The sequence below is a fragment of the Tiliqua scincoides genome, chromosome 2, assembly GCF_035046505.1.
Source record: "Tiliqua scincoides isolate rTilSci1 chromosome 2, rTilSci1.hap2, whole genome shotgun sequence".
In the NCBI taxonomy this organism is placed as follows: Eukaryota; Metazoa; Chordata; class Lepidosauria; order Squamata; family Scincidae; genus Tiliqua; species Tiliqua scincoides.
The window spans coordinates 62,068,626-62,212,804 of NC_089822.1; the positions used below are offsets into that span (position 1 = coordinate 62,068,626).

The following is a 144,179-nucleotide window of genomic DNA, read 5'->3' on the forward strand; positions in this document are numbered from 1 at the left end:
CACCTGGAGCATGGTAAGAGTACTGGGCAGTGGTGAGGGCCGTGGGGTCAGGTGGGAGGTGTTCCAGGGTGGTGTGGAGGTAGAAACTAGGGTGAGAGAGGGTGGGACTGGCAGAGACCTGCTCAGCTGTATCCTATCTTCCGTGTCAGACTGCAAAGCCTGACAAGGAGGGTAGGATACAGAAGAGCAGGGCTCTGCCAGGCTGCAAAGCCTGTCACAGAGTTTCTCAAGTCTGTGCCAGGAAAATAGCCAGGACAAACTTGAGAAGCCCCGTTGCAGGGGGACAAAAGTCCCCTTCCCCCGAGGAGACCTCTGGTGGCCCCGTCAATGCCGCTGGATACAGCTGAAGCCATTTTGGCACCGCTGCACCCAGCGTTAGTACTGAGTATAGGATTGAGCTGTAAGTTCTTCATGACCACTCATCTAGGCTAATGGTTTTGTTTTTCTTATGACCACTGTGGTGTCATAAGAAACACATGAAGGAACTGGGAAGGCAAGCAGCCACCAGATTTGCAGAAGCAATGGTAGAACGTAGAGAAACGTTAGTGCTGCAAACAGTGCTTATGATTGCCATGTTCATAACTGCTTTCCTCCTTACATGGACTCTTGCGTGCCCTTGTGAGATTTATCATTCGCAGTACTTAAAATGAAATCAATCTGATTTAAAAGATGCTGCCTTTTTGCTGTTGTTTAAAAGTCATTTTTTGAACGTGGATTTTACATTCTGACTATAAATACATGTTAAAATTGCACTGGGATTCTGAGATAGATTACCATAATTATTTATTAAAATCCTTATAGAAAGTCTCCCTATGTTTTATTGGCTGGTTTTCAATGGGGGTGTATCTCCCGGCTGGAAACACTTCCTCTCTTTATCATTTGTGCAGAGCTGACAAAGAAAACTATTAAAAAGGCTGCACTCTGCTGCTTTTCTACAGTTTCATATAAATAAATAATAATAATAACAACTCAGTATTTATATACCACTTTTCTGGTCATCGGATTACTCCTCTGAATTTATTCAAGGCGGTTTACATAGGCAGGCATTTCTAAATCCCTCAAGGGGATTTTTAAAATCATAGAGGTTCTCTCTTTCAAGAACCAACAACATTTCAGAATGGATCTTCCTGGTTTGGTCTCACTTCTGGCCTCCAGTTCTCCCACGCAAGCTAACAAGCAGCTCCATCTCTCACAAGGAGGGCAGCCAAGACGCTTCTTGCTCACAACAAGAGCAGGTGGAATCACTCAGCTGGGCTTGTCAGCTGCTTCAAGGGCTCTCCATTCTCAGCCGTTCAGGGAGCTGCCGGTGTCTTCGAACTGGCAACCTTGTGATGTTATCTTCGGGCTAACGGAGGCTCTACCCTCTAGACCAGACTTCCTGCCCTATATAAAAATCCCCTATCCCTTTTTCTCTATAATTCTCCAAACCGATTAACGTGTAACAGCACTATAAGAGTCTAACTGCTCCTATAGAAGCAATATTGCAAATATAAAAATAGTAATTTAGCTAAGAATTGGTCAAGGTCAGTGCCAATAAGAACATTATAACATTGAACATTTTAACAAAGGCAATGTCAATAAGAACATTGATTGACCCTTGAGGTTGAAAGATCAGAGCAAATTTTAGACCATCAAAACATGTGGATTCCAATGCATCCTGAGACGAATCAAGGGCAGTATTAGGAAGCCAGCAGTCAACCAGAATGACCTAGAGCAGTGTTTCTCATCTAGTGGTACAGGTACCACCAGTGGTACTTGAAGTGGTGAGTGGTGGCACTCATGGACCCCTGGACACCTGCCACCTGGCTGCAAGACCAGGAATGCCACATAATAAACAGTGGTAGGAGCCTCCAATGCACATTTTTCTGCACTTGAAAAAGCCCTCCCATCCACCCTGAGACTATTACATCACATCTGGCCTCCCAACCCAGAAGTATCTGACAATGATGTTATTGCCAGTTACTTCTGGTGGTACTTCGAATAGGTGGAGAGTGCATCCGGCACAGACTGTCCATCACTGAATCAAAACATCTTGTGATCAGAAGTTCCTCTGTCATTCCTAGATTTAACTTCAGCTTGTTTCCTCACATCCAGCACATCACTGACCTCAGGAAATGGTTCAGGTCCTCTCCAGCCTCCCTGAGACATCCTGAGATGAAAAGGGGAAATAGAGCTGAGTGTCAATTGCTTATGGATGACATCCCACCCCATGGTTCCAGGTGGATGTTAAACAGCATGGGGACAAAAATAAATCCTGTAGAACATCCAAAGCCAAAGGTTAGGGTGCTGAACTGGTGACCTCAACATTATCTTCTGGAACCTACACTACCGGAAGGAATGGAGCAAGGATAAAACTCCGTCCCAAGCCCCTTCCCTCCAAGGCAGTCCAGAAGACCGTGGTAGATGGTGCTGAAAAGCCTAATGGTCCTGCAAAACCAGCAGAAACTTGCTTCCCTGTCTAGCTTTTGACATACAGGTGGTGTGTGCTTATCTATGGGGGTTCCATTCCTGGGTGCCCTGTGGATACTGGAAACCACAGATAACAAAACCTGTGGTTTTCAGAGCCGACCTGAACTCTGAAAGGTCACAGCCGGAGTTCGCATCTGGAGCCATTCTGAGCCTTGGAGTGGCTGTTTGTGCCTCTGAAAGGCGCAGAATGCCACCCAGAGCTTTTTTTCATTGACTTTTGGTTTTCCACAAAAGCTGGAAGTTGGAAAAAAAGAGTCCAGGTGATTTTCTGAGCCTTGGAGAGGCCACACGTGGTAGCACACGGCTTCACCGAGGCCCAAAAAACCTCCCATAAGCAACCAGATTGAGGTTCCAGTCACATCAGAGAGGTCTACAGTGGAGCAGTCTAAGAGTTTGGAACCTGCGGTGAGGCAAATCCACGGGTGCCAAATCCACAGACAAAGAGGTCCCACCTGTAGATGGTTCTACTAGTTAAGCAGGGCTGTTAGTTCCAAAACCAGTTCAGAAATCAGAAAAATAGTTTGAGATAAACATTTCATGTGGGTGGCCACAATATCTGCAAGCAACGTGCCCAAACATAGAATATGAGACACTGTTACATGTATTAGAGCCCAATCCTATCCAATATTCCAGCACCAATGCAGCTGCAGTGCAGCCCCAAGGTAAGGGAACAAACATTCCCTTACGTTGAGGAGGACTCCATGACTGTCTTCCCACCACAGGATGCGGAGCATGCCCTGTAGCACGGCTGCATCGGGTGCAAGAAAATTTGATAGGATTGGGTCCCTAGATGCTTTGGGACATTTATTAGACACTCTGGAGGTCAACCAGATGATAGATAACAATATAATATTAGGATATAAGAAATTAGACATATCTGTGCTCAAATATTCTAAGATTAGGTAATAACACACTCATTAAAACCTGAAATGTGAATTTATTTTGAATACGGAACCTAATAGCAGCGCTCGGGGGTCCTCTGACACTAAGTGACTTCTTTACTACTAATTGCATGAAATTTAATGGCAAAAATGGAATCTATCAAATGTCGAATGCATCCCTCTGCATGACACCGTATTCAGACCTCTCTTTATATACCGTTAAAAGCATATCACATTTCCTAAGGGAAAGGACAGTAAATTATCAACTTGCTCATTAAGCATTGGCATACTTTCTTATCACAAAACAAACTAAAGAAAGCAATTTATCAGCTTCTAATTTCATTTCCTGTAAACTTTGATGTATCTCTACGATCGGATCAGCAACCATCATTTGACCTTTGTAGAAAAGTTGCTAATGGTATGTGTAGCTGCAGTCTTTGGAGAATATCCCCCCCGGGGGGGAGGATGATTCAATCCCCCCCTTATACCAGTATGAGTCAATCCTTTGCAGCTCTACTCAGAAGTAGTCCCATTTGTGCTGGTTGTTCAATGAGGCTTCCTCCTCCCAAGTAACAACGGAGCCCACAGGAGCCATGCAGTTGGAAAGTGTGATCACTGTGAACCACCCCTCCCTGGGCTTCTCCAGCACATTCTAAGGTAGGAACCCCCTTGGGCACTTCTTTCTGTCCTAATTCATCCAAAGAAAAAAGTCAGACCACCCATCCTTTGTCCAATGATCATCGGTTCCTTCAGAGATAGAAAAGAGAGCCCACTCCCACCTCCCCCCACCTCCTGCTTGATGCAAAAGAAAAACATTAACCCTTCTCTGCCTCCTGCCTGGAACTTCCCTACTGCTTGCCCGGTCTAAATGATGGCCCCACAAGGTCTTTCACACTGCACAAAAATAAGCAAGCACACCCAGGCACAGACAGACTCAGGGTTGCACACGTGTCAGCGGCCTCAGACTCAAACCACTGGCAGAGTCATTGATGCATGTGACCCGAGTGTACATGAGTCTGCAAAAATATGTGTTTTTGAAACTCAGGTGAGTCACCTGACTCGAGTTCCCATCCCTGCTATTTTGCTGGCACAAATCCAAGGAGGGCCAATGAGCATGTCAAGTTGGAAAATGGGGGATAGAATCGAATGAAAGTCACTGCCCCCACTTCCTTCTGCTCTCTACACACCCCCTGCTTCCTCTCCGCCCCATTAGTCTTCCTGCCCTCCCCACCCACAAATCACCCCCTGCACCAGCCTACCTGTCTTGGTGCCAACTGGGGTCTGCAGCAGTGGGAATCCACCACTGTAGCTGCCTTGCAACAGCAACCCCACATGGCCTGGCAGCATTGTGAACTTTTTGCCATCACAGGGTCTTTTTTTGGCAGCAAGACACTAATCCTGCAGGTGTAAAGGGCCGACTGTGAACGTCATTTTATTCCTGCTCAGTTATTTCTAACACACCTTACTGGTTTTTTCCAACACATCTGCTTACACGTTTTGTCAACAGGTACACCTTTAGAAGCTCTTCTTTCCTGATATTCTTGTTTGTATGTTTTCTTCCAGAGAAGCCAGAAAAATATATATTAGGTCAGAAAAGAATTTCGATAGACAACATACCAGTGTCTCAGAATGGTCTTTATGACAAGAATTTTGAGGCTCCAAGACTACTCTGAAGCCATGATATTTTTTTTCCTATGTATTACATAAATTTTATAGCAATTTTTAAAAATACCAATGCAGTTGCACATATGAGGTGCATAATTCAGAATTTAAAACAAGAATTTCTTTTTGTGCAGGAAAAAGTATCTGCTATGTTACGAGAATGTAATCTTCTCTAGTGCCAACATCTTACAACGTATCCAACAAAAATAAAACAACAGTGGAGTAGGGGGGGAGAAGATTTGTCTTCTTTCACATCTGGCAGGAACTAAAAGATGAGATTCCAAAGTAGTATTTTGCAGAGGGCATATTTATCCCTTAGCGGAAATCTCAGGAAGAGAAATAATGGAACTATTAGCAACTTAGGCCCTGTGGTTTTCTAGTCATTCCCTGAGTAATTCAGCTTGAAACAGCTTTTTTTCCCCATGTGGTTTCCTATCCATTTATCACTTCTCTCCATTGCAACATCTTATTCTACCTGGTGCAGTTATTCAGAGGTCTGAACTTAACTTCTGGGGCCAAGTTCATCATTCCTTCCTTGCCCAGAAGTGCAATAAGAGGCCCTCTATAACCTCTACTTCTGGGATGAGAATTGTTTCCAGGGGTGCAAGAGATGCAACCTGACACTTGCCTTTGTAGCTTGCTGAAAATATAAAAATTTTATTTCACAATTTAGGGTATGCAGTATAAAGCCCAAGTAGAAATATTGGTAGTATTTGATTTTTCTTTCCTACATAGTGGCCATAGATGACTCACTCTGGGATCATGGCATGGAGGAAGCAGGGTTTAACCCAAGGGTGTCAAACTCATTTCATACAGAGGGCCGAATAGCATTCATGATGCCTGCTAAGGGCCGGAGGTGATGTCATTACACAGGAAGTGATGTCATTAAACAGGTCAAAACCAGAAATAAACACTCTGTTCTCGTGTAGGAACTCATTGGCTGCTAATGACAGGAGAGAAAAATCTTGATCATATTTCAAGATATGGGAGAGCCCAATTATCATGCTGGCCACCCTTTCAGCAGTGTCACCTCAGTATTGCTCAGGAGCTGAGAGTCCAAGGGCCAGATACAAAGCTTCTGAGGGCCGCATCTGGCCCCCGGGCCTTATGTTTGACACCCCTGCTTTAACCCTTTACTCACCAGAGTTCCAACCTGGATTGTGTTGCCCTCCCTGCACCTGCTGTACTCTGGTACAGAAGTTCTCATTAGCACTAAAGGAAGTGTCCCACCTGGGATAAATAGCAGCCAGAGTGGAGTGACAGTTCAGAATAGGACCATGGTAGAGGGCAAAGGGTTAAAAATCCCTCCTTCCCTCCATTGTCTAGATCCAGAGAGCCCCTCATGGTTTTTATGGTCAATTGTACATTGGTCCTGAAAAATTTCTCAAGTGCCTAACCTTCTAGTAATCAATAGGGCTGACAGTTCTCCAAAATTGGCCTGGAGTCTCCAGAAATCAGCATGCGCTTCCAAGGTTGCTACTGAAAGCAAAAATAGATATTTTAGCAAGAGCATCCAAAATTTCTAACATCATATCACATTGGGGGGAAAAAATTCCAGGCATAGCTCCAGTAGTTAGCAGTTCTACTTACATCCCGAGTTTTAAATTTACACCATTAAGTTTGAAAGGTGGAATGAGGCATTGCATTATTTTGTGGTGGAAAATCACAGCAGGACATATTCTTTCTTGGAAGCTCTAACGATTTTGGTCATATGGCCATAGTTTTCTGTATATGAAAAAAGCTTCTAACCCTCACAGGCCATTGTGCTGCTTCCTCATCTCCCAAGCTTGCACTTGCCAACATCCTGGCTTATTCAACCATGACTCCGTGGCTCATGCAAGCCAGGGACTGTCATTTCAGTAGGACGAAAAACCAGCATTTGAAGTTGGCTTCATATGCTGATTTGGAAGCCAAAGTTAAATCACAGATCCTGGCTTCTCATGAAGCCATGATGTTTCTCACTCTGTTTGAACCAATGAATTCTTAGCTACGAGAAATGTAATCCTGCAGTGAGGCAGCAAGTGCACAGTTACACACAACACAGACAACTGAAGCAAGAGCATTCTGTTTTCAGTGTTTTATGATTAGTGTTGGCTCTGCCATGTTGTACTTCTGCTTGCGTGCTTTCCTTAGGCATCTGGCAGCTACTGTTGCAAACGTGATGCTGGACTAAATGAATCCCACTTTTTTAGTTCCATGAAAATGGCACTGCTGATTTGACCAGCGATAAGGATCCATCCATTAACTGTTCTCACATGAAAATGTATGCAAGGGGGGGTATATGCACAGATCCTGTATCCACGGATTGGGTCCAGCCCCTCTGCATGTGTGTGCGTCCCGCACACACCCTTCTAGAGGCAAAGAGAGCTCCACTGTCTTTACCTCCAGAGGGTCCTCTGAGCCCAGCAGAGGCTGCAGACGTCTGTCCATGGCTTCTGCTGGGCTCCAACTGAGCTCGACAATGAAAAAAGTCACTTCTAATTTCTCCATGAAACTGGAAGTGGCGTTTTTAATGCCTTATAAGGCATTGGGAGAACCCGGGAAGCCTCCTAATGCCTTATAAGGCATTAAAAACGTCGCTTCCGGTTTAATGGAGAATCTAGAAGTGATTGTTTTTCATTGTCGGGCTCAGAGGACCCTCTGGAGGTGAGGGGAGCAGAGCTTCCCTCGGCTCTGGAGAGTGTGGGGGAGGCATTGCACCCATATCCATGGTTTCACAGATTAGGCACTGCCTCAAAGCTTTGTTGTTTCAGTTGGAAGTCTTCTCACGAAGGAACACCTTTACACAACTTAAATTTCAGTTAATGCTATTAGACATATTTTTACGTAGATAATAAAAAAAAGAGTGCATACAATCTGCCACTACATGTTTTTGTGTCCAGCTTTAGAAAATCCAATGCAGAGGTTTCCTTCATATGAAAGGCATATGTATTGGGGTTTTTTTGTGCAAAAATTGGAATATTTGCTGACAGTCACAGAAGGGGTCAAGCTAAACACAGCAAATTTTGCTTTGGCAGCTTTTAAAACTTGCCAGAACATTCTCACTCCCCACTCAGTTAACTTCAGAGGTGATATGAGAGGTCAATAATTACATTCAGTTGTGGAGTTTTCAGAAAACCTCTGCTTTGTTTCTGTAGCTCTTAATGAGAATTCGCAATTTTATATATCTCACAATTGAAGTTTTGGTATATTTCATAATCCTGAGTTACGATTTAGAACCATGACAGAAAACAAACTAGGGGGCAATCCTAGCTGCGCCCTGGGCTGGCACAAGTCCCTTATGCTGGCCCGGGAGGGTCGCAAACATGCTTTAAAGCACGTTTGCGCTTCTGTACAAGTAAGCTAAACCAGCGCACGGAGATGTTCTTACCCACGGAGGCCAGGTCCAGCCTCCGCAGCAGCAGCAGTGCGTGAGTATGCGTCGGCCAAGCTTGGACACCTCAGGGATCTGGTGGGGCGTTGGCAGGTGGGTTTTGGGTCTCCCCAGGGTAAGGGGGAAAGTTTTCCCATGTCCCTGGCTGAGCCACAATTGGGCCCAAACTTGCGCTGGATACAGCGCAGATCCACTGGCCTGCCTGTTTAGGCACAAGTTAGGATTGCGCTGTTGAACTATCTGCTCACATTTCCCCAGCCTGTTTCTTGATGCTTCATCCAACCCTACTTTTCCTCTTAATGGACTGCCTGGTTTGCCTAAAACATAATCCTACAGTGGATTTTTTGAACCCCAAGTATCTCTTGTTGCGTATTATACCTGATCTTGTTCCACTGCCATTCCAAGAACAGCCTGAATGATCGCTTGATAATCTCTGCTTGATGATGGTTCGATCTCTGCTTTCAATGGGCACTGAAGACTAGCTGTTTAGTTCATCCTAGAGTCTGCTGCCACTACTGGATATAGTTTTGTTTTGCTGTCTTTTGTATTGCTTATTGATGCATTCTATCCCGCTCGTTAATGTTTGATGTGTTAACTTGGTAAGTTCTTATGGATTGAAAGAGCAGGGCAAAAGTATTGAAAAAGATACAAACTGGTCCTGATTGCCCCAAGACTGCCTACATTCTGGCCTTGAATAAGTCTTCAAGTTCTTGCTAGAATGCCAAGATGCCTGATTTTCATTTTGTAAAACGAACTGTCTAACAACCATTTAAAAGATAAGCTTGGAATATGCGATAAAGACTCCAAACCAATTAAATGGATGCCCAGCTTAATAATTGTTTTTGAGATTGATGCCCATTTCACAATTTTTGAAGGGCTAAAAACTGTAACTTGGCCTCCACGGCCCAATTCTTGCAGTGATAAGACAGGGTTAATACCCTAGACTGCTGAAGCTCAAGACAGTTTGGGCTGAACTTACAACTCAGTAGAAAGACGCTGATGCTAGTTGTCTCTGCCACTATCAAATTCTCTAATATTGGCCAAAAGAGAGTTTAGCAGAGCGGCTGGCCGGACACAACGTCCCATATGTTCAGTTAGACAACACTGAATCTTTTTGATGGCTACATCATAAAAAATAATCATAGCTACTGACACTAATTGGCGCCCTTGTTGGCACTGTGAACAGAACAACCAAGGTTTAAAGATGATCATTGACACTAATTTTTGTCCCAAGGGAGTTTGCCCAGGTCAGGGTCGCTGCATATTGATTGTACAGAACAAGAAGTTTGCAGTGCCACCGGCTGTGTTCTACTTCTCCTTTGTGGCTGTTTTCTATTTTCTATTATTTATGTTTGCTACAGCCTGCCTTTGCAACTTGCTGAAAAAATAAAACCAGTGCCCTCTTCACCTTGGCTGCATACTTGAAGTCTAGGAAAAGCCGGTCAAGACAGAGAAAAATTGTTCATCTTCAGTTTTGTGTGTGCAAATGGGGACTGTTATTAGCTAGTTTGCCTCTAATCAACTGGGGTTTGCTTTTATTTTATTTTTTTCATAATACAATAAACACTGTTACTGCAGAAAGCACAAATACATTCCAATAAGAACTCCAACCCATTATTATTGCTTCATGCATACAGGAAAAAAGGAAACAAGCAAACAAGAAAAAATATAAACATTTATCTATTTTTGACATAACATGAACCCCAGTACAAATCTAAACAGATATCCAACTGTAAGAGTTGGAAGTCATAGCATTTGTTAGAATATATAACTTTTGATCAGATGTAATAAATCAAGGAAGAACCTCTCAAGAAAAATTTAACTAACGTGCAAGAATGAAACAGAATGGACCCCTTCTCCAAGGCGCGCGCACGCACACGCACGCACACACACACACACACACACACACACACACACACACACACACCCCTCTTAAATATAACAGACACAATAAAACCTTCCCAATCTTAATAGTGTAAATTTAACAAATGTACAAGAGCAAAAATTCCAAACAGATTTCCATCAGTTAGAACAATCTAATTATATATACATGAGAATCCAGTGAATTTTAAACCTCTGCTCAAGGAATGAAATATTAGTTATATGGAAATAAGAAACGCAAAATCCTTCATCTCTCAAGAGCCCTCCCAGGAATATTTTGTTGATATGTTTGGCTTCCTCAGTGTATCAAGCCATATCACTATATTATGAACATAGCAATGATGTGTGTTATAAAAATAGAGTAATTAACTCTATTCAATTCTTGATGGTTCACTGCTATCACATGAAGCTAATCCTAGACTTATCTACTATGGGAAGTATGGGACAGTAACTATTCTTTCTTGCACTTGGGTTTTGGAAGAAAGGAAACTATAAACCTACCCATTTGTTAACATCTGCCAGAGAAACCCTCCTGTGTGCCCCTTGAATATCAGACACCCCTTTGGTTGGGGCTCAAAAGGGAACCTTCTCTACATATGGACTCAGGCTCAGAGATCCTTCCCAAGAGAGCTACACCCAGGCCTACTGCTAATAGACTTTAGCCAGGCAGCAGAGACGCCTTTTACTCCGACATGCTTTTAATATGTCATGCCAGTTGTTTCTGTGGAGTTTTTCTTCGTGTTATTGTGATTTTACTGTTTCTACTATATTGTTCAACTGTAAAATGTAAACTGTAAACTCTCTTTGACACCATTTTATGTGTGGTGGAGAAGCAAGAGTATTAGTGCCTTAAAATAATTAATTTGGTCTGCTCTGGCAGACCCCATATTATGATCCCAGTCAACATAACACCAGTAACATGGAGAAAAAGGAAATATAGGTATCTCACTGCATGCTCTTGAATTGGAAGGGGTACTCTGATGGTCTGAGTGTTATTCATGGTGTGAACACCAACCCCCCTAACTCTCCTCTCACTGGAACACAGGGATAAGCAGAGCAAGGCCCAACTACAGCACAAGTTCTCAGGAGAAAGGCTTGACAAAATCTTGGGGTAGCAGAACTTTACACTGAGCCAGAAATACACTTCATTCTACTATTCAAATATTAAAACGACTGTTATTTTTCTGTTAATTTACTGTTACTACCCTTTGCTGACTTAAAAAGGGTTAAGTTAAAAGGACCCACGTGACCAAAGTTCCCATGTAGGCCACAGGACTCTCTCAGGCAGTAGCACTGAGAGAAAAAACCAGCCAGGCCTAAGTAAGGAGGAAGTAGGTAGGTAAGTAGGAAGGAAGTAGATAGGTAAGTAGTTAGTAAGTAGGAAGGGTTCTATAATTCACCTCTGAATTTCGATTCGCCCCTTTAGGGGTTGATTACAGCAAAATCCTGAATTACATTTTTAAACACTTGTAGGGGTAACCTTTGTAAGCAAAACATGTCAATATCTAATCAGGCCTAAGAGATATTGAGAAATCCATGAAAACACATTTAATGCCTTTTCACCCCCTTAGGGGTGGAGTTTCTAAAATTCCCTTCCTAGTGGGTTCAAGTCATGGAAGGAATATACTCCATGAATTTCATGTTTCTAGGTCCAGGGGTGTTGGGCTGGGTGTTGATGGGTCAGTCAGGACATTTGTTTTTTTATGTATATAGATTGGAAGTGATTGAAGCACAGGTATTTCTTGCTTAACCAAGGAACATTCTTGCTTAACTGAAGAACATGACACGCAGGCAACCAGCCTGCATGCTACAGAGAACAGACTAACCTGTTCTCTGGATACGGCGGGGATACGGGGATACCTGGATATGGGGGGGCACCTATATTATAACAAGAGCTCTCTAATAGACCCTGTGACCCCATGGTTGGCAACCTTCAGTCTCGAAAAACTATGGTATAAGCCTACAGCACCCGGTATTCCCAGGAAATCTCCCATCCAAGTACTAACCAGGCCTGACCCTGCTTAGCTTCTGAGCTCAGACGAGATCAGGCAATGAATGAGTAATCCTGTGATGTTACTGATACCTTTTAAAACTCACTGTTAATGGGCAGGCACGTACCACTGGATTTACCACTGGATAAAAGGGTACTAAGAATAAACCAGTCTTGCCTAAAATGAGAGCAACTTGGAATAAAGAACTTGAAAAACCATTGACACATGTCTAATGGAGAGCCACTGGGGTGTCATGAGAGCCTATGACCAACCACAGAGGTCAGCCACTCTTCTAAACTTGGGACCCAACCCTAAGCACACTTACTAGGGAGTAAGCCCCATTGAAAGCAATGAAACTTACTTCTGGGTAGACATGCATAGGATTGTGCCGTTCAGACACATAGCAGACTGGTGCATCAGCCCTGGGCAAACCGGTCAGCATGCTGCCTCCTCCAACTCAGAAGTAATTGCGGTGACATGATGACATCACCACAATTACTTCCAGCATGATTGGAGCGAAGCCAGATGCTTTTTTGGAAGCACCCAGCTTTGCTCCGACCAACTGGGCTGAGAAAGGCCGCAGCAGTCAGGCAGAACCTGCCTACCATAGCCTTTCTCATCATGGTCGAAGCAAAGACCTACCCATTCCCGCAGTCATTCTCAGCACAGTTATGTGCCACTCTGCTTCTGCGGGCCACCTCATTTCAAAAGATGAGTGGAGGGGGGCAGGACCACAGCGACAGGATCACCATGGAGGGGTGGCATTGCCAACCCCAGAAGAGTACCGCTCCAGGTCCTATGACCTCTGTGACCGCCACCAGCTATGCAACGCATACTGTTAACCTATTTCACAGGAATGTTGTGAGGGTGAAGCAAGGGGGGGGTGGAGGAACTAAATGTGATACCTCGAATTGCTTGAAGGAAAAGCAGAATAAAATATAAGAGTTATAAAGGTTTATAAAATACAAGCAATAGTACAGATGATCAAATTCTCTGTGCTGGACCACAAACTGGTGCTGGCGTGGGGAAAGAAAACTTGGAGCCTGTAAAAGTTTTTTTGGGGGGAAAGGAGATGTTGGTTCAATAATTCAAATGAAGAATTACTCATCTATAAGTTGTGGTATTGCCCAATGTGTTTGCAGGAGCAGAACTTGTTAGGCAGAGGACTCAAAATACCTTTATTTTTTAAAATAAGCAGATTCTCACAGCAAAGGTACTACCTTTTAGTACAGCTTGACTTACTGGGACCTGCCAGTTGGCCCAGGTGATTGCACGAGGAGAGCAGTTTTATTTGATAAGCGACAGGCCTTGTTAGCATCTGGCTGGCAATTGAAGAATCCTCCACCTATTACAAAATAGACTGAAAAACCATTGGCAATATGAAATTGTTTGCACATATATTAAAATGCAGTCCCCCCAAAAAACCTGTGTACTCTTTGGACACTAAAAATGAAAATATTGATGGACTGAGTGCCAACTTCTCAGACTTGATGTACCATCTTGCATATGTTACAGAGGAACATGGTAATAAAAGACTTCTTTAATTATAAAAATGATTTCAATACATCTGAAATCCTGAGTCTTTTAAAAACATGTTGTTTTCACATTTGTCTGTCTCTTTGTAACCCTTGACATTGTTCATCCTCAATGAATAGTAAGCGTTTCTGCTTTGTTGGTTTTATTGTTGCAGGAAATCAAAGATGAACTAACATGTTTTAGTAAACAAAAGCATGTAAAAAAATTGTTAGGAGAACAAGTCCTACTGGCTGACTTCAGACAGAGGCTGTGCAGAGATCCCAGACAATTCTCATTGGCATCCTTCAGTCTCGGAAGACCACGGTATCACGCACTGAATGGCGGCCCCGGAACAGAATGTCCTCTCCAGAGCGCAAAGCCTGGGCAAAGTAGACATGGAGGATAGACTGCTTCCCAAGCAGCAAATCCCCCCTCTCCACGTTGCTGAAACGGTCCAATGGAAAGGCAGAAGCCAATACAGTTGGTTCCAGTGGCGTCGCTGGAGTTGCCAGAACGTGACTGTGTTCAGCCATGAACTACCTCCGGGACTCCGGCTCCGGATTTTGCCTCGAGGTTGACTCCTGAAGCCTTCCATAACTGGATGTAGCCACAAGGCAGTGGAGGTTTGGGATCAGAGTTTTCCTTCTCTCAGATGAGCTGCCTTCCCAGGTTATCGAGTCCCATCTACGCTGTGGCTGTTTAGTCGCCTCTTACGACAAGTACAGCCAAACTGAGGGCCTATTCTTAACCCCCAGCCCCCAGGGGTGACATCTGGGATGTCAAGACTTGCGCATGAATTGGATTAAAGTGAGGGAGAGGTGCGCATAGTCAGCCTCACTCTCTCTTCCCAGATTCCACCTTGCTCCAATGGCAGGACAAAAGACGAGACGGTTGGAGATGGGCTGGGTGCAGTGGTTGACCAGGGCGTCTTTCGTGTCTTGCCATGCTCTTAGCATACCACGTCGCTTGCAGAAACCACCTTCATGACCGTTCGTCCTATTCTAGTAGGTCTCATCCACTCAATCCACCGGAGTCTGTCTTCATATGCTCGGGATAGACAAGTCCCAATCTCGCCGAAGGTCAACGACCCGACTGCTACCTGGTTTGGCCAGCCTGTCGAAGCTGTTGCCCGGGGTGTGGCCGCTGTGCATGCTACAGGTACTGGGAGCCACAGGTGAGAGCTGAGTGACAGGTGGGGACCAAAGGTGGACAAGCTGCCCTAAAAGGACATGACATGCCCCTACACCAGAGGTACTACCCCTCCCTATACACCCCAATCCCAGACTAACACACTGACAAAACGAATCCCTCTCCCGACTTGCTACATCATCATCAATCTTCATCTCTGGGGCGCACCAGTGAAAATGCTCTTTGAAGTATTTGCTCCCTAAGTGTAGGTTAATGAGATGGTAACAAATCCCACCACAACTGATGCAGCAACAACATTTCTGTATCCTCAAGGTGTGTCTCTGCTTTAAAGGCCAATCTTCATTTCCACATTTAAGCAGAATACCATCAATAAAGCGTTGACTTAATACAGTGAGAAACATCCTAATAAGCCCATTCTGCTTCTCATTATCCAAAAAAAAAGCACATTTAAATGATGGCATCCCAATTATCTTGGATATGCCACCATGTCTGCAAGGAATTTTAAATAATTGCATTTACAGTAGATTTTTCATTCCTGCAGCCATATCTACTCCAGTGAATTTGAGCATCATTTTTTAATCATCTTTACTATGAAGAGATCTGTTAGAAAGGGTAAACATCCTTCCTGATTAAGTATACTTTAACTGTCTCCTGCTTCTATAGCTTAACACATATGTTTTTATAATAAAAATGTCACTACTGTAAATGACTTGTGTATTTAGCCTTCTCAAGCCCTAGTAACACATGACTTCAGGATCTCTGGGTCCGTGATTTAAAACAACTCTTGCTCCATCTAGTGGTATTTTCTTCAGAATTTAAAAATCTACCAGAGCCATATTTGCTAGATACAAACATTTCCTGAGATCCTGTACACTATCAATGGGATCCAAAATGAGCACACATTCCTATCTCAGACATATCCTAGCTTCTTCTGTGATCCTATTAATGCATTTCAACTCACATATATCTTGGAAGACTTGTCTGCTTTAGCAGCTGTTCTTGGATGGGCTACTTTGTTATATGTACATAAGTTGGTCTGGCCAACAACTTGTATCTTTGAACAGAAGCTTATAACAAAACAAACACCCGAAGTGTAACCAAAAATAAATAAATCACAATTTTGGAAACAAAGAGTCTAAAGATCAATGGTAGAGCAACTGCTTTGCAGGAGAAAGGTTTGAGGTTCAGTCTTTGTCTTTTTTCAAAGTAGGTTTGGTAAATAAGACTTTGAAATCCTGAAGAGTCTCAAGGTCCAATCTTATGGGCTCATTATGCTGGTAGATTGGGGCCAAGAAGGGGTTGGGCGGCAATGGCAGCTGCCAAATCCTAACCCCCTGCCTGGGTCTGATCCATCTTCACAGATCAATGAGGACTTTCTACCGGCTATATCGCTGGCACAGGTCTGAATTGACCATGGCAGCTGCTGGGGCTTACCCCAGGGCAAGGAAACAAGCACTTTCATACCCTGCATAGGCCTCAATATACCAAAACTTTCAGGATACAGCAGGAGTCACACTGGCACTGCTACATAGCTGGCATAACTCTGAGGGAGCTTCTGGGGCAGGACAGGCCCAGGACAGTGTCTATAGCAGGCATGTCCAACAGGTAGATCGCGATCTACCTGTAGATCGCAGAGGGGTCAGAGGTAGATCACCAGCCCCACTTGGCTCCATCTCTCCAGCAGCTTGCTAGGAGAGAGCTCGTGCCAACAGGTCGTCTGCCGAGGGCTTGCCGCCGCTGCTGATCCTTTGCATGTCTTTTTTCCCTGCCTGTGGGAATCTTGCCTGCGGGTGTATTGGGAACAATTGTTGTTTTCATGCCAATAGTTTGTGGGTACCCCAGGGTGCCGCCGCCTGCACCCCGCAACAAGACACCACAGGCCCGGCATCATACCTGGTCTCCTGCCTCAAAATCACCCATTCCTGCCCCCGGCCCAACACCCCTTGGAAGTGTGTTATATACCGGGCGATATCCATTCGCCTGGGCTTTAACTGAATACACTTACTGTATTAGTTGTGTCATGTGCTGGTCATTCGTTGCTTTATAGTTCGCTTTCATTAAACGTTTTTGGGCAGACACAACAAAGCTTCAAGAATTTGGTGATTTTGGCTGGCTTTTCCAATTTTGTTCTAACTTGCCTATGCCTTGCCTTTGAATCGGTTCAAACCATTTTATTTCGCCTTGCCCTTGCGTTGATTCTACACTGTGTGCAGAATTTATTAAATCGCGTGTGGTGGTATTTGAACTTGTTTGGCGGTATTTGATTTTATTTGGTTTGCTGGACAGGTGTTTGAGTTTTTTTGATGATTGTTTGGTGGTATTTGACTATTGGTGCCAGTATGATGAATTTTTATTTTTACTTTTAGAACTGCATGTGTGGTTTTGGCATCTCCAGTCCTTGTATTGCACATCATCCAGAGCCCTTCAGCTCCTGTTGATCTTTAATACTTTGGGACAGTGACAATTTTGGACCAGATTCAGCCAGTGTTTATACTAGCTTAGCAGATTAGGCCTTCTTACATCCAGCCACCCCAGTATAACGAAGATGAGTGTTCCAAAGAAGAGCAAAACCTACCACTTTCATGATGAAAGGGAAATGAACTACTTCTTCATCATGGTGAAAGACAAGTGTTGTTGTCTAATTTGTAACGCCCCAGTATCCTTGCTCAAAAAGGGTAATCTGAAATGTCATTATAAGGCTCTGCATCGCAATAAGTTTGATGCTGATTTTCCACCCAAAAGTGAAATTCGTAAACTGAAACTCAAAGAACTTAAATCGAAATCGGCTACTCAGCAACAGTTGATGGTGAAGCCAAGGTCACATTCGGTGAATGCAACCATAGCATCCTTCAAGGTCAGCAACCTGATCGCAAAGAAATGCAAACCTTTCACTGAAGGGGAATTTGTAAAAGATTGTTTTCTTGAAGCAGCTGACAATCTTTTTAAAGGATTTAAAAATAAGAAAGAGATCATAGCTGCTATTTCAAGATGTACAATTGTCAAGAAACCCCATTGTGCGGCGAATAGAAAAGATGTGTGGAGACACAACTGAACTGGGCAGGAGGTCTGGTCTAGAGGGTTGAGCCTCCATTTGCCTGAAGATTAACATCCACAAGGTCGCCAGTTCGAGGCCACCGGCACCGTGCGACCTTGAAGCAGCTGGCAAGCTGCAGCTGAGCTGTTCCATCTGCTCGGAGCGTGGGAGGATGGAGGCCAGAATGTTAAACCAGATCGGAGTGTAACAGCTTGAATGTGGTGGTTCTTGAAAGAGAGAACCTTCTTTCAATTTGTAAAAATCCCTGCGTGGATTTAATAAGCCTGCCTGTGTAAACCGCCTTGAATAAAGTCTTGAATAAAGACCAAGAAAGGCGGTATATAAATACTGTATATTATATTATTATATTATTATTATTATTATTATTGTTGGAGGATGTTTCAAATTGTGTTACTTTCTCACTCCAACTGGATGAATCTACAGGCATAAGACACATAGCCCAGTTACTAGTCTTTATTACTATACTAGTCTGGTTTTTGAAGACTTCAGTGTTAAAGAAGAACTACTTGGAATGATTTCTTTAAAAGGGAGAACTACCAGTCAGGAAATATTCAGTTCTTTCCATTCTTTTGTGACAAAGTGTAATCTTCCATTTCATAGACTTGTTTCCATCACTACTGATAGAGCAAGAGCAATGACAGGTGAGGTTAACGGTTTCATAGCCAGCATGACGACTTTCCAGATTTCCTTTCTTACCACTGAATCATTCACCAGCAAGTTTTGGCAAGCAAGAGACTTAATACAAAGACTGTCATGGACATCACTTTCAAAATTGTAAATTCAGTTTGTGGAAGATCACTTCAAAGATGGCTTTTCAATCTCACTCTTGATGAAGGGGCAGCGGAAATCATTTTGCACACAGATGTAAGGTGACTAAGTAGGCACAAATTTCTGCAAAGGTTTCACAATTTGCTGAATGAAATAAGAAGTTTTTTGAAGGAGAAGGGAGATGACCAAGCAGAGTTGGAAGATGAGGAGTGGTTATGTGATCTGGCATTTCTCGCTGACTTTACAGGCGAAATAAGTGATATAAACCTTGAACTACAAGGTAAAAACAAATGCATTGGCGAGATGATGAGTACAGTTTCATCCTACAAGAGCAAATTTGAGCTAATGATAACTGATCTTGCAAACAACACTTTTGATCATTTTCCTAATACACAGGACCATCTGGGACAATATCCAAATTTTGTTTTCCAGAACGAGAAGTATGTGACAGAAATCTGTTGTGTTATCCAGGAATTCAAAAATAGATTATGTGACTTCCAAAAAATTGGAACAGTTGTGGAATACTTGTCATACCCATTCAAAGTAGATGTGGACATTAAAGAAACTGCAGCTGCTATCAGTAAAAATTACTCATTAAACAAGCCATCTCTTGAAAACGAAATATTAACACTTAAAAATGACATTTTTCTCAAGACCCGTGTTGAGCAAGAATCGTTTTGGAAGTTAGTGCCTAGAGACAAATTTCCCAACTTGAGAAGATTCAGTGAAGCTGTACACTCCTGTTTCAGTTCAACTTATTTGTGTGAATCTGCGTTTTCCCATCTGAAAATGACAGAGTACACAATGTTCCAACATGACAGATGAACATCTCCAGGATTCCCTCAAACTGGCCCTCACGCAATATTCACCCAACTTCAAAAAACTGGTGGATGAAATGCAGGCTCAGACGTCTCACTAATGAGCAAGAGTGAAATATTAAAGATTGTGCAAGATCAGCCTGGATCAATACTCGACCTAAATTTAACACAAATTACTCAATAAAAGTTAAAGAAAGTTATTAAGACAGTTAAAGAAAGTTATTACTCAATAAAACTTTAAGAAAAAATGTACTTTCCATTTCCCCTCGCAGTTCTTACTGGATCTTCGTCTCTCTGTTTTGTTTTTGCTTAATTTGCTTAACAGCTGATCACATCCAAGTAAATGACAGAAGGTTCATTAAAAATGGGGGGGGGAATCCTCCAACTTTATTGGGTTAAAATTTAATTTGAAACTAATTTGAAACTTAATTTTCATGGTGGTAGATCACCGGCACTTTTGGCCGGAAAAAGTAGATCACGACCTGTTTGAAGTTGGACGTGCCTGGTCTATAGGATTCCATGGGCACCACTGCCACATCCCTAAACTTACCTCTCCTGCAGCAAAAGTCCATCAGTGGCCAGACTGGAGGAAACTACATACTTCCTAGTCTTTCCCTGGCAGTGGCACTTCACAGACCATAGAGAGGCTGTGAGAGGCTGTGAGACCATAGAGAGGCTGTACAGCAGATCTCACAGTCCTCCAGCATACCACATGGTCTGCCAGCACACCATGTAGATAGGATTGGGCTGCAACTAAACTAGAAGGCTTCTCAAAATCTGCAGGTAGCCTGTCATGCAGTCACTGATCCTTACATACTGGTGTACACTGAAACACCTAGAAATCTCTGTCAAGGCCTAGTGAAGCAGAGCAAAGAGATTCTATGAGAACTCAGTGGAAACTACCATAAGGCTCACTCCCCACCCAAATACCTATACCTGATATTCGATATCGCATTCCCAAATCTAGTCTGAACTCTGCATTGAGTGGAATTTGGCAGAAACCCTACAAACCAAGAAAGAACTCTGAAGTTCTTATTTAACTTCAGATAATGGAAGAAAACCTTGAGCCTCTCTACTGCATTCCCATCTTACGGCACACAGCTCATACTTTTTATAACAACTCATATTGCAGTTCTACAAATCTCTTTCTTACAAATACGTTTCCATTATAATTATCTAGAGCAGAAAAGTCTACCTATTCCATATAGGTCAAGTGAATAAGATGAATGTACATTGCCATGTTCCAGTTTTCTACACTTAATGCATATAATTGTTCACAGCAGTAACAGATGCCCCAGAGGTATAGGGACTTGAATGAAAAATGAACTCATTTTATAGTGTATGCTCCAACCACCACCTCAGTTAAGACAACTCAAGTGCTATTTCTTCATAACTCCTATAAATAATGCGTCTTTAAGAACAATTTCCTCCAGTGTGTCAGCTCTGTAAACAAGCTACAGCTGATTTTGTGACATTCATTCATATAGAAGAGTAACTGCCATCTTAACCCAGGTTCAGTCACTAAGGGAGCCCATTGAAGCCCATTGCTTTTATAGTTTGGTCACCATAGAAACATCAGACTGAGAACACACTGGAGGAAAAAAAACCCATTTGAACACAAAAAAACAAACAAAAAATCCAAGCATATTCTATCCACTGCTACTTGAAAAGACTGCCAGCCAAAGGAATGCAATCATCATGTTAACTTTTGTATCTAGGATAACGTTGGCTTTAAACTTTCATGCTATACTCATTTAGCAGCTAAACATACCCTGTCTTGGCAGGTTAGAAAAGAAGGATGCAGCACAGACAAGTCAGACAGGCCAGTTTTTAAAATCTGACAATTCCACTACTGTGGGTAGTCCTCTTCTATCATGCAGTGACTACCACAGTCATGTTGGGACAGGTAACTATGGGTAGGGTCTTCTAACAGTATCACAACCTGCCATGTAATCTTGAGACATTGCACTACTGAGAAAACATGCACAGCACTCTCAGAACATTTGCCTCCCATTACAGAATTCCCCCTTTCTTCTTTCTCTCACCACAGCAGGACCAGAGGCCATCCAATGCAACTGATTGGTGACAGATTTAGGAGGGACAAAAGGAGGTGTAGTTCGTGAAATTCCTTGCAGCAAGATGTGGTGACGGTTACTAGCTTAGAGGGCTTTAAAGGAGGATTACACCACTGATGCAACCACAATGCAGCCTCAAGGTAAAGGGACAAATGTTGGCTTACCTTGAGGAAACTGCCATGCAGTGGCGTAGCTAGCGAGCATTGGGAGGGCAGTCCGGACTAGGTACCAGCCTTGGGGAGGTGACATCACAAGTGACCAAAATAACTAAAAACACAGTTTTTAGGAATAATACCATCATGTTATACACTATTCGATGTGGAATTTACAGCAGAATGCAATGAAAAATCCAGAGTGAAATACCTCAATTCTATCAAAACTTCTCTTGTTGGCATCCTTCAGTCTCGGAAGACTATGGTGTCATGCTCTGAATGGTGGTTCTGGAACAGAGTGTCCTCTCCAGTGCGCGAAGCCTGGGTAAAGTAGATATGGAGGATAGGCTGTTACCCATGCAGCAAATCCCCCCTCTCCACGTCACTGAAATGGTCCAATGGAAAGGCAGAGGCCAATATGGTTGGTTCCAGCAGCGTCGCAGGAGTTGCCAGAACGTGATTGTGTTCAGCCATGAACTGCCTCAGGGACTCCGGCTCCGGATTTTGCCTTGAGGTTGACTCCTAAAGCCTTTTCCATAACTGGATGTAGCCACAAGGCAGTGGAGGTTTGGGATTGGAGTTTTCCTTCTCTCAGATGAGCTGCCTTCCCAGGCTGACGAGTCCCATCTACCCAGTGGCTGTTTAGTCGCCTCTTACGACAAGTACAGCCAAACTGAGGGTCTATTCTTATCCCCCAGCCCCCAGGGGAATCAAAACCTATGGCCAAAAAAACCACAAAACAAAAATGCATGGAGTCCTATGAAAGTGAAACTGAGCCATATCGCACGTTACTTGCAAGTAGGTGAACTTGCCTTAGTCCTTCAGAAAGGGCAGGCTGAGAGGAATCCAACAACACCAGAATGGTTCCGATCTGATGAAACCAATCCCCCCAAAACACCTGAGAAGGAAGTCTCTCCCTCCAAGTTAATGAATGTATTCAGCCCTATGGAAAGTGAACTAAGCCACATGCTAGTGTTTACTTACGAGTAAGCAAATGTGCCTTGTCTCTTGATCAGGTCAGGCAAAGAGGCTACAAGGTAACCAGAATGGTCCCAATCTGATGAACTTGGAGTTCAACAAATGCTCCAGAAGGCAGCCCCCCCCCCCCCAAAAGAATAAAACAGAGGCTTCAGCTGGTAAAGTGAATTTTTTCGGTTTTCGACTTGTAAAGCCAGGTGGGTTCTGATAGTGAAATGCTTGAAATATAAGAACTGAACTCGAACTGGGCACTGAGTAGAGCTGAAAATCTCACTGATTTTTTGTTGGGGGGGTGTTCTTGCAGGCAGGCTACAGAGAACATTCATTTGGTGGAACAGGGCTGGCTTCCCCTTGTTTTTCTTTAATTTAGTTGTTTATGATAATTTATTTTAATTTGCTTGATGATGTCACTTCCAGTCATGACATCACTTTCAGTGGGTCCTGGACAGATTGTCATTCTAAAAAATGGGTCCTGGTGACAACCTAGTGACCAAAATTGTGGAAATTGTGGCTTTTAGGAATAATGCCATCATATATACCATTTGATGCAGAATATCATTCATTGCTTGTGGAGAAATATTCACTGCATTTATTTTCTGTCCATTATTATTATTCATTTCATGTCATGACTATCTCCCAGTCTCACCTACCTCACAGGATTGTTGTGAGGACAAAATAAGGGGAGAAACCATGCACGTTATCCTGAGCTCCTTAGAGGAAGGGTGGTACAAAAATGTAAAAAAAAAAAAATGTCATGTGGGGTTGACAAAAAATTTATGTGCCCCAGGTGTCACATGACCTAGCTATACCACTCACTGCCATCTCGCCACAGAATGCAATGAGCTCCCTGTTGGCACAGCTACATGAGCACTGGAAAGTTGGTTAGGATTGGGCTGTTAGACAAATTCATGAAGGAGAATCCTATCAATGGCTATTACTCATCATGACTCTCCGCTACCTCCACAGTATGCCTGACTGCCAGTTGCAGGGGAGCTTGGGGAAGAGGAGTATGTCCTTCTGTCCTGATTACGATCTTACCAGAGGCAGCTGGTAGAGCTACTGAGGGAAAGAGGATGCTGAACTAGGTGGGCTTCTGTGCTGATCCAGCTAGACTTTTCTTATGTTCTTAAGCAAGACAATCACCCAAGTGCCAGAAGTGGGAAGCTATGGGCCCAGTCCTATCCAACTTTCCAGCACCGGTGCAGCTGCAGTGCAGCCCCAATGCAAGGGAACAAACATTCCCTTACCTTGTGGAGGTGTTCATAACTACCTTCTTACCACATGATACAGCACATACCCCTTTGGAATGGCTACATCAGGGCTGGAAAGTTGGATAGGATTTGGCCCTATGTTCCTTATACTGACTTAATAGGAATGCCATCCAACTGAAAACAGTATAGTCAATGAATTGTGTGAATTTTGATGAATTGATCAATTATAGATTCATAACTTTGCATGGAATCAAAATAAATAGCTCTGAACAAAGAAAACCCACTTTATTTTAAGATGATGTAATCCTTAGATGAGGGATTGTCTCCTGTCTGATGAATTCCTCCTCTAAAATGGTACCTGCCAAGCTTGTGGCTTTTTAGCACTTCTGTTAAAAAGAAATTAACATACAAGCCTGTGACCTGACATTCACAGGCAATGAACTTGGAATCAAAGAGAACAACCAGCTACCTATTTTAACCTAAACATACATTTAACTATCTATGTTTCATCATAGAAAATTGAAGTGTGACCCCACAATGCCAACTGCTTAAATATTTTAAAGGGCAATGTTATCTATTAAAACTCCAAACAAGAAGGATGGCATATTTGTGAAATGCCATATTATGGACATCTAATTACAGTAACCTTAAATGGCTCCCATGACCTGATGTGACACAATGCCAAATAAATCTGTTTTATAGAGGTTTCCAGTACAAACTGAGTTGGTGTAATGCAGAGACTGAACTGTGAATCAGAACTTCCCTAGTTTGAATCTTCTCTGCCAGGAACCCACTAGGTGGCTTTAGGAGAGCCATTTCCTCTCAGCCTCAGTTGCTATATGGGGATAACAACACATTCACCTTGCAAGTGATGTAATGATTCTGTCAAGATAATATATGTGAAGTTCTTTGCACTCAGAAGCACAATGCAAATGTTATTGAAATAACTTTGCAAACATCAGATATTTATTTTTACCCCAATATCCCCTGATGCACTTCATTTCTATCAACAATTCTACATATGGTTCCTTGGAACCTATCTGCTTTAATTCTCACATCCAGTTGAATCAGACTGCATTTGGTACAGCTTTTTAAGTCCTCTGACCATAAGATCTGCAATGGATAAGCCAATCACAGCAGGGTCTATTGTTCTTGGTATTTGAGTGTGTATAAAGATTTCATTCCTCCTTCACTTAATGCAAATAGAAGCAGTAAGCAGAATTGATAAAATTCTGGACTATGACCCTTGAGGTTGCTGGTGCAAGTGGAAAGATGTTTTTGAACGTTCCCCTATATAAATGATCTTCCTGTATCAGGGGCAGATCCAGTGTTTGTGTTGGGGGGGGGGGGCATGAGCACTACCAACTCCAGAGCCAGGAAGGTAGACCTGGGTTCTAGGTTCAACTTGATGGCCTCCATGGCCAAGGTTTGGTGGGTGGGTAGACCTGGGCTCCCGTCTGGCCTTACAGCTTAGATCTAGTAGCTGGATAGACCTTGGCTCCTGCCTGGCCTTAGAGCCCAGATCTACCTGCTGGGTAGACATGGGCTCCCATTCTAACCAATCTCTTCAGCACCTGCCCAGTGGGCATTCCCCTGGCACCCAATTTTACTCCCCAGCCCGGATGGTGCCCTTGCCTGCTGGCAACAGTTTGGAGGGGGCCACACACCCATGGCTCCCCTTGGATATGCCCCTGTCCTATATGTAATAAACAAGAATATCAGAGAACATTCATATATCAGTTTCCTGGCATGTCACATCACATGATCCAGACAATCTGTTTGATCTTTCTAGTATCATTTGAGAATTCTTCTTGTTAGAAATAACTTGATTATGCATAGAACCACATGCTAATCAATGTGCTTGTCACGGATTGTAGATACCTGTGACTTCCCACCCGAATAAGTACGAAGGAGTTGTTCCAGAATGAAATCTGGCAGGATACCTGTGTGTGCGTGCTCTAAAATCACTTTGAAAGCATATTAAGGTCCAAATCCTAGCCAACTTTCCAGCACTGAACAGCTCCACTAGAATAGCTATAAAAAAAGTTCAGTGACAACCCAATTTTCAGCTGGCACTGAAATTCTGGCATTTTGAAATCTACTAAATTTTCTTTAGAAAATTTTTGATCCTTCTTTGGGACAGCGTGAAGCATCACTAGGAAGTCTGTAGGACACCTGTTCATTAGATAAGAGCTGATTCAGATCACAATATTAAGTAGATACAGCTGCAGTAACTTTGAGAACACTAAATTTCATTTCCTACTCATTGGCTTTTTCATCCTCTTCTTTGAAAACCTCCATTAACTTTTTGATTCATTTTTGGCTTTGCTGTCCAGTTGAATATGTACATTTCCACTGAGAAATAAATTGAGTGGGACTCCACACCAAGTAAGCATGCACTAGACTGCAGTATTAATTGTTACAAAATTCAACTTGTATCCTAACTTTATATTTTCCTCCGTCACATCCTTGTCAAAGTCATTAATGGAAAATGATGGGTCCAGATGTAGCTGCACAGAGACCACGTACTTCTCTGTGGTGAAAGCTGATTGTTTATGCACATCGTGCGTTCTTGAAGAGGAACTTGGAGGTCAACAAGGCTTTCACATTTAATGAGTCTAGGCAACTTTCACCCCATACTCACTTGGCTGTGATTCTTCCAAATTCTCCTCAATTATAAGGACTGTCCAGGTCAAATCCACTCTTAATTTACTGCTCATCTTGTGACTTTCCAGTTTGCTTCCCAGAGACACCATATAAAATGTAAGGTACCAAAGCACTGAGCACACTGGCCAAATAGCTTCACAGTAATTTCCTCCATATGAGAACACTCAGGTATAGTCCAAAGTTTTTTGTTATTATTCATGACGTAGATCTTGACATTTTTTACAAGAATACATTACATCATAATAGTTAACATATGTACATTGCTTTCTGCATGTGCAAAGTGTTTTCCATATATTTTTCTTGATCCCCAAGAAATCCCCAACAAGTAAATATCATCACTGGGTGTGGCTTGCTAAATACTATATTTACACACACACACACAGAGAGAGAGAGAGAGAGAGAGAGAGAGAGAGAGAGAGAGAGAGAGAGAGAGATCACAACAACGTTTCTCAAACTTTGAGGGAGCTTACTCCTTCAGTAAGTTCTTGTGGGGGAAGGGCTAGGGCAGCAACGTGATACCCAGGATTACTTCACTAAGGGGGGCGAAGGGGGTGCTTTGCACTTACTTTGAATGATGCAGGGCTGCTGGAGACTGCAGGAGGTGTGGGGAGCCCTGCACAGCTCTCCGCAGTGCTCCCCGAGTTTTGGAACATTCACTAACAGTGGGCACAAAGCACCTCCTGCAAAATGGAAGTGCTTGTGCCCGCTTTTTCCGAATGTTCTGAGCCTTGGGGAGCACTGTGGAGGGCTGTGCAGGGCTCTCCACACCTCTTGCAGCCTGCTGCAGCACTACATCATTCAAAGTAAGCCCTACATCATTCAATCCTGGGGATTGCATCGCTGCCTCCCTCCCCTACCCCCGCACCTTAAAGGGACTGGAGAAGCATTACACAAACTGGTGGGTCGCAACCCACCAGTTTGAGAACCACTGCACTACAAGATTTGTACTGGTGTTAATATTATATCTTATGCAGTATTCCTAGTACACAAGAGTTACAAGAGAATATCCAGAATGTTCTGTTGTGGTGTAGTTACCCAAAAGCACATGCAGGCATCACGAAACAATTCCTATGTACAGTGTTTTCATTGATACTGAAAAGCAATCAACTTGCTGAACTGCACTGAAAGAATTAAAAATTCTTCCATGATTAAGAATTTACAACTACTTAGGACTGAGGATCCATTTTAAATGGTGGATGTCCCCACAAGCTGTTATTTTGGTAGGTTCAGAGCTATATCTGTTTTATGAAAGCAGCAGGCAAGTTCAGTCAGGTCGTAACATGTGTGAGCGTTTTGTCTGCATCAAGACTCATGAATAACCCCCGTCATGCCAGTACATTGTCTGTAGAAAATTGTTACATTGCAAAATTTGGAGTTACAGTGCAGGAAGTTTGCTGTGGGGAAATAAGCAGATAACACCGCTGGATTTCTTTGATTGCCTAACAGCCCGATTCTGTTGGGCTGCTGTGCCAGAGGGGCAATGGACTAGGGCAGCTGCCTTGCCAACTGCTGTAAAGTAGCACACACTGCCAGAGTGCCAGCAAGAAGGCTGGAACCTTCCCATGCATGCCTGCAAACCTACAGAGAAGGTAAGCCGAGGCAGGGGGTTGAAGGGAGGCAGGGAGTGAACAGGGGGTGGAACCAGAATGGGTCCACTTGGACCTACACCAGCTATTTGACAAGTCCAAGCAGACCTAGGAAGGCACATCTGGACCTGGAAGAGGGATAGGATATTGCTGGTGGTGCTGTTGCCTATACCAATCCCTTCCAGCCTTCATTCTGCCCTGTTCCACCTCCATCCCCCATGCTGACTTACCAGTGCCAGGGGATCGGGAGGATCTGCTGAGAAGCCACTGCTGCTGCTCACCACATGATACAGTGGCCCAGCTGCTCTGGATACCATCATATTTTGCACCTGCTTTCAAGGTCTTTGCACTACTGAAACTCTAGTTCCAGTGGCATAAGGCCCCCATAGGAATGCACTGTAAGTAGTAGTCTCTTCCAGTTCTTGTATCCAAGATGCTTTAAGTGGTGATGCTGGGAATTAAATCTGGAGACTTAATACAGGTTGGGCATCCCTGATCTGGAATTCTGAAATCCAAAGTACTCCAACATTTTTGAGCACCGGCATGAGACCATAAGTGGAAAATTCCACACCTGACCTCATATGACAGATTGCATAAAATGCACAAAATTTAAAATATTGTGTATAAGGGGTATATGAAAATAGATGAATTTCGTGTTAAGACTTGGGCTCCACCCCCAAGATATCTCATTAGGTATATGCAAGTATTCCAAAATACAAAAAAAAAAAAAAAATCCGATATCCAAAACACTTCTAGTCCCTAGCACTTTGGCTAAGGGAAGCCCAACCCATATGCGCAAAAATCTGCTCTGCCACCTGGTTATGACCCCTTAAAATAATGGTAATTGACCAGATTTTGTTCTCTTCCCAAAGCAATACTGCAATTTTTGTTTGCACTGTGGGAAAACCAACAACTTCAGTGCTCAAGAAATTAAAATCTGTGCAATTGGTTTGACTTTTGGGAAAAGAGATGGACAAAAAAAGTAAAACTATGCTTGAGCATAAAGATAACCTTTGGGATATGCACCAAAATATGCACCACCTTTTAGCATTTTAATGAGTTTTCAGGCATGCAGTGACCTCTTTCACATTTAATACACCTCCTCCATGAAATGGCTGCTGTTGACCCATGGTTACACCTCTGTTGTTCATAAGAAATTATGAGTTCAGAAAGTGCATTAAAAAATAGGACACAACCACACTTCTCAATTCAGGGTGACAAAGTCAAGTACAACAATGTCTTTGAAAACAAACATGGGAAGAACAAATAATTTATCAAACTCTGGGCTTGCATGCCAGCTGGAGTTCCTTTTGATTTAGTGTGTATCGGTTTTCTAGACCTACTGAACAATGGCAAACATCTTGTGACATTTAAGCAATAGTTTCAATGCATTAATTTTTAAACACTTACAGTTCTAAATACATTTTTCAGCATTGATACCCTGGTAACCCTCTAGCTACACATGAATAGGTGGTTAAATAGATCAATAAGTCATTTTTCAAATACTGAATTCACCTGTCCTTGGCACCAGTAAATGTTTCAGTGCTCTTAAGGGTATGTTGACCTCTTTCTTCAAGTATTTCACACTCAAGGCAAGTGAGTCACTAATATTGCAAAACACAACTGTAAAGGGACAAAGGACTGGCTGCAAAACACTGAGCTCTCATGTCTATGATTAAAGTTTTAAAAACCACTTACCCATGAAGGCCTACTGGCCATTTATGAGGTCTCCTCAGACCCACACCAGCTATGGAGCTCAAGTACGTCTGAGGAGATCCAGGGGGTGTTCTGAGGAGGGGTTACAGAGATCGGATCCGGCATACAGACTACTGTCAGATCTACTCCATCTCTTCCCAACATGCCCCCTAGTTCCTCCCTGAAATACCACGTTACTCCCCGTCTCCACCCATGGCCCACCGCTGCTGACAACTTACCAGCATGAGCAGGTTATCCAGTCACGCCAGGTGCAAACTTAGCTACCAGTTTCTTAATATTGCTGTTTGTGGAAGTCAAAAGTCTCCCATCCAGTCCCTACTTTCAAAAATATACGTGCCAACTCTACCTAACTTTGTTGGTGTGTGTGTTAAATGTTTTATGTATTTTGAGGAATGTCACAATTGAAATAAAAAGATGGCCTATGAGGCCTCAGCAGGGCAAGTTCTAAGGAGCCGGGGGGAGTTTGGACAAGGGTCATATATTAGTAGGGCCATTGGGGGATGTGAACCCCTAGCCAACAGTGCAGTGTGCGTTGTCAATGGTCAAAAAATTGATGTTGTGCCTTGACCTTAATGCCTTGACCTTAATGCCTTTTCAATATGCCATGAAATGTAAAAGGTTGGAAATCGCTGTTCTAAGGTGTTGGAATTGGGGGCTCTCTACCTTGGGATACTCTCGCTTGCAAGCACAAGTCTTCCAAAATAATAAATTACATTTGCATGGTCCAGTGGCCAGAGCATTAGGATGGTCTTTTCAGAATCCAACTTCAGGAACCCTTTCACACCAATGAACTAAGTAGGGGTGCAGAACACATCCTGCTCTATCTTCTGTCCCTCTGGAACCTTTCCAGTTAGGGTATGGTTAAGCCTTGTGCCCTCCTGGAAAGGCACATCTTAACTCAGTCAAACCCAAGAAACTCCTAGCAGCACACCCAGGAGATGTTCCAGATACTACTGTCCAGCCAGGACTGATCTTATTTTCATTGCCCAAGGCTATAACCTCTCCTGCTCTGGGAGCAGAATTTTGGCATTTTCCTTTCCCCATGGAAGGTACCCATGCCTTCTGCTTGGTGGTCTCTTCCTTCCCTCCACAGAGACTTCCACCACTTTGTGGCATTTTTTTATTTCATGAGAAATGAGGGCCCTGAGGGCCCTATCCCTGAGGGCCCTATTGCCTTCAAGTGGCTGCAGCTGTACAGCACACTCTGCTGGATGCCCAGGCCTTACCCTTAAAGGACCCACTGCTGACACCACATCTACCTCCTCGCCAGATCTTCTGCGATTCCAATACAGTAGCCTAATTCATGGCACAATCCTACTTTTCCATTGTGCTGGTGCAATGACCACATGCTGTCACATGTGCTATTGCAAACATGCCATAAAATACATTGTGACAGAACGGAAGACAAAAGTGCAGGTGGGAAAGCCTGTGTTGTCCCGCTGACACCAGGGCAAGAAGGAATGTGCACTGGAGCAGATAAGAGCTGCTCTGAGCAGCACAGGGGTGGGGGAAGGTTTAACATGGCAGGGCAGGGATGGGTAGATCAGGTCGTGGGAGGAGGTAGAATCAGTTGCAGCTGTGTAAGCCTTATCCTATCCCGCTTCCTGAGCCTGAAATCCTGACATGGCTTCATCCCTTATATCCCTCTATGTTTTGGTGAGTCATAAACCATCTTGGTCCAACAGCCAGAGTTTCTAACAGAATTGCTGTCTTGTTGGATGCAAGAGAGGAGAAATAGCTTTCTTATTTGCTCTAACAAGGTTTGTGCCTCCAGGTAACAAAGGATAGAAAGTAAATGGTCAACAGGTCAATTCTTTACAGGAAGCATTAGGAATCTGATTTAATTACTTTTGTGGCTCTAGTTTCTTACAGTAGCCCTGTCTGTGCCAGAGGAACGTGTCGAGTTGTCTGATGCACAAAGGCTCACATATTTTGATGGGAGGTGACTTTTCTGCACAACCTTTTCTTAACATTCAGGCAAGAACACAGGGGGATTTTACAGGCACTGCACAAAAGCATAGCCTAACCATGAAAGCAGCCTATGTGCCTCTATGAGAGATGAGTGTTTTCTATGCTTCAGATGCAAAACATTTTTCTGTTTCTTGCTCCTTTCGTTAACATTTATTGTGATAAGGGTGATGTGCTGTTTTTCATTGCAGTTACCAGTCCCAACTGCATGAATCTAAAGGAACTTATTTCTAAACCAAGGGCAGAATTCTAGTTCAAGAAGAAAATAGGCCCTGCCAGCCATTTTGGGACTAGGGGCCCAATAGAATGTACGAAAAAAAGAATTTTCATTCCAAGCCAAACATACATAAAACAAAACAGTTTTGGTATTTCGGAGCATAAATGCAGTTTAACTGTGTGTGTGTGTGTGTGTGTGTGTGTGTGTGAGAGAGAGAGAGAGAGAGAGAGAGAGAGAGAGAGAGTGCATTCATGCACAAGAATTTTGATTTTTAAATAATGAAATTCAAATTTCTAAATATTCTGGGTTTTTATCTATTATCCTAACATAGATAAAGGGTTAAGTATTGATACCCCCTTTAGTTGATGATAGGTAACTGTTGGCAACCTTCAGTCTCGAAAGACTATGGTATCGCGCTCTGGATGGTGGCTCTGGAACAGCGTCTAGTGTGGCTGAAAAGGCCAATTCGGGAGTGACAATCCCTTCCACACTGGGAGCAAGTGCAGTCTGTCCCTGATCTGTCTCCCTGGCTATGGGCCTTCCTTCTTTGCCTCTTAGCCTCAGACTGTTGGCCAAGTGTCTCTTCAAACTGGGAAAGGCCATGCTGCACAGCCTGCCATCAAGCGGGCCCCTCAGAGGCCAGGGTTTCCCACTTGTTGAGGTCCACTCCTAAGGCCTTCAGATCCCTCTTGCAGATGTCCTTGTATCGCAGCTGTGGTCTACCTGTAGGGCGCTTTCCTTGCACGAGTTCTCCATAGAGGAGATCCTTTGGGATCCGGCCATCATCCATTCTCACGACATGACTGAGCCAACACAGGCGTCTCTGTTTCAGCAGTGCATACAAGCTAGGAATTCCAGCACGTTCCAGGACTGTGTTGTTAGGAACTTTGTCCTGCCAGGTGATGCTGAGAATGCATCAGAGGCAGCGCATGTGGAAAGCGTTCAGTTTCCTTTCCTGTTTTGAGCGAAGAGTCTCTGACTCGCTGCAGTACAGAAGTGTACTCAGGATGCAAAGTCCAAAGTCCAGCTGAAATGTCTGCGTGACTTCCTCTTTGCCGACGATGCAGCTGTCACTACCCACTCTGCCAAAGATCTTCAGCAGCTCATGGATCGTTTTAGCAAGGCCTGCCAAGATTTTGGACTGACGATCAGCCTGAAGAAAACACAGGTCATGGTTCAGGATGTGGACTCACCTCCCTACATTACAATCTCTGCGCATGAACTGGAGGTTGTCCATGACTTTGTGTACCTTGGCTCAACGATCTCCGACACTCTTTCTCTCGATAGCGAGCTAAACAAACGCATCGGTAAAGCAGCTACCATGTTTTCCAGACTCACAAAGAGAGTCTGGTCCAACAAGAAGCTGATGGAACATACCAAGACCCAGGTCTACAGATAGGTAACTAGACTTAAAATATCTAGGTAGGCTGGGCCTACTTTGGCCCACCCTAAATTTCACCCCCTTCCAAACAAACATATTTGCAGTTGGACTTCAAGCACCATATATGCAAACTACTCCAAGGCTCGTAAACTACCCATGAATAGGTGCAGGTATAAAAATTGTTGTGAAATTATTTTTTAAAAGTATGAGATTGAGTTGTAGAGACTTAAGCAAAAGGTGCCCCAGAAAGAGAAATGCCACGTAGATGCTGCTTCTGCACACACAGAGTACTTACGAAACAACCCAAATGCCAAGATTGCAAGTAATTGGATATAGAAATAGATATAACAGACATCTCTGCACCCATGGTCTCCTATGAGTCATCTGACCCTTAAACTGTAAATGGCAAAAGGGTAGTTTCTGCTAGATTTGAGCCACAAATGTGATCAAAATATTTTTTTTTTTTTAGACATAGTGAGGCTATACCTTTGGAAAAAGATAAATGCTAGTAAAAAGAATATTACTTGCGGATGGGAGGAGAAGAACAAAAGTGCAGTTTGGAAGCAGTTTCCTTTAAAAAAAAAAAGCTAGGTTGTAAGAAATAATCCCAATGGAGATAGATTAGTAGGGCACAGTTCAGAGAAGGTTGGGACAAAAATAACATTTATGGTGTCTGGTGGATTTTGTGAAATATATTTTAAAAAACGCTCTGTGTGTGTGTGTGTGTGTGTGTGTGTGTGTGTGTGTGTGAGAGAGAGAGAGAGAGAGAGAGAGAGAGAGAGAGAGAGAGAAGTTACATGAAAGTGTACGTAAGTTTACCTCACAGCTAGAGTTTTCCAGAAAATAGAAACATTTAACAGAAATTCACAGCTGGACAGCAGGACCTGTCAAGAATTGAAGTCACTGTTTTCACAATAGCCATTACTTTGTACTTAATGGCATGTGTTTGAAAGAGTCTGTGGGCGCAGAATGGTTCAGTGCCAGTTTTCACCACTGGCAGCTGACCAGTAGTTAGGTTCCTTGGAAGAAAAGACAAAGCATAGCTGTTTATATGCAAATGTCAGACACCTCCAGGCCAAGATAAGGGAGCTGGTGTTCGGTTACTAAGGCAAAAATAGACTTAATGGAAACCTCCTTGGAACAGAGAGAACCAGGAGGAAATTATTATTCCAGAATGCATGGTCCAGTGGTTCTCAAACTGGTGGGTCACGACCCACCAGTTCGTGTAAAGGTTCCCTCATCCCTTTATGGGGAGGGGGAAGGGGAGAGGTAGGGAAGCGATCCTCAGAATTGCATCTGTTTGGGGGGGTGAGGTGCAGTGCTTGTGGCTAACATTAGTCGGCAGGGCTGCAACAGGCCACAGGAGATGTTGGGGGCCCTGCACAGTGCTCCCCAAGGCTTGGAACTTTCACTGAAAGTGGGCGCAAAACAGAAGTGCTTTGTGCCAGCTTTTAGTGAAAGCTTTAGCTCCACACACCTCCTGCAGTCTGCTGCAGCCCTACCGTATGAAAGTAAGTCACAAGCACACACCCCCTCACTCCCCCTTAGCAGTGCGATCCTGGGGATCATGTCGCTGCCCTAGCCCCTCCCCCACAAAGACTTACTGAGAGCATAAAGCTCCCTCAAAGTTTGAGAACCACTGTCATAGTCTATATAGAAAGGACAAGGAGGAGGCGGTGGAAGGTGGTGTAGCTCTGTGTGCCAAAGAGGATATAGAATCCAACAAACTAGAAAATTGAGAGGGACCAGACTCCTTCCCAAAATCACTGTGGGTAGAAATATTAGACTCAAATGGTAATTTTGTACTGGAGTCATGCTATCGTCCTCCTGATCAAAATGCTGAGGAGGATCTTGACTAATAGGGAAAGAAATCAGGGCGGCATCTGCAGGAGAAAGTGTGGCAGCCATTCTCTCTCACCTTCCATGAAGCATGAATTCCCTCTCTCAATACGTACATGATGCCTCGTCCCATTCATCAGATAGCTCCTCAACACCCACCTTTTCTAGCACGCCCTTTTGCTTAGGCTCTCAAAATCTTCATTCCTAACTAAGTTTTAAGAATGATATTGAAGGGGCTTGAGCTGACTCCAACATCAGTTCTTTCTACTAGTACTAAAATCTTTCCTTTTGTGCATATTCTATGATCACACGACTTACAATGATTTTGTACACTATTTGCCAATGTTCAGCACAATCCCATGTGTACCTGCTCAGAAATAAGTCCCCACTGTGTTTAGTCCCAGGAATGTAAATTATAGGATTGTAGACTTACAGCCCAATCTTAGGCATGTCTACTCAGAAGTAAGTCACATTCGAGTCAATGGGGATTACTCCCAGGAAAGTGTGGATAGGATTGGGCTGTTACCTATTTAGCCTAACACTATAGTTGACCATAAAAACCGAGGATCTCCTATAGAAGAAAAGCTAGATTAACAGTCCAATACTAATTTCCCCTGCAACAACACCAAGCTACACTGCACCCAGTGGGGGAATTTCAGCTACACAGGCCAAGTTGTCCTCTTGCTTTTGTCCCTTGCCCCAGGGTAAGCCCCAGAAGCTGCAACAGGTCAACTTGGACCTGTGCCAGTGATATTGCTGATATCTTTTTTTATCTGTGTTGGGGAGATCAGACCTGGGAAGGGGGATGGGATATGGCATGCACTGACCCTGCCAATCCCACCTCCCTTCTGGGCCACCCCTGTTGCTATCCTTTCCTGGCCCTGTTCCACCTTCTTCCTGCCCTTCCTCCATCCCGGCACTGGACTAACCTGGTCCAGTGGCCATCCCGGCAGCTGCCAGCTCCAGCAGGAAGGCTCCAGCCTTCCCACCAGAGAGCCTGACCTTCATACTGTTGCAAAGCTCTTTACAGCGCTTTTGCAACAGTGCACCGGTGGAACATATTCCGCTGGCGCTGCTAGGCAATAGGATTGAGCCTGCAATAGCATAGTGATATGCAGTTGTATATAATGGGATTTTTGAAAAACTACTGTGATGTTTTTTAAAAAACAAAACAAAACAAAAAACAAAATTTAAGATCTTCATGAAGACCAAATCTGTGCTCCAGATTTTCCACTGGGCATGGATAGCCAGCATGTGAACAGACCTGCTTAGAATTTCAAGATAACTGTTCTCATAAAGGTGTTAAAATATAATGCAGAAACATTAGTGGATATAGAATTCTATCTATGATCTGGGTCTAAACATCACAGCATTACCTATATAGATTTTCAACCTCATTGTTCATGTTGAAGCTGACCTCCCTGACCACCTGGTTTTAAACTTCAGTTCTGAAACCATTTCAAGTTACAGTCAAGGTCACTCAGGCTAACAAAAACACAGCACCTCTAAGATTTCAAGCATATACTGTCCATTAATGATTTCACAGGAGAGTGCAGAAAGTGGGTAGGAGTAGTCAAGTCTAACAGATAGCAAGCATATTGATTTGCCCTTTTTTACATCTACTAAAAGACATCTACTTCAGAAGCTAGTTATAGCTCTTTTAAACATGTCCTCTTGGTCTCTTTTTCCATACTGCAGCTGCCTATTAACTCACTCCTGTGTTTCTCACTGAGCCACAGGGATGTATTTTCACCTCTGCACCACCTGTCAATATCATCTTAAGGGTTTTGGTTTTTTTCTGCTTTGACGATCATCTACAGCTTCAGTTTAGTGCCATCTGTTATACACCTCAGAACTGAATGCAACATCCATTCTCCTTCGCAAGATAATTTAGACATATAGAAAGCCCCTACTGCGTGTGCGTAATTTGGAAAGCACTGCACAATCAGAGAGCTCATTAAAAAGGTTTTCGCTGCTGTTTTACTTACATTTCTTAATCCTTTCTTGTTTGCATTATAAAGACAAAGCCTGCTGGATCAAGTCAACAGATCTTTTTTCCCCGCTGACTTGTAATGCTAACACCATAAAACTTCACGACAAGAAGCGGTGATGCCACAATCCGACGAACGTGCCTGCATTTGAGATCTGCCTGAGAAAATGATGCACCCTCCCATTGGCATCATCCATCTTCAAAACTCTCACTCAGTGACAATCCCAAAGGAGCACTGAAAAGAGATGACAACTAGCGATTTCCTATACGAGAGGAATTAGTAGGTAGCTGCATTTCAGTAAATACTCAACAAACAGCATTTCAGCAAGTCCTCAATGTTTCACTACCTTATTTTCCCTGCTTGAAATTGAGAGGAATCTAATTTTGTTTTTCTGATAAAAAAAAATGCTTTTTCTCTGCCTGGATGAACAACCTCTTGGGGACAGTGTGAGGTTTCAGACCCAGTACAATTAACAGTTCAGAGGGCCATCTGATGGAAAGTCTTTTAAGCCCTGAAGCCCTCATGCTTTCCTCTCGGACACATCTCCAGCAGAAATCTCTTTTTCACATCTAAGAATGAATAGGGGGAACATGCAAGGGAACATGCAAGCAGAAAATTCAGCTTGCTCACTCTCTATCGCTATTTGGAGCATGTGCATATGTGAAGCTACTGCACTGCCTAAAATGTGTATTTTCTTTGAACAGTGTTATGTCGGTAATAACTGAACCAAGTTATTCTCTGTGCCAAGAGAGGGTCCGACAGTTCCATGACAAGCAAAGTCATACCACCAATTCTCTTGGACTCAGAACAACCCTTATTAGAGCAACTGTGATGGCCTTATAAGCCAGTCTTACAGGAAGTACTGTGTACCTCTTCTCACCATTGGCACACCTGGGGAGGGTCAGGGGGGAAAATGCCCTTGGGAGCCACCCCAGAGGAGGGCATTTCCATGACCCCCCACCACCACCTTTTTGTGCTTTTCTTTTGTTCTTAAGCCATTTCTGCCCAATGTTGCATATACACAACAGGAATTAAATGTGTACACCTGCGGGCTTGGTTAAGGCCAGGGTTGGTGGAGTCCAGTGCAGCTTGAGTCAAGTTATGAGTCTCCGCCCGCCACAACTCAACTTGAAAATGTGTCCTAACGGGATTTTCCAAGTCACCCAGTGCATTTTCACAACTCAAAAAGACTCAAAAAGACTTGAGTCACAGGTCTTTTTGATACATGTGTCAGGCGCAGCTCTGTGGGGAAAAAATGAAGCTGCTGCTGGGGTGTGTACGAGTTCTCCTGTAAAACTCCCCTGCCATCTCAACCCATCTGTAAACAAGATGGGAGTGGGTGGGATGGACTGTGTGAGAACAGGGACAGAGGTGGCAAGAGGGAAGAGAGTCACATGCAGCAGCTGTGAGGCTTACCAGTATGACTCAATACTTTGCAGCTGCAATCAGAGGTAGTCCCATTTGTGCCAGTTGTTCAATGTGGCTTCCTCCTCCCAGGAGCCATGCAGTTGGAAAGTGTGACCGCTATGAACCACCTCCCCCTCCCTGGGCTTCTCCAGCCAATTCTAAGGCAAGAACTCCCATGGGCTCCTCCTTCTGCTCTACCTCATCCAAAGAAACCAATCAGACAATCCATCCTTCATCCCATGATCATTGGTTCCTTCAGAGACGAAAAAGAGAGCCCACTCCCACCTTCCCCCCCTTGCTTGATGCAAAAGCAAAACATTAACTCTTCCCAGCTTCTTGGCTGGAAATTCCCTGCTGCTCACCCAGCCTGAATGATGGTCCCACAAGGTCTTTCATGCCATGAAAAGGTAAGCAAGCACACCTAGACACAGATAGATTTGAGACTGCATGTGAGGGGACTGAGTGCCGATTCAGTGATCTCAGACTCGAGTCAGTGCCCGAGTCATCAACACAGGTGACTCGAGTGTAAATGAGTCAGTGAAAAACACATGTTTTTGCAACTCGAACTCAAGTGACCTAACTTAAGTTCTCATCCCTGGTTAAAGCCCCTTTACAGGGCCTTAGTGGCTGAGTGCAACCTCCCCAGCCCCCCAAAAACCTAAAAATATCACTTCCCCTTTTTAGTGACTCTGCCTCTCCAACTCTCAGAAGGCCTAAAAACGTCACTTCTGGTTTTCTCTGAAAATCAGAGATGATGTTTCTATGCCCAGGGAGGCAGAATTTTGCAGCAGCAGAGGGGCCAGGATTGCAGTTACTTTTCACCTTCAGTCAAAAAATAGAATAGAAAATCTCAGAAAGCCAGGAGCCTCTAAATCAGGGGTGAGCAAACCCTGGCCCCAAACAAGCTATCTTCAATGTTTTTCCACTCGTGGCACACTGACCTCTATGGTCTTCTGACTTCCAGGAGACTCTTCCAGGTTCTGCAGCTCGGTTTTTAGGGCAACAGTCTGTAGTAACAAATTGTCTGTCCCTCTTCCTCTGCCAGCTCTGCCAATGGAGGAAGAGGGACAATTTGTTACTACAGACAAATGCCTAGAAACAGAGCTGCAGAATCCAGACAAGTTTTTCGGTGATTTTGAACACTGTGCTCCAAACTTCCACAGGACACCTGTGGATCTTTTGCAGCACACCAGTTGAAAATTGCTGCTCTAAACCAAGCTGACTCAAAGTCAAAAGAAATTTAAGCCTCCCAAAGTCCTGCATAATGTGGCATCATCAAAGGAATTTCTTCAGAAGTACAATTTTATGAAGGAGAAAACGAAAAAGTAGTGTTTGGAACATCAGGTCAGTTTCTCCCATTCTTCAAATTTGACACGTTCTATCAGAACTTAGATCTTACCAGAGCATTCTGAGTTGCTGTCAGTACAGCAGTGTGTGCAATGGTATTGGTCCCACAGCCAGAACGAGGTGCATCACTTTGGCCAATGTGCCTTTTAGAGATCCAGTTTTTTTTTTCCTCATTCACCTGTTTGTTTAGCTAGAAAGAACTATCAGGATTAAAAGAAGTGTAGCAATGACATCAGACACCTATAGACACCTTGCTTACCTTATCAAAATAGCTTCTTATCTGAACGCACAAGATGGACTAATCAAAGATTACAGGAAACTGCCTTCTATTGAGTCACACCATCTAGCTCAGATTGTTGACACTGGGTGGTATTAGTTCTCGTAGTACCAGACAGGAATTGTTCTCTACTATGCCTAGAGATACCAGAGATTGAACCTGGGACCTTCTGCATATAAAGCTCATGCTTTTCTATTGATCTATGACCTCTTCCTTTCCCATCCCCCCCCTCTCTCTGTCTAAACTTCCAAACAAACAAAATTACAGAAAATCAATGGACACTGACCCAGAAAATCCCCAAAATTTTATATTTAAGAGTAAGGAACTTTTGGATGAATCAGTAACATGGAGGAGGGGAATGAATGGCAAAATGGAGGAGGAGGAGAGGGTTAGGCTGTGCATCAAGAAATACCTCAACAGTAAGAACAACTGAGCAATTTTGAACTACTTGTCCTTTGACGTTGCAGGAGGAAGGGGAACTTGAGATACAGCCCAATAATATTTAGCATTTCTGTAGTACTTGCTGAGTATTTCACAAGTCTTCCAGCCCAATTCTAACCTTGGATTGTCAGCCTGGTGCAGTGTCACTGGCAGAGTCTATACTACATTCTGTGGGCTGACTGGGTGGCCAGGCATGGTAAGTAACGGACAGCCTAACCCAGCATACATCCTTGTGTGGTGATGCAGCAGTACCAACATGGCTTACACTGCATCCCACAGGGATTTTTGACTGTTGGAGGTCTCCTCGGGATAGGGGGACATTAGTCACAGCCACAACAGGTCAATTTGGACCTGCATCCAGCAATATTGCTGGTGTAAGTTCACATTGATCCATGAAATTGGATCATGTGCAGGAAGGGCCTTGGAAATCATGTAAACTTGCACTGCCAATCCCACTGCCCCTTCCTGGGCCCGATCCATCTACCCCACCCCAACTCCTACCCATTCTACTTTCCCCCACCCGGCTCAGCCTTCTCCCCATCCCTGCACTGGACTTACCTGCTTCAACAGGCTTCTGTCACTCCACTGACACCATCGAGAAGGATTTGACTTTCCTGCCAGTGTGCCTGGGCCTTGGGCTTATGGTGTTTTTGTGGCAGTGTGCGCCAATCGAGCATGTGTTCCACCAGTGAAGGCTCGTGATAGGACTGGGCTGTTAAACTTTTACTTACCTCCTCCACTCTCTGGTCACCTATGGGACTCCTCAAAGCTACACCAGCACTTTTGTTGGCATAGCTCTGAGGAACCTTCTGGTGGCATGTTCAGGCTGAGGGATATTGGATTCAGCATGTGCCAGTGCCACCAAGGTCCTTCCCTGTCTTGCACCTGACTCACCCCCAAAATGTTCTTGAACATACCTCTGCAAGCCAGGGCCCCTCAATGGCTGATCTGCAGGATGCTGTCAGCACCACACAACCTTCTGGGCCCTGCACTGGTAGGAACGCTTTGCAGGATGGCAGATATGTGGCAATGCACAAATAAAACTGTTTTTTAAGTCTGCTGTTGTCCTTGCAACAACCCTGTAAGGTTAGTGTTATGCTTCCCGGTTGCAATATGGGAAGCTGACAGGCTTATTACTTCATCAGCTCGTGGCGGAGATAGTTTGAACCACAGATATGCAGCTCAGTCTCTTATAGTGAAATCCTATGGGTGTCTATACCAGTGTTTCTCAGCGTTTGTCCCCCACAGTACCACTTAGCATGGTCCAACTATTGGAAGTACCACTGGAAGTAACTGGCAATGATGTCATCACCAATTACTTCCAGATTGGGAGGCTGGATGCAACACGACAAACACCAGTAAGAGGCTCAGGGCAGATGAAAGGGCATTTTCAAGCATGTGCATATTGGAGCTCTGGCTGCTGAGCTGGGCCTCCTACCACTGCTTGTCATGTTGTGTTGCTGGTCTTGTCACTAGGTGGCAGGGATCTTGGGGTCCCGTGAGTACTACCAGACAGCATCTCAAGTACCACTGGTGGTATGAGTACCACTAGTTGAAAAACACTATACCAAAGTAAGCATCATCGAGGGCAATGAAATTTACTCACAAGTAAGTGTATATGGGATTGGAGCATTAGGCTGAAATCCTATTCACCCTTTCCTGGAAGTAAGTCCCACTGAAGATAATGAGACTTACTTCTGAGTAGGCATGTATAGGATTGTGCCCTTAGCCACTGTGGTACATCAGGTCACAAAGTTTACCATATTTAAGATACTTTCCCATGCTTTGATCTTGCAGCCTGATCTTAAAACATGTTTACACGTGAAGTTTCAACTAAACATAGGAGGACTTACCTCCTGGTAAGAATTCTTAGTAGATGGTAATGTTAGTTACCTCACTGACCCATGCATGCTATACTCCATATTTACAGTGGTATGATGTAGATTTGAGTCCCCCAGTCATGCACAGACCGGAATTCAATATCCATTTTATGATCCGTGACACTCATTTAAGTTCTTAATGCAGTGAACCTGCAGCAAAACTCAAATCCCCCATGGAACACAAACTGTTTTCAATTGAAAACCTTGCCTCATTAGACCATGTGCATCACACGTCTAAAAGGTGTCTCTCTCTTCCGCTCGCTTGTCTCATTAGTTTTCCGCAGTAGTTTGCTCTCCTCCAGCTTCTGCACAGTGGGGTCCAATGCCAATTCCAACTTTAATGCCTAGGAACAATAATGATTTCCCCCCCTGGAAATAAATAAATAAGTGTGGACCCTGGCATCTCAGCTCACTACAAGCTGTGTCAGAGGACTCTGCCGCTACAAGAAAAAGGAGCAGAACAGGACCAAGCGCTGGCAAAGAGGGGTTCATTCGTTCCTCCCCCCATTGTCTCTCAATGACAAAGTGCTTTCAATTTTTACAAGTTAAAAGAGGCAAGGCAATTTCACAGTGATGCTTTGGAAGCTTATAAGAAGGAAAAATTCACATTTTCCATATGGCCAGGCAATTCTGTTCACTGCTTTCCCCTTTAGATGAAACATCTGGTTTGAAGGTCTTAGTTCCAATGTTTCTTCCTGTAAAACTTGCTCATTTTCTTGCTTTTTTTCTCATAGTGTTTTTTTCTGCATTTTTAAACATGATCCTTTCCATCAATTTCTTCATCTATACCTGTACTTTTTTGATAATTTTGCTAGCCTGGTTAAAAACCGAAGGTACACACACACAGAATTCTTTACAAACATGGTCTGCTGACGAGAGGCAAACAAGATACATTGAAAGTGCTTTACTTTCAGAAGCTCTCCGGAAATAAGCTTCGCAGTTGTTTCAAGTTTTCCAATTTGCAAGCTGTTTTTTCTCCAAAGACTCTTCGAGCCTTTTCTGAAAGATTCCTCTGAATTCATGACCAAGTAAATTACACTTGAAAATTACTGTTGATAGCGTATGGCACACTCCGGAGATTCAGAAATAAACAAGATACCGTATTCCTTGATCACAAACCCTGGAATCCACAGTAGGAAAGCCCAAACAGTGTACTACCTTTTAATTAACAGTACTGTATAGTAACTCATCTCCCTGAGTCTCCGTTTTCGGCACACTCAGATTGCAGCCTTGAAGCCACTTGTTTCAGAGCAGTGGCTTAAACGACAAAGGAAACATTTGAAAAATCAGAAGACTTGCCATATTCAGAGTCCAATCCTATGGGCTCTCTGCCCTTCCAGAACTAGTGTTCCAGCAGTGCAGGATGCCTTACAGTTGCACAAAAGCTGAAGTCACTGTTATGTACTGCTGGGCTGCTGTCATAAACAGTGGGAGGTGTGGTGTGTGCGACAGCAGCTCCAAGAGGCTGTGCTGGTGGGGAAGGGGAGGAACCAAGGGCATGTTGTGAGAGGGAGGAGTGAATCCAGTGGCAGACCAGATCTGATCCTCCATTTTTCAGCCCACTTGTTCCCTTGGCTCTCCTCCAAAAACACCAGTTATATAGCTTATGAAGGTCGAAGGAGACCAATAGGTCATCAGGGAGCCTACTCAGGGATAAGGGGTAATATTTTCCCTTACCTCTCACAGGCTTCCTGATCACCCCCTCCCAATATCAAATCCTCCAAATATAAAACCCTCCCAAATCCAGCACAGCCTCTTTTGTCAATTGCATATGACAAAGGATAGGATTGGGCTGTGAGTTTGCTTAGATTTGCAGCTAACATAAGGGTGCAGTGAAAAAAAATCACTGCTAAGAGTCACCATGCTCCACCCCATAGGCACAAAGGCACCAATGGTCTGTGGAACCATTGTCTGTGGAACTCCTTGCCACAGGATGTGGTGATGGCATCTGACCTGGATGCCTTTAAAAGGGGATTTCTGGAGGAAAAGTTCATTACCGGTTACAAGTCATAGTAGGTATGTGTGAGCTCTTGGTTTTAGAGGCAAGCTGCCTCTGATTGCCAGATGCAGGGGAGGGCACCAGGACGCAGGTTGTGACTGTTGTCTTGTGTTCTCCCTTGGGCATTTGGTGGGCCACTGTGAGATACAGGAAGCTGGACTAGATGGGCCTATGGCCTGATCCAGCAGGTCTGTTCTTATGTTCTAATGAGGAACCTTGCTTTTCATGCCACAGCCTCATGTGGCCTGGGGGGGGGGGGGGAAGCAAGATCATCCAGTGAGAGACAAGCCCGTGCCATTGAGATTCCTTTCATATACTACATGTCAGAGCATACATTATTAGTATTTTATATAATTTAAAATACTTCCTTCACTGTTTAGAAACTCAGGGTTTACAACATTATAAAAACAAATGTTTTTAAAAAATATATGGCTACTTTGCATTTGCCACTTGGAAAGTGACCACGTGCCAATAGTGGCCCATGTGCTGTGGGTTGGCCACCCCTGGGGTAAAGGACTGTTTGTTCCCTTACCCTGAGAAGACCTTCAGGAGCTTCCCTGGCCCCATAGGATACATGTATTTCCATAGGATACATTTTGGCACTGCAATAGCCCTGGGTACGAGGGAAGCAAAGGATTGGGCCCTAAGCAAGATCTCTTATTTTGAAGACAAAAATCACCAACCAGCACAGAGTTAACTATTCTTCATGCCACTGAAATTGATAGCTTAGACATGTTTAAGTTGATTCTGGACTGTAGCCTCAGTGCCCAGACATTTACAGAAACAAGTTCTGTTAACTACTAAGCAAGGTAGCTAACATGGAAAGCTAATATCCTAGCTCGTTAGTTGATAAACACATAAATATCCATATTTTTCAGTAAATATAATATACAATCTATTTTTATCGGTAGTGCATGAACTGAAAAGTTAGAGTAAAAAGTTTACAAGATGCTGGACATATTATGAGATACAATTATGTTTGCATTAAAGTTTAGATTGAATATTAAAAAAAAATCAGTTATTTTAACTGTCTCCCTTAAAAACCCTCCTTTAAAATGCAATCAATGTTCCATTTATCCTGTTAAAGCTAGCTTTTTTGAAAATGATTTAGTTTGGAGATACAGAGATAAGGAATGGATTTCAAATGTCAGGCTGGGATCACTGGGTAAACATACATTAGAAGAATGAACTTTAAAAATATTTTACACATAATGTCAAGAACCTAAAATAAATAGAAGCTACAGTTTCCAAAGCAAATGCTGGCAGAAGGAGCTAGTTCTGGCAAGAAAGCCAACAGCAATGGATAAGCCAACAAAAAAATGGATAATAAGGGATCATTGGGGCACACTTCCCAAAGTGCCTGCAGATAACCCCCAAAATCTCACTTACATTGAGGAGGTGTGCTTACAAAAAAAAAAAAAAAAAAAAAAAACCAAACAAAAAAATGGAATATAGGAAATTTTAATGCTTGCTTTTGTTTTGTTAAGCTGTTCTTATCACGTTTGTTGCTTGTTATAATTGGCAGGCCTTGGGGCTTTTCAACTATGCCCACCTTTTTCTGCCCCACTCTCCTCCCCTGTTATTATGCTCAGCATACTGCCTGAAGACTAGTTCTGAAGAGCTCAGAAGATTCCTTTCTGATACTTCAATGAGTTCTAGGGGCAGAAGCTCTTATCCTACTCTGTCTTTTGAAAAGGGTGAAAAATGCAGAATTGATGCCCCAAGCCTATCCCTAGCCACTTGCACCAAAGCAGTCATGTAGGTGCATGTTACATCCTATGATGGGGGAGGCAACCAAGAGGACTCCACAAAAGGGAAATTACCTCCATGTAAACCCCTGTTGCCCTATGAATCTACTCAGATCTGCACCCACTCTTTGCCTGGTCAAGTTCAAATGGACCCAAGCGGGCATTGCAAGGCTGATGGGGGACATATGATATTGGTGGCACCTAGATTTCTTTGCTTTTATACCCTAATCTGGAGAGTAGGAAATAGGCTTAGTTTTTTGTTTGTTTTTTTTACACATTCATAGCCCAATAATATCTAGGCCTTGCGCTGCTGGAACTCATGCTCCAGCAATGCAAGGCCTTTTGCAAGAGCACAAAAGCTAGCACATCCTTGCCCACTTCTGGGTTGCTGGTGCAAATAGCCAGAGGTGTGGCATGTGCACTAGCATCTCGTGGAGGCTCCACAGGGTAGGGAAGATGGCAGCAGGGCAGGTGAGGCAGGGGCTTTCAGAGACATTCTGGGACAAGGAGGAGAAGGTTAAGGGGTAGGCAGCAGGCTGGAGGAGGTGGATCTCGTAAACAAAAGTGCACACCACTATCCCCCATTTGCCCGCCCAGCCCTTTCCTCCCCTGGGACATAACGCCAGCTACGTAGCTAGTTTGGGTCTGAGCAGACCCATAGGTGGTCAAAATGGCTTACCTAGAGATAAGTTAGAAAGTGTTTTTACTTACCTCTGGTTGGCTTTTTGATCAAACCTCACCACCACCATAGTATGCAGTGCATGCTCCATTAGCCAGGTTGCATGCTATAGTCTGGCAGCGAATAGCATTGGGCTGTCAGAATGTAAAGGCATTGATTGATAAAATCTTACCATTGCTATTATGTAAGAAAGTGCTTAATGACTGGCCCAACTTTGGTCCCTGTTACGTCTATGCAACATTGCACAGAAATGGCTTAAGAAAAGTGTTGAAAGAAAAAAGTGGAAGGAAATCGCTGGTGCAGGTCTGCGCAGACTGGGCTAAGGGATCAGGTTGAGGAAGGGGGTTTCAATTCAGTGGCCTCTGCTACCATTGAAACTGCCAGCTTCCTAGACCTGATCTGTCCTCCTCTGCACTGTCTCGTTACCTTATTTCACTCTCTCCCCACCCTGTCTGCCTCCCCTAAGACCTACCTTGGGTCAACAGACTGGTCTCAATCCAGTGTCAAACTCTAGCTGCTTAAGCCTTCCCACCAGCACTCAGGGAAGAAAAAAAAATCAGCAAAAATACTTGAGTCACCACAGCAGAAGGAAGCCAGTGGAAATTGACTATCTTCTTCATGCTGACCGTTAAGGTTAATAAACTAGTTTCATTGTTCTGCAATATGAGAAAATGCAGATCTTTCTTTTCAAAACTTAATGTGCAGCCACTTTCCTAAGGGATGGTTTACGTATTAAAAGATTCTGACTCAGTAGAAAAAAAAGTTGTGCAATTGTTTTCATTTAGAGCAGGGGAGTCAAACATAAGGCCCATGGGCTGAATGTGGCTCCCGGAAGCAATTTATTTCAGCCCCCATTACCCCAGCACCCCCCAAATAATGAAAACAGGCTACATCTTTGGAATTTAATTCGCAATTTTATTAATGTTACCAACAATTCTGTAACAGGGCAAACTAAGGGTAAACCCTAAAACCCTCCCCAAGTGTAGGGTGCTAAGTGGGGGAATCTCCTAGCTGTCTTTGTCCTCCAGTCTTGCAGGGCGTCCACCCAATTCCACGCATCACTCAAAGATTATTAAACCCACCTTTAAATGTTGCCCAAAGGGGTTAAGGCAGCAGAACTGCGAAGCCTGCAGGACCCTCCCTGCCAGGCTTAGCCAGTTCAGACAGGCAGCTTGCCAACTAGCCTCCTAGACGTGGTCAGGCACCATGGGGAAATGGACCGAGCCACCCAGGCACACCTGCATCTGAGCAGAACTCCACTTCTGCCTTCCCAGTTGAACCAAACAATCAGCTGACAGCCAAAGCCTGCTGTTGGCCGGGGTCGTGGGGCAATTTGCCACCAGCGTGCAAGGAGGCGCACTGGTGGTCCTTTATAATTGGGCTCTCCCAGCTTGATAATTATTCTGTCTCTTAGCCTGAAAATATGAACAGGATTTGCACATTTTCTCTTCTGTTGTTTGCAGCAAATCAGTTTCCCTTTGAGAACAAAGTACCTTTTTCTGGCCATAATCTGCTGATTGATGTCACTTTCTGCTTAAAGATGTCACTTCCGGCTCACAGCAAGACACCATGAATGCTAACTTCAGCCCTCTATTTCAGCCCTCTATAACTGAAGCCCTCTAACTTCAGTCAAACTCATGTTTGACACCCCTGATTTAGAAGTGCATGCTCTAATAGGGGTGACTTGTGAGACCAGACAATAACCTCTATTAGAAGTGCATGCTCTGTTAGGGGTTTTTGTCTGGTGTCACAAGTATGGGTAAGATGCTATCACAAAATATTAACTGGTAAGGATGCATTAATAGCTGAATTGCCAATTAAAAACAAAAACCAGTGCCAAGTGTCTTCCCTCAAGTAGGTATCTCTGGACATAAACAGGCAGGCTCTCTCTTCAAGCAAATGAACTTGAAAGTCAACTTCATCACGATCTCCCTGTCTGCATAAGAGCAGAATGCAAGAGGCAAATGGCAATTTCGAAGCCACTTGGACTTCCCATCCAGAGTAATAATACCTGCTGTGCAAGTTGTTAGAAAAGAGGTGAAACGGAGAGACACGCCACAGTCCTGGCAGCCTGCCAAAAGACCCACTGTGCTAGTAGAGACACTAAGAGCAGGCTGGAGGTTAGAGAAAATTACACACAGCAGTTTGTAAAGCAGAGCAAGAAAAAAAAAACGAACATAAAATTGCACCAAGTATGATTTACACTACCCCAGCAAGCCTCCCATTGTTCTTTTCCATACAGTTTTTGAAAATATGTAATTTTTCTTTTAAAAGGGGCCACCTATGGAGTTAATGAGTTCATTTCAGAATAAAATCTGCTATACAAACATTAAAACATGCAAGGGCATACTCAAAACCTATGAAAAAAATAACGTTCAGCAGTCGCTCTGACAATTATTTTTCTTGTCGTGTGCTGTTCGTTGAAATACCTCTTGGCAAAAGGAAAGGCTTGTGTCACTAATAAAATCCTCTTTCTAATTGCAAACAAGTCTCTCTCTTAGGTCAATTAAAAATTAAACTAACTGGAATAGCCAGACAAGATTTCAACTAATTACTATGCAGGCCATGCTGCAGAGCACTATGTAGCGAAGTCTCAAACTACTTAAATGGCATTTTAGAAAAGAGATGAAAAGCCAGATGAAAAGGACCTCAAAATACCTTTTTATTAGGATAAAAGCTCAGTGGTGAAAGTGTATCATTTTATCAGCAGGAAGAGGAGATTTTGGTCTCTCCCCCATCTTCCAGCCTTCCTTTTAGTTAGTTTTCTAGAACTTAAATGAATGGTGGGTGGGATCCAACATAATGCTCACCGAAAAGGTTTTAACAGGGATGGTGCTCAGCAGAGAGGAACTTTTTGGCTTGTGTAAGAGGGACTGTAACTTGTTGCCAAGTGCTAGTGGAAGCACCACTCTAGAATGGGGTAACTTCATCTGTGCAACCATGTCACAAGTCAGTGTCACAAGTGCCATCTGGGCATCCAAATAAGGGAAAGACCTAAAAGCATCCCCAGACAGCTAGTCTGCTTTTATACTGGGTTTGCCCTCCTTCAGAAGAACAGAAGAAACACCACTTTCTGAGGACACTCATCAATAGTACCTCCATCTCACCAGACTGTAAGCCCAATTCAATCTCAGTCCAGTGCCGGTCTCCTGCATGCTGCCTGGGAAATGGCCATCACAAAAGTGCCATAGGCACCAAATTGCAGAAGCACCAAAGGGAGATCCCTTTGCAGAGGAAGATCCCTTTGCAGAGGCACCAAAGGGAGATCAGGGCAGGTAGGCGCTAGGCCTCCTCACCAGTCAGAGGAGCCCTGAGAGCTATCAGTGGGATTCCGCTGAGTGTTAGGAAGACAGTCTACTTGGACCTTCACCAGCAATTGAGCTGGTGCAGATACAAATAGATCCATAGAAGCTGCTAGTGTTCGACATGAGGTAAGAAACAAATGTTCCCTTGCGTCAAGGAGACCTCCAGCTGCTTTCCTGGCCCCAAGGGATACAGCAGTGGCCATTTCGGTGGCACGGGCAACCCTGTTAGGATTGGGCTGCATTAGCGTTTATCCAGTCCATTACTGGAGCTGAGCAGTTTCTATGTACTTGATAGCCTTCCCTCTCCACTCCCCCCGACCCCTTCAAAAATAAGATTCAAAGTATCCAGTTCTTACCCAGGTTCAAAGTAAGGGTCAAGGTACCGAATTCTTACCTAGCTCACAGCCCAATCCTGAGCTGCCCAAGGCACAGGGCTGCAGAGGCACCAAAAATGGCTGCCACTGAATCCTGCACTGCATCTGGCAGCTGCCAGCAGTTCCTCGGGAGAAGGGGACTTGTATCCCCTTCCCCTGGGTAAAGTGAGTAGGGTCGCAATGGGGCTACTCAATTCACTGCCAACCTTTGAATCAAGAGCCTCTGTGTCGGGAGGGAGGCCCTCCATCCCCGCTCCCACCCCCTGGAATGCCTCCTCCCCATCCTCTCCCCACCCTGCCATCCGCCTGCCTCCCCCCACCCTGGAATGCCTCCTCCCACTTCCCCCCATGCCCCCACTTACCTTTCTACTGCTCGGTGGTCCACATGACCACCGAGCAGTAGAGCTCCAATGGCCATTTGGCAGTAGCCCAGTGCCAGCCAGCACTGCGCTACTGCCGGCACTCGCGACAGGATTGGGCCTTCAATCTGGTCCAGCCATGCCATGCCTTCAACACAGGCACAGATCTCTGAATCTCAAAACTAGTTTAGGATACTCACAAGGCTGAACCTTTCAAAGCAGCTTCTCCTTGTCTTTCAGTAACAAACTGACCAGAAGCTTCTGCCACAGTTTATTGATCATGGACTTGCAGCAGTTTTAACAAACCTGGAACTTCACCTCTCTTTAGTACAGGTTCCCTTCACTGAGGGTTCAGAAAGATATTGTCTCATCACCCATGGGCCATCCTGTCCTGGTCCAAGCAAAGAATCACACATAAAGATTGTGATTTATCAATGCCAGGCAGGACAGACTTTTTCAAGCGCATGATTGGATACTCCAAATAACAATTTACACTTTCAATAGCTGGCATACTGACACCAGCTTACAGTATATGGAAATAAGACATTTATTATGCTTTTTAACAGTGTTCACAGGTTAGAACGGCCAAGTAATTTCTTTTTCAAGATAGGGAAAGATATGTCTTACTTCTGCAAGCCTTCTCCTATTACAAGAGAAGACAAAAATATCAGATCTGCATCATCTGTAACTTGCACAACAAGGGCCTGTCAGAGTCGAAAGAAATATATTAACACCTTTGACAATAACAGTACGCCAAGCATTGTAAAGACCATAGATGTATGATAATTGCCTTTAGCAATTAGTGCTTCAAGAGACAAATTACTACAGACACCAAAAATCAAGGCATGAGGTACATCCTGAGCTCAATGATACAGATTTCCTTTCTAAAACAGCAGCATGATAAAGATTGTTACTTCCAAGAACCGTCAGCTGAAACTAGGGCAATTAGTTTAAATGTGATCCATCTGACCCACATATGCATTTTTAAGTTGCTTCATGATGTCTCAGTGGGGTTTACACTCAAGTAAACATGTGTACAATTGCAGCCATGCAGCACAATCCAATGATGTCTACTCAGAATTAAGCCCCCACTGAGTTAGTGACAGTTGCTCTCACATAAGTATGTCTAGAATTGCAGCCTTAATAACACAGGCAAATACACATTTTGCTTCCTTAAATGTTACATCAATTCCTGGGTATATTTGAGATGCCGATTCCAAAAATGGCATCCGTTCTGCCCTATCATGTCTAGTTTTGGAGATATAGTATAGCCTCATTAGTGAATGGTTCAAGCAGCTTCCTCATGAGGAAGCTGCTTGAACCATTCACTGAGGCTATACTATATCTCCAAAACTAGACGTGATAGGGCAAAACAGATGCCATTTTTTGAATCGGCACCCTAAATTCATATCAAACCACCATAAAGTTTGGGAAAAACTTTTCTGACCCTCAGTTTTGTAGGCCTGTGTAATCAAGCCTTATTCATTTCTCTATTGCACCCTGCGACTCAGTGGTTTCCCCACCCAATAGTACTTCCACTGCTGTCCTCTGTGCAATATTCCTTCAACTTTCCTGGGTTGAGCAGCCTTTAAAATGTTTGGCATCTACTTGCTATGGCTGCAGGGACAGACATTTCTTAGAGACACAGACTGTGAAGTTGGTGAGGGAAGGAATGGAGTAGCTACTGGCCTCTGAATGCCCACCTGTATGCCCTCAAAAAATACAGTACCGTCCAGTAAAAGATTGTGCCCCAGCAAAGTACTTGGGGCTATGTATTTCACCCTCTATTAAAATTGCTTGTAGCCACATGCATTTCTTAATTGAGTTGAACAGAGCTCCAATCTGCCTAGAAGTAGGCTTGCCACTTTTTTTTCCTGGCAGTGCACCTCTGTCTTTTTACAGTTGCATGACAGGTAGAAAGTTGGCAGGTGAATTTCCCATCATTCCGTGTTGAGAGATCCTGTGTGCCTGATTCATTTCTGCCAAGTTACAGGTGACCACTAGAAGGGGCAACACCTTTTTCTTATGATTTCAAAAGCCTTTAGGTGAGTTGAGGTTTTATTCATGGTGATTTGCTGATTTTTGTGATTTTAGTGCTGTGTTTGTCATTAAGAGAATGGTTGAAAGGTTTTGATTAGTGGTGATGGCTTTTGTGCAATCTCAATGGCTTTGTGAAGGTCAAAAGGTGGATTATAAATTAAATTAGAACAAATACATACAGATGAAAGAAAAACAGCTGGTATATGTGAAATAACCTAGTCAGGATTGAGTTGGTGAAAACAAAACTAATTCCCTAGTCTGCTCCAATTCCTGTTGGGAGCCATGCTTATTAACTGTTCAGTCCTGGAACTCAATCTGATTTCCCATTTTTCTGGCCTTCTGATGCATGCAAACTGTATCAGAAGCCCATATATAGCAAATCATGTTTTACAAAATGTTGTCAGCACACATGATAAATTGATGCCTGCTTTTTTTCTGAAGTGCAAAGATATCAAGTTCTACATGGCATTTAAATGTCACTGGTCAAGAGGAAAGAAAAAGATAATTGTATTTTCCTTTCAGGATTCCTGATGTGGGACTAACCAAGATTTACTATCCTTATTATTTCTTAGTCAAAAGTCCTTTTAGAAGTGATACCTCTGAAGGCACAAGCCAGCCCGAGTTGAGCACTTGGAAGTTCTTCTGGTTTCAAAAAGAGCCAATTTATACACCAGGGGCCCAATCCTATCCAACTTTCCAGCACTGATGCAGCCATATCAATGGGGCATGAACTGCATCCTGCAGTAGGGAGGCAGTCACAGAGGCCTGCTCAAGGTTAGGGATTGTTTACCTCAAGGTTGCTCTGCGGCTACACTGGCACTGGAAAGTTGGACAGGATTTGGCCCTAGGGTGCCACTAAAAGTTCTTTCTCCAAATTGGTGAAGTACACTGCAAAAATTCACCCACTGTGTGTGTTGGTGTAAGTAGAAGATGTGTTTACATGTCTTCCAGTGTTGCATAGCTTTGGGTACAGATGACAAAGGCATGTAAACATGTCATCCATGTAAACATTATCATGTGACTCATTTAGAGCTTTATAGGCAAGTACAATGTGCATTGGATTGGGTGCCGATATAGTGATCCTAAATTCATGTCTACTCAGAAGTAAGCTCCACTGATCTCAGTGAAACTTGCTCCCTGGTGACCACAGTATTTCAGCATAACCGAAGTTTCTGATAAGTATTCGGAGTACAATGTTACAGTCTAGAGCAGGGGTGTCAAACATAAGGCCCACCGGTGGCAAACAGCCTATGGATCTAGTCCACATAATAATTCAAGCGGATTCTATGCCTATGCTCTCACATCTCTCTGAGGGCCAAACTGGTGAGGCCCTGGATAAATGGAAGAGTTCTGCAGAATAGTAATCTATGGATGTAAGAAGTTTTGTTTCTTCACCACCATCAGAATAGGCTTGACAATGAGCTCTCACATGTGTTTGAATAAACTCACTGTGAATCTTCCAACACCTCTGTGCTAGCTCTCTCCCCGATTGCTTCATCGCTCTTGGCTCCCCAATAAACTGAGGCGTCAGATAAACTCTAATCAGTGGGAGACGTTATTTGGGATCTGTCGTGTCAACTGTACAAGTCAACTCAATACCTGAATTGGCAGGTGCTTTCCCCCTGCTGCTTGAATTACAAAGTCACTGCCATGGGCAAGGGAATTTTGGCAACAACCAAATAATATATAAGTCAGCATTGGACAAATTAAGCACATGCCTCCATCACTCCCATTTGAATCAACAGGAGTTTAAAGTTTTTAACTCTGATAGACTGAACCCATACAGATTAAATACCATTCTTTGTATTTTGTCTCTTAATCCTCCAACTGGTAATTGTTGCAAATACAATGATAATCTGTTTTTTCAAAATCTTGTAGCTAATCTCCTGTCTTCATATGTAAGTATTGTATGGTACACAAATTGAATACTTTCAGAATGCACAATTATCAATATAGCTTATTTATTGAATGAAAAACAACTATGCAAAATGTCTGATATACACTTACACAAAGGTATGACAGACTATAAACATATAAACTTTCAAAAGTAAAAATGAACTTAGAGCCACGACATTTGCACAAAATAAATATATTTTAATCCAAAAAAGTGCTGCAATTCAAAGTTCTCAACATTATACTAACAAAAGTGCTTCGTGTATTCAGAAAAAATATATTTCCCTAGCTTTCGTTGACTGCAAAAATTTTCCTGAGTTCTTTAAACATCTCTGCCAATTGTTTTATTACAAGGATGCTTATCAGGGAAAGTGCTAGAGAAAGCGCAGAGAGAGGGTCACCAACTTTTGAACCAACATCTTGTAACTGTACCTTAAACAGAGCCTTGAAAAGCAGGCATGATTAAATACCTTACATGTAACATTTGTATAGCTTTTTCTGGGTGTGCAAAGTGCTTCATGCATATTATCTCAATGTAATCCTCACAACGGACCCTTGTAAGGTAAGCAAATATTATTATCCCTCTATTGCAGCTGAGGTTGAGAAGGAGTAGCTTGCCAAAGTTCTACCTAGTGAGTGCATGGCAGATTCAAACCAGGCAAACCCTGATTTACTGCTTAGCCATTATCCACAAGCAGATGACAATGCTTATTTCCTTGCTGTAAAAAGCATTTCTAGTCTATTTCGGTATAGCAAGCTGCTGTAACAGGCGCAAGAACAGGTCAAGTTCCCATTTTTTCCTGGTAGCTGGCAATCCTAGCTATTGTTCTCTTGCTCAAAATACACTCAAACATATTACCAGATACCAGACTCTGTCCTTTTGTTACATCCCAAGCCACTCAAGAGTCTTTGAAAACAGCAAGAATGAAAGCAGAAGGCCCTGTGTTCCATGCAGATTCACCTGTACACTTGCCTGGATTAGGGCCCTGGGTGTTTTTGATTCACTTTTCTCACAGCTGTGCCCAAGTGCAAATTGTTTCCTTAAACTCTCATGAGTTTAAGAAGCTGTTTGATCAGAGGAGGAGGCTGCTGTGACAAAAATCAATGAAAACCCCCCAAATCTAGCCCAGACCTGGCACACACAAACAGGGCTCTGGACTGTAGTCTTTATTTCTGACAATTTATTTCAATGGTAAGGTGGCATGGGGAAAAGAAGCTTCTGAACAGCAGGGTAAACAAGTGAGTGGTAAGCAATTGCCTTCTCTCCTAGGATACAATTATAGGAAAATCTGTCATTAACCAAGGCAGTGGCCAGACTGTAGCTTCCCCCAGTGGTTGAAGTACTAAATAGGAAATGGGCAGGAAAAAAAGAAATCTCAAAAGTGATACCAGCTAACATAAGGGTTTGAGTGCCACAGTTACTGATTTGACAGTAACTACCTATGTTGATCCCACTATTCCAAAACAACGATCAGTAGAGGAATCAGCAGGGTCCTCCTGTGGATTGTCGGTGTCAAGAGTGCTGGTTCTGTACATCTGGCACTTGCAAACCCTTGAAAACACCTTTAATTAGGCTCTGATTCATACCGTCTTCCACTAGATTGGTGCATCCACGTGAATAGCCATTGTACAAGTGAACAGATTTAACTATTCAGATGCCCACATTTAAAAAACAAAAACAAACGGTAGGTCACATATCTTTAAAGCACTGATTTGCCTGTTTTCCTATGAGAAATCTTTTTGCAAGAATAGATGTACGCTTGGTGAGCACAACAGTCATGGCATAGCCTAGCCACCAGAAGCTTCCATGATGCATCAACTGTCAGAGATAGCAATGACTTTGGGGAAATATGGCTGTATTAAAAAAGGAGCATGTGCTTATGCTGGCACTTAATCTTAAGATTGATTTCCCATTTGTTTTAGTGAAATTTAGAATCTAGATTTCTTCACTGATGTACAAATTCCAGTCCTCATATCTGGACACTAAGTGATACTTTTGTAGTATAGCATGGAACACTCTCTGTAAAGAGAAAATATAAATATACTATGTTAGTTTTCTCCTGTTAAATAACAGTTAGGCAGATGATTAAAAGATACTTCTGATTTACTTGTTGGAATTAATTATCCCTATAGGCCCCAATCCTGCAAACACTTTCCATTAATCTTTCCATTCACATCTTTAAATCATTCTTACAGGAGCAATTTCAACATTTACATAGCAAATCCCATTACCTTTATGTCATTCATAAAATAATTGAATAACATCTCAGAGAGGGGCTGTAGGTCAATGGAAGAGCATCTGCATTGTATGAGAAGGTCCTGGGTTCAATCATTGATATTTCCAGCTGAGACAGAGAAAAATTCCAGTCTGAGACCCTAGACAGTCAGTGTCAAAAATCATGGGCTTGATGAACCAATGGCCTGAACTCAGGATAAGATACCTTCCTATGACATTTTTGTATATCAAATATTTCTGCATTGAACAAGTAGGAGCTCTGTGCTTGCAGTGGATGGTACAGAGTCAGAAACAAATGACTGTCACATAATGGGAGAAAGCATCACAATAGGAATATAGACAAATGTAAACAGGAACATAAGAAAGAAGAATCTATACAGATGTACAAATGAGACTATACAGCAAAACATACAAGAATGACTTGCATATAAAAAAAAAGAAGACACCAGTGTGATGCTGTGGCACAAAAGGCCAATGCTTTATCAAGCATCATTTCCCAGACCATAGATATACTAGTCATGCTTCACAGCACTGGTTAGAACTTATCTAATATGTTCACTTCTGGGCACTTCAAATTTACAAGTACATTGATAAGACAAAAAAATTCAGAATGGAATTATGACTAATAAAAGCCCTAGAAGACAACTACTAGGAGGAGATGATAAAAATAAAAATAATAATAATATTTAACCTTGAAAAGATATATTCGTATTTTAAAGGAAATCAGGGAAAAGAGGGGAAAGTAATTGATCACACTATTCAGAGAGTACAGAACAAGAAACAAAAAGCTTTGATTACTGGAAGATAAATTTAGGTTTAACTAGGAAAAATCTACTACCCATATGAACAGTTTAACAAAGGAAATCTCTGCACTTGTAGAAACGTTTTTACAGGCTTTCAAGAAGAGCTTTTTCTAAGTAGACTTTTAGACAAAGGATCTCCTAGTGGCCTGTCTAACTCACTGGACCCCTTTTAACTACATGGTGACTTAAATAATATGTAATATACCCATATCTCAGTCATGTGCCCATTGCAGTCTTCTCGCCTGCTCATGATCCAAAGATAGAGTTCACTGCTTTACCAGTTCCAGGGCATTTGGACTCTACATCTGTCAGCCCCTCTGTGTCAAAAGGTGGGACAGCATGCATGACATCTTCCCTTTCCCTGGTGCAGTGCCACATAAGCACATGGGGCCAGTTCATCTGAACTACCCCATCAAAACACAAATTAAATACTATGTTTAACTCAAATGTTGGAGCTTCAGATAAGCCATCTACCTACATTACAGGGCAACAGGATGATAAAATGAACAGGACAGAAAACATGCACACACATGCACACACATCATGCTATGTGATGTGGAGTACTGATGGGTGTAAATGGCCCATTTATTTAGGTACTCCTTCACCCTCCTGCCTTAAACACTGCAGATATGAATCACTGTAGAGGATGGACCACTGGATGGATCATTGCAGCATCAAACCCAGGGACATTGCTATTCTAAAAAACTGATGCCCTGGAGCTGTTAAAGCAACTGATGTTGTCTTTCTGTATAGGAGGCTTCAACTTTCGCATAAAGATAGTATGATCTTGAGCTAGTGGCAATATCTTGGTTATTCTCATGCTATTGTATTATCACCTGATAATGTACGCAGTGTTGCTAGGGCAGAATACCAGATTCTTCAATGGTCAGAAGGATAATTCGCAATCTCAGTTCAGACTTACCTATGTCCTCCTTGTTGGACAAAAGGCATATTCTTAAAGGGCCATGCACGAGTACTCATGCCCTGAACTGCAATTATACACATAACATTCCTGTTCCTTTCCCCTAAGGCTTCTGCCTTAGACTACAATCCTATCTGCAGTTACTTGGGAGTAAACCCCATTGACTATAATGGGATTTAGTTCTGAGTAGACATGCATAGGACTGGGCTCTCAGACTATATGCTCGTAAGCCAGCTGCCAACCCCTTTCTTCAATAGCTCACAGCTGTAGTAATTATTTACTCTCATGTAGTGAAAATGAGCTGTTTGCACTTCAAAATGACAATGATTTGTATAGGTGCTAATGACACACAAAAATAGTAGTCAAAATGCTGAGCACCTATAATTTTGAAAATATATAGGCAAGCACCCCTAAATAAAACAATACGTGTTCTACAAGCTGAATGCGTCCTTCCAACAATTATCATTACTGCATGCCTAGCTTTTGTGTGCCAGCAATGTCTCTCAGTTGGATCCTAGCAATTTAATTAAGCTTTAATGTTCTCAGAAATGAAACCAAGAACATGATTTAAGGTGAGCAGTGATCATCTGCACACAACCTTAGTTTGAAACACACTACTTGTGGACATTCTTAATATGAGCTAAAGAGAGAACAACAACAAGTTTTAAAATGCAAGTTCTAAAATGCAGAATTCGTCCTGTTATAGATGTGTACAATGCTGTAGCTGATTTAAATGCCAGCAAAAATGGACCATGAGTGGCATTTGATGGTTACAGTGAGGATCTTCAAGTCTGTCTGTCTGTAAATCAAACCATGGTCTCTCATGTACAAGGTTTTATTAAGAAGCAATATGCTCTATCCTTGGTACATGTTCTGGTAGTATTTTTTTTATTGCTATAGATCTTAAGATCTGCACTTCAAGATCAAATCAATGTCACTTTTGATTGGTTAGATGCATGTCTATTTTGTTCTCAAGAACTGTTCAGCCACCCAGCTTCCAAGTTTTAATCAACTCTTGTCTTGGTGGTGAAACAGATGTGAAATTAACACATATCCTACTACTCTAAAGTGATATTGACATAGCCTAAACTAAGGAGCTATTAATCGTTAATTTTTTTTTAAAGTAGCAGTAGTCTTGGAAGCAGCCTCTGACAGCTTCTCAGTCATAGTTTTAAATTTATTGCACAGCTCATTTTTCTGCTTTCTGTGCATTCTAACAGAAATACGGAGGTGCCTTATACCAAGTCAAACTATTTCTCCGTTTAAATAACCTCATCCAGGGGAAACCAGACAGAGGGGATTTGCAGGAGAGAAGAAATGGGTGCAGGAAGATTTAGCTGTCCCTCTCTTACCTGCTAAGTGCCTTTTCCACATCTGAATTGCTTTACAAGCACAGGCTTGGAAACCTGAGTTTGCACAGGTTACATGTAGATCTGCCCTCAAAGCAAGACTGCAAAGGTAATAGATTGGTGAACAGCTACATGTTTCCCTCTCTCGTGTGATTATTATTGACATCACAGGGAGTGTTACTTTGATGAAACTTTGCTGTGTGTTTAATACAGTGAGTAGAGTATTTGTAGAACTACAGTTGGATATACTTCCCAAGCTGTCATTCCCCAGTCTAAAAGCACATGCTCCCCAAGCAACCCTTTGGATCCAGGTCATACCATGAGAAGCATTTAGAATATGACTGCAGGCAAGTCAGATATTCCAAGACTATATATATGACTCACAACCCAATCCTAACTAGCACTAGCGTAGCAGGGCCACATGGCCTCCACTGTATCCAGTACTGGTTTGGAGCCAGCTGGCTGTCTCTTCAGTGTAAGGGGATATTTTTCCCCTTACCCCAAACAACGTTCCATTCTACCCCCTCATGGGGCTACTTGGATCTCCTCCAGTTATTTAGCTGGCAGAAGTCCAAACAGCCCTGTGTAAGGCTGCCAGGTCCAGGAGGAAGGATAGGTTATAGAGGAAGAGGCCTCCGCCAATCAAGCCCCCCCTCCCAGGCCCGATCTGCCCCCTGTTCTTCCCCTGCGCAGAAATGCCCCTCCCTGCCCCCAGTCCCCAAGCCCCTGTACTGCTTGGTGCCAAATTTACCTCCAATAGCAGCCAGAGGCTCAGATCCAGCACTGGCAGACCAGCACAGACCACTCCACCAGTGCTGCTTGCTCACAAGTAAATCTTTAGCACTTTTTGGCCCTTAAGATGGCTTGCACCAACGTACCAACTGCTGCAATGTAGCATTTCTGTTAAATAGGATTGTGCTCGTAGCCATTTAATGGCCTTTCCTAAAAACAATCCTGTGGGTTAAACTTTTTCTATCATACATTTTAGACATGTGTGCAACTTGCAGGAGTTAAGGAAGGAAAATCTGCCCCTGCAACAACACTGCCTGTCACCTGAGATAATCTGAAAGGGCTTTCTATATGATCCACCACCAGCAGAAGTGCACCAGACAAGAACACTGAACAGCACTTTCTCTGTTGTGGCACCCAAGTTGTGAACCTCCCTCTCCTAGAAGATCGATGCCATCCCTGCTGCAGTTTCAGCACCAACTAAAGTTTTCTATTTCACTTGGCCTTTGATTTACAAAGTACTGCTGGCTTATTTGTACTGTATGTGTTTTCTTTTGGCACCCTGCTGTTCTTCTTTTGGTGTTAATTGGTTTTGTAATTTTTTTTTGTTTCATGCGATCTATTTATTTTATTGTACTTTAATTTTTTTTTAAGTGTCTTTAGTGCCTCCCGATGGGATGAGAAAGTATGGAGTAATTTATAAATAAATGAATAAATATATACTGTGGAGTGTGAACCTCGGGAGAGACAAACATCTGTGATACTGAAACTGTCGTGGCAGGCTAAAACGTTGGCAATAAATGAAGACAAAAAATGAGTTATGGCTGCAACTTTATCCCCTATGCCTAATACCTGGGACTATTTTTAATTTATGTAACAGTATTCTACAAAAAACAACATGGGCTCTGCAAAACAAACTTGGAGATAAGTTTTAGTTAAGGGTTTCATAAAGAAACAGATGTTTCATTTTACAGAAACAAAGGGGCAAATTCATTTTACTGGGCAGTTCATTTTTATGGGCTCCTGTACCTGACAGTATTGATCAAGAGCCTGTTCTGCATATGGAGCATTGTCACTTTCTTATGGACCTGCACCAGTGACTTTAACAGCATTCTGACACACAGAAATTAAACAGGTGAAACTTTACCCTGCACTGATCTCTACAAAAGAAAAGGCTGAAGCTCCTTAATTTTTGTATGTCATGCTCACAATACAAGTACAAAAAAAACAGTCAGGAAGCAATTGAGGTTGTGTGATTTTTAAAGGTAGCTACTGAATGCAAAAATGATGGTGTCAATAGCGTCCATCATGTTTATTTTATATAGCTTAAAATATGAATTTGGACACACTCCGGAAGTCAGTGGTAGACAGGGGGGCCTGGCGTGCTGCAGTCTGGCGACTGAACAACAACAACAAGCTGAAAAAATAACTGTATGCCTAGTAAAACAAAACAGTTATGTCAGATATGCACAACTTAGCAAGATAATGAAGAGCAGCACAAGCCTTAAGGCAGTCAGGGACATGTGGGTGTCAGGGTGGAGTCAAATAGCTTCTCATTCTGTGTTTTAAAATATCGTCACCTGGGAATGGTCAAGAAGTCTGCCAGGAGTTTCTATATAATGGGATAAGCTTTGCTTTAGGGAACATTACTAGAAGAAATAAAGTAGAGACCATACAGAAGGGGTAAGTAGCCCTTCAGAGCAGGAGGGGTTTATCTTCCTTTTTTGGACACTATAACTCCACCATGAGACCTAGAAACATGCTTTATTAAACAAAGGAATAATGAATATTCCGAGAAATCCTGGTTTTGTGCCATATTCCAGACTCTTCCTGGGTTGGTGAGGATGACATTGAACAAGCCCTCTTAATTGCATGGAGAAAGAGAGTGGGTGAGCATTCCCACCCCCCACAAATATACCATCAGTCTGGCACATTATAACATAATTCAGTTTGTCTGAACAGTCCCACTACCCATGGATTAACTAACAAAGTAGTATTCAAGCCAAAGGTGGAAGGGTGGTTCAGATGTACTATTCTGCAGCGAGATAGTGCACCAGAAGGGGGAGGGTTCAGACATGAAATGGAATTACAGGATATCATTTAACATTTTTCTGATGGATACAGAAAATGAAGCAAACATTTTATACACTCAAATAAAGAGGAAATTATTAGCCTGTAGACTGTATATGTGTGTACCTCTTTCTCTTAGGTCTGTAATGTAGGCTTTCATAAATTCTTTTTCAAACACCTCACGATCACGGTCACTTTCTCTTATTTCTTCAGTCTCTTGAAATGAGGTTGTTTCAAGAGGGTTATCCTTGAGGCTTATAAATCTGAAAGAAGATGAAATATTAGCATGAAGGGGGTTATATAATGCTGCTTATCAGGAGCAGACTGTAACCTGCTCTATCCCAAATGATTTATGGCCCTATAAATTTTCTGTTCTTCCTACTTTGTTATGGAGCTAAGTACATTTATCCATGGGCATAACATTGCTACACTTGTTCCTGGGCACATTAGCCACAGGCCTTTAATGTTAATTAACGATAATAAATGTTAATTCAGAAGCGGCCTTGTGCAGGCAGACATGTAAACACCAAGAACGTATGCTTAATTATGGAATCAAAAAGTGTACTTCCCATCTGCTGTGGAGCATGTAAACAGTATATGCGCCACCCTCTTGGTTCATGACTATCACTTAAATGGATGGTAAGGCCTTAGGTCAAGGGTGTCAAACTCATTTCAAACCAAGGGCCGAACAGTATTCATGGTGCCTGCTGAGGGCTGGAAGTGATGTCATTAGGCAGGAAATGATATCATTAATCAGTCATAACCAAAAATAAGCACTTTCTCACTTAGGAACTCATTAGCTGCAAATGACAGAAGAGAAAATATGCAAATCTTGATCATATTTCAAGATAGGGGAGAGCCCAATTTTCATGTGGGCTGCTCTTTCAGAAGTAACACCTCAGCACTGCTCAGCAGCTGAGAGCCCGAGGGCCAGATGAAAAGCTCCCCAGACCTTATGCTTGACACCCCTGCCTTAGGTAGTTGGCCCAGTGGCATCCATTGTGGCATGTAAACAGCAGAATTTGGAAACTACAAATGGCATTTGGGAACTACAAACTATAGAATGAACAGAGCTGGCACCGATTGTGACCTATCTGCAAATGAAGTTGTTATACATAGTAACACATCACAGCCTACAAAATGCAAATAATTGCTATTCCTTATCACATTCCATCACATTTGAGAGCTCACGTAGTGAGGTGGATAAGAGTGCTGGCTGGGAAGTCCCTCGATGAACTCGTCCTACAAGTTTACTATCTTGCTTTAGGCAAGAAAATATTCCATCAGCCACCGCACCCCATCAATAATATGGAGCTAATAGTTCTGCCTTGAAGGCCATTATAAGAATTACTGAAATAATCAGTGTAGTATGCGGAACACGCCAAATGTGCTGTAAAAGTGCTAAGTATTATTATTTCCAATTGTTTCAGTAAAGCCCAGGAATATGACTTTCTGGCTCAGAGATGAAAGCCTTGATGACTTGTGATGCTTGCTTCAGACTACAAGCAAGTGTTGTGGCCCAAAGAGATCTTTTCCAGCTCAGATTTTTGAGGACTACCTCTCTCTCCCATCCCTCCTCCCTTGCCAACCTTGCTTGCTGCTGCTCCAGAGGCAATAGTAGAAAAAGCAAGATCTATCTCTGCCCACTCTGGTGTCTGGCACACTACTACTGCAGCAAGTCAGGGAAGAAATCACTGGGAAATGTAATTTTCCCAGGGCTACTGATTATCATAATACTGGCAGTATCATATTTGCCTTGTGTTCATAGAAAGCATTACAAGCTGAGATCTGTATTTACTAACCAGAAATGCCAAATTCAGTGACATCACTAGGTTCTACCATCAGATGAGACATCACTAGGTGACATCACTAGGTTCTACCATCACCATGAGATGCGATGGGGTTGCCATATTTTGATGGGGAGAGCCATATTTGCTCTCATCACATATCATGCAGGGGGCAGAAGAAGGTCTATCTTTTAACAATAAATATTGTGCTGGGGTGAAGGGGCTAAACCTTTCCCCTCCTGCTAGTATTACCTTTCTATACCTCACTGCTTCAGAAATTTTTGTAGTCTAAAATTAGGTTTGAGGAGAAATCTGGTTCCATTATATACCCAGAAACATCACCAAGGGCACAAGCTGGAGTCGAATTGAGCTCAGAACAACCAGAGCTATTTTCTGAGTTTAACTAAGAAATAATTTAGTTTTTGAAGCCCAATTACAAACCTAACCTGGGGAAATAGCACAGGGCAAATATGTAGCATTTAAAAATATGAGTGGTAGGACACAGAAAACATATATTTGCAGATTAATAAAAGAAGCACAGCTGTAGCAAAGGGCAACAGGGTAAAGTGATGCTGAGAAGGTAGAGCAATATAGTGGAGGAGAATTAGCCCCATGAAAAGGCTAATTAAAGATTAGATTATGTGGCACAGAACAAATGCAAGCTACTCATAGCAGAATGTTGGATTGGGGGGGGGGAAAGGTGTTTGTGTATTTAACAAAGGGGTAATGTAGCACAGAGAAAGTATGCACACTTGACAACATGCACGTATTAAAAAGCCATGTATTGTACATTCTAAATTCTAAAGCAATTTAGAAAGGGAGGGAGGTCCTATCAGTACATTAAAGTGAAAGGTGGATCCTAGGTCCAGCAAAGTTGAAGACTACTTAATGAATATGCATGTTGTCATTTACAGTAAATTACGTACAAGCATAGAAATACTGGTAAAGTGCTACATTTGATATAAGTCACTACACGGATATCATGCTAAGGTCATAGTCCAACATAGAGTTAAGATTGCTTTAGTAGACTGAGGGCCCACTTCTTATAGGCACTTGGGCCAACGCAAGTACCTTGCACCGGCCTGGGAGTGTCGCAAAAGTGCTGTAAGGACTTTTGCGCCACTCTGAGGGGAGATAGGCCAGAGCACAGACATGTGCCAGCCTGCCCGCACAGACGTGGGCCCTGGGGTAAAGGTGAGTTGTGGTGGCCAAACTCGCCCGATGCAGGGGTCGGGGGGTGTGGGGAGGGCAGGGAGGAGAGAGGTGTTTTGGGGTGGGGGGAGAGCGGGCAGCAGGTGTTTCCGGTGGCAGGCAGGCAGGGGGAGGCAGGGCCAGGATCCTACAGTTATGCCAGATCCAGACCCCTTACCCGGGCAGCCTGGAGTAGTCCCAGACTGCTCAGATTTGCATCACCTCATCAGGTGGCGCAGATCCAAGTATACCCATTGGGGCTGCAGTGGCTGTCCCTGGGGTAAGGGGGAAAAGTTCCCCTTGCCTTGGAGCAAGCCACAAACTGCCCAAAACTTGTGCTGGATGCAGCGTAGGTCTGCTGGCCTGCCTGCTCCAGCACAAGATAGGACTGCACCATGAGTTCAGTGGATTTAAACCTACTTGACAATAGCATTCTTCTCATGCATTCAGTGGAGGGACAGGAAATGGAATTGTGCCTATAGGCCATGATCAGTGTTCCTTGTCATGTGGAGAAATTGTATGCGCATAAGGCCCCTTCTCACACATTCACTGAACACATGGGTGGGCATGAGATGAAGCTTTCTGTCTTGGACTGTGGTTTAGACGTACACGAAAGATCACCTTGAGAGAATAAAGAAATACAGGCGGGTCCTCTTTATCTGCAGATGTGGGACACATGGATTTTACCCACTGTGGTTCCTGAACCCATGGCTGAGGACCCACTGAGTCTCCAGAACATAAATGAACTTTGTCCCAGTCATGTCTGGGAGCCTTTCTCAGGCCAGCAGAGGCCGTGCCTCAGAAAGCCCTGCAGGTGTTTAAAGGGCACTTTGGTTTTTTACTGTAAACTGAAAGCTATAGTCACATTTGGAGATCTGGATGCCCTGACCCACAGATTTCACTATCCCCTGCAGATGCCAAAGCACCACCTGTCCACTAAATGTTAGGGTATGAAACAAGAGGGACCTTCAACAAAATGTTTTCTCTCTCCAACAATATTGCAACATTGGCTGAGGAAGACTAATTCCTTCTCTCCACGCTCTCTCCCATCTTGGGTTTTTCCAACAGACACTTCAACACTTCGTGGCTTCTGGAAGCCAGTGAGTATGGAGTGTGTTATTCTTCCTTTATTTCTCTTTTTATTTAGAAACCACCATTTGTGTATTGCCAATTTAGGGCCCAATCCAATCCAATTTTCCAGAACCGGTGTAGCCATAATGCAGCCCTGAGGCAAGGAAACAAATGGTTCCATACCTTGAAGAGGCCTCTGTGACTGCCGCCCCACCACAGGATGCAGTACATGTCCCACTGGTACAGCTACACCAGCACTGGAAAACTGGATAGGATTGGGCCCTTATATGCCTTGTCTCACAAGCATGTCTTTCAAGGTGCATTTCTGTTCTCCAGCTGTAGCACATTATGACCTGAGCAATATAGCGTGCAGCGCAATCCTATCTTGTGCTGGAACAGGCAAGCCAGAAGACTTGTGCTGTATCCAGTGCAAGAAAGGGCTGCAAAGTGGCTCAGCCGAAGGTAAGGAAAAACTCTTCCCCTTACCCCTGGGTAAGCCACTGCAGCCCCTATGGTCTCCTCAGTCTTGCGCCACCTCCTGAGGTGGCACAAGTCCAAGGAGAGCAAAGCAGCATGAAGCCACTCCATGCTGTTCAGGTATGAAAGCTAGGATCTGGGATAACAGCCGGATCTCAGCCCCACCTCTCGCTGCCTGCCCGCCTGCCCCTGGGGCAGCCTTCCACCCACCCTCCCCCTGCCCCGGAACACCTCCCTCCCAGCTCCTCCCCACCCTCCACAGAGTCTTGCATCGGCCGATGCAGGTCTCACTCCCTCCATTGGTATGGAGGCTGAATTCAGCCTCCACAGGCTGGTGCACTTCCACAAGCTGTCCCAGCCGACTCTTGAGGTGGTGCAAAAGTGCCTTACGGCAAATCAGGATTGCACCTTTAATCAGTTGTATGCATTGGGAGATAGATTAGGTGAAGAGAGTTCAGAGATAGATTCCATGCGAATTTTTGCATATGAGCTCCCCCAACTCATACTGCCTTTTCCTTCAATGATTGTAGTGTTAACGTTGCAGAATCCAAATGAATAATTTCAGAGCAAAATGAAAAGACTATTTGACATGATCAACTTTCTGTTATCAATTATCTCTCATATCAACTTACTTTAAACCTGTGGTCGATTCACAAATTGCTGTGGGCATCTCAACCAAGTCATCACCACTCACTGCCAATAAACTGAGCTTAGGTAGGTTGACCAGAGCACGCGGAAGATAGGTCAGCTTGTTTTTTTGCAGGAGAAGAGTTTGCAATTCTTCAAGCCTTGGGAGAGTAACATAGTTAAGTTCACAGTATAAATGTTATACCTGAAAGGCAAAGAGAGCAACTGCCTGGCAAGAAAACAGTCTTCCTCTGACAGAGACTGAAGGGCATCTGCCATGCCAAGAGATGGAGCATGACTGCCCCTCAGGCTCTGCCCGAGTTATGGAGGAAGCTCTGGCTGAAGAGGAGAACAGGAGAACCCCTCCTAAAGGGAGAACCTGAAAGTGATGTCACACATGACACTAAGTCACGTGATGTTTTGACATCACTGCCCTGGACACCAGGGCAGTGCATTATGCCTCTGTTCTGTGCCAAGAAGAGGAAGGTAACCTTAACCCTTTCTTGTCCCTAGAATGGCAGTGGTTGCCTTCTAGAGTAAGGGTCTTCTCCACATTCTCCTCTTATTCATCTCCACCATGGCCATAATATTGCTGACTGAGATTCTGTAGAAAGGAGACTAACTCCAAAATTGCTTCCCCCATCTTTTTAATCATACAGGGATTCCAATCAATGTATGCCTTTTGGAGGTCAGGAGGTCACACTGCACCAGAAACCCAGGATAATGAAAGCATCAACTTGTCTGATTTCCAAGCATTCGCTGTACCTAAGCATGCCTTGCTAATTTCTCCCTGTGGGTACCTGTAATGAACTCATATTCATCCCTTTCCCTATCCTGGTACTAATATATAAATACAGGCGTGCCCCCTTATCCACAGGGGTTTCATCCTGGAACCCCCGCAGTAAATGAAACCACAGACATGGGCAAATACCCATCCCCACAGTCTGGGGAGCCAGCCCCTCACCTCCGGAGGGGAGTTTGAGCTCAGCAGACCTCTGATATGTCTCCAGCCTCTGCCGATCTCAGACTAAGCTCTGCAACAGAAAAAAGACACAACTTCCAGTTTCACGTGGCTGGCTTCACCAGACCTCCTAATGCCTTATAATAATAACTGGTATTTATAAGGCATTAAAAATGTCACCGGTTTCTCCATGAAACCGGAAGTTATGTTTTTTCTATTGTAGAGCTCAGTCTGAGCCTAGCAGAGGCTGGGGACTGACATCCTGGGCCTCTACTGAGCACAGACTCCCATCCAGAGGCGAGGGGAGTGGAGCACCCCTTGCCTCCGGAGGGGTTATGCAGGGGGGGCCAGAACCCAATTGTGGATAACTGAATCCACAGCTATAGGATCTGTGGATATGCCACCGCCCATATAACTAACTTCAAAAGAGAAACTTTTAGCAGTTACATGCCCATATAGATAGTAGATGTGTGAGAAATGCATATAAGTTCAGATTGATCCGACAATTGTAATTTTTTTAACTGTTCACATATTTCACCTCAAAAAGAAATCAAAAATATTATGCATCACCAGGATGTCCATCACATACACTTATTCACAGCCTTCAAATGCTAGAAGTCTGATATACAAGTGGGTTAAGTTCTGAGCGCTGTGGACACACAGCATTATAGTCAGAGAACTCTAGCCATCTGGATACATGTACAGTCCAGCCACTATTGCTTTCATAACAGGCCAGAATAATGGCTTAGCTGCCACTCTACCTCCAGCTCAATGCAGGTCAGATATTGATGCAACTGAAGCAATGCGTCAAAATTGCCACAACAACCAATAGGTAACCTTCCAACCCATAGGAAATTTAGACTATACAGGCATTCGGTGCTTGACACAGCACAATCCTAGGCATGTCTACTCAGAAATAAGTCCAACCATGTTCAATAAAGCTTGTTCCTAGGAAAGGGTGTACAGTCTTATTTGCTGAAACCAACTATCATTTCAAATCATATGTAAAGAACTACCTGTCTATATCTTGGGGGAGATCTTTCAGATTGTTGCTGCTTATATCCAACCACTGCAAACTTGTCATTCGAAGCACACATATTGGAATTGAATGGAATTTGTTGGCTGATACATCTATGAATGTCACTTGTTTCAAGTTACTGAGCTGTGAAGAAATGCAGCATTATATCACACTCCATAAAGAATTCAATGAGGAAAGTATGTAATTAATTCCTGTAATTGGGGTTTCTGTATCATAAGGAGGTGGATCAAGTTATGCTACTACTTTTGCACATGGCATCATAAAACAATTCTAGACATAGGGAAGTATTTGCCAGTATTCCATCTAGAACCATATGCGTCATGGTTTCTCATTTATCATGTAGAATCCTGAGGATATTCACCAAGCTCTTTCTTTGCCCATTTTTGGCATCAAGTGAAGATCATAGTTATTTGTTGGTTATTCAAAGTCAATGATATTTAAAAGTAACTAGCAAAGTAACAAACAAGCAGTGGTATAGCTAAGCAGGGACTTCTCCTGCACCCCATGGGCACTCAGAGTGGTTGCACGCTGCTTTGAATGGCCAACCACATTTTTTTCCAAGAAAAATAGTGATTGGTCACTCAGAGCATTGTACAGCTCAACCAAGTGCCCACAACCTGGAAGTAATTGGCAGTGATATCATCATGTCACTGCAGTTACTTCCAGGTCAGACACTTGGGGGTGACATTGAGCATCACAGCCCTGGATGCCAGAAGTGACAGAGGGGCCACTTTCACCAATGCAAAAAAGGGTTCTAAAGGTTTTATTGAGATGCACGATGAATAGAACTATTTCATGAGCTGTAAATCTATGGTGCTACTGCTTAGCCCAAGCAACTAGAAAAGAAGTGGGGAATAAGGTAACATTTTGGAGACTTTCTGTCAGCAAGATGGTTCACATAGGTACTGCAAGCCAATTGTCATATGTTAGAAAAGGACTGTCATCAGCAAATATACATGTGGGTCAGGCACAGAGACAAACTACATGTTAATGGAGCGTCGGCAGCCTCCTCTCCTGTAAGAAGATACTTGTTTTCCTATCTCCAACAAGACCTAGTCAGACATCACATCCTTCAGAAGCTGCCAAGTGTTTCAGCTTCCCAGGCCAAGTGCTAGATTGCAAAAATTATGTAATGTTAATATGAAGATTAACATTTGGTGGGGCATTAACAGATGGGGCATTTGGTGGGCCGCTGTGAGATACAGGAAGCTGGACTAGATGGGCCTATGGCCTGATCCAGTGGGGCTGTTCTTATGTTCTTAGATACAACATATTGAATATTTCACAACTAGGGAGTTGCTTGCTAAGTGGTGGAAATGTATATAAAAATATGATAGAGGAGATCTTGCAAGGTGATGAGATCTTTTTCCTGTTGTTTCAAAAAATGCTGGACAATATACTCAGCAACCCCCAACTCCTGCACTGTTGGGTTGATTTCTATCCAGGCAGCAGCAATACTGTGCACCATTTTCCTGTGTCCAGGGTCTTTTTAGTGATGTCTCCTTCTCCCTTGATACTTAACACCTGACACTTGACACTCTCCCTGTTGTCTTCTGCCTTGACACTTAATATAACATTTAATAATTCTATAAATAATATTGCATAAGTTAAATCTCTACTACAAAATTATCTATCCATAATAAAAACATGAACTTACACAATTAATTCTCTATTGTGTGCCAGAGAATACAGAAGATGTTCAAATCAAGTTGAAATAATCACGTCTCACATTGTTGTCACTAAGTCTCCATGCAAATCATTCAAGACTGATTACCACATTCTAAAAGTCTTCTTCAAATTCATTTACAGACTATAAATATGCAGCTAACTTTGTCATTTTAATTAGATCCCAAACACTTAAAAAGCGATTCTACTTTAGCAGGATTTGTAGTTTTTTTTTCCCCAGTACCTTGCAACTTAGAAGCTGTTAATGCGTAAAGAAATCGGGTTTGATATTCAACCTGTAAACAGCAGAATATTCAGCAAACAAATTTCTGGATTGCACCTATTTTAGGATATATTATCACTCATTTCTAACTTTACAATTGATATTGATGCTGCACCCTTGCGGCAGAGTGTGTGGTATTCTGACTGTTGCAGAACTAAGAAAGACATCAATATCTAAAGCATGAGACACTGGGTTGCTAACCAGCCTTTGGGTTTAGCAGTGTGGAATGCACAGTAACAGCTTGTGAATTACTGCTAAGGATCGAAGTGCTCATAGGGAGAGGAAAGGGGCAGGAGGTCTGGTCTAGAGGGTAGAGCTTCCGTTTGCCTGAAGATAACATCTGCAGGTTGCCAGTTCAAGGCCACCAGCACCGTGCGCCCTTGAAGCAGCTAACAAGCTGAACCAAGTTATTCCATCTGCTCTGAGCATGGGAGGATGGAGGCCAGAATTTGCGACCAGATCAGAAAGAAACATCTGAAATGTTGTGGTTCTTGAAAGATAGAACCTTCTTTCAATTGTAAAAATCCCTACGGGGATTTAAATAGCCTGCCTATGTAAACCACCTTGAATAAGGTCTGAGGAGAAATCTGACGACCAAGAAAGGCGGTATATAAATACCTGTATTATTATTATTATTATTATTATTATTATTATTATTATTATTATTATTATTATTATTATTATTATTATTATTAAAGTTGTAATGGAATGTGTTGATAAAGCACTGAAGTCTGCAAATGCATATGGTGGATTCCCGTGGCTTTTTACCTGTATCTTTCATATAGGGAAAAGGCATCCTGGTATAACAGGTGAAAGATGGACCAAATACTGGGCGCAATCCTAACCCTTTATGTTATGCTTTCCAGCACTGGCATAGCAGTGCCAACGGGACATGTGCTGCATCCTGCAGTTGGGTGTCACTCACGGAGGCCTCCTCAAAGTAAGGAAATGTTTGTTCCCTTACCTCAGAGCTGCATTGCCCTGATGTCAGTGCTGGAAAGCATTGACATAAGGAGTTAGGATTGCGACCCCTTATCCTAAGGGTTAGGATTGGTATATATCATTTGAAAGGTAATTTAATGCTGAATGCAGTGAAACAAACCATGTTAGAATATCTGTTTTCTCTCAAAAGTTATGGACAATTATTAACCAGGAAACATTTTGCTTGCTAGCTTGCTTACTTACTGCACAATCCTATCTTGCACTGGAGCAGGCAGGCCAGAAGGCCTGCACTGTATCCAGTGTAAGATAAGGGCCCAAAATGGCTCATGGATCTGTTTATTCATTACACTTATACCCAACGTTTTTTTCTATCATGGAATTGAAAGCACTATACATGAGGTTCCTGAGGAGTTACCCATCTGGGCACTGACTAGATTTAAACTTTTATCAAAGTGACAGTTGGCCAGTTCAGACAATACTTTGATTGCCTGACTGGCCCCACACAATAAAGAATGCTCATACACAGGGTGTGTGTACATTTGGGTTTTCCTCTTCCCTTCTCTTCCATAATCATGTGAGGGAAGTTAGTCTGAATTGCTCCTCTACATGCTCCAATACACCACCCCCTCACACAATTAAATAACTCTTCCAGAAGGGAAGGAGCATGCAAATCCTTTATCACATGGGGTTGGCCAGGCAATTGGAGTATTGTCCAAACCAGCCCCGTATCATCTGCACTGGGAGCACGGCCTGGGATTTTATTAGTTTAGGACAGGGGTGCCCAAATCCCGGCCCTGGGGCCACTTGCGGCCCTAGAGGACTCCCAATGCGGCCCTCAGGGAGGCCCCAGTCTCCAATGAGCCTCTGGCCCTCCAGAGATTAGTTGGAGCCCACACTGGCAACTGCTCTCAGCATGAGGGCAACTGTTTGACATCTCACATGAGCTGTGGGATGAGGGCTTCCTTCACTGCTTGCTGTTTCACATCTGTAACACAGCAGTGGCAGTGAAGGAAAGGCTGGCCTTGCTTTGTGCCAGGACTTTTATAGGCCTTGAGCTATTGCAAGACCTTCATTCAATCATATAAGCATCTTTAATATATTCATTTATGTAAACTTATGTAAATTTATTCAAATTTTAAATGTAAATTAATTCTTCCCCCCTCCCCCGGCCCCCGACACAGTGTCAGAGAGATGATGTGGCCCTCCTGCCAAAAACTTTGGACACCCCTGGTTTAGGATAAGCATAAGCGTATTTTTACAAGCTTTCAGACAACATAAAATGAGGGGACACAAACAAAAATAAAAGTTTGGATGAAACAGCATGGCAGTTTTGAAGGTGATCAGATGCACATGAAATACTCATGCACCAGTGACTTCAGCTCATGCTGACATTTTGTGACTTCCTAACTTTCTGTTCATTGGATGGAAGAAACACTGAGGACCAACACAGAAAGGGTAGTTTTCATAGCAGAATGCACATTCTCAGTATGGGGGAAAATATACTGCTTTTTCCAGGAGCCTACTTTGTGTACTTACCACACTTTCAGTGTTAACGCACCAAATGCACAGGAGCCTGCTGTCAGGACACGCCTTTATCAAAATCTACAATGCAGCTGGAGAAGAACATTCATTCCCCCACCCCAATTCTCTAAATTTATAAAACAAAGAACACCTGCCTGATACTTTGCAATCCCTCCGAAATGGAATTTGACACAGAACTCTGAAGGAATGGACTCATGGGAGAGAAAGAACTTGGATTTGTGGTGACTCAGAATATATGGGGTTTGGATCATATAAGTGTAAAGAACAGCCCCTTTGGGTTCTTTGTTTCCAGGCTATATTTAACCAGCTCTGTCCGTTTTCTCTGCTGCATTGAACCCAAATGGAATTTTTATTTAATCTTTTTTTTTTTTTTTAAACTCTGAAATGCTAAAAACAAATCCCTGAGGCATAGGACACTGAAGAAATTATGGCAGTTGAGGACTATATTTAATAAAGGAAAACCTATACATTTTAATTCCTCTAAGAAGACTGATAGGGTTTGGCACATTCAGTAACATTTTATTTTCGAACGAGTATGCCAACCTTATCATTGTTACTTAGGCAGTTTATTTTTCCACGCCTCTGTTATTTTTTTTGTTTTGTTTTGTTATCCAACTCTGAATCAGTTACAATGCAGGCTTTGTGCAAGTTCCATTTTATACCCTCACTATATTTGACACAAACTGCTGGGCCACCATTACTGCTCCCCTGATTTTTAATCAAAATTGTCATCTTTACCTGACAAACAACCTGCATTTCTGCTTATCGTAATAATTTTGCTTTAAAATATAGCCTGCACAACATTCCACAGATCCATCGCTTTGCTTCCCAGTCCTCTGGCAGTTAAAGTTTCAGCTGAGAGAAAAGGGCACTATGTCCTCCCTGAATGGAAAAGAGTTGCTTGATTAATGGGGACGTTTTCAGATCTGTTTTATTTTTTTGTCATTGAAAAGGATTTGCTGATAAGGTCTGTTGCATATGGATTTAGCATGAACTACCTATTTCCTAGTATATCAAAATGTAAGTCTGTGATCATTTGAATTGTTGGCTGCAACCTCACCTCGCCACTCTAAAACAGTTGCCATCAATTAAATACAGTGCATGTGTAATAATCCTAAAACATACATGAGACAAGGATATAAACCTAACCAATTCTGAAAATTCTCAACCCCTTCTCCACGTTTTACATCCCTTTAATATATCCCTTTATTCCTCTACTTCTGTTAGAGTCAGGACTTGTGTCCACATTAGGCCCCGAAGCACTGATGTTCTAAAATTAGGTGGAGACAAATTACAATAGCTGACATAGATCTGAATAGCCCACAGAGGACCAGGAGGTGGCAGAAGAGGTAAGTGTTCTTCACTTACTTCTCTCGGTTTACCTAATCCCCAATCAGACCACGGGATGTAGTATAGGCATCAGCATCCCTGCATTGCACGGGCTGGCCATGGATAGAGTGAGCAATAATACCTGCCCCCCAAGAGCTCAAATTACAGGAGATCCAGAAGGGGTTCAGCCTTCTTGCTGTTTGGGGTGGTCATTTGGTTGCTGCTTTTGCCTAAATCTGTCCAAAATGGAAAAGGGAGCCAAGAGCTAGAGCTAGTGGATTTCACTAAGGATCACTCTACCTTTATTTTATTATTAAATATGTTTATATATAAAAAATGTTTTTTAAAGAAAGTTCTCAAGTTTACATAACAAAAAATAGTATTTTGTAAACTGTAACTGCAACTCTAATTGGAAACTAAGACTCAATCCTGAGCTCTTCAGTGCCGGTGGTACGAGAATACTGCTGTCGCTGGGTGTCATAAACATGCCATAAAGCATGTTTACAGAACACTGGGAGTAGGGAACACCAGTACTGGGCCAGCACTAGAGCCCCAGCATGGTGGGGATAGCTAGCCAGCGCTCCTGTAGCGCTAGCCAGAGATAAGGCTTTTGGAGGCAAGGGGAAGGTGGGGAGTGAGTGGTAAGGGGGCGGAGGGAGGGGAGGATTGGGCCTAGGAAGGGGGTTGGACCAGCAGCTTCCTATGCTCTGTGTTGAGTTAAAAAGACCGGCGGAGACCCACTGCAGGGCCTGCGCCCTTACTTAAGGGAAGGGGATGAACAAGGAAGGGGATGAACAAGGGTGCTGCTGCAGCACCCACAGAATGTAGTGGTAGCCATTTTGGCGCCACTGCTCCTCTGGGCACCAGACAGCTAAGGATTGGGTGGTAACTCATTATGGCTTCTGCCTCAAACTGCTTCTTGTTCAGAGTGTTACAGTGCTAGTATTAACCATCCCTTAATTAATCAGGTTTTTGTTTTGGGGTAGAGAGGGACATTACATTACTGGTTTCCTCTCATTTTTTTCTTTTTTTTAATTGTGCAATAGCACTAATTAAAGCACTCCTCTCCAGGAAGAACTATCAAATTAGGGAACAATTTAGGGCATCGGCAATGCCACACAATGCTAAATAGATGCATCATACACTGGGCGGCTGAAGATGCATCATGAGCCCTTTGATGAGCCCTTTGAGACATAAGCTGCAAGGAAGTCACTTCTAATGAAAAGCAGAGTAACCTTTGTAATGCTTTGTGCTTCTCTGGACAAGATGGAAATGCAATTTTATTTCAAGTGAAACAAGTCACTACAGATCAGGTCTGGAAATGAAAACACAGAAAACACTAGAATGAGATGGGTTGACAATTATTATATATGGATTCTCTGTAAATAGTGAGTGAACCAAGGCTAGCAATCCAGCTAAACAGGAATTGAGAAAAGAACCCCTCCAATTTTAAAAGGGAAAAGGAATGAAATAAACGACACAGCTAATCAATGGCATTCTCTATGATGCAACTTCACATGCAGCGCAAAGCAGATCCAGGCGGCGTCTGGGACAAAAAAAAAATCTGTGGCTCCACATAGGGGCAGTAATGTTTGAAAGCCACTTGTTTGACCTAATTGCATGGAGAATTTCCTCCACGCCAGCATCAGTGTCTGCCAGGACTGCCAGGCACTGGCAACATCCATACAAGTAGCTCACACAAGAGAAAAGCAGGTTTGAAGTGTTACAATACCGTGTGAAGTGTCAGCACATAAGGACAATATTTTGTAGCTTCCACCTGCATCCATAATGACAGCGCTGGCCCTGGGTAGCGCGCAAATAGATTTTTTTAGATGGGTGAATTATCCTCCTGTCGAACAAAGTCAGACTAAGCCTGGAAGCAAAACCACTGACAAATAGCTCACGGCAGGTTCAGTTCAGGGACTAGCAGAAGGCAGTGGATCATGTAGCATTTGTTTCTTGCTGGGATTCTTAGAAGAATGCTGGATTGCATATATGCTGGTTTGTTGTTATTCCTAAGCAAGAGGACATCCTCAGAGCCACTTAAGACAGATCAGGTCTACTGTAACTGTTAAGCGATCCTGACCCTGCAAGCTTAGTTTGAAAATTCAAAGCACAATGGTGAACAACAAGATGCTAGTTCTTGGAAAAGTGTAGCGCGTGTAAGACTGATGTCTGCCCACCTCAGTAGTTTGGACACCTGAGCTCACATTGAGTTTATTTCATTTTTCTCCTTCAGTTGCCATTTTTCCACAATGTTTCTTCAGCAGGCTACAGAACCAGCTAATAAAGAAACGTTGCCCCAGTGGTACGTGGACCGCTACTCACTCATCAGCCATTTTTGCTGCAACCAGGAACTACCACCATGTAAGCGGTGGTTCTACTTCTCATAAATTCTCATTTTTCCCATTTCTTTCTGAAGCATAAAATAAATAAATCATTGCTTGGCTAGAGGAAAAGCCAGCAGTTCTTACACCGGTAATTTTATTTGCAGGCATTCAAATTGGGCAATAGAGACCCACCCACCCACCCCAAAAGGTCACCATTACGCGGAGCGCGATAAAACACAAGTCGACAGCTTTCTTCCACCCTAGTAAAAAAAAAGCACTTCAGGATGGAAAATACTGAGCACATTTTAAAGGATAACATCAGTGAAGCAGAATGGAGGAACAGGATAGCCATGGCAGATGCTAAATAAATGTCAAGGAAAAAAGATGGGAGGTAAATGTTTTAAGGTATAACTAAATACACTGATCCTTGGCTATGTGCTATTATAGCAGCACCATTTCAATGACTGATATTTCAGAGATGTTATCAGCTGTTTTGATGAATGCCGGTATAGCAGAATGGCAATTGCTTACACACAGCGTTACTGAATCATATATTCACAATAACTAGGACAACCACTTTTGGGATCTTTCAGCTAAAAATGGATGGGGTTTTTTCTATAAACTCGCACTGTGCCTTTTGAATATCAAAAATGACAATTTCTAATATAACTTTGATATTTGCATGCCTTCAACACTTCTGACAGGACTAACCAAAGTTTGACAGCTATGGGCAAGAAGAAGAGATTATCTCCTTGTTAAGTAGGCAGACCTTGGGCACATTGCTGAATACAGGAGACTTCCTGTACTAAGGTACAACATTTAATTTATTATTGGCTCAGTTTCCCCATAAATATGCTACAGCTGCTGGTGACAGACTTGACAGAATATCTAGAGGGGCAAACCATTCTAAACGTTCCGCTTTTGGCAACTAAAAAAAGGAGATACAGTACAACCTGACTTATCTAAAGGAACAAATGCATTTTATGCACTGCGTAGTCATAATCCTTCATTCCAAAATGTTTGCCCTTATTCCCTTAATTCCCTTATAGGAATTAAATGTTTTAAATAGCAGTTGTCTTTTGCCCATATTTTTTTTTAAATATATGGACATTTTAGATTTTATTTGGGTTGTAGGATGATATTTTAGGACTACCTGAAACTTCATCAGCTTCTTGTCCTTGAGAAGATAGGTGTTTTATGTTCCATATTCCTGTGGAGCAGTTGTTCTCAAACTGGGGTGTCACGACACTCCAGCCAAAGATCTCTGACCTCTGTCCCCTTAAGAGGTTGGGAGGGGGAAGGTAGCGACGTGACCCGCTGGATCACGCCACTTTGGAGGGGTGCAGGGGCTTGCTATCACTCACCACAGCCTGCAGCAGCCTCCTGGGGATGTGAGGAGCCCCCGCGCCAACCTCCGCAGGGGTCCCCAACATGCGGAGACCCTCAAAATCACAATCGTTACAACTTCCAGTTTTGTGAACACAAAACCAGAAGTGGTTATGATTGCAATTTTGAGAGTCTCCACAGTGTGGGGAGCCCTGCTGAAGCTGGCAAGGGGGCTCCCTCAACCCCCGGGAGGCTGCTGCAGGCTCTGGTGAGTGGCAGCAAGCCCCTGCACCCCTCCAAAGCGGCGCGGTCCAACGGATCGCATTGCTGCCTTCCCCTGACCTGCATACACTTACTGTTGGTCAAACTCTCCCTGAGAGTTTGAGAACCGCTCTCATGAAGAGTCAAATAAGGGTTGCTAATTACAGAGTATCAGATACGTCTGTTGTAAATCAAAGCAGTGGTGATGTCAGATGCTAACAAATATTCTTTATACACAAGTTGCAGCATTATCCTCTTATACAAATTATAAATGATTTGACCAATGGTAGAGAAGACCCAGTCATTAGGTGAAAATCAATATCCATTCAAATATCCTTGTGAAACCATATACAATTTCTATAAGAGAACATATAATGCTGCATATAGGCTATATGCATACCCTCCTTTAGCCTCCCCAAACATTTATAAGAGCCGATATAGTGCTAAGTCTGCTCTGACACCTGACACCTCACCACTTGCCCTTTGCCTTTTCACACCCTCCTGCTAAATTTGGGGGTTATGTGCTATGCCAATATCAGTACCCCAACCCTTCTCCCTCCCCCCCAGAAAGAGAACCCAGCTGCTCTTTTCCTTGGATTGACAGACTTTTGGCAAACACTGTAGGAGTGAGTGAAATATTTGGCACAAGCTTGACATGCAACTGCCTTTCATCTTCACAGGAAAGAAGATGACTAGGGTTAAGCAAAGGTGAGATGAAATTCTCTCTTGGAAGCATGATACCAAGATGCAACTCTATAGAAAACAACACACAGGGAATTCAACAGAACTTAACATGTTGGCACTGGCTACCTCTCACCTCCCATGGTCAAAGAGCAGCAAAATATGGCAAGGATAAATGTTCTGCCAGAATTTGCTGTCTTTTTTTGCCTGTGACCTCCTGTCAAAATCCAGTGAAGCACATGACAAAATTGCAACCACTGAAATGAGTAGAACTTGTGCTGCTTACTTCCATGTTTAAGGAGTTTTATGAGCAATACTGCACTTCTGATACACTGAGGTAGCTCTCTCTCTCTCCATGTATGTATGTACGTTTGAATGATACAACATAATGAGGAGTTATGCCATTCATCTCTACCAGTGTTTCACAGGCACTAGCCAATAGGTGCCCATTACATTTGCAAAAAAATTACTGAAATAGCAGGGGTGTTTTTGCTACTAAGAGACAGATTTTAAGTGGTGACTCTCTTATATTTAGCAGGGAGAGAACAAGTGTCCCTCTTCACCCCAGTATAGGATCTTGTTACATGTTCAATATTTTATTTTTATTCAATTCTGTTTGGTGCAAGGCATGCAGGAGACACGTATTTAAACATGTGTACTTTGTGCCGAGAGCTTGCCTGGAAAGCAAAGGGCCAGACTTGTAATGTGACTATTAAAAGGATTATTGGTATGAGATCTCAGGTGCATTTTCTGACCTTGAGTCATATAATCCATACACACACACACACATGCGCGCGCGCGCACGCACCCCTTAATTAAGCCTGGGATTCAACGCTATCCAGATTGGAACAGAACGTGCTTACATCTTAAGTGTTAATGTAGTTTTCATGCTCCAGAGTGAAGGAGATTTCCAGCTTTAAATTCTGCTGAAAGAGCAGATTTAATGGTTTATGACCCTAGCCACCTCTCTGGATTCCCGAGTTGGAAAAAGCACCTTTGGAAAGACAGGCTTCACATCCTACAATGGTCTCCACCAACCTCATGATGAAGCTTAATTTTTTAGATAATCCTGTGACCAGCCACGTAGTCACCGCACCTTCAACCAGGCAGGTATCCTGCATCCATGTTTATTGCTCTTTAATTCACTCATATCCTGCCTCACTGAGTGAGCAGCACTTTTATCAGCTAGGGCTGTGACAAGTCACTTCCACTGCCTCAGAGAACCTGGGTGCCAACTGGCACTCAGGACAGTTATACTTCACAACCCCTCTGACAGTTATACTTCATAACCCCTTTCCTTTTCAACACATCACTTTCTTTTTACCTTCTCCCAAGCATCTCCAAGTTGCTGAAACCAGCACAGGCTGGTCACTCAGTTTCCTCAGGTCATCTCTTTCTCCAAGACCCCTTGCTACCTCTCTTCCTCCTTTTGAGATGAAAGGTGGTGTAGCTCCCTTGCCCACCTATTTTCAAGGCTACTTTCAAGGCAGTGACCAGAGCAGGGATGGTGGTGTGTCGAGAGTGGGAAGGGGGTGGTAATCAGTGGCTGACCCTCTGTTGATAACCTGTCCCCTTTCCCGGCCTCAATCCACCTATCCAAAATTGCTGGTGCAGATCTATTGAGGCAGTGGAGGCTTATCCTGGGCCAAATGAACAAATGTTCCCTTACCTCCAAGTCTCCAAGAAAGACTCCAAGTCTTCAAACTCCCTCAAGGGATGTAGCGAGTGGCCCATTGGCACAGCTGCAGTAGCAAGTTTTATTTGGAGTGGACTGGGTTGCCAGTGTGATAATTTAGAGATTTCCCCTTCAAATTTCAAGTTTTTTGAGCACTTCAGTAAAAGTTTCTGAGCATCTTAATCAGTCATGTTTTCAATGCAGAATTGCATTAGCTTCAACACAGGATCTCTGCCTCTCCCTTATGTGTGCACATTAGGAGTATTTAAAAAAAAAAAAAAAGTAGCAATCCTTCCCATTGACTGTTTGCTGCTATCTCTTTTGCATCATTTTTAGACTGTGAGTCATTTTGGGACTAGGAACCATCTTTTCATTTATTTTGCTATGTAACCACTTTGTGATCATTTCATGAAAAGTGGCAGGTAGGCATTTTAAATAACAAAGGAAAACTAGCATTTTCAGTCATGAATTATCATTTTGGCTCCTGAAAAAAAGAAATTTTTCCCCACAATAAAAGCGTGTATTTTAGGAAAAATGCTCCCCTCAATTGTCTAATGACTTTCCATTTATGAATATGCAAAACATGATCATTCAGAAGTCTCCAAGGGCATTTTCATAAGTGACTCTAAAATCAGTATTTGAATTTCCTACATCTATATGAAAGATTAACCAAATTAACCAGAAAATACATTCTATTTAAAAATAACTCCTATTTTCTGTATTTTATGTAGAACATTCAAAGGAGATACACTGCAGACTAAAAGGTCCCAAAGAGTACAGATTATACAGAAAGCCTGATCACAAATATATTTACTTAGAAATGAATCCCATTGATTGAAGTGTGCTTAGGCTTGTGGGTTAGGTTTTCAAACAACCCTTGCAAATTATATACATACAATACAATACAATAATGCCTTTATTGGCATATATTGCAAATTATATGACAAGGTGCAGTTAATCTGAGAGTTAAAATGTCGATATCCTGGCTCCCAAAACTCAATTCATAATGCTATCTGCCACTTTTGTAACATTTTAGAGAAACCATTGCTGCAGCATCCTTGTTAAATGTGTATTGTCTTCGAAGCATCATGGCAATTCTAATTCTGGGAGTCTATAGATTTGCCAGGTTAAGCTGGTACCATTCCAATGGTCCTTGCAGTGACTGCAAACATATTTTTTAAGATTTTAGGGCACAATCCTAACCAGGTCTACTCAGAAGTAAGTCCTATTTTGTTCAATGGGGCTTACTCTCAGGAAAGAGTGGTTAGGATTGCAGCCTTATTTGCTCAAAACCCAAGCCTGACAACTAAAAACCACAGCACTGCACCAAAGTATGGTTTTGACAAAACAGAATGACAGGATAACCTGTCAAGCAAATCCTCAAACCTGCAAATACTTAGAAGTCTTAAAAACCAATCATCCCTCAGCAAATGTTGGCATACACTGCATTAAGTAACCGTGTCTTGTTCCCATATCATTACATATATCATACATATATAACATATATCTTCAACACACTAGGAGTCAAGATGTTGAACATCTGTGACTGGATAGCTCTTTACATGTTTGTAAAACATGTACCCAGTTGAGGGGGGCATCCTGGCTGCATTGCAACTGCACTGCAGGTATTGAAACTTTTCCTTAAAAAGTTTGAAAAGAGATTGAAGCTTTTTTCTCCAGATCATTTCCCAAAGTAACATTACTCCCACTGCTATTTGTCCCATTACAGAAAACATAATGGGGAAAACAGCAACTGTGGAGGGAAGAATTTGCAGCAGGAAAACTGAAAGGAGGTTAACACACGACACCCCCCACTCACACACACTTCAGCATCACAGTCTCAATACTGTGCACACATAAAGCCCAGCTAGTTTTAAAATAAATATAAAGATATTGAAGATCCCATCATTGATTTCCAAAATATTATCAGGTTTGACCCTCAGTATATATATGAACGCAAAAAACCATCCATCCTGAGTTGGACCATTGGTCCTTTTAGTTCAGGATAGTCTACTTCAAAGGTCGTAGGCAGGGGTCATTGCCATCACTGCTAGCAGAATCTTTTTAATTGGAAGTGCTGGGGATTGAACTGGGTGCCTTCTGGTGTTAAAACACTTCTGAGGATTCTCCTCTCTCCATAGACGTAATTAGACAGCTCTGCATACAAGCCTATTAACTATGAACACCTTTAAGAGAGCTGAACATGCCTCGATGAATGGCTTCAGAATCCTTTAGGAAGATCTTAGCTAGACCACAGACATAAGCAATTTCCGCTGCCAATGGCAGGCTTGGAACCTAGCCATGAGCTTTTAATAGGCCACACCCTAGATTGGAAATAGGCTATTAGATGGATACAGCTGTCTATATAATTCTGTTTTTCGTGGCTGGAAGCCATTTACACTATTAGCCACATACAAAATGCTTCTTGGCATAATTTTTCTCGTTTAGATTCAAGTACAGAATGATAATACAGTCACAAGTAAACAGTCATGTGCTCTGTCCTGTTTCCCAACAATGAGATTTTTCACTAGCATGGATTCTGTAAATGTGCCATTAAAGTACCTTTGTGCTGTGGGGTTCATTTGTAGAAATTACTTTTGAACAGGATTTCTGCCAATAGTAAAAATAAAAAATAAAAAATCTTACAGCCCAAATGTATCAATATGCCAAGTCAAAGTCTTACTTCAAATGGGAGTTCAGTTAGTTCTAGATTTCCAGACAAATCAAGCTTTTCCAGATTCTCACAGTCTCCCAATTCTGGAGGAATAGTCTTCAAACAATTAAAACTCACATTGAGCTCTTTCAGGTTCTTTAAACAACCTGTCAATACAAAGAGAGCTAAAATCAGCTAAGTAATCCAGACAATTACAGTAAGAAGTACAATCATCTTAATAGAGAGGAATAATCAAGTTTGATATGATTTCAGACATTTAAAAAAATAATTACAAGATTCTGTAGGCATTAAAAAAAAAACCTCTGTTCCCCTTCCCCTTTTTCTTCATCTCCCCTTTCTCTTCATCTAGACAGAAGCGTGTATTATCACAAAGCCTCCTTTGATCTGTCCTAATTATGTTTATATCACAATCTTTTGATGTGAATAAGCTTACTAGGACAACACTTAGAAAACCCTTCCACTAGCAGGTCTAAATTTCCAGATGGTACCGATTGAAATTGAATTGCCCCATAAACCTTGAAACTGGGTACGCATGTACAGTATTCTAAATTTTGTTAATCATGATTAACAGCCAGATCCTATCCCCTGCCACACTATAGCATGCAGCTGCACCCACAGAATGTGCGCTGCATGATATAGTGTAGGGCAACAGTTCCCAAACTTTCTGGGAGTTTGAGAACCAGGGTAAGTCTTTGCGAGGGTCTGATGGAATGCAGCAACACGATCCCCAGAATCATGCCACTGCAGGGGAAGGAGGGCTGTTTTTAACTTTACTTACTTGCTGCTAGGGTACAGGGGTACAGAAAGCCCTGCAGGGCTCCTGGTGGCTTGCAGGATGTTAGAAAAATGATCACAACTCACTTCCTGGTTGCGATCACCAAACTGGAAGTGGGCTGAGATTTCCTCCACTCCACCCCTTAAAGGGAAAAGATTGCAACCCACCAGTTTGAGAACCACTGGTGTAGGGACAACCAGAAGGCTAACAAGAGATAAGTAAAACACTTTTTATTTACACTTTGATAGGCCTTTTGATCGGCCACCTTTTGGTCTCCCTGAACCTACACCAGCTACATAGCACAAGGTAGGGCAGTTTGGGAAATGGGGAATAGGATCCAGCATGTGCTTCTGCTGCCAAGATGTTCTCTTCTCCATCCCTGCCTTCCCCCTCCACACCTACCCCTTCACCATCTTACCTGGCCCAGACTATTGTTTGGCTGAAGGGAGGTTGCTCCTAGTAAGCTGGCGTGTTTAGTTATGATTGAAAAATGCAACTGCATGGAGGGGAAGGGTGCATCAAAGTAGAATTACAATTTAGTCTGTACACTTTGTAAGGATGTGCTGTTTATAAGGACAGTGCACTTACAACGGCAACCACCACAACAAACTACTTAAGACATGGTTCTTGATTTGAGATAATTCAGCACCATGAAAGTCAATGGGACTAAATTAGTTTAAACTGAAGAATTCTGACATAAATGGTTTGTGGCTGTGAATATCCCCATGTATTAAAAGATATAAATTAAAGAATTAAACAACTAACATCTTTGTGAGCCTTCAGAGTAGAGGCAGTTAAAGCAATAATGAAATCCAGTTTCCCTGGTAATTTCATGCCTGAGAATATTTTACTTTTAATTAGTAGCTACAATGCCATCCCAGTCACTCCTGAATCATGATTTATTCTCATTTTTAGTTCTTTCTAAAAACATCATTATTAAGCACATTAAAACCTGTAATTAAACCACAGCTTTTAATTTTTAATAGGCAGTGGTTGTTATCATTATGGAAATGCAACTTCAAGATACAGAAAAGCTGCATAAGAGCTCCTAAGTGACTGTTAAGAAAACTATAAGTAGAAATAATTATAAAACCATTCTTATAACTGAAAGCCTTTTCAAAAGATATGGAATCGTCTCATATACCCGAATAAGTGGATCCTGTCCAAATATTATGTGCGAACACTTCCCCCACATTCTGCCATTTACTGAGTTGCTTTTAGGTCATGAAACAGATCTACAAATCACTTAATGCAGTAATTCTCAATCTTTTTATAGCCATGACCCACTTTGTTGGCCACAGCGTCGCACTCCAGAACACCTCGTAGCTTCTGGGTAGCACCAGCATGTGACCCACTTTGTTTGCCTTTCACATCTCAGAATGCTTTCAAGCTTCTGGGTACCACCAGCACATATCCCACCAAAAACTGGGTCTTGACTCACTGGGTTGTCAGAATGCTAGCAATTACTACTGTGAGATGACAAGCTGCGCCCACTGAAATTCCTTTCTCTGAACAATTGTTAAAGGTCCAAGAGCCCTAAAGTTGAAAGGTTGGCCACCCCTGGGCTAGAGCAAGAATAAATAAACTGAAAATTTTATGCAGGATCTAAGGACAGGAAGACCTGTTATTGTCAGCAAATGGAAGGAGAAATAAGGGAGAATTGGTGGCTGTGATGACAAGGAGGCAGCAGGGAAAGTGTCAGAACTTGGCATATTGTTTTATAAAGCATGGGTCAGAGTCCAAGTTGGATTCCTGCAAACTATTAACATCCTGATTATAGAACTTATCAAGATGAATGCTGAAAAGAAGTAATATGGGCCCATCACCAGCATGTAATCACAAGCCACTACACTGTAAACAGGCACTTGATATAATTGTTTGTAACTGTGGGGTGCCAGAAGTACTCATGACTATCACAATGTGACATTTCCCTCTTGCTTACCTATGGTTACTCATCTTCACAAAGGCAAGACAGTGATATTAACTTTCAGTGGTTGAATTTTCTACTGTGATGTCTTGATTTCACTACTTTGAGTACACTCAGAGGACGGACTAATCATGGAAGATAGAAAGAGATATCCTGCATCTTGTACATTGCCCTATAAAATCTAATTCTACAGACTCCCCTTAACTTATTTATTATGGCATCTCCATGGTGGCACAGTGGAGATTAATCCAATTTATTAAAATGAAAGATGAAGATAATCTTAATTATTAAGCACAGATGGGGGGAGAAATGTACACATTTCCAAGAGAGTTTTGAAAGTTGCACTGCAGCAGAACAATTGTCTGGAACTACTTTCTCATTAAAATGAACTTGCCTGTTGAAGTCAGAGATTCACTACAGTGAATCTTCTAGCTGTCCATGCACTTCTCTTCCACCCATGCTACTCCCACCTGAAATTGTTGCCAGTGTGCACATAAAATGCTTCCATATTCAGAGCGCAATCCAGCCCCGATGATGGGCTGGTGCAAGTCCTTTGCACCCGCCTGGGAATATTGAAAATGGGCTATAAGGCACATCTGTGACAGCTCATGAACTAGGTTGGCTGGCGCTGGATTCCAACTCGGGGTAAGTTCATGCTGACTGAGGGAGGCCAGAGTGGGGGGTGGGAAAGCTGATGGGAGGGTGGGACAGATATATTTTTTAGTGTGGGAGGCTGGGGGGAGGATGGGCCACAGGTGGGCTGGTGAGTGGACCAGGCCCCGGAGGACAGTGGGATCCTAACCCCCTTCCCGAGCAGCTCAGCATTACACTGGGCTGTTTGGATCTGCACCAGCAATTTTTCTGACACAGATCTGAGTAGCCCAACTGCAGAAGTTGTGGCATTTCTTGGGCCAAGGGGACATAAGTCCCCTTACTCCGAGTTGCACCCCATCCATCTCCAACCGTGTGCTGGATATAGCATGGGCCAGCCTGCCTGCCTGTTCCAGCGCAGGTTAGGGTTGGGCTGCCCAAGTTTTGCTTATTCTATAATGCTGCATGTTCTGTAATCCTTAATCATGTCACATAAAAATATCACCCATGCAATCTGAGTATCAGACACTTTAGTGGGAAAGAAGATTTTGAAAAAGATGGCTTCCTCCCTTGAAGCTTTTCAAGTGTGTAAGCTAACCATTTTTCCTAGAGTTCTTTCTTGAAGAGACTGGGGAACGCAAGCGGGAACTGCATTTTCTGCAGCTGACATTTGTCTTACTCATAGAAAACATACCGCAAGAAGCCCTATTGCGTGTCATTTCAAACAATGACAGTATTATAACCTTCTTTTAAAAAGAGAACTTGAGATAGAATGCAATTTGGGGGATGATTCACTTTTTATTCTATTCTCCACTGCCATCTTGTGGAATGTTTAAATCAATTAAGCCTGCCAATTCGTTCTTCCCAAATATCAAAACAGTACCCATAAAACTACCAGAAAGTTTGTATTTGTTTGATAGTCATAAACTTAGAGCTTATGCCTTGCTTATTCTTTTCTAAGGCACTTCACTGCCAGATCACCCACAAAATCCATTTTGCTTGAAGTTGACCATCATCTTTACAAATATAATCTACATAAATAAATCATGTAAACTGCTATTATTTTAACAGGCCGGGAAAGCAAACCTGGCTGTAGCCTCTTAAACAGGATAGAGGAAGGATATTTCTAAGACCTAGATAATTGAAAACATCCCAAAATGTATTAAAAGAATGGCAAGTTTTTATTTCTTCCCATTCCCAGGTCTTAACAGTGCAATTCTATGCATGTCTACTCAGAAGAAAGCTTTGAGAGTTCAAAGCTGAATACAACCTGCTTCCAGGCAAGTGTGTATAGTATTGCAATCTAGTGCCCCAATCCTATAGAAGGCCTACAGCAGCGGATCTTACACTCCACTGCCATAAGTCCTCTTACAGTATCACAAATCCACACCACCATTGTGTGCTATGGAGCCACTGGCACAAATAGCCAAAGGCTCCAAGTGTGCACTAGTGCTTCCCGGATGCCCTGCCAAAGGTAGTGGAAGAGCAATTCAGGGGGAAATAGGGGGCAAGGAACAGGCAGGAGTAGGGGTGGAAGGGTTGGATCCCCCTTTTCCTGGCCTAAACCAGGAAAAGTCCCTGAGGTTCCTCGGACTTATGCTAGCTAAATAACTGGCATAGGTTTGACAAGATCCATTGGTGACTAAGTGGCCTACCGGGTAGTAAAAAAAAAAAAATTTACTTACCATTGGAAAAAAATATTTTTATTTACCTCTCCCAGGCCATCCACCCCCCCAACTATGCAACTGAAAAAGCCTCTGTAAGATCAGATCAAAGGCCCTATAATCCAGCGTTCTTTTTTCCTACAGTCCAGCCTCCCCTGGCTGCCAAAGCTAAGAATTCCAGGTGTGAAGTTACCTGAAAATCCATAGCAAACCAGTGTTCTAAAATTTGAGAAATCTTTTGTTTCATCAGATTCTTCCTCTTAATGATGGTAATTCATATAGTAGGTGAACTACACATTGCCAAGTTTCATCTCCAAAACTATGTGGAAGATGCTTAGGCTTTAGGTGTATCCTTATTACCCTCCTCCAGTCTGCTTATCTAGGAGGAGTATTTAACCACCATCAAGAAAAGTTAAATAGACATGCGCAATTTGAGCAGCACAACTTTGATGGGAACTGATGGTGTCGCTGCACCCTGGATTTGTTTTCCAGCTACTTTTTAAAGTTGTAGGTGGATTTAAATATGAAGACTTTTGCATCCCTTGAAATGCACTCCTCATTTTCAGAGATTCAAGTAGGTGCTCAAGAGGGAACAAAAGGGGCTTATGAAGCTGCCTCAGAGTGAGTGAGGCTATTTATCCACCTAGCTCAAAATGGTCTGCCGCACTGACTGGCAGCTTCTCTCCAGGATTTCAAACAGGGGTTTTTCCCAGCACTCCCTTGACTGAACCTGAGACTTTCTGCACGCAATGGAGGTACTGTATTCTATTGTGAGCCGACAGCATTTTCTTTCAGCTATAGCCCCTTCCAAATGTTCAGGGGGTGTGATGATCCAGTTGCCTTAGTCACTGGGTCAATGGTCTATCCAGTGTGCAGAGCTGAGACAATGTCAAAGTGCCTGGAGCATCACTGGGCACAGGGACAGCGTTTATGAATGGCACTAAATGTGATCAACAACAAGAACGGTTTAGATCAGAGAGAAAGAAAACATACCTATTTCAACTGGAAGTTCTGTGATCTGGTTACTGGATAACTCTAGTACTCTCAGCTCCTGAAATAAGGCAATATATGCAGGAATGGTTGAAATCTTGGTATTGTTTATATGCCACTCTTTTAGATGTGTCTGTTCCTTCAGTGAATCTGGGAATTCCTAGGGAGAGATTTCATACAAAATGTTCTTGATTCAGAAAGATTCACAAAGAGTGGTTTTGCCGGAATTGTTGGACACAAGTCAAATGTTACCAAAATGTGCTATGAAGATGTATTTCACCATTTCGCACACTTCTACTCAGTTTCTCGGACTGTCAGAACTGGTCTCATTGTACAAGCCTCTATCATAGTTCTTGACACTTCTTATAATGCGTCTTCTACTCCTGCACAAATACTCAATATTGCATCTGTAATCACTGGTGTCCATGTAGATCAATCACTGGTCTATCTCTTTCCTTGCATGTGTTTTAAAGGCAAAAGCTGTAATATATACACATGCACTCTATTCATATTGCACATAAATCACTTTTTCTTTCTTTTGTACTGACAAATAGAGGAGACAGTACACTGTAGACAGTTGGAACATTTCACCAGCCATTGCTATATCAATTCTTATTCAAATAATGATTTTTAGATGAACTCTGTAAGTATTAAGAGTGAGCAATTAGCGTTTAAAACAATAAAGGAAGAAATGGAGCAAACGGTTATGTGATTATGACCTAAAGTCTGTTTGAAATGCCTCCCCCAAATCTGAAACTTCTCCATTCACTGCTGATCTTTCATGTTTTCTTCCATTCTCAAGTTTTAAAAAATGACTGAAATGACTTTGCATAAAGCAAACACTGAGATGGCATTCCTGTTAAAACTCACCACACAATAATAGATCAGATAGGGAATAAAGCAATAGGGAAGAAATGAATGAGAAAACCTTTTAAAGGACACTGGAGAGCTTATTTATAAGTGGATTTTCAGAATGGTGCTCACTACCCTACATATGGACATACTTTGCCTGAAGCACAAGCTTATGTGGCATTTTACTGCTCAGTTTACCAAGCAGCTCATGATAGGACCTGAAATTTACACAAGCTTCATTTTGACTTTGCTCTCTGACTCCCTCATGTTCTTTGGAAATCTTCAGTTGCTATGCAGAAACTGGCAGAAAGTAGACAAATTGCTCCACAAAGACTGTTGATAGGCAAGTTCCGTCTCCATCTTTTATAACAAAAAGGAAATGGAAAGCCCTCTTATTTGCAAAACTATTTAAAAGCAAGGTATAGTTGACAGATCTTCCAGGTATGAAGGTATGATGGGTTGACCATCAAAAGAGCAACCATTCACTGGCATCCAAACCCATGGAACATCACCAACTGGCATTGGCCATGCCAATTTTGTTTTAAAAGCTGCTGCCTGCAGGGGGAGCTGAACATGACTGGGATTATAGTACTAAGAGAAAGAGGGTTTAACTAAGCCTCCCAGTCAGGTGTGCTTGTATTTAGCAATGCAAGGTGTTAAATGCTGGATGAGGGCTTTTTTTGTTGTTTTTTTTGGGGGGGGGGGCTGCCACAGGTGTTTCTGGTCAGTCATGCAAAAGGCAAGTACCATCCTGGTTAGGGGAAATCTCTTCACTGGGCTCAAACTTGTCTCACCTGGCTCCCAGCATCCTGTTTTACTTAAGTGCTGTTGCAGCTCCCCTTGTGGCTCGTCCCAATTCCTCCTCTGGCAAAAGGGTTACTGCCAGCTGGGAAGAAATGCCCCCCACAGGGACTTGAATCCTTGCCATGGAGGGGTGTGTGTATTTGTGTCACATGGTTGCCCTCTTTCAAAGGAGCTATCTTTCTACTCATGTTCTGCTCTGCTCAAAAAGGTATTCCTTGGATGTGTGTGTAGGTGTGAGTAAGAAAAGGGAACCTACACTCTGTGTGTGAAGGTTCCTGGCCATTTCTGGCTTTTGTCCCTTTGCTGCTGATGCTACAGTAGCTCCTGTAAGAGGTGAGGGTGCTGTGGCAATCCTTGTGAACTGGTGTATGTGTGTGTGTGTTTGTGTGCATGTGTGTTACCTTGGTTGGCAGTGGTATCGGTTACTGTGTTGTTCATTCCTAGTGGCTGAATGGCAGGTGCCCTCCAGTGGTGGCTACTCATTGGCCCTGAGCTTGCCGTGTCCCCCACCTGCTCAGCAAACCCTAGCTTCTCCATCACCAATATTGGGGCTGGATGGATGTGTTGAGTGGCTCCTTTAACATCATGCCAATGATGCACAGGCATCACATTGAGGATGCAAGGACATCAGAACGCCAATCAATGAGTGACAGGCTGTGTTGGGGTTTCCATGGATGCTGTCAGAGTTACTGGAAAGATTGTGCCACCATTATTGAGAGGGCTGCATTGATGTGGCTTTGACTGCATGGACTTAGGATATGCTACATGCTGCACCAGCATCCAATAGGGTTGGGCTATAAGGACATGAGAGTGGAGCCGCATATATGAAAGATTTAAAAATCTACAAGATCAGGAAAAGGAAGAGTCCAGTGTGACCTTTCATGCTATATCTGCAGCAACATGATGCAAAAAACTAATATAATAATTTGTAGTTTGTCTTTTCAACCATGATTTTGGATTTCTGACACACAGCACCTGCTAACATTAAAAATATACTTGTGTTTAAAGCAAGAAAATAAGGAAATGTTACTGTCATATCCATGAGGAGCAGACATAAAAAATGATCCTAACCCAATAGAGCTTAGATATGCTTAAATCTATTGAAATCAATCAGAATCAATGAGAAATTTAATTAGTCATGATTAAGTTATGACTAAATTGCACTGAAATCAACAGGGTCATGTCATGATTAATTCATTACTAATGAAACTTAGGCTGCAGTCCTGTACACATCTACCTGGAAGTAAGTCCACTGAACTCAATGGGGCTTACTTCTGAGTAGGAATGTGCTGTTAGATCCCAATGGACTAAGCCACATTTAACTCTTTCTTTGTAATGTGGGTATCATTAGCTGAAGATGATATGACTCAATTATTTTTATTCCTCCAAACATAGTACTTGATGGAAACTTACTGTCCAGTGGTCTCCTGAAAGCTGAAAAATAAACTTGTTTCTTTCTTTCTCCGTTTCATTCAACAAGGCAATCTTCTTAACAAGCGGCGAGTTCTTTTCAAGCTTATCCAAAATTCTGTTTGCATCTATGAAACCATTATTCAGATATACACTTTGCGGAAGACCTTTTTTTCTGCACTCTAACATAATGTCCCATTCTTGCCTTATCCTAAAATAGTACAAAAGAAAGAATTTATCTTTTTAAAAAAACACATACGGAAAACCCCTTGCAATATCACGTTTCAGAGAAGGCTTTGTTCAGCATCCAAATGAACCTGTATCAGTTCTACCTGTAATGAGAACCCAGGATGAACCCAGGATGAACTCAGACACACTGGACAGAAGCTGATTGTTCAAAAAAAAAAAAATATGAGTATTGTGGTTCTGTGCGGGAATGTTATTCTTGAGAGAACAGGTTTTCTGATCTGCTGTCCGGGTAAGGTAAAGTATCCCAGTCTTGTCCCTCCTCTTTCTGGTACAGAAAGAATGTTATTCCTGAGAGAATAAGTTTATCCCTGTTCTTTATGGGTAAGGTAAAGTATTCTGGTCTTGTTCCTCTTCTTTCTGGAACAGTTTTCTGCTGAGAAGCAGAACTGAAGAACAGGGCTGTTGAGAGCTGGCATTGGGCCCGGGGCAAGATACCTGATTGCTTCCCCCCCCCCCAATTTTCCTACAAACCAGATGTTACTACATTTTCAAAGCAAGTTTGTAATGATACTAATACATGTCAGTGCTTATGGAGAAGAACTGGGCAGCATTTCCACTACAGCTTTGATCTACTTTCAGTGCAACTCTATTCCCCCAATGCATTCTGGAGGAACTACAATTTGTTAAGGAATCTAGAGCTACCCTTAAGAAACTATAGTCTTCAGAAAGTATTGGTATAATAGAAGAGCCCTGAAGGTGGATTAAAGCTGTAGTGGAAATGTAACCCTGGAGAGGCTGAGATTCAGGTACCCAAATCTATTTTGTAATAAATTTGTTTTGTACTGTTGTAGCAGGAACATGAGGTGCAAGGTCGGCAGGTGAGGCAGAACCGTACCATATTAATCCATGGAAGAGCACCACAGCTGCCCTGCCTGCTTACAGCCAAAGAGGCTCTCCTTACACCCAAGAAAGCAGGTGTAAGGAGAGCCTCTTCGGGAGCTTTCAGGTGGGGCAGCTGTGGTGCTTTTCCATGGACAGTTCTGCCTCACCTGCTGCCCCTGCACTGCACAACCTTTCTGTATAGCTTGTTTTGTCATTTCCCCAGGGATTCCCCCCCCCGCCCTGTCTCCTCCGGCCTGCTGAAGAATGACTAGTGAACCAGCCTACCACAGGAAACTAGGTGGTTCTTCTAATTCTGCTATTCAGAATTAGATCTGCTGAGGGCAGCAGTCTGCCACCTGAAACAGCAGAGCCTGACAGCCACATCCCTCAAGCCACACTAGGGACATAGTCTTCTGGTTGGAACACCGATTTGCACGAAATTCTACCTAGGTCAGGGGTGTCAAACTCATTTCATACAGAGGACCAAATAGCATTCATGATGCCTGCTGAGGGCAGAGGTGATGCCATTACACAGGAAACGATGTCATTAAAAGGTCAAAACAGAAATAAGCACTCTGTTCTCGTGTACGATCTCATTAGCTGCAAATAACAGAAGAGAAAATACACAAATCTTGATCACATTTCAAGATATGAAAGAGCCCAATTATCATGTGGGCCACCCTTTCAGCAGTGTCACTTCAGCATTGCTCAGCAGCTGGAGAGCCCAAGGGCCAGATAAAAAGCTTCTGCGGGCCGTTTCCGGCCCCCGGGCCTTATGTTTGACACCCCTCACCTAGGTTCAGCACTGCCTTTCTCAGGCAAATGCTGAACTCAGGACCAGCAGAGGCATGGCTATGGAGAGCATCAGCACCTGGCTAGCCAATGTACCCCCTTTCCCTGTGTGCCTGGGCACAGCGTATCCAGTTAAAGAGAGCACTTCAAAGTCAGAAGCAATTTACCTGAGGCTTGCTCGAAATGGCAGGCTATAATGAATGACTTGTCTTGCACAGTATGCTGCAACATGGGTTCTGTTCATGCCACAGACCAGGGTTTACCAGCTTCTATCTCCTCCAAATCAAGAATTATTATGTCTTCAAAGAGGCTGAGGGCTCAGATTTTTTTCAACGTTGTTATCAATCATTGGTTATGACTGACACTGTATTCTTAACAAATTGTTCTAATTTGGTTAGTTTTCAAGGAAGAAAGGAGAACAAAGAAGAAACGACAAAATGTTCACAAGTCATTATCAATTTTTTTGCCCCCCTAACAGGAACATGAGAATAGTTAATGAGAACACTGTGGGTGCTCATCGGAGTTCAGAGGTTCATCACAATCTACTTTTAATGAAGTGGAAGATAATTTTGATGTCTTGAATGAATGTCAATTATTTCTTTGGCAGGATTTTATATAATCTCCCATTTGCAGGAAAGGGGAAAGAGATGCGGACCTCAACAATGATTTTTCCTAAGAAATGTTCCCAAGACAGAAGGGGGGTGCTCATGGACCACCTGTTGCCATCTATGCTAATGCAGGGGATAAGACTAGGCTTCTCCTACCACCCAGAAACCTTTACCTTTACCTTCACCTAATGCATTTTTTGACACTGACAGTATGGTATATAGTACAAACAGTAATATAAAGCCAGAAACTAAAGGCTGCCAGTGCAGTGTGCCTTACTGAGAATGACTTTGAAAGTGATGTTACTGATGTAAACAGTAAAGATCACCAGTACAGCAGGGAATTCATACAAGCAAGACAATGGCTATTTGAAGAGGTCGTCCAGGCATTACTGCAAAAAGCTACCAAATGTCACTGCATAAAAATAGACCCCAGAGAGTCATGCATGCAGGTTGATCATAAGCCTCAATAATCCAGTGCTGCTAATGAGCTGCAAGGGTTTTTTTAGTAGCTACTAAAAAAAATAAAATTTTCTATTTTACTCAAAAAAATAAAATAAAATAAAAATTGTCTTTCTTTTCCAAGAAAGAAAATGGATAGAAGGTGATGTATATGGGGAAAAAATAAAAATAAGACTCCCCAAGAGTAAAGCAGGGAGGTCCTTCATACAAAATCCAATGAAGTTTACAATATACGCTGAAATGAATAGTCACAAAGAACTCTTTTTAGACTAGCAGTGTAGCTGAGCCAGGTGGCACCAGGGTGGGATGACATGATGACACTAGACATCATCCCCACATCATTGTGTTACCCCCTGTGTTGAGATGTCACACACACACACACACACACACACACACACACACACACACACACACACCCCACATTCAGAATGGCTTCAATTTGGAACCAAATGGATACAACAGTAGGTGGGGGGCAATTTTTGCTCTGCTCTCCAGTCTGAGCACTCAGGCGGCGAACATAGTACAGTAAACCCACTGAAACTGAACACTGCAGGGCAGATGCCCCCCACACTGGGTTACCTATGCCACTGATTTAGACAGTGTTGTAGCAATAATGTTGATGTGCAGACGTTCATGACATCCTCACACCCTTAGCCATGCCCTGCAAATACTATACAACTAAGGGAGCAATCCCAACCCATTTTCCAGCACCTACATAAGGGCAATGCAGCTCTGAGGTAAGGAAACAAACATTCCCTTACTTTGAAGAGGCCTCTGTGAGTGCCACCCAACTGCAAGATGCAGCACATGTGCCACTGGTACAGCTATACTAGTGCTGGAAAGTGGGTTAAGATTTGGGCCTAAGCCACTTTGAATGCCTGAGAGGGAAATAAAGCAGGGTATAAATTTGTAAATAAAATAAATAAGATCAATGTGACGTTCCTTCATTAGACTGGTTTATCCAATCGTATTAATTTCAACAGGGGCATGAACTTTCTTATAGTGATAACCTCTGACCTAAGTGATGGGCAATGCCCTATTTCAAAAATTCAGAGACACCAGGCTATAGCTTAGTATATCACAATAGCACATGCACGCTTGTCATTAGGTTGCATGTCCCATTCTACCAGCACCCTCATCTACCCATTCATTCATTCATCATAGAGGAAAACCTTATAGTAGTACATACATGCCAAAACATTGTGCTTTCAGTACTGGAGCCTATGGCAAAAATAGCTCTGTGTGTTGTCTGCCAGAGTACTGATGAAGTACTGTGTTTTCCAGAAATTCAAGCTAAAGATGAGGGGCAGTGTCAAAGAAGGTAAGCAAAACATGCCTATAGTTACCTCAAAGGCGAGGCAACTGTTACAAATTTAAATTTGTATTGACATTCCCATTGCCAATTTTCAGTTGTTACAACTGAAAAACCAATTTCAACAGTGCTAAGAACAATAAATATAACCCACCTTTATGTGTCATTGCAAATTCCTCCTCAGTTTTAACTGAGCTGCTGAACTACACCAAAAATTCCAATGCTACAGTCCCCACAATAAATTGTTTTATATTTGCATGTTATGGTCTTTCTGTCTCATGCCTGTTCTGCCACTGTTCTCTTGAACATGGCCTTTCTGCGATCGTCACAATTGCCATTTCTTTGTCAGATTTTCCCCCCATGATTTCAAAGAGGTTTTTTTTCCCCCTCCGAAATGCTCAACAACCAGGAAACTATTTTTAAAACCTATTGCAAGAATTCAGCAAACTACAAATTTCAGCAGACAACAAATCATTAACAGCTTCTTTTACAATGTACAGCTCTGTCACTCTTCTAACTTTAACAGCACCGTTTTTAGAAGACCAAGGAAAAGGCCCAATAAGCAAGTTTTATGCTGCAGTGCTTCCTGGAACAACACCATATATTCTGAGACGGGCCAAAGTCTACTGTGCAGGTCTTTGCTAACTTCAGCTCAATGATGCAGTTTGCAAGAAACATGTACAAAACTAGGGCTACAATCCTATTCACACTTACCTGAGAGTAAGTCCCACTGAATATAGTGGCACTTATGTCTGAGTAAACATGTATAGGCTTGCACTATAAAAGCCCCAAACAAAGGGTAAAATATTTGGCTTTGTCAGCCAGTCCTACAAGGAAGGAGAACAGTCTTTAGAAGCCTTTCTAATTAGTGCAAAGTCTGCTTCTTTATGGATGGCAGCACCCCAAGCCACAATAACCTAAGGCCCACCGCTCCTCCTATAGCAGGGTTTTTCAAACTGGGACGTCGCAATACCTCAGCCTGTGGGCCCTGGCCTCTGCCCCCTTAAGGGGCGGGGGCAGCCAGCAGACAGGGAGGAGGCAGTGGTGCAATCCCCAGGACTGCGCTGCTCAGGGGGCTGCAGGGGCTTGGCTGTACTTACCAGAGCCTACTGCAGCCTGCCAGGGGTGCGGGAAGCCCCGTGCGACTGTATGCAGAGCTCCCTGAAGCTGCAAAAGTGAAAGTGGAGAGATTGCGCTCCACTTCCAGTTTAGCGGAAGTGGAGCGTGATCACTCCGCTTTCACTTCTAAAGCATGAGGGAGACACTTGCGCAGAGCTCCCCACACCCCCAGGAGGCTGCAGGAGGCTCTGGTAAGTGCAACCAAGCCCCTGCAGCCCTCTGAGTGGCACAGTCCTGGGGAACGCGCTACTGCCTTCCCCCCGCCGCCTCCCTCAACCCCCCAAAAGGACCCACAAACTCCCTATGAGTTTGAAAACTGCTGTCCTATGGAACGAGAGTGCATTCCCACATGTGCATACTATGTCTTCCCCACAGTTTTAAATACACAATGCCAGTTAGGATCAGAAGCCAGACTTGTCTCTGGAGCAGTAGTGTAGCTACCAGGGGGAGGCAACGGCAGGCACCGCAATGCACCAAGCAGCCACTCCCACTCACCATCAGAGCTATTCCAGGCAGCAACGGCAATGTGCAATTGTGAGAGAGGCTTGGACTGCGACTACCCATCCCTCTCACCTTGCAATACCATCACCGTGATCTTTACTTGAATTTTTAAACACCACCGTTTCCAGGGCTTGAGAACTCATCTTGCTCTCCAATATTTTTATAAAAGGTGCAAATGGCAACCTGGTTGCCTCTCTGTACCTAGGATACTTTCCTATCTGTCACGCGCTGATGCAATATTACATTACGGGTCTTGGATTGTGGCTTGGGCCAATATAGCACTGCGAACAAAAACTGGAAGTATTTCATCATCTGGAAAGGCCCACAGCAAAAAAAAAAAGCTGTTCTGTACTTCAAGATCAGACACACTAATCATTTAAAGCCATCAGGGCATCATCACTAACCAAATCAATCGATAAAGCCTTCCTGGCCTAGAAAAGGAATAGTCAAATCAATTGTTGGCCTTTTTATTCAATATGTTCTTCCAATCCTTGGCCAACGGCAGGGAAAACTCCAAGACGGTGATAAGATTATTGATGTGTATGATTAACTTGAGAGATGGATCAGTAATTTATATGCTCTTGGTGCAACCAAATCAGTGTGTAGGAGCATGCAGTCTGACTCCAAGTCAGAGTTCACTGCTGTACTCTAGTTAGTCAGGTTTGATGAATGGAACCGCTGGTTCATGAATGCTTAAACAGCATCACTGTAGGATCCAAAGCCTCTTCAGGACCACAAGAACTGACAAATCACCAGCCTCCTGCTGGGGTGATAAGAAGTAAACACCCCGTTGTTTCAGTCTGGCCCACTGCAACAAGCCATCTTCTTGTTTAAGTCAATGGTTCCCAAACTGTGAGTTGTGGCTCCCTGGTGAACCACAGAAACCAATCAGGGGAGACATGCAATCTTCACAAAAAAACCATCTGCCTTATACAATGTATAGAATTGTAGCCCTAATGGGGAGCCACAGCCAATGTCCCAGTAGATCAAAGGAGCCACCAGTTGAAAAAGTTTGGAAACCACTGGTTTAATTGGTTGTCCTCTCCTACCGGAAGAGGTGTTGAGGTGGTAGGCCACACTTCTGGACAATTGCCCTGAATCCTGTGAAGGAAGCAAGCTGCTGGCAAGCTTCATCCTAAAAACCCAAACATCTGCTTCGCTGCCACTGAAGCTTGATCTTGTTCACAAAGTTCTGCCCAACCACTTTCTGTGTTCCATTTATAGGGGGCAATTAAGTCTTTCACATTCCCATGCATCCCACCTCCAAAATGAAAAGGTCAACTGGCCTGTTGAAAAGGTCAACAGGCATGTGGGAGAACCTGTTGACCTTATATAACTGGACTTTCAGAAGGCATTCAACATGGTCCCTCACCAAAGGCTGCTGAAAAAACGCCACAGTCAAGGAATTAGAGGACAGGTCCTCTCATGGATTGGGAACTGGTTGAAGACCAGGAAACAGAGAGTGGGTGTCATTGGACAATTTTCACAATGGAGAGAGGTGAAAAGCAGTGTGCCCTAAGGATCTGACCTAGGACTGGTGCTTTTCAACCTGTTCATAAATGACCTGGAGATAGGGTTGAGCAGCAAGGTGGCTAAGTTTGTAGACGACACCAAGCTTTTCCGGGTGGTGAAGGCCAGAAGTGATTGTGAGGAGCTCCAGAAGAATCTCTCCAAACCGGCAAAATGACAGATGTGTTTCAATGCAAGTGTAAAGACATGCACATTGGGGCGAAAAAATCAGAACTTCACATATAGGTTAATGGGTTCTGAGCTGTCTGTGACAGATCAGGAGAGGGATCTTGGGGTGGTGATGGACAACTCGATGAAAGTGTCAACCCAATGTGCAGCGGAAGTAAAGAAGGCCAGTTCTATGCCTGGGATCATTAGAAAAGGTATTGAGAACAAAAAGCCTAATATTATAATGCCATTGTACAAATCAATGGTAAGGCCACACCTGGAGTATTGCGTCCAGTTCTGGTCGCCACATCTCAAAAAGGACATAGTGGAAATGGAAAACGTGCAAAAGAGAGCGACTAAAATGATTACTGGGCTGGGGCAAATGCCTTATGAGGAAAGGCTACAGCATCTGGGCCTCTTCAGCCTAGAAAAGAGGCACATGAGGGGGGACGTGACTGAGACATACAAACTTATGCAGGGGATGGACAGAGTGGATAGAGAAATGCTCTTTACACTCTCACACAACACCAGAACCACAACACTGATTTTAGAAATGGGTTACATCAGAATGCCAGATACAAGGGAGGGCATGAGGATGCAGATCTCTTGTTATCTGGTGTGCTCCCTGGGGCATTTGGTGGGCCACTGTGAGATACAGGAAGCTGGACTAGATGGGCCTATGGCCTGATCCAGCAGGGCTCTTCTTATGTTCTTAAAATCAGCAAGCTCAGCACCACCACTGGTCCTAGCCCAACTTCTGCTGCCAGTTACACCAAAGGGCCTGCTAACAGCCCCAATCACATTTTGCCATGTCTGCAGTCATCATTTCTCCCACCACTGCCATATCACAGACCCAAGCTGGCATAGCAGCTCTAAAGAGCAAAGTCGTTCCACTTTCCCACATCACAGTGCATGAAACAGAGTAACAAGCATGGTCCCACATCTTCCTTTCAAAGGAAAAGCCCCATCACTGCACCTGACAGACAGAGACCGAATGATTCATATTTGCCCTGATCCAGATAAAGCCTTTGCATACATAGAAGCAGACTTCCCTGCATTTGCATTCTACGCGGCTGGATGGGGAATTATGTGCACAAGTAGGTCCTGCACCAACACAACAGCACAGCCTGTATATGCAAAACCCTTTTTATAAAAGGGAAAAACCTCAATTGACCAGCTGTAAAAGACCCATGTATGCAACCCCAGGCTGTCACACATGCAGTTGCACTGGTTCAAATCCATTATATCTGTCTTTAAAGATCATCACTTTAAAGATCATTCTCTGAAAAGAGATAATTTCTACTAAGAATGGAAAAATTGAGTACAGGTTGAGCCTCATTATTTGTGTGGGTTCTGTTCCAAGCACTCACTTGGATGGCAAAAAACACACTATAGCACTGGGATCTGCAACCTGCCATTCTGGAGCCGCAAGCGGCTCTTTCAGCCTTCTGCTGCGGCTCCGTGCAGGGTCAACCCGTCCCGGGGGGAGGGGCTCGGCCCTCCTGCGACGCAGCTACCGCTCACCAGCCCGAGCACTCGCGCTCTCACGCCTCCCGCGGCTGCACCCCATAGGAGAGGGCGAGAACGGCTGGCAGAGCAGCTCCTGCCCAAAGAGCCCGCACCGCCGCCGAGGGTGAGCCCCCGCCACCGTGGCGGCCGCCGCACGTTCCCTCCCGCCCGAGCCGCAGTGCCAGCCGCCTGCCCATGTAGGGGAGGGCGTGTAAACAAACGGGGTTTGAACACCCTGATGACCCCCCTTCCCACAAGCAGCCCTGACCCCATGGAGCCAAGGCAAAAGCAAGCAATTGAGTGCAGCTGCTCTGTCCTCCTCCCAAGCTTAGAGCACAATCCTGTGCATGTCTCCTCAGAAGTAAGTCCCATTGTGCTTACTCCCAGGAAAGTGTGCACAGGATTACAGCCTTCAAGCTCCCCACTCAGCACCCCCGTCACTCACTCACTCACACTCTCACTGCTCCATTTCCTTCACTTGGAAACTTGAAAGGGGTTTGGAGACCCCTGCACCAGATGGTATTCTGTATATGTTTGTATACTGTATGTGTAACATATTGTATATGTAGCATCAAAGCATATTTCATTGTTGGGAAGTAATCACTGTTAGTATGCCTTTTATTTTATGCAGTTTTGAACTCTTAGCTTGTTTGTTCAGGAGCACCTTTGTGAACAGTGTTAAGTAGTACTAAGTGGTCTTGTTCAGAGGTAGTATTGTGTGGAAAGGCATTTACAGAAGTACAGAAGTAAATGACAGTAAAGAATGACAGTATCCTTCACAAGCAGTTCACCTGTGCACAATCTAAAACTGTTGTTCTCCAACTGTGGGTCTGGACCTGATTTTTAGTGGGATCTATAAGAGGGGAGTGTATTATATAACTGTGACCTACAAGAGAGGAGTGTATTATATAACTGGAACCTATAAGAGGGGAGCGCAAACTATATATGCAATGTTATCTTCATTTTAGATGTCAAAAGGGTTTTGTGGCTCCCGAGGTTTTCTTTTTTTCTGGAAAATGGGTCCAAATGGCTCTTTGAGTGTTTAAGGTTGCGGACCCCTGCTATAGCAAATCAATTTAAAAAACAAAGTTCCCTTGCTCCGGTGATTTAAAAAAAGCCTTGCTGACCTTTGTGATGTAAGATAAGAGTCATTAAGAAGACAATCCATCAATCAATCCTCCTCCAAGAGCTTAGAAAGGGTTTCACTCAGTCCCTCCCTTCACCAATGCAAAGTGATTACCTTTCTTTCACATGCTCAGAGGGAAGAGAAGGGTCCTCTGGAAAGAGAAGGATTGATGGATTGTCAGCCAGCTGCCTCTCTTTCTCTTTCATTAAAGAGGCTATTGCTAAAGGACTGTTCAGTTTTTTAAACTGATTTTAAAGGGGTGCATTTTTCCCCTTCTCCAGGGATCAGCACATTCCTTCTCATTTGCAGTGGCCATTCATGTTGAGTCAAATTTGTGTATAAAAAAATCCATGTATAACAAGGCTAGACATGTACTTATTTTTCTAAAATTAAAGAGAAGAAATACGGTTGAAAATACCTATACCCCGTCCTTGTGTAGTATCGTTGGGTTTTCAGTGTTCTGTGTCAATCAAAAGTGGAATTTGATATTGAAGTAACTTTCTTCACCTTATGATCATGTGCTAATAAATGATAATACTAATAAAACCATCTTGCTTTTCATAATTTCTGTCTTCCCTTGTGGAAAATTATTGGGAATCTGTAATAGATTATAGGCAGTGTCCATAAAGGCTATAAATGCCATTACTTGGGGGTTGGCACTTTGTAGCTTATGTGCTTAACTACCCCAGTTCAATTTGAATCACTTCTGAAATGGCAAGACTCAAAGGGGAAACAAATTTTTTAAAAAGAAAGGCAATCCCTAAACAGCAATAAACTGTGATAGACAAATAAGTGTAAGTACCAACTCTTCAAGCACATATCTTTTCTCAAAACATCAAAATTTACTATTACAGCACCATTAAAATCCAGTGAAAAACTTTGATTGCATAGACATAAAATCCTGCTACAAGTACCTCCTCTTCAATCCTCCCAGATCTACAATATAAAACATGTAGAATAAAAATGCATGTACACAAATTACAGTATGCACACACACATTATTATAACATATGTAATATATAATTATATATCTGTAGTGTATACATACATATTGTATAATGGATTGCTAGTCAGTTAAGGAACAGGAAGAAGGGGTAGAAATAAACAAAGTTTTTACCAAAAAGGGAAGCAAGAAGTGGCATGATTTATCATTGCTATCAAACAACTTCTCAGAATTGTGTTCAGAACAAGAATACTGTTCCTTACTTCTCTAAAGCGCTTTTGGCTTGTCTTTCCTTCTCCTTTTTTTGCTTTTCTCTGTGCTTCTTAACCCGAATCTCCCACAAACCTCTTACGGCAGAAAAGTCAAATACTATCACCTGATGCCCCATATTGACGGCATTAAGGTCCTCCTGCAAGAAGAATGTTATGAAGACAGTGTCAAATACAGACAAGAAATGCCTGATACAGTTGTAAGCAATTAGTTTGGAACAAGACACACACCAGATAATACAGACCACATTATTAGGCTACAACTATGCCTGCACCCAACAACCCTCAATTAGGCCTGGCTCACTGAGGTATTTACATTTCGTGATTTCACCACATTTGACGGTAAATTGCTGAATGTGTAAATTAACTCTAAATAAAAAGCATAGTGTGTGAGGTGAAGTGATATGTAAGTTCTGCCTATGGTTTTATATCTGCGATGGCCTCCCTCTACTATTCTATTCACCACCTCATGAGGATGTACGTACCTCATGAGATTCATGCGTGAACCAGCCGTTAGGGTTTGTCCCACAGATCGTCATTCATGCAAGTAGTTCCTTTGGAGAACAATTCCCATCCCACTAAATGAGGCTACTTGTGCCACAAACTACTTCACACATTGGAGCTCTTCTTCGGGATGAGGAATAATATGTACAGAACTGTGATAAGAAAGCTAGAAATATGCTTTGCTATGTATTGGACTCTTGTCAGTTGGCCCTGTGGTTGCATAACTAAGGAGATGTCAGTCCTGTGGTATCAAGCAACAGAACCACATGTTAAGTTCAAGAAGGGTTGCTTTTTATAAGCAGAGCAAATAGAAAATCTCCCGCATCAAAAAAAAACTCTTTCTGGGCCCCAGCCAAAATTCTTCTCTCTGTACTTCCTATTTCCTGTGCTGTCAGACTACCAGCACAATCCTAACTTGTGCTGGAACAGGCAGGCCGGCAGGCCTCCGCTGTATCCAGCGCAAGTTTCGGGCACTTAGTGGCTCAGCCCGGGGCAAGAGGAATTGCTTCCCCTTACCCCAGGGAGAGCTACTGCAGCCCCAGTGGGCCTACTTAGATCTGTGCCACTTGGTGGCACAAATCCGAGCAGTGCAGGGCTCGCCCAGGCTGCCCAGGAATGGGGTTAGAATCCAGCATAACCACTGGATCCTGGCCCCACCTCCTGCTCCCTCCCCACTTCCAGGAATGCCCACCACCCACCGTCTCCCCACCACCTGCCTCCTGCCTTCGCCCCCCCTTCCCAGACCCCTGCATTGGCCGAGCTCAGCCAACACATCACCTTCCCTGGGGCCTCCAACAGTGCAGGGAGGCCAGCACAAGTCCCTTGCACTTGCCTAACTGCCTCCAGAGCGGCGTGAAAGTGCTTTACGACACTAATTCCAGGTTAGGATTGCACCCTACATCTCCCAATAGAAGATCAATGAGGGAGAGCAGATCAAGGCCAGAAAGGGTGCAATACTGGTGGCAGTAGCATCACAGATATCCTATCGCTTTTCCCAGAATCCCTGGCACAGGTTCAAATAGACCAATTCAGGCAGCAGAGGATTACTGTCAGGCAAGGGAATAAGTGTTCCCTTAACCAGAGGAGACCTCCAGGACCACCACCACCACCACCCCATGCAGTGCTCACTCCGGTGGTGCAGCTGCAGTGGCAGGAGTGGATTTAGTTAGGATTGGGCTGTCAGTAACTCATTCTAAGTATATGAAAAACACATGCTACCTAAGAAAGCAACAAGCCTGCTCCTAGTTACTGGTAGGAGAATCTGTTGTGAAGTTGTATTTCATTCCCTTCCCTCCCAGGAACTGCATCACAATATTTATTTTGCTATGTAACCCATTTTGTGAACGTGTTTGTCAAAAAGCTGTATATTATTCTAGCTGCCAATATTCAAATTGGCAGCAAAATAAATTTTGGTGTGTAGGTGGTGGGATGCAATTTCAAACAGGCATGTAAAAGTCTGCATCCTCAAACATTCACTGACTTTTGTATTTACACTAAACTCCATTGTGGCTCTAATTATTGCCAGAGGCTGCCCTGCTTCTTCTGGGAACATTGGTAAAACTCCTGCTAATAGGAACAGTGCTGGAGAGAGGCCACAAAGTATTAACACCTTTATTTCTGCAAAAGGCACACTGGGCTTTCTAATAACCAGCTAGGGTCATTACATCTAACTTAAAAGGCAGGATCTCCGAAGTATCATGCTCTTTCAGAACTGATACAGCAAGAACCCAAGAATTCGAGTCACCGACTGAATCTAGCTGAAGTCTAGCATAAAATCTAAGAACTAATAAAACAGTTCTCTCACACTCAGAGTCGTTGCTGGAGAAGTAATCATTTTGACCAGATCTTTATCATGAATTGTAGCTAATCCATCTATACAGGGCTTTGTCATGCTTCCTTGTTTATAAAATAGTTCACTGAACCAATCTCAGGGAAATCTGTGAAAACCAAGTCAGAAAGCCTTTTCAAAATAATTGCTTTGACCCAGATATATAAAAAAAAACAACCTGCAGTTTCTTCTCTCTACTTGTAGCTTCACTTGAGATTTCATTAGATGCCACTTTTATTGCACTTAATATAAGAGAACTGGGAACTGTCACTTCACTGCTATAGAATTAGCTTTTTTTTATTTATTAAAGGTTGATCTCCATGAATTTGTCTATCAATGGTTATCAGCTATTTATGGCTAAATGGAACCACACGTCAGAATACTGACTGCTGAGCATGGCATGGGGAGCACATAACAAGGCAAGAGTTTCGCAGGAGCAAGCATTGCTTCCTTACTTCAGGCACAGCCAGCGGCAAGTCGGTCCCCAACAGAGAGTGCTCAAGCCTGGCTCCCTCCCTATGAGAAGGGAGTTTAACTGCATGCCTCACTTCTTGACATCAATAATAAATTTCCCCACTCTTTGAGTGTCTGTCAACCGACATTTGAAGAAAGGAATTCAGCCCATTGGTCAAGATAAGTCAGCCTTACAGAACGAGCATCACCATACAGCATCCCTCATCTAGAGAAAACCTACATTCTGATGGGAAACCACCACAGATATTAGGGCACCAGTGGCAAATGCTCCGGAAGCCACACCTGTAGGGGCAGCACCACCAGCCTCCCACCACCTGTTTTTTATCCTTTAAGACAGGGGTGTCCAAACTTTTCGACAGAAGGGCCACATCATCTCTCTGAAACTGTCAGGGGCCAAGAAAAAAAAAAGAATTAATTTACATTTCAAATTTGAATAAATTTACATAAATGAATATATTAGAGATGGAACTTATTTGAATGAATGAAGGTCTTGCAATAGCTCAAGGCCTATAAAAGGCATTGCACAAAGCAAGGCCAGCCTTTCCTTTGCGGCCGCTGCTGCATCACAGATGTGAAACAGCAAGCAGTGGAGGGAGCACTCAACCCACAGCTCACGCAAGAGGTTGAACAGCTGGCCGTCATGCTGAGAGCAGTTGCATCAGGCCAGTGTGGGCTCTAACAAGTCTCCGGAGGGCCAGAGGCTCATTGGAGACTGGAGCCTCTTTGAGGGCCGGATTGGGAGTTTTTGAGGGCCGCAAGTGGCCCCAGGGCCAGGGTTTGGACACCTCTGCTTTAAGAGAAAGAAGCCAGGAGCTCCTTTAAAAAAAAAAAAAAAAGGAGAGGAAAGATGTGACCCAGAATGGTGCAGAATCATGCTGGGAGTGGCTGCAACTCTCGGTGCAACTCCAGAAGTAATTGTAATTCCGGAAGTAAAGATGTGACCCATATCTCCATATTTCTTATACATTCCTGTTTGAGCATTAGCTACCAATAGAGGTGGGAGAAAACGGTGATAATTAAATAAAAACACCTAACACTGCTTTCTGCACTTCTCATTTCTGTAAATGAAAAAAAAAACCTGAAATCTGCAAAAAAAAAAAAAAACCAACACATTTTATTTGGTTTATATTTATTATTTAATGGGGGGGGGGGGTGTGCATGGATGACTGTGGTTGCATCTGCTGACACTATACTACCTATATCACCTACCTAGTACACACTTAAAGATAATTTATAGTTATATAATTTATAATTATAAAGTAAATTTTAAATAAAAAACACATAACACAGCTTTCTGCACTTCCAACTTTGAAAAACAACGAAATCTGCAAAAAAAAAATCTGTTTTCTCCCACCTCTAGCCATCAATCATATTTCTCACATGAGCCTTTCTTTCTATATTCTACACTCATCTGACTTTCTGACTCATCTAGAATTTGTCACCTGCATCAGCTCCCATAAATAGCCAGTTCAACACTAGAAAAGAAGGTGTTTGTATTTCTTATAGATAGTCAAAGCATATTTAGGTAAATCCATTTGGCCCACGTCTAATTTTGCATTATGGAAGAAACTGTCAGTACTTTTCACATTGATTGATAATGCATCTTTTCCTGAAGAGTCTTTTGCCCTTCTACAACTTGCCGGTCTAGGAGAGAGGTGCATTTAGGTCTAGGTTCTGCAAAGCCGTACTCCCAATTTTATGGGGCTTGCTTACAGCTGAATGACTTTTTTCCTGGAGGACGTCTGCTTTTGAATTATTTTTGAGGTCACGGCACACCTTTCTAGGATGATGCATTGTTATAGTATCACTCAGCTTTATGATCTATGAGTCAGGGAAAACATGAAAGCTGTTCTCCTCAGCAATACACAATGAAGAGAGCATGATCCCAGGCAAAGGAGAAAGGGTTGGAGACCATAAAAAGGGGGGGAGCTGATGAATGATGTATAATGGTGTCACCTGTGACAAAGGAGCTTTGCATGCTGGAGTCTATTTTAAGGGGTAGTCTTAGCCTTAGCAATTTCCATTTACACACATGGATAATTTACTGGGCCTCAATCAATATGCTCATGTTTAACACATTGAGTTAGATTCATCCCCAATGCTTCTCCAATGGTTTCATTAGATTTACACAAGGAATGGATCAATGCATCAACTAAAATTCATGACTATCGCAAACTCCTTTTTTTGATTTTCAGTGAATAAGGGATGCTGCATATAGACAAGTTTACAAAGCAGCTGCTACTCTTTTCAGAACAAATTTAACTGAAGTCTTACTTTTTTCTTCTCCAAAGCCTGTTGCTGTCACATTAGAAATATTCTGTTTTCAACATGATTGCATAATTGCAGGTTTCCAAAACTGAATTTGGGTTCTCAGTTCAGCGGTCCTGCTTCTGTACGTGTTTTGCAATCTGTTTATTTTCCTTCCACTTCCATTCTTAGCACAGACACCTGAGGACCTAGTTCTGCAACCTCTGATGCAGTACAGAGAATGTTAGGTGAGCTCAAGTTCTATTGCAAGCAACAATGCCTTAGTGCAGTGGTTCTCAAACTGGTGGGTTGCGACCCACCAGTTTGTGTAATGCTTCCCCTGTCCCTTTGTGTTGGTGAACACAGCCAGGAGGTGGCTTGCGCTTGCTATTTCTGAAGATTCCAAGCCTCAGAGCGACCTGCGGAGGGCTGCACAAGGCTCCCCACACCTCCTGTTGCTTGCCCTAACAAACAGTAAGTAAAAGCACTTCCCTCACCCCCCTTCCCGCTTAGCAATGCGATCCTGGGGATCATGTCGCTGCCCTCACTGTTCCCCCACAAAGACTAACTTTGGGAGTAAAGCTCCCAAAAAGTTTGAGAACCACTGCCTTCGTGTACAATTCACCTTAACAGGATTCTGTCTCCTGAAAGCACCTTACTTTCAATGTAGTTCTAACAAAATGTATCACCTTCACTGGTTTGGCACTGCCCAATTTTTTTTATTTCCCCGAGGCATCTTAAGAGAAATATTGGGCCTTGCAGAAGATAAGTTCATTTAGGGCGCAATCCTAACCAACTTTCTAGCACTGGCATAGCTGTGCTGCATCCTGCAATTGGACAGCAGTCATGGCGGCTTCCTTAAGGTAGGGCAATGTTTGTTCCCTGACCTCAAAGTTGCATTGACCTTATGTAGGTGCTGGAAAATTAGGTAGGATTGCAGCCTTATTTGCTTACTTTGTCTACTTTTTGAGATTTTTATTTATCCTACCTTGCAGCTCCATAGAGGCCCCCAAGGCAGTTCACCTCAATTAAACTGTACAATCATCAAAAAAATACATAAATGCATACATAAAAGATACATAAAATCATTTTTCCCACTTCTCCTCCTCCTCACAAGGCAGTTGGTGTCTCATGAAGAGGGAGGGGCACAATCCAAGATTTTCAAGGAGGCAGCAGTAGGTGGAAGCCATGGTGATGCCCACATCCACATGCCTGTTGACCTGTTGACTGGCAGAATGGGCAACAAAATGGCAGATGTGCTTCAATGTCAGTAAGTGTAAAGTCATGCACATTGGGGCAAAAAATCAAAACTTTAGATATAGGCTGATGGGTTCTAAGCTGTCTGTGACAGATCAGGAGAGAGATCTTGGGGTGGTGGTGGACAGGTCAATGAAAGTGTCGACCCAATGTGCAGCAGCAGTGAAGAAGGCCAATTCTATGCTTGGAATCATTAGGAAAGGTATTGAGAACAAAACGGCTAATATTATAATGCCGTTGTACAAATTTATGGTAAGGCCACACCTGGAGTATTGTGTCCAGTTCTGGTCGCCGCATCTCAAAAAAGACATAGTGGAAATGGAAAAGGTGCAAAAGAGAGCGACTAAGATGATTACGGGGCTGGGGCACCTTCCTTATGAGGAAAGGCTACGGCGTTTGGGCCTCTTCAGCCTAGAAAAGAGACGCCTGAGGGCGGACATGATTGAGACATACGAAATTATGCAGGGGATGGACAGAGTGGATAGGAAGATGCTCTTTACACTCTCACATAACACCAGAACCAGGGGACATCCACTAAAATTGAGTGTTGGGCGGGTTAGAACAGACAAAAAAAAATATTTCTTTACTCAGCGTGTGGTTGGTCTGTGGAACTCTTTGCCACAGGATGTGGTGATGGCGACTGGCCTAGAAGGCTTTAAAAGGGGATTGGACAAGTTTCTGGAGGAAAAATCCATTACGGGGTACAAGCCATGATGTGCATGCGCAACCTCCTGATTTTAGAAATGGGTTATGTCAGAATGCCAGATGCAAGGGAGGGCACCAGGATGCAGGTCTCTTGTTATCTGGTGTGCTCCTTGGGGCATCTGGTGGGCCGCCATGAGATACAGGAAGCTGGACTAGATGGGCCTATGGCCTGATCCAGTGGGGCTGTTCTTATGTTCTTATGACTTCCATGCTCCTCCTCATCCACTCAAGGCTGTTGGCATCCCATTCACTGGCCTCTACATTCCCTGCCCTCTCTGATATCTTAGCTTGTCACATGGAACTCCTCTTCATACATTTCTCATTTCTGCATACCCATAAAAGGGGAAAAGAAATCACTGGTCTGGTATGCATATTCTAGAAACCATCAAAGAACAAGATCTCATCCAGATGACTCTTTTCTTGAGGTAACCTTTGCCCCATCAAATCTAAGTTCCTCATAGGGATACTCATTAATTGGGTTCTTAATTATGGATTAATGTGTGGTTGATTAGAGTATTCCTTGTACTTGTATTGCTCTCACAGCTCAATGCGTTTGCCATTCAGCTTGATGGATGCTGCACACGCAGAGGGATTTAGTACAGATGTCGCCCCTCTTCTCCTCAATGAGCTGGCAAAATGCTCTGCAAGCTGATTTCTCCTTCTGTTACCCAGTCAAAGAAGCTCCCTTTTCCCTTTACTGGTTTCATTTCACCTTTTTCATCTTTAATTTAGCCTACAAAACTTTAATGGTCAGTCTTTCATACATATTCATTGGAATTCAATGAACTGCCTGGGAGCAGCTTGGCCTTCACTCAAGCAACCAGTTCCTTAGAACAAAGAGCCAGGCCAACCGGAACCTGAAACTTCAGGGCCAGGTGGCCCTATAACATTGTCAGGTGTTCATCTGACAACTGCTGAACTAGAAGCTCCAGTTTCACTCTCTGGCAAGCAGGACTGGTGCAGCAGAGCAGGCCAGGAGCTATCACTTCTGGCAAGCAGCTACAGCACTCTACAGGGAGTCTGGTTACATGAGTTCTTTGCCACCTCCTGACACTCTGCATACCCACTCTCTATTATGACCCCTCTTGCTCTCAGAACAGGCCTAAGAGTGAGTTGTTCCATGTATTGTTCTGCTGCAGCATCCAGGCACCCAATATAGCCTCTGGACATTTATGACAAACACAGGAAGCTACCTTGTCTTAAGTCAGACCATTACATATACCTCGGTATTATCTACTACTTGACTGATGGCAGCAAGTCTCCAAGAATGTTTCTCTGCCCTATCAAGAAATGAACCTGAGACTATCTGCCTGCAAAGCAGGTGCCCTATTACTGTGCTATAGGATTTCCCTGTTGGCATCCTTCAGTCTCAGAAGACTATAGTATCGCACTCTGAATGGTGGTTGTGGAACAGAGTGTCCTCTCCAGTGCGCGAAGCCTGGGTAAAGTAGGTATGGAGGATAGGCTGTTACCCATGCAGCAAATCCCCCCTCTCCACGTCGCTGAAATGGTCCAATGGAAAGGCAGAAGCCAATACGGTTGGTTCCAGCGGCATCGCAGGAGTTCAGCCATGAACTGCCTCAGGGACTCCAGCTCTGGATTTTGCCTCGAGGTTGACTCCTGAAGCCTTTTCCATAACTGGATGTAGCCACAAGGCAGTGGAGGTTTGGGATCAGAGTTTTCCTTCTCTCAGATGAGCTGCCTTCCCAGGCTAACGAGTCCCATCTACCCAGTGGCTGTTTAGTCGCCTCTTACGACAAGTACAGCCAAACTGAGGGCCTATTCTTAGCCCCCAGCCCCCAGGGGTTACATCCCTGTAAGGAGGAGGCAAAGTATCAGAAACTCAGGGAAGCTAGGCAGGAAGTGAAGGAAAGCTGGCTGTGGGGAACGAGTGGAAGCAATTTGTCAAGCGATATGAGCAAGAAGGTGATAACACCCATGAGGAGGTACAGTCTCTTGTGGGAAGTGAAACATTTTCCCATTCCATTTGTCATGGAGCCTTTGATTGATTCTGATAACATATTCTAGCTCCGACCATTATTTTTGTCAATCTTTCCAGCCTATGTTGTCAAAATATTTGCCAGGGAATTCAGTTAAGTCCCTCTCCACCTGCCAGGCTGCCACAAGGAAAGGAAGAGCCTAAGAAGGGCCAGGCTGGATCCTGACAAAGCTGCAGCCCTACTTCTTTGCCCTCTCTTTCCAGTGCAGGAGGCTCAAAACCCGAGTCAATGAAACTACATTTCTCCACACCAAGTTGATCGCCAGTGATACCCATGGGTGTGCAGATAAGCCTCCTTCAAATTGATGAAGATTAGGAAATCCTGAAGTCAGATACACTGTAGAGTTGCCATCCTAAACTGTCAGCATTTTACCAACTTGTTGAACCATTTTTAATCGCCATTCTTCTTGAACACAACAAGGAAGATGAAGAATATTAGATGAAGACCAGTGTAGGCCATTGAGAAAAAATTCCAGTCAGTGCGTGACTCAAAAATAGGCAGGACTGGAAACTGATGTGGGAACTCCTCCAACAGACTTTTAAAGCCTTACTTAATTAGCATAACCCCTGTCTTGAGAGCAAGCAGGAGGAGATAACCACACACTGGATACCCTCCACCAACAACAGACAGGAGGAGGAAGAGTTGAGCAACTCTTGCCTGCTTATCCTTTCTGGCTAATGATAGGTCCAGGCTTTCCACTCCTATTCCCTCAGCAAATATAGAGTTGGTTCCACTCATCTGCCAAGATAACAGCTAGTTCCACCTTAAACTTCACAATTAATGGGATCAAATGTTTTGCTGCTGCTGTCCCATACCTGCCTATTTTCTCCATGATCTTGTGCCCCTTTTGGGCAGGTACCAAGGCAGTTTAATGTTCTGCAGTGTGTTTGGCATATTGTGGATACAAAGATGAGCACTGAGACACACATCCTTTTCAAGGGGATTGATGGTAGTATGGCAGATGTATGGTTTCTCAATGTGTGCCCATACCTTTCTCCCACCCACCTCTCCCCCTCCCACCACATAAGGTGAAACAGATCTTACACTATGAAATCATTTACAAAAACCTGTTAGTTAGAGATGACACTAGGATAACTATCTACAGTGTCACAAGCACCAAAGTCTCTACTCTACTTATACCATTCAGTCCTATTAAAAACAAAAACTATTGCCTGCATCCAGCCTTAATACTTTCTCCTTGGGGAAGAAAGAAATCTTCTACCATTCAACTAACACCCATTCCCTCCTTACAGTGATGGGTGCCACCAGGTGATAATGTGAATGTTAATCTACAATCTAACTCTTTTGAGCTGTGACAACACTTTATTCCCCTCACACATATCTCTCATATTAGTAGATTTGCTTTATCTGGTTTGAATTTGTCCTTTAAAAACAGATATTGTGAGGCCCACCTCACCCCAGCGGTGTCTTTTCTAGAGGCTGCCTGCTGGTGTTCTTTTGCATCTTTTTAGATTGTGAGCCCTTTTGGGACAGGGAGCCATTTAGTTATTGATTTTTCTCTGTAAACCGCTTTGTGAACTTTTTTGTTGAAAAGCGGTATATAAATACTGTTAATAATACTGTTAATAATATTATTTAACTCTTTCAAACTTCACTCAAGATCCCGACACAAGCAACAAAGCTAAATAGCCAATCTTTCAAATACTTTTCTTCTCCGTTTTTAGCAAATCATTTTAATGCCAACCTCAGTCCTTGAGATATAATAACATGGTTTAGTTTAGCTTATTTTTACAATAGAGTCAGCGAGAGAACTATTAGCAGGAATCAGGAAAGATATAAATAAAATGCATGCCACTATTTTTATTTTTCACATTTTTATACCACTCTTCCTGCAAGGAGCTCAGGGTGCTATACATAGCCCTCCTTTTTTCCTCACAACAACCCTGTGAGGTAAGCAAGGCTGAGAGAAAATGACTGGCCCGAGCTCATCCAGGAAGCTTCATGGGCCAAACAAGACATTAACATCCCAATCCTAACATGCCCTGGAGCTGATGGGCCTGGCTGATGGGCCAGTCCCACAATGGGGCAGGGTGGGGGGCAAAAGCGGCTCAGCCTAGGTAAGGGGATTTGCTGCCCCTTACCCTGGGTGAAGCCGCAGCCACCCCAATTGGGCTACTTGGATCAACAACACCTCAAGACGTGGCACAGATCTAAGCAGCCCAGAGCTGCACCAGGCTGCACCAGGCTGCCCAGGACCAGGGACAAGATCAGGCATAAGTGCTGGATCCTGGCCTCGCCCCCTGTTTACCCACTACCTGCCCCCACCGGAAAACACCTCCCTCCCACCCTCCCCATGCTCCCCTCTCAGACCCCCACGCTGGCCTAGCTCAGCTGGCATGGGTTTACCTTTTCCACCAGCCCAACGGGGCTTGGGCCAGCGTCCAACACACATCTGTGTGCTGATCTTCCTCCTCTTTACAGCACTTTCACACCACTCATAGGCTGACGCAAGGGACTTGCGCCGGCTGAGAGCACACTGTGAATTGCACCCTAAATCCATCAGTTTGCAGTTAGAGGTAACAGCCACATGGAGGTAATGATCAGGATCAGGATAGCACCCTACCACCATTTTCCTGTTGAAAAAGACTTTCTCTTGCTCCCCTAGTTTCTACCAAACCCTCAAAACGCCACTAGCAAATTTAGCAGAAGTCACTAAAATGATTGTATTTCGAGATCTATCCTGACACTGTATTTGAAACAGATGTGCCAAAAACGTTTAATGTGCTAACTATTTCTGTGTGTGTGTTTGTCTCTCTCTCTCTCTCTCTCTCTCTCTCTCTCTCTCTCTCACACACACACACACACACACACACACACACCATTTTGGCAGGCACTACTAAAACACGACTACAGCAGCATGTAGCAACAATGTTGACTTTGCGCTTTTGCTCCCACAGATCCACAGCACCATCATCACAACAGTCAGTAAAAGGGCCACTTACCTGCACCTAAACAGCACAATTGTCCTTGATCTCCTCAGTGTACCCTGCAGTAAGAAAAACAGAAACTCCAAGCTTGTTTACAGCAAGAACATAACTGCCGGTCAGTCCCATATCTCTATTTGTTTGAGCTGTGCCAGCGTGACAGGCCTCTCAGTGCTGCTCATCTTCTATTTTTGTAATGCGCTAACATGATCTGGGGCTTGAAAGCAGTCATGGGCATGATAGGATATCAACACTACAAGGCCCCACTTGAAGAAAGGAATGGCACAGAAACAATGTTGTTTTGGCCTGTAACCCAAGCATTATTCAAAATCACATAGTCGTGCCACAGAATTTTGTTTTTTTTCTAGGAGGGAGATGGCATTTTTTCATTTTAGAAAGAGCAAAATTTTCATAAATGAAAGACTTTGAATGAATAAATAAAACTGGACTTGCCAAGTTGGCTTGCAGCTTGCTATAAATAAAACAGGGAACGAGAAGAGAACCAGCACAGCATACCTGTCACTGTCTGGCCTGCAAGGAGACTGAGCTGAGCTGGTGCTGTAATGCCAACACACACACACCCCAGCTGCAAGCCACTTCAGCAGGACAGCACACACTGAAAGGGGAAAGCATCACTGCCTTTCTGACCTTGGCAAGTCCAGCCTTTCCCGATATAGTCTCATAGACGACTCTAAGGAAGGGATCCAAGTGTTATTTCCTGGCAGGGTTTCATCCCTAAGACAGCCACTTTGAAATGTGTGTGGAGGACTGTGCCAAGGCTCCACCATGCTCAGGGACTCTCCAACAGTTGACTGAGGCTACAACATTGGGCTGCTACCTTTGATAATGCACAGAGGCCCTGTGCTTGCCTTTTCACACAATCTCCTTGCAGGGAGAAACGTCATCAGTTAATTTCTGATTTATACTCTGATTTATACCGATTTAACAATTACACTTGTTAAAGATCTGGTTTAGTGGGTTATCCTAGCCATGAGGATCAGTATTACCATGCCAAGTTGTTCATGCCCCACAATGCTGGTACAGGTTGTTAGGGGGCTGGTGGTGTTCCTGCCCCTCTGTCTTCTCTTTATTTCAAAGGTGTTGGGGAGTGGTTGGCAACCTTCAGTCTCGAAAGACTATGGTTTTCCCAAGCGGTCTCCCATCCAAGTACTAACCAGGCCTGACCCTGCTTAGCTTCTGAGATCAGATGAGATCCACCTCCATACTTCCAGGTCTGTTGGGGAATGAAACTCCCAAAACTGAAGACTGAAGACTGAAAATCCCTTCTAGAGCTATTATGACAGTGAAATAAAAGGCTAAAAGGTTTTGAAAGACTATGTTAAAGGTGTTAGATGTTGACCCAGTACATGCCTCAAACCAGGCAATAGACTTCACATGGCTAAAGACAACAAAGAGCCTTGTGGTACCCAAAAGACCAACACATTTATTTCAGCATAAGCTTTCATGGGCCGCCATATCCTTCATTAGACTTCAATGATGAAGTGGATGTAGCCCACAAAGTCTTATGCTGAAATAAATGGGCAAGACTTTAAGGTGCCAAAATACTCCTTGCTGCTTACAGAACAGCAGCAAACAGCAGTTAACTGTTAACATGGGTGAAGAGTGCATGAACCCCACCATCCCTGTCACCTAGAAAGGTGCTTAAAGTGATAAACGTCAAGCTGATTCTGATAAGACAAGCTGCACTTGCAAAAAGATGGTAGGGAAGTAGAAATGATCAGTGCATGAGGCATCAGCCAACAAATCACTAGCTAAGAACAGGCGTCCTGTCCCTGCAGATTCTGCTGGTCTCTTAAAGAAAAGACATAGCCTGGATGAAGATTTGTGAGAAGCTGTAAAGGCTTTGTAGGAGTAAGTGCTGTGTTTGTACCCAACTTCCATCTTCAAATAATAAATATTGAATGTGTAGGTGACTGTGCTGGTCCATAAGAGAATTTCAAATCCACATTCTGGTAATACCTGTGTTCAACTGGTGCTGATCAGCTTTTTTAGGTGCTAGACATGATCTCAGGATGCATGCAGGGTTTCTGGGGTGAAGGAGAGTCAACAGAGGCTCCACCTCCACTTTTAATGAAAGAGAATATCCAGCAGTTCCTCTGATCCATATCCAGCATTAACTGAAGCACACAGCCCCTTGAAAGGTAGAGAGCAGGAGAGAAAACCATAGTAGATACTGAGCAAAGAGGAAGTGAACATACATGTTTCATTAGGCAGTCAAGGAGCCAAATGGGTCATCTTCCCTAGTGGTTGGAGAGTTTTCAACCCTTAAAATGTCAAGTTCCTTATTCAGGTAATAGCAAATGCACAATATAAACAAATACTACTGTAATAATAACACTGTAGCAGAAAAGGCAGGGATTTTCATTCTTTTTCATCTCATGGCACACTGACAAGACACTAAAATTGTCAAAGCATACCATCAGGTTTTTGATGACTGACAAGGCACACCATGATGCCAGTGGGGGGCTCACATCTCCCATTGGCCCTACTAATAAATGACCTTCCCCCAAATTCCTGTGGTACACCAGTGTGTCATGGCACAGTGGTTGAATATGGCTGGTATAAGGAATGGATCCCTGATTATAATAGTAAGTGTTTAACACAGAAAACTTCAGTCAGTTTAATGTGCAGGCATTAATGTATGCAATTTTAATGTGCAGGCATCTCACCTTGTCTTCTGCATTAACATGGGGCAGTTCAAACAATAAATATTCAAGCCTCACATGTAAGAACATGAAGCATACTGAGTAAGACCATTGCCCCACTTGGGGCTCAATCCTATCCAACTTTCCAGCACCAGTGCAGCCGCAACACAGCTTTGAGGTAAAGGAACAAATGTTACCATATCTTGAGAAGGCCTTTGTGACTGCCCCACCTCCACAGGATGCAGCACATGCCCCATTGGCACAACTGAACTGGCACTGGAAAATTAGACAGGACTGGGCCCTTAGCCCACTATTGTCAATTCTGATTGACAGCTACTGTTCGGGGACTCAGGCTGAGGTCTTTTTGAGAACTGTTACTTGAGAGCTGTAACTGGAGATTCCAGGGGGTCTGGGCTGACATATTGGTATGACATACTCGACTATATGTCAATAGTTAGATTGCGAGCCCCTTGGGATGGGGACCTGCCTTTCCATTCTTTGTAAAGTTCCATGCACATGGATGGCGTCATATCAACAGGATAGATGGATGAGATCAATAGATAATCTGGGTCCAGTGATTACTGTAACAGTAAATAGCAGGTACGCGAATCAACAATAGGGGTGGCTGTTGTCTTCATGATGGGCTTCTGGGCTTCCCAGAAGCAGCTGGTTGGTCACTATTGGAAACAGGAAGACGGACTAGATGCACTTTTGCATGGTAGTGCTTATGATCCTAATGTTTGAAAGGGCCAGCCCAGTCATGAGGCCAAGGAAGTCACCTCTTGCAACAGATTCCTGGGTGTCACCCTCCTCCATCTGCTTACCCCCTTGGCTCCTCCTCTCCTTATTCCCACTCCCTGAACTGAAAAAGGAAGTGGGGGCAGAAGACTAGTTCTCTACTCTGCTGTCCTCCAGACTTTTGCTTCTGCTCTATCCTTTTCCAGTTCAAGAAGAGGGAGAAGCAGAGGCTGACACCTAATGAGGTAGGAGGGCACATTTGACATGCCAGGAAATTTTGAGCTGGCCCTGGTGATATAAAATTAAACTCACATTTTATTAGCAAGGCTTTTTTAATGCCATTTTTAATGTAAATTTTACTCTTGTTTCCACAGAGGAACAGTGCATCAATGCAGCTGATGTGGGAGTTTTCCATACAACTCACCATTCTTACATTTAAATCAAGTGTTGGCAACCTACAGCCCATAGGCCGGATCTGACCTAACAACATGCAGCCCACGGCCCCCAAAAGGAATAGCTTTGCTGCCACCAGTCCCACACAATTGCAGCTACAGAAGCAGGAAAGGGATAAGAAATGCTTCTACAATCTCAACATTGCACAGTCTCAGATCATAAGCTTAGCAATCTCTAGACCAGGGGTGCTCACTAGGTGGATCGCGATCTACCGGTAGATCGCGAGGCAAAATGAGTAGATCGCGGAGTGCCGACTCCCCCCTTCAGGTGCCTCTGGGAGGAAACGCCAGGAGTAAGGCCCATTGTACTCAATGGGGCTTACTCCCAGGTAAGTGTGGCTAGGATTGCAGCCTCACAGCCTAATCCTAGGCATGTCTACTCAGGAGTAAGTCCTGTTATACTCAGTGGGGCTCAAGGTACACCAACATACATTGTACACATAAATGTTATATGTTATGATGGCGCGAACATTGTAAAAAAAACTCTGGTAGATCTCCGGGCCTTGCTGGGTTTCAAAGTAGCTCTCGAGCCAAAAAAGTGTGAGCACCCCTGCTCTAGACTCACAAAACCACTATGCCACCCTTGCTGCTGAGAAGCATGAAGTGATCCGCAGCAGATGATCCCAATTCACCAGTGCCTAAACTGGGAATCCACCTTCTTCTACCCTCCAGGGATTTCCTATGGTTCCACAAAGGGCTGATTCTCCTGGCCACCATGAATGTGTTCCACCAAACACTCACAGACATGGCCTCTGACCCCTATGCAAGGGAAGGCTGCCAAATCATCCAACCACTACAGAAGCCAATATCATATCCAGTCACTGGACACCACTCTGGGCAGTATCCCATGGGCAGCATGCCTTACTGCGCAGCTTCTGCAATGCCCTTTGACTAGCTCAGCTCGCATCAGAACATTTTCCATAAGAACAGTAATGGGAATGTTATCTACCAGCCAACTTTTTGGCTGTTTTCATTGTTCATGAAACTAAACACAGGAAGCAACCACTGGTGTCACATCTGATTCTAGCCTTTCATCCCAGCCAACTCAGTAAATAAGCTGAAATTCCTTCTGGGGATCAGGACTTCTGTAAGCTCAGTTTTTTTCAGTCAGATCAATCAATATGAACCAGTAAACAAGAGCAAAAGTGCATTTTGATTGTTATTAGAATGCTGAGAAGTTTCTAGCCTTCATAATTGTAGAAGCTTCAGCAAGATTCAGAAGTGTGGCAGGCAAAATGAAAACAAACGCTCACTTTCAAATCTAATTATTTTTATGCTTATTTCAAGGGCTGAGTCATTCCTTTAAAAATTCTTGATCATTTGAAAACCTCATTGTGGGATGACAGCTTAGAGCACAGCCAGATTTGCAAGCTGCCTAAAATGCAAGCTGTCATATTAGGTCAAACTAGCTTCTCTGTATTTGAAAACAGGCATTATATCTGTTGACTAACAGAACAATTCTGTGCATGTCTACTCAGAAGTGAGTTCCATTGTGTTCAGTAGGCTTACTTCCAGGAAAGTGTATTCAGGATTGCAGCCTAAATGTAAGCTGAAACACGTTAATTAATCACATTAGAGCACAATCCTATACATGTCTACTGAGAAGTAAGTTCCAGTGTGCTCCTTGTTACTCCCAGGAAAGTGTGTATAGGACTGCAGGCTTAATGTCCTTTAAATTACCACTTCTATTTTAACATTAGAAACTTCACAAACAAACATAGAGGAATCACAAGGTGCCTGTCAGATTTTCCCTATCAGCACACCAATAAAATTATAAGGATTCTTTTGGTAAATAAAATTTGGTGGCATCTACTTTCAGTGCGTTCACTGGCAAGTATTCTCTACTTAACTCATTCTAGCACTTTAGTCATTGCATTTTGTTTCAAAGGATTGGGGGGGCAGGTAAGAATATGACATGAATAATGTTGCCAATTTTTATGTTGGCCTTTGTACCTATGCATTTTGGATAGCTTGGTTCCCTTCGGGGAGAAAGGTAGGGTCAAAATATTGCAAATAAATTTTTATAATGACTTGATATAAGTAATGTTGGTTTTCCAAAAAAAAAAAAAAACCGAATCGGAATTTGAGATTTTTGCTTTGTTTCCAGAAAAATTTCAGAAGTTCTAATCTAAATCGGTTTGGATCAGATTTAGTATCATTTGACTTTAAAACAAATAACTATGCCATTTTAATTATATAACCTGTATCATAAAAGTTTTCCTATAGCCAAAAGTAGTTGAAATGAAATATTTGATAAGGGTGTGTGGGAATCAATAAAGCACATTTAATGTGGTTGAAATGTCACACTGAAACAAATTCAAAGCTTCACTTGAAATTATGTATTTTGGAATATTTGTCAATATTTTAAGTTATGGCAGCTCAACATCATAATCTTCTTTAAATTGTTTACCATTTTAAGAAAAAAAATAAAGGCACTAGAAATTGTTAGCGTACTAATTTTAGCACACCCAATTGATATTAATTATATATGCCTGGATGCTTTCTGACAATAGCCATCTGGGAGAAAAAAAGAAGTTAATTATAATTTTGAAACTATCTACTTTGGTTGGCTTTGTATTCATTCATCATGTTACTAACTAAAGTTATTAAAAATGCATTTATAGGAATGGAAAATTTTCTGTAGCAAAATATAGCAGTGGAAATCTTTCTGGTTCCCACCCCCATCACTTCTTGATATTCAGGAATTAGAAGCAGATTCCTTGATATGCAGGAATTAGGACCTGATCTTTCTCTCAGCATAAAGATAAGTCTTATCACCTGATTGCTGCATATCAAGACACAGTTAAAGGCATAGCTGCAGGGGCTCATTGAAAAGCAGGCCAAAGGGAACAACCATGCATATTAACCCTTTGGAGAATGTATCTGGCCATTATGGCCACATTATGGCTTTAAGGGCTGCAATTCAAAAAAGTATGCAACAATCAGTAGGTGACTTTTTTGGGAGGTGGTCACATAGAAATATTTTTCTTACTGGCTTCTGCCTGTTACAGGACTGTGACCAACAGTAAAAAGAAATGACTAATCTAGTTGATAATTGTTCCCAGATTTGATCGATCTACCGCTTCCAGAGGGGGAGCCATGTTAGTCTATGGCAGCAAAAACAACAGTCTTGGAGCATCTTCAGAGCTAGCAAACTGATTTCAACAGAAGGCTTTTGTAGACCACAGAACACTTCACACATCTGATGGAGCAGGCTGTAAGCCACAAAAGCTTGTGCTGAAATAAATGTGTTACAGTAGAAACCAGGACAAATTTATTTAGACTTAATCTCACCGTAGTCAGTGAGGCTTACTCCCAGAAAAGCATGCATAGGATTGCAGCCTTAGTCTTTAGGGTGCTATAAAACACCTGGTTGTTTTTATGACTGTTGTAGTTATACCCATCTTCTGGGTCCTTTCCCTTTGAAAAATGTACAGCCGGAGTGAATGATGTATTAACCATGAAACAAATAGTGCCATCTACTGACTGCAGAGTATTAATACTCAGTTGGTTCTCATACATCAAGGGCAGCACTGGAACGCTTAATATCAAGCTTCCTGCTTTGTGCTTACACTCATGTTCATTAATTGTCCATCACATCCTCAACTAGTATAAGCGAGACAAATTGCATATTGCAGTAGGTAGAATAGATGGATTCACATACAGCAATGTTCTTATTTCTTCTGCATAAGGCAATTCTGCATATTGCAAGGTGCTAAGGTTTGCATTTCAACTGAAGCTTCCAGACCACTGATGTGCCTGTTTACTCAGAAATAAACAGTCTTTGATGCAGATTATGCAGGTAAGCTTACAGCCCAAGTCCAAAACATTAAATCAGTTGGTAGACCAGTAAAAGAATCTGCAACCAGCATGAGATTCCAGATCACAGAAACTAACACTACATTTTAAAATAGCAGGTATGGTAATGTCTGACAAATCCCAGCTAGCACTCCTTCCAACGTTATTTTTTAATTATCCTAGCTCTTGCCATCTTGAGATCTGTGTCAACACAACATTTGTGATTGTTTTGATAAGTGCCAAATTCCTTCCAGTCACTGGGTCAGAAAAACGTGGAAGGAGACAAGTTTTATAAGGAAAATGACATTAAATCAATACATATTTAATGGCAGGAGTGGCCAACCTTTCAACTATAAGTCTTCTGGACCTTTAACAATTGTTTAGAGGAGGGAATTCCAGCAGGTGCGGCTTGTCATCTCCTTCTGAAATTCCCTACTCTACAGAATTGTTAAAGGTACAGGAGCCCTATAGTTGAAAAGTTGGCCACTCCTGTTTAACGGCATCAACATGGACCTTGGGAGTACATTCTGTACAGCAGTGAAACCCAGCCACTATATTTTCAAACAACATGACTCTATGTTCTCCTATCATTCATTTGGCAACCTTCAGTCTCGAAAGAGTATGGTATCACGCTCTGAAAGGTGGTTCTGGAACAGCGTCTAGTGCGGCTGAAAAGGCCGATTCGAGAGTGACAATCCCTTCCACACTGGGAGCAAGTGTAGTCTGTCCCTGGTCTGTCTCCCTGACTATGGGCCTTCCTTCTTTGCCTCTTAGCCTCAGACTGTTGGCCAAGTGTCTCTTCAAACTGGGAAAGGCCATGCTGCACAGCCTGCCTCCAAGCGGGCCGCTCAGAGGCTAGGGCTTCCCACTTGTTGAGGTCCACTCCTAAGGCCTTCAGATCCCTCTTGCAGATGTCCTTGTATCGCAGCTGTGGTCTACCTGTAGGGCGCTTTCCTTGCACGAGTTCTCCTATGGCTTAACAGATTCTCATGCCACTTCAGTCGAAAAAGATCAGCATACCCATCCCCAGGAGAACCAAGGTACAAACAAGCAGGCAATATCTGCAGAAGCACTGCAATAAGTAAGGTAAAAAGAGATACAGAAGGAATTTCTCCCTTCTCACCTTTCACTAACTCCAATAAGAGAATATGACAGCATGACCACCTGACCACTACTCAACCTCCCACTCCATCAACAGAGACCATGTGTAATGGTGTCAGAAATGCACACACACATTTTATGTATATACCAGTCATCCAAGAAAAGCTTCATATCCAAGGATCTCAGGGGGACATGCATAGGTCTTCCTAGACCTAATCTAACCACTGTACCAACTGCCTTCCACTCTGATGACTTCCCATGATGACTTCCCTTCAGTGTTGAGGTCAGGCACAGTCAGTAGTTTTATCACTCAGTATAACTCACAATACAATATTTTGTCATAGAGGCAGTTTGCACATTTCTTTAGTAGTTATCTCTCAGGTACATGCACATGTGAATCAGCCTTCAGAATAAGGGAAAGAAATGAGATTTGGAATACAGTGGATTTAGTCAAGACAGTCTGCTCACAGATGACTGATCATTCTGGAGTGGTTGCCATCAGTAACATGCACAAAACAAAGCCCTCCATTAAATCCATTGTTTTTTGGTCTGCCACAGGAATATTACCATAAAGGTAGGAGAGAGAGGTGCTGTCACAATTATAAAAGGTAATTACAGGTGGAGGCAATGCACTCCATCATACAGGATGACAAATTGCACAAAAGAGTAAAGAAACCCACCACAAAGAACTAATGACTTCTGTCCATGGCTTACACAGAGATTAAACAATAACTTTAAAATAATTAACAAGAGAGAAGGTAATGATGGGGGGGGAAAACCCAGTTTAAATGGCACTAAGTGCTTAATTTGTTGAAATGAGTTTTCCCATTAGGGATAGCATTAATCACTGTGATTCGTAAATGACATTTTAATACTTCCAAACACAACTGAAAGGTATAAGGTATTTACAGGAGCCCTGCAAAATTTATAACCCCAGAAGAAAATAATTTTTACAATACTATGATGAGCTGTGAACTCACCATCTTAACGTATCATCACCTTTCCTCCCAAACAAAAAAGCAGAATAGTCCTAAAATGATAACCTTGTTACCACTGTCTTAATCCAAGGATTCCTTAAACAGTGCTTTTTTTGTGGAAAAAAAAGGTGCAGGAACTCATAACTTGTTAATCTTTTGTTTGTTTGTTAGTTTGTTTGTTTGTTTGTAAACCATTTTTTATTGGAGAAATAAAATATTTTTTATGTGCTTCCCCCTAAAGATGAACTTACTTCTGAGTAGACATGCATAGGATTGGGCAGTCCATCTCCACATCCCCTTCCCCCTAGCTACTTTTTCTACACAAGGGGGAAAATACTGTACAGGTGCACTTGTAGCATGTAGTATGTAGTGTGGCACTACTTCGAGGAGAGGAAGCAGTGAATGGATTCCAAAAAATGGCTTACATGAGTTCCATGTAGTAAAATTACTCTAAGCAACTGCAGGAGTAAGAACAAAAAAGGAAATTCAGGTATCAGAATACTCTGTGTCTTGGCATGCAGTTGTATGTTCTCTGCTGCCCTGAGCAGCTGCTTTGCATTGCTGGAGAGGAGCTGCAAACGCTGGCTGGCGGAGGGCATGCTTGTGGGGGAAGGATGAGGAGGATCTCTGGCAAGGTTGGACAGCATGTTGTACACACATAGAATCCCTTTTCACCTGTCCTTAGCATGTGAAAACGGGTGCAGATATATATCTCTGCCAGGATTAAGAGCCCAATCCTAGGTATGTCTACTCTGAAGTAAGTCTCATTCTAGTCAATGGAGCTTACTCCCAGGAAAGTGCCTAGGATTGCAGCCTAAGAGCCCGATCCTATGCATGTCTACTCAGAAGTCCACTTTAGTGAATGGGGCTTACTGTGGATAGGATGGCAGCCTTAGAGTCCAATCCTGTGCCTGTCTACTCTGCCTCTGTTTTGCCCCCCCCCCATGCCTCCGAAGGTGCCGGAACTCCGTCCCCCCCGCGTTCCATTAGAAAAAAAGCCCTGGGTGTAAAGACAAGGAAGACTTCTAGCACACGTGCAGAACATTTTCCAGGGTTCTCCATTCAATTCAAAGAAGGAAGTAGCTCTGCACATTCCACGCAAGATGGAAGGGTATGCCTCCATTAAAGTGAATGGAATAAGTTACTGGCACAGGAACGTCTTGTGAACAGAAGACTGCACATGTAGCTCTTATTTTAAAGTAGAATCCATATTTTAGTAATAACTAACACATAACCACATGGCAATCAACTGAAGTATAGGTAAGATCTGTACATCAGAGAAGTCTGGCAGCAACATCAATACATCGTCAAATTGCTTGCAAGTCCTCTGTTTTTTAATGGGGCTTGGTCATAATAGAATGAACCTTACACAAGTCAACATTTTTGCCATAGATATATTTACACCCATTAATAGTGCACAGATTTAGATCCCACTCCTATGCATATCTCAACAGTAAGACATGTTATAGTCAACTGGGCTTACTCCCAGGTAAGTGTGGACAGGATTGCAGCCTAAGTGCCTTCAAAAGATGCTTTGTAGAAACTTCCTTTCAATTATCAACATGGCTTAGCAGCAGGGGTGCAAAATGCTGCTTTCCTTTTTACTTTTCTTTCCCTTTTGCTGTTAATTCCCATAGTCCTTTGAAAATCAGTGCCACTAGTATTGTTCTCTTTGTCTTCATAGCCACTACAGAAGCAATGTATTCTTAGGCATTGTGAATGTATAACATTAACAAGAACCCCACTGGATCAGGCCAAATGCCCATCAAGCTCAGCTTCCTGTACTGCACAGTGACCCATCAGATGCCTCAGGGAGCACACAAGATACCTGCATCCTGCTACCCTCTCCCTTGCACCTGGCCTTCTGAGATAGCCTACTTCTAAAACCAGGAGGTTGCACATACCCATCACAGCTTGTAACCTGTGATGAACTTTTCTTTTAGAAATCTGTTCAAACCCTTTTAAAGGCCTGTAGGCCAGATACCATCACCACATCCTGTGGCAAGGAGTTCTATAGACTAATTACACTAGGCTTTTCTATACAAAGAGGTAGGTGCAGACCAGATACCTTTAGAAGGTATCCTCCTACCTCTGGAAGGGGCCATAGCTCAGTGGTAGATTTTGTGCTTTGCATGTAAAATATTCTCTGTTCCACCCAGTATAGGGCTGGGACAGAGTTGAGTTGCTGTATATGCTATTTATTGCATTTGCATGTCCCCTTTCTCCTTTGGTATTCAAGGTGGTTGACTTTACAACATGACCTACAAGGGAGCTGTATCACAAGCTGTTGGTAGTCTCATCAGTAACTGATGGTCCAAACTCCCTGCCTTGGGCTCTCTTCTTAGAACTTCCCTTCAGGAAACATACAATTCTTCAAGTAGCCCCTGAAAAGCTGAGGGAGGGGAGCTCCAGCAGGCCAAGATCTCTATCAGAGTGGATGGAACAAACACCCCACCCCACGCACAGATCCACAGTATGATTCAACAGAAAGCACCTTCATCTGTTTAGCTCTGGATTTTTCACCTGAGCAGTGGCTAGAGGTTGTTCACTAAAGTCTACCAGGGCACAATTTTGAGAGACAACAACTTGCCATTAATATCTGAAGGAATGCCATTCACCCCATGAGCCCACCTTCCTCTTAAGATCTTCATCCTACCAGTTCCCAGTAGCAGCTCCCAAATTGCAGGACTCCCTCTAATCCATGTTTTCTTGGCCATCTTTTAATAACTAGGCAAAATCCACATCATTCCCTCGGACTTTTAAAACCATTGCATTGCCTTTCACACTCTCCCTTTTCTCTGGGATTGATTTTCATTGCCAGCTGCTTTTTTTTCTGTATTCATCAGTGGTTTCAGCTAGTTTTGTAGATTCTTATTTGCCTATTTGATTGCTTGCTGTCAGTTGCTAGTGGTTGTAGCAAGAAGGTGGGGTACAAATTCAGAAATAAATTATTTTACTCATCCAACCAGTAATACCACACAAGACCTTTTGTGCAAAGGGCCTGAAAGCAGGTCTAATTGCAACACATCTAATAAGAGGTGTTCTCTCCTTTGTTGCTATTGCCTCTATCATTAGTCTCTGCTCATACTCAATCTCAATTTTTGGCCCCCTAGGTTCTACTATGGCTCTGTCCCTAGCCCCTCCTGTGCCAGATTATTCACCCCTGCTCCTCTTCCTTCATTCAGGCAGCATTTGGAATCTGACAACTGCCAAGACTGGTACCTGGAAAGAGCATAACTTTGGGAAACCCAAAGCTGCAACTCTTTTCCCTTCCAGCGCCTTAATTAATCTAAACAGCAGGCTGAAATTTAACGGAAGAATGGAGATGCTGTGAAAACAACACCTTTTGAATTTCTTATATAGCCCTATGAAGTTCAAGCCCAGGCTAAAGCTGTTTTAAAATGAAAGAAAAAATCTCTGTGCTATCCCAATAATAAGCAGACTTATTTCATACCTACAAAGTTCTATAGGAATATCCAAACTGCAATTTGCTTCCCAGCATTGGCAAACCAGTTAAGTTCTAACAAACAAATGATTCCTGGAATCTAGAAAGTGCAGGAATTTTTTGCAGTAAGGTTTTGGCCCTGGGGGGGAGTGAGCTTTTCAAATGCAAAACCTCTTTTTGAAGCTTATTAACCCACACAAATGGGTTCAAGTCCTTTTGGAATTGACCTTGAAAGGGTTAACAAAGCTCTAATACTCAGGATAATTCTGCAAAGGATCAAATCACAGCTATGCTGGCTTCTTCAATTGCTTCAAACTGGCAGCTTCACACTTTTTGTAGTTCTAAGAGCATTGATTTCAAATGGCCTGTAATGCTGCCAGCTCAGCTTAACACCTGGAAGAGAGACTAGCATAAAAGGAAACTGGCACATGGCAGCTGACCTCTTTAAAAATGGATTTTGTTGTTTTCTGGAAGAAATAAGGCTTTGTAAATTATTTTTTTCCAACAAGACAAAGAACTGAAGAGACATCCCAGAATCCATGTTTCTGCCCAAAGCAAAGTTTATACAAATGGCTACATATGATATGGTGATGGTTCATTTTTTTTTTTCCAGAAAACCACAATAATCACATTCTAGCCTTGTCTGTACTACAGAAATTATTCACAATTCCATTTTTCTTCTGAAAATTTAGATCATATTGTAGATGGAATGAAGAAACAGCTGCATTCCAACCAGTGCAGGTTCTTTATAAGGCTTGGACTGGGGGAACTGGGCTAATGTTTGGTGGAACTATAACAGTTCCCGTCATGTATTTGGCTTATAAGTCTGATTCTTCCAGTTTTCTAATCTAATTGTTTGCACCAGATCAAATGCCACATTGCCAATTGTCAAAGTTGGGATGTGTTGTTCTTCTTCCCTTATCAAATTAAGGCCCAAATCCTAACCCACTTTCCAGCACTGGCACAGCTGTGCCAATGGGACGTTGGTGGGGGGGCACTCACTTTGGGGGGGTCTCCTCAAAGTAGGGGAATGTTTGTTTCCTTACCTAGGAGCTGCATTACCCTTCTGTCAGTGCTGGAAAGTGGGTTAGGATTGCACCCTAAATTACACAGGTTTTTGATCATTACATTTTTGGAAAACCCCATATTAGTGATTCAGAAACATGATTTTCTCCAGTTAGTTCTTACAATGCTGGATGCAAGGTTTTGAGTCACACAGGACTCTTCCTCAGGCCACCAGATGATCAAGAAAAATAAATGTGGGTTTTTCGTGCTAGTCATGGTGTTTTATCTAGTGGACTTCTACCCAAAGTGAGCACCAGGGATTCACTTGGGCACAGAGAAAATCATGGCAAATCATTGCCTTCAAATGGTGGTTGGACATCTAAGCAATCACTTTCTAAGTCAATCATAACTACAGCAGCTTAATAAAAGATGGCACGAGATTAAAAAAAAATAGCTTCAGGGAGGGGCTGGATTTCAGTGATAGAGCCTATATATGCTTTTTTGGCATACAGAAGACCCCCAGCTCAATCCCTGGTGTCTCCACATACAATAAAGATTCTTGCCTGAAACCCTGGAGAGTAGCTACAAGTCAGTTTGGGCAATACTGAACTAGATGGGCCCAATCCTATCCAGTTTTCCAGGTTTGGTGCAGCTGTGCCAATGGGGTGTGCACTGCATCCTTTGGTGGGGAGGCAGACACAGAGGCCTCCTCAAGGTAAAGGAACCTTTGTTCCCTTATCTCCGGGCTGCACTGCAGCTGCAGTGCAGCTGCACCGATGCTGGAAAGTTGAATAGGACTGGGCTCCAAGTGACTCAGAATAAGTAGCTTCCTATTTCTGGTCCAAAACAACCACATATCATCACCTGAATTGTCACAGTACTTGTTTCAGCACAACCTGGTGTACTCCCTCCCTTTAGAGAGAAAGCTGAAGTACAACAATCAATCAGATAAAGATATTGAGGGGTTTTTTTCTGTTTCTTAATGCAGTTAAGAAAAAGAAGGGAAGTTACAGATCTGCTTTGGTTCATCAAAGTGAGGACCACTCTTCCGGCTGATGTGGGAGGCAGCAGGAGGCCCAAAACTATGAATACTCTTCCTATTTACAGGGAAATGTGGGCAACTAATGGAATGAAAGGACCATTTTGCATGTGTGCATGTGTGTTTTTCAAAAAGGGGGAAAGATACATACAACAGACAGGGGTTTTGGTTGATTGTTTTAATCTGCTTATCTCTTGTTCTGTTTTGTATGTAGGCCCAGGACAACCATTTAGCCACAAAATCAAATGCCAGCCTGCTACTTTTCCTCACTGTTTCCCAAGGGTTTCTTTCATTTAATCCCATAATGTGATTTTCGAATCATGTGAGATCCCCTAGACAAAGCCTCGACAGTAGTAATTGAGCTTTCTAGTGATGGATCCACAGGAGTGCTGATCTTCTCTGGTGCCCTGTGTCCACAGGATTGTTCTGAGTGGAAGTGCCTGCTGCACACAGCTGGAACTGGTGCCAAATCAGCAGCAAAAAAACCTACACAGAAGTGTGTGTTTAACAAGCAAGCTGTGGAAACATCCCCCATACACTGAAGTTAGGTTTGAAAAGAAAAAAGTCAATTGCCTTTGTGACTTTGAGTTTCTCTTGTAACTGAATGACAGCCTAGTGAGATCATTAGTCGTAGGCTCAGGAGGTTAATTGGCAATTGTGTTTTGTTTGTTAAATATCTTTTAATATAATTTAACAACTAATAACAACAGCTGCATTTATTAGTTGCATCTGCATTGAGAAGTTCCTGATTTATCAGCTAAAAAGATATTTCTCTACTTGATAAAGTCCTGATAAAACTAATTTTTCCTTTCTTTTTTTTTAAAGGGCTGAATTGAATCAGTGGAAAAGTCACTGAGATAGCAGACCGAAGGCCCAATCCTATCCAATTTTCCCGTGCCAGTGCAGCCATTCTGATGGGCCGTGCACTGCATCCTTTGGTGGGGAGACAGTCACAGAGGCCTCCTCAAGGTCAGGGAACATTTTTTCCCTTATGTTGGGGCTGCATTGCAGCTGCACCAGTGCTGGAAAGTTGGATAGGATTGGGCCCTGAGCTCTGATTTCTGTAGATTCAGGATCTTTATGATATCAAAGCTGAACAAGAGGACACTGTTTAGACATCTAGAAACAGTATGCCCTGGAGAGCATCCACAATTTCCCTTCTTCCAGAGCAAGGATTCTGCTTCTGGAGCAAGGAAACATGCCTTCTGCTAATGTTTCTTCTACTTGGAGATTAACAGCCCAATCCTCGTCTGTGCTGGAACAGGCAGACCACAGAGGCCTGGACTGTATCCAACGCAGGTTAAGTGCAGGCTGGAGGTCACTCTGGGGTAAGGGAATATTTTTCTCCTTACCCCAGGATAAGTCCCAGCCACCCCTATGGTGGGTGCAAATACAAGGCACAAATCCTAAATAGCAGGTGTAAATCCAAGCAGCCTATGAAAGGCTGCCCAGGCCAGAGGTGTGTGTGCTGCTTCTGCTGATCCCACTTCCCTCCTGGGCCCGATCTGCCTCCTGTTCTGCCTTCCCCCTGCCCAGAAATACTCCCCATCCCCAGAACACCCTCCTGCCACATTCTCCCATTGCCCACAGTGCAAACCTACTCTGTCAGTCCAGCGCAGGGGCTGGATCTGGCCCTCCAGAGCCGGCACAGCTCTCTATGCTGGCCCAGCCTACTCCCAAGCCAGCATGAATATTGTGCCCTAAATCACACACCAGTTCACAGCATGAAGGGACATACAAAATACATCAATTTGTGGCCAGGCCTATACTACACGACCCTGAAAAATCTGGTCCTTCTCCTGCAGGCTCCTAAGATGTGGAACTCCTTGCCTCAGGAGATCTACTTTGCAGCCAGGCCCCCCTGCCTTTCAGTGACTATTAAAGACCTGGCTTTTCCAGCTGACTTTGAATCAGCTACTGTGTATGTTTGCTGCCTCTTTGATCACTGTGGTTCCATTTCCATTGCTGTATTTTGTATCACCATCTTATCCTATTGCTTTGTTTTAGATAAGTTTTTTCTGTTGTTGTGTTTCTGTGGTCCTATGAAACATTTCTGCAAACTGCCTTGAGCAGTCTTCAGCTGGAAAGGTAAGATATCTTTCCCCTAAACGAAATGAATGCATTTGCAGGCAGAAACAGGTTATGTTTGTGAGCAGATAAAACCAGGAATGTAGGCAGATATTTTGAAATGTTTAAAGTAATAAAATGCAGATCAAGATGCCTAGTTTCACAACAGAAATTTTTTTTTACAATAATGTGTTCATCTAATTAAGATTTTGTCTTGAGTTTACTAACGTTTAAGTAATTAATAGTTAAACAGCACAAGTAAATAAAAATAAGTAATTAAGAGCCCAATCCTGTGCTCGGCGTCACGACTTCGTGCTTTGCCGGCCAGTGCTGGGCTAACACGGCGCAGTTGCCCAGCTTCCACGGCTTGGCAGTCTCATGGAGCGCCAAGCCACGGCGCGGTGGGTGGGGGCAGGGACAAGGGCAGGGAGGAGGCGTTCCAGGGAGGGGGAGGCTGGCGGGGGGGTGGAGAGAGGACGGGGTGGAGCTGTGACGCGGAGGGGGGCAGGCTGGAGGCATGCCAGGGGGAGGGAAGGAGGCAGATCCGCAGAGCTCCACTCCACAGGATCCAGGGTGCTCGTGCAGGGCTCCACACCCTACACAAGCGCCTTTACTTTACTGCCAACCTTTACTGCCGCAGTAGCGCAGGGTGCACAGGATCCGGTGGCAGCCGTTCTCAGTGCCTGGTGGCGTCTGGGTGCCTGGTAGCGCAGGGTGCACAGGATCTCGGTGGCAACCTGGGCGCTGCGGGCAGCTCGGGATTCGGCTGTAAAGCAGCTGTAGGTCTATATCAGGAATAATATATTAACATCTCATTCCTAGGTATGTTTAGTACTCTCAAATTAAGTAGGCATGGATTGTGGCCTTTGTTTTATAGTGGGTCCATGCGAATAAAGGAAGGCATAGAGATAACAGCGCAATACGTTTATTCCATCTTCAGAACAGAACCTGGCAATGAATCTGACACAAGGCAAACACCCCTGGCTTTTATACCCTTTAGCTCCGCCCAGACTTCCCATGATTGGTGCAGCTGAAACATTAAATAGAGGACCAATCGGATGGTAGGATTTTGATACCTCACCTGATTGGCCAGCAATAAGTCTGAGCCAATCATTTATGCAGGATTTCGATCCTGCATAACTTGCATACATAACAGCCTTATTCCTGCAATGTGTACCACTAGTCTAAAAGAGACACTTCACTACCTAGAAGGAGCTGCAGACTGGTCTTGCTGCACTTTATCAAAGAGAAGGCTGGTCGTTCCTCCTGGTTTTCATCAGGAAACAAGAAAGTATAAGCAATCCACTTTACAACTAGCATTGGTGGCAGCCATTCACAAGCATGTTGTGCCTTGACCTTGAGAAATTTGATTGCAACTTTGGGCTGTATTCTTTCCTGCTGTTCCATGCTTTGAAGAAGCCACTGGTTTTTTTTGTTTTTGGCCTTGCCTACCGGCCTTCATCTTTTTTTTTATTCTGTGGTCAGAGATCAGGCCTCAGCTATATCTTAACCTGCTATGAGAATTTAGGCCTCCATTTCATATGGCTTGTTTTCCTCTTGCATTGATCCTAGGGGTGGCGCCAAAGGTTCAGACTGTGCACTGGCCAAGAGGCCACAACCCATCAGAGGGCTCATGGGCCCAGAGCCACCCCTGAACCCTCAATACCACCAGCAGTGGGAGACTGCAACCAGGGGCAGCCAGGGAACACCATAAGGATCCTAGTGCACCATAGGGATCCTTTGCCTCAGGGCCTCCAGCAATCCGACACCACCGCTGCCAGTCTCCAAGTCGGTTTTTGTCCACTGGTTTTGTGAGGTGTAAAAATGCAGTTATGCACAGTTGTAGAATAGTGGCCCATGCTCCCAGTTCAATAGTGACAAGCATAACTGGAAAGGGTGTCTAGAACACCCCTTCCAGTTGCAGAGGCTAGCAACTGTGGCTGCAATCCTATCCACAATTTCCTGAGAGTAAGCTCCATTGACAATAATGGGACTTACTTCTGAGTAGACATGCATAGGATTGGGTTCTGAGTCAATAATGGGGACAGCCAACAATGAGGGAAGAGGGACTGTTGAAGGCTTGAGGATTCAGGGGGCATAATTTGCTATATGATTGCATCTGATCCCCCAGATTGTCTGCTGAGCAAACACAAGTGCCCTTTTCATCCCCTCTGCCCATGTGTGCTGCACTGACTTGAGAAAAAAGTGTGTTAAACGTGTCCTTAGAATTTCCAAAATGTCTGCCTTAAACAGATTTTTACGTATCGCCCAAATCCTAACCCACTTTCCAGCAGTGGCATAACTATGCCAATGGAACATATGCTGCATCCTGCAGTTGGGTGATACTCATGGAGGCCTCCTCAAAGTAAGGGAATGCTTGTTCCCTTACCTCAGAGCTGCATTGCCCTTATGTTGGTGCTGGAAAATGGGTTAGGATTGTGTGCTAACTGATGCTATTGCAAAATGAGTTGACCTACTCTTGGAAGCCATTGAATATCTGTCTAGGTGAGATCTTCTCAGTTGGAGCTCTTGAAAGAAACATTTCTGTTATGAACTGGGAACATGAACAAAAGAAACTAGTGGCTCTGCCTTGACATAAAATGGCTATGAAAATATGCATCGGATCAGGAAACTTCCTGTGGTGGAGATTTGTGAACTATGCACAAATTCAGTGCCCGCCAATGAACCATTTCTATGGCCCAAGGAACACAGTGTATGGCAACACAGTGTATGGCAACACAGTGTAATGTATGAAGCAGGAACCCTTGCTCCCTCTCACAAGAGCTAAAAAGGTGATGGCACCCTGGTGGGCAACAGCCTTAGTTTTATCACCTCATGTTTGCACTTCTGAACACTTCTGTGAAGGTAATTTTCTTTTGAAGAGAAGGATGCATTCCCAATCTCAATTAGCATATAAATTGGCTTCTTGCTGTCACATAAATGCAAAGTTATGAATAAATACTGGGGAATGTGGTACCTGAGAGGCTGCAATCCTGTACACATTTAGCTGGGAGTAAGGCCCACTGAACTTACTTCTGAGTAATTTGCCTAGGATTGTGTTGTAACTGTGGCATGAGCAATTCCTAGGTATGGGCCAATTTAGGCTACAATCCTATCCACACTTCCCTGGGAGTAAGCCCCCTTAACTATAATGGAATTTACTTCTGAGTACATAGGATTGGGCTCTTAATCAAATGCATTCAGTAGACTGAAGAGATGGTGGGGTATTTATTTGTTGAAGGACAGTGGTGGGAAAACCAGATTAACAGCAGGATTTAAAGGTAATGGAAATGCTAAGAGTGAATCTTGGCATCCAGGATACATAATGTACATTTGCTGACCACTAAAGTATGAAAACTAAACAATATAATATCAGTAACATCATAGATACTGTTTAATACTGAGGGAAATAACCACCCATAATTCGTATTTAAGCCAAGAATGATGAATGAACTCACATTTCACATCTTCTTCTTCTAAGCATCCTGAAACGAGTTTTGTTTGTTTTTAAGGCCAAAGATGGAATGACCCAGAAGACTGATGGAAACATTTGTAATGGAAGATCAGAAGATCATCAGGTGGATGATGTGGTGTTGCCAGCGATTCCATGTTTTGACAGCTGGTTGACAGCTCTGGGAAGGGCAGGGCTGGCTCCACAGCTGTAATCAATCAAGGTCAATGGAGACTCTGATGGACACCTGAGCTTCATTTGACCTTGATGGGACTTTGAATGGACATGGACTCAAGGACTGAAGAGATGGCTCAGCTGAGCCTAATTTGGACTCAACAAGGTAGCTCACAGCTGAGCTGAATTTGGACTTAACAAGGGGCTGCAGGATAAAAGGCAGCTTCAGAAGGAGCAAAGGGCTGGCCAAGCAGGATGCTGATGGAGCCAGGAGCTACGCTGACCCAGCCGGAAGCTGGACCCTGACCCAGGACCAAGAGTGGGATGCTGACCCAGCTGGACCCTGACCCAGAGCGAGGAGCAGGATGCTGACCAGAGGGAGGACACTGACCCAGAGGGAAACCCAGACAGACCCACGCTGGGAGAAGGGGACTGCCAGAACTCTGCTGGAGGACACAGAAGAGAGGACTGCCAGGACCCTGCTGGAGGAGACACACTGCTAGAGAGGAGGAACTCTACTGCAGAAGATTGGACTGGGAAGACTGGACTGTGCTTTGGAGACTGGATTGGACTTCGACTGGAGGCTTCAGACCTCTACCCACTAAGTTAAGTGGAGTTTTGGGGAGGGAAAGCCTCTGGACAAGAGGACTTGCAGGAAGTGTATGTGTTTGTAGCAATGAATTCTTGTTAATTGCTATAGATAAGAAGTTCTGTGTTTATTCCTTTGCACACCACAGCTGTGCTTCTTGGAAAAGGGGGGTGTTAATTAGCCAAAAAGCGGGCATTAGAAGGGAGTTGGGATATTTGGAAGAACAATATTCCCACACACTGATGCAGATGGATTGAGAACTAGGATGAGTCAAGACCACCAGGAGGCCTGGGAATCAGAAAGACATGCCCAACTCCAAAACAAGATAGACCAATGGTGTGTCAATACTGCACAACATTTCACTGTCGACTGTCTTATAGGGCCTTAGGATATGCAGAATTTCACTGCCCTAAACAAAGAATTTCTTTCCAAAAAGATTTGCTTGAAAATGTGACTTCTTGACTTCTAGGGTAACAGGTCTTAGAAGGATATCACCATCCTGTTACATATATAAGCTGGCTTTGGTCTGTTGGTCACCCAGCCTCTGCCGATAAGATCAGAGGTTTGATTGAATTCCTGACAAATTACTGGTCTTCAATATAGAAGTTAAAAAAAATTGTGACTGAAAAAAAATTAATTTTAAATAACAAAGGTTAACGTTCCATGTTAGAAAAGCAATTTTACCATAACAACCAAAATTACACATCCCAGAAACCTGCTGAGAGAGAAACAGATTGGATTCCATTTTGTAGCTTGTGGTCTGATTTAAAAAAAAAAATCCTTATTCCCACTTTCCCATGACAATGTTCAGCTTCTATGGCTTTTTTCTCCTCCATATTTCTGCATTTAACATCTTAAGCAAGTTCAAAGTGGTTTTATTTTTTCAAAATGAAATTTCTCTCAAGATGTCCCAAGAAACCCCCACAGTTCAACCAGTCACATATTTGTTTTCTGTTTTGGCTTTTGTTCTTACCCCTGCATTCACACTGAAAACATTATTCCATACTTTATGGCAGTAATCGGTCAGTGGAGAAATAGGGCCTCATTTGAAAAGCTTATGGGTCATCATCAGGTACCTGCAGTTAGCAATGCACAAAAAAGAATTGCACATAGCTAGGAGGGGTTAAGTAGGCTCTCTATATGCACCAGTCAAGTATTTGACTTGTTAAAAGTTAATAGCATTTATAAAAGCGGAGAAAAAGGGGAAAGGCAGCAATGTTACGACCCCAGCAGGAAAAGTGGACAGGTGCAGCATCCCAAATACTATTTAGTACAACATCATTTTCTTTGGCAGAGCAATGACAAAATTAAAGCGCGTACACAGCGCACACACACACACACACACCTCAGTAGCAGCCACTTCACAGAATCAATCTTCTACAAGCAGAACATATATTGAATTTATAGGGTGGGGGGATACTGTCTACAAGTCCTTTCCAACACTTCAGATTCCATTTTGTTTTCTTTTCGTGGTAGTGACAGCATCAGAGAAGTTCCAGCCCAAGATTTATGGCATGTTCTGATGTTTTTTTCAGGTACAGTTATCCAAATCCAAAACCCAGCATAACATATGAGCTGCGTCTGTTAATGGCTGTGAATGAGTAGCATTCTCTTCTTCTGTGCTTCTGCAGTAACTGGACAAAAGATGCTGGATGTTTCTTCTGTGGAAAGATCATGGGCAGGTTTTTGTTTAGGACCCCATCTGATGGAAGCAATAACCGTGAACCCATTTTTGCCTGGCCCACAGGTGTACACACTTGATCCCTGTTGTGTATAGGCTACAGTGGGCAAAAATGGTTTAAGCTGCAATCTTATGTGCACTTACTTAGGAGTAAGTCCCAATGAACCCAACAGGGCTGAATAGACACTGCACTTTTACAGCAGTCAAACAAGCAAGCTTCTTTATTGTAGGGTAGAACTAGAACTGGCCTATTCATGATGCCAACTGATGCAATCACCCTGGGCAGCAGTTTGGTGGGGGGCATCCACCTCTGTCTCTGCTTCTGCTGTTTCTCCTCTGTGCTACTTCTGCTGAGTAGACATACATAGAATTGTGCTGTGCATCACAGATTTCATTACACCAAATTTACATTAGAATTTTATAAAACAAATACTACCTTCTGAAGCCTTAAAAATATATATATAAGCCCTTTCCTTTGGCATCCAACAGATGCACATGTCCTTCACAATAGGCAGAAGTAAGAAGACTCAGATGAGGCAAAATAATACAACACGCTTGTTCTTTTTTTAGGCAGGATAATGTAATGCTATTCTTGGCAAGAATGTTTTCCTAATGCAAAGACCCTGCTTCCATGCTGGAAACAAGGAGATGGCAGGTTCGAAATATAGATGAAATGTCACACTTCCTGCCATTTGCTTAAGATCAGAAGTCTGCCTTAAGTGAAAGATCTAATGACTCAGGCAACTGTAAATCAACTGAGAAATGTTTTCGCACCACGCTGCCATGCTCCTTCCTTTATTTCCCTCAGAGCCACACGTTAAAGATATATTCATGGAGGTAACAGATGTAGCCTGCTAAGCTGCTTCTTTCCTGTGACTGGCCTGAAAACAGTTTTGGCATTAAACTGCTGAAGGGTCTACAATATATGTAGTCAAGAGAGTCCATCAGAAAAGTGGTTGCTCAGGCCACAGAATCTGAGTGACCCAGTAATGAGGTGGGCCCCCCTCCACCTTTATCAGTCTTGGAAACAAGATAAGAATGGAGAGGCTTAGGAACTGGCCTGAGAAATTTCAATCAAGTGGTATTTACACTAGAGGACTGTTGTCAGATTAAACATTGAACACTCCAAAACTTCCTCTCCTGTTTGTGTGTGTGTGTTTGTAGTGTGTCAGCATATTCAGTAGGACCAAAGTAAGCTATGAATACTTGAACACCACTAGAGTGATACTGGTCATAATATCACAGTGTTATCTGACCATTGTACCAAAGGGACACCAACAGTCATAACTGTGTGCAAAAGTTCAGATATTCTCTGAATGTGGACAGAGGAGGGGGAGCAGGATAGTGCTTGCTCCTCTGCATTTTGTGTAATGACTGAAAGAGTTTGTGTGCACATACTGCACGTGGGACAGGGCACCATTTATGTAGTTATTTTGCTATGCAAATAGCTTTGTGAACTTTTTGTTGTTGTTGAAAAGCAGTATATAAATACGTTCAATAATAATGATATAACAAGTCAGATCCACGAACCCCCTTTACATGCAATCAGAGCAGATTTCCATTGACATTTGAAGGAATTGGTCTGCTGCCATCACATCTGTTTTGCCCCAAGTCCCTCATATTTAGCATAGTATGAGAAGCATCTGGGCAAAGTGAGAGAGGTAATTCTGAACCTGCTGATCTAATAACTGGTCAAGTCACAAGGGATCTTCATGAACTGTTTCATGTTAAGAGCTTCAAGCTCTGCTTTTCAGTAGTTGGGATTTGATCTTGCACAAATGAAATCAGCCAGGTTTCCATGTAAATTGATTGAAGTATTTTACAAATGTTTCAATTGCCTACACACTGATAACTGTGAATGTAACATTTCCCCAAGGGGCTGAGCAATGATGGGGGGGGGGCGAGGAATTTGTGAGACAACCCAAGTCATGATGGTGAAATTGAGCTGTTGTTTAAAGGAGCAAAATCAGCCCCAAAGCTGCAAATGAATAGAATTCTCTCTCTGTCGGACTTAAGCCTCCTCAGTGTACCAGAATGTGGTAAACTTGAAAACAAGATTAAGAGCTGATGTACACAAGGGCAACAAAAGGCTTTGGCAAGGATCTGTATAGATAGAATCAAGTTGTTAGAGAAAGCTGTTGAATAACATGTTAAGCTTAACTAGGGAATTATCCCTTGAAATTGCTTTTTCCTTTCTCAGGATGGAGGGCTGCCGGAGAGCCTAAGGTTTGAAGAGAAAGTGATCAGTATTGTCTTCGACAGTTGTTTGTGGATATTAGGTTAAAGCAGCAAGCTTTTAATTGTGTTTACACTTAAATATTTGAAAGTCTCCCAGGTCAGGATGGTATTCCATCTAGCTTCCAGAGGAATTTAGCTTGCTTGGAGCTAGAATACAAAGGGCTCTTACAGTTCCCAAACTAATAAGTAACACTTTCAAACATTTGATTAACAGTCCAAGCCTATGCTTGTCTACTCAGAAGTAAGTCCCATTGAGTTCAATGCGGCTTAGTCCCAGGAGAGTGTGCATAGGATTTCAGTTTAACACAGCAATCCTATTTCCTCCCTCCCAGCCAACAAAAGCCCCTTGTGCCATAATGCACATTTATGGCTACTCAGGAGGAGGCAAGGCTAGTGCACAGATGTTTGCTGGCCCTACAGAGCTGGAGTAGCATTCAAATGGGGTGAGTTTGTGCCAGCCCTGGCAGGCTGGCACAGGGAGTGGCTGAGGGTGGCGAGAAGGTGGAAAGGGGTGGGGAGGAGCATTTTTGGTCAGGGGGTGAGCGGCCCAGGAGGGCAGATCAGGACTGTAAGGGAGTGGGACTGCAAGAGCAGTGCAGGCCTGATTCTAACCCAGTGATTTTCAACCTTTTTCGTCTCATGGCACACTGACAAGTTATAAAAATTGTCAAGGCACGCCATCAGTTTTTGAATAGTTGACAAGGCACACCTTTCTGTTGGTGGGGGGCTCATATCCCCAATGGTCCTATTAATAAATGACCCTCCACCAAAGTCCTGCAGCACACTTGGGGACCATTTGCAGCACACCAGTGTGCCATGGCACAGTGGTTGAAAATGACTGTTCTAACCCCTGGCCCTGGCCCAATCAGCCTTACACAAGCTGCTTGGATTTGTACCTGCAAAATCATGGGCACAGATCCAAGTAGTCCCATAGGGCTACCTGGGGTGTTTCTCAGAGGAAGAGGAATAAAATCCCCCTTACTTTTGAGTTGTGCCCCAGCCCCAACCTACCTCACGCTGGATACAGCACAGGCCACTTGGCCTGCCTGTTCAGGCGTGACTTAGGATTGCACCCTAAATGTTGAATCTCGATTTCATGTAAAATATAGTGTTGATTTTTTTTGATTATAAGGATAAATATAATATATTATTATGTGTAAAGTGCAAGCCCTCAGCAGATAGAAATGGACAAAAAAAGACAGATGAGAAACTAAAGTGGCCAAGTTTTATGTCAGTTAAGCTGATATAGACAGATATCACAGTTATCTGCTATATTCTTACATAATTTCAAGCCCAATTCTATGCACGTCTACTCAGATGTAAGTCCCATAATAGTC

The 144,179-nt window shown here is 43.2% G+C and overlaps 1 protein-coding gene across 3 annotated transcripts; it reads right to left on the minus strand.

The window, feature by feature from the left end:
* Positions 1 to 55,138: 55,138 nt before the first annotated feature.
* Positions 55,139 to 117,566, minus strand: LRRC2 (leucine rich repeat containing 2). Of its 3 annotated transcripts, none has more exons than XM_066613831.1 (9): positions 117,440 to 117,566; positions 105,456 to 105,601; positions 94,079 to 94,286; positions 91,013 to 91,169; positions 85,072 to 85,208; positions 70,332 to 70,477; positions 68,360 to 68,515; positions 63,328 to 63,464; positions 55,139 to 57,112 (listed from the first exon to the last, which is right to left on the minus strand). In XM_066613831.1, exons 2-9 carry the CDS (start codon positions 105,578 to 105,580, stop codon positions 57,063 to 57,065), a joined length of 1,116 nt encoding a protein of 371 aa, XP_066469928.1. In that variant the 5' UTR covers positions 105,581 to 105,601; positions 117,440 to 117,566; the 3' UTR covers positions 55,139 to 57,062. The 3 variants fall into 3 exon arrangements, with proteins under 3 accessions (XP_066469928.1, XP_066469929.1, XP_066469930.1); XM_066613832.1 differs by lacking the exon at positions 117,440 to 117,566 and adding an exon at positions 116,844 to 116,927; XM_066613833.1 differs by lacking the exon at positions 105,456 to 105,601.
* Between the last annotated feature and the right edge of the window lie 26,613 nt (positions 117,567 to 144,179).

Coding starts and splice junctions, on each gene's coding strand:
- LRRC2 (XM_066613831.1), bottom strand. CDS start 105,580: ATGGGGCATCAGGTGATAGTATTTGACTTTTCTGCCGTAAGAGGTTTG. Junction 91,170..94,078: donor TTTCAGGAGACCACTGGACA/GTAAGTTTCCAT, acceptor ATCTCTCCCTAG/GAATTCCCAGATTCACTGAA. Junction 57,113..63,327: donor TACAGACCTAAGAGAAAGAG/GTACACACATAT, acceptor TTCTCTTTACAG/AGAGTGTTCCATGCTATACT.